The following is a 118086-nucleotide window of genomic DNA, read 5'->3' as shown; positions in this document are numbered from 1 at the left end:
TTCATTTTATATTAAAATGAGACAAAGTTTGACACCATGCATATCCAAAGTCTCTAAAAATTTACAATTTTAGTCATGTATATGTGTTATGCAAGGGTGTATCTGTCAGTATTTCCAAAATTTATCAAGCATGACATTTAAATTGACACAAATATTTTGATTTCAGCTTTTCTTTTTCATGAAGTTCGACTTAAATATTCTTTGATAATTTTTAAATCAAAATAAAATCAAAAACTTTTAATTTCTTCATTTTATTTGCTTGGAAAATAATTATTTTTTTCTTTTGTATTTGTACGAGTATTTAGTTTCAAACTAGTTCTACATGTATATTAGCTAATCAGTGAAAATCTATATGTTTGATTTACTTCAGTTTACATGCCTGTGTGTGCATTATATTACAAATCATGGGATCTGTGCTTGTAGGTGCACTCAATGTTTTAAAGTTATTCATAATTTGAGAATTATTGTCTCTTTTTTTTATTGTCAGTATATTTAAACCAATATTTTTTGGTTTTACAAAATAATATGAATTTTCTTTTTTTAAAAGAGATGATGCGAATTATAATTTCAATTTTAATTTTGTTTATATATTGTTGCTGTGATCTCAATAACCTAGATAGAACGTTCTAATCATTAAAATGATATTGTCCTACGGACCTGGTTTAACGATAGAATTTGTTCCGTGTATTGGCAATGTAGCAAAATAAGCAAGTTCGATAACTCGAACTGACTGCATTTTCTATGTACAATCCAGAGAGTTCCGAATTCAACATGGCGTGTTAATTTGAAGTGAGGAAAAAAGGTTGAGAAAATGAGTTGAATTTTCTTATTTATATGGATTATTTTTTAGGTTAAAAGGCATATAAAATCTCAAAAAGGTTTGTTATTATTAATTTGATAGTTATTTTCAGTGCAATTTTTTTTGTATTCTTCAAAATCATTTCTGAGCGGATCCTTTCCAATATGCTACATTGCTAGTATATGGGACATATAAACTGTGGTGATCGAGGGCTTGTTCCGAGACACAGTTAGATTGTTCTAACTAGCAATAACCCAACACATGTATCTTGTAAGTCGAACACATGTATTTCGCAAATTCAGTAAATAATTCTAAAAAAAAGAAAAAAATCTTGTAAAAAGGTATTCCGTAGAGAAAATTACCCAGAATACGTTGTAGCATAACAAACACTGACATATACTCGAACAAAACTTAAGTATGAAAAATAATCAGATAATGGGTCAAAATCACACCAGTGACCACCTACCCTAATCAACTGTTATCCACAGAAAAAAAATTATATACTTATATGTCAATCTACTTCCAAAATTACATGTTTTCCAAGATCTTACAAAATTATTTTTACAGTATGTCTCTTCAAATATTTGTTTTCCTGCTTAATAGTACTGATCATGCTGATCAGACAATAATGGGTGGGTGATATTAAGATAGTATGCCCTCATAAACTTTTAGTCCCAGACCTATGAACCAGTGATTCATTTTGAAAATGGTTATCATGGGTCCAAAAGACCCCCCTTAATGACAACAATGAGTCCCATGACAAAATCAGTGCATCCAAATCCAAGGGTCATATATTAGATATTACAGAGGAAATTATGGTGAAATATAAAAAGTTATTGCTGTGAGTAGTTTTATAATTTTACTATCAATTGTCCAAGTAAGACTACATGATTTTGTGTCATAAATATAATATATTGTCAACTGTGCACTTTGGTTCTATTTTTAGATCGTACATATGATCTCACACATTGTAATGTATCAGTCATAAAATGCACAGAAGCAGAATGAAGCAAAGAAATTTTAAGAAGAAATGAAAAAACAGTCAGAAATAAAAATGATTAAATTTTAAACTTCTTAGCTTAATGTAAGGGAAAAAAAAATGATACAGGTTACATGTATAGCTTTTACATAGGTATAGTATTCGCTTCAGAAATGTTCCACAATATAGACATAATCAGTGATAATCGAACTATGCTATCTAACTTTCAAATATTTTCTGATAATTGCTGGTTAATTGGCTGCAATTGTGAAATCTGACCTGTTGTTGGCAACCTTATATATACCTGTTAAAATTGTTCATGCATATCGCTTAGCACATGGATATGATGCAATCAGTCAAGTTTAGAATCGGATTATACCAAATAATACACGTTCTTCTATAAATTTATTGCGTCCATTGGGATGCACATTTATTAAAATAATGCCTCCTGAGCAAAATTTGTGCATAATTTACTAGGAGTGAAACGGTTCACCGCGGTATCGATTCGCCGCGGTATTTTTTCTCGGTTTGATACACGGTGCAAAATCTCTAATTTTCGGTTCGGTACATTTTTCGGTCGGGACCGTTATTTAGTCGGGTTTGGCATAAGGTAAATCACTTTACTCAGTATAAATAAGTATAGAAAACATAAATTTTTTTATGACTGATAGCTTGTAAAATAATTTTTGACAGTCAAATAATTTTAATCAATTTCTTCTAGTCAATTTGCAAATAAAATTCGTAAAATATGTGACTAGATTTAGAAAAAGAAAGCATAAAACAACGTTGAATTTGTTTCCTTCTATCAAAATGTATAGTATCGAAAATAACCGAACTGCGAGAAAATTATACAATACGTATCGAACCGTGAAGGAGGTGTATCGTTTCACCCCTATAATTTACGCAGGACGCACACCAAAATGAATCATTGATGAACACCATATTTTTTAGCCCAACATACAAAGAACTATGTAGCAACCTATGATCTACAGCACATGTAATTTTCATAATGCTAGCTCACATCATAAGGAATACATATATGACTAGCAGTGGTTTAAGTGTTTGCTTTAGAGTCACAGATAAAGGAGTTGATCCTAACATCAGCTTTTCAATATGAGTGAAAAGTTATCGAAAGAAACATCATAGAAACAAATAAATATGACTATAAATAATTCTCTTTTCTTACCATTATGGATGTTGTACATGTCCCTTTCGATAATGAAAAAAATCTTTTTCTGTCAACTTCTCATTTTCTCACCCGCCTTTTTCTTGCTAATCTTCTCTCCAACATACTGGAGAAGGTACTCTCGCATGTTATGTGGTACCGAACACACTATAATAAAAATAAATGCATAAAGGCAAACAAGTCAACAAAATCTAATTTATTCAGAGACTTGGTTTTATATGTCTCAGACTGTCATAAATCTCACCCTAGGCATCTTCGCTAGCCAAGGGTTTCTGATACGCTACTCTCCTCATAAGTTTATGAGGAGAGTAGCGTATCAGAAACTCTTGGCTAGCGAAGATGCACCCTAGGCAGTTAAAAATTTCCTCAGAAATCTGGTCAGAATTTTAAAACATAATTTCAACAAAAAAAAAAAATCATGGGAAAATATACGGCATATAAATAGCCATTGTACAAAATGCAGGAAACTTTCCTGAAAAGTTTAGAAATTGAAACTGTAAAAATGTTATCATACCATCAATTGATCAAACCATGTCCATGCTGATCAAAAGACTCAACAATGTATTAACTAACCCGATCAAAATTAAACTGAACCCGACCGAAAGTTTCTAATCTACATATGTAGATATACAAGTAATACATGTAGACTCTGCATAACAATTTTATTAAAATAAAAAAAAAATATTGCTTGTTATATGGTTTTATAACTAAATTGAGAGTATAAGCAAGTTCATTTCTCCATGGCAACTGCATAAGATAAACAGTATCTTTTTCATTATATGTAAAAAATAAAAATTAAAAAAAAAAAAAAAAAATGCTTAAATTGATCAGGATCTGTTTCATATGAATCAGGACTTGTTCAAGCTTGACAACAAGCAATTTTTCTTCGGGTCTCTTTTATTATTTAATTTCAACTTCTTTTTGAAATTATGATTATCTTCTAATATTTCTTTTCAAAATGAAACACTCAATAGGTTTATAAATAAATGAAACATTAAAAAAAAAAACAATAAATACAGGCCCGTAAGAAAAAAAAGGTCATCAGGCGTTTTAATTGAGGGGGCACAAGTACATGTATATAGTAGCTATGTTTTCTTTAGCATTCTATATTTCGGCAAAATTATTGGGGGCACCCCCCCCCCCCTGTTCCTACGGCCATGAAATAAAGTTTTACATGATTGTTAAGTAATAAAGACAATGCAATAAATTCTGCAAAGTAATTCAAATAGTTGAGGTAATTTTTACTTATGTGTAGACTGATTTACTAGTACTTTCATAATTATAAATATATTCTCCCATAAAATTAGAATAAATTCATGATAAAGGAAATAATTTGCCTTGATCATGTTGAACATGCAATACATTTTTGAGTCATTTAAGTTGTTAAAGACAAAATTCTCATTTGCCCAATTAAATTTGAGATACATGTACATGTACTAATTAAGTGACCTGTAAAGGTACTTGTAGATCTCTAATAAAATCTGGGAAATTAAATCAGCAGTGCTGCAGATCGAAACTCTTTAACGGTGGTGATGTTAACCTGTTAACTGAGTCTACTAATATAGAAAAAATATTGCAAGAATTATACAGTATATCTTTTGTTACTCAATCATGGAAAGTGTAATACATATAACTATTAACTGATATGCTCACCTCTGATATAACCTGTTAATTAATCCTCCATTCATGCCAAAAGGTACAGTGTAACAGATTGATTAGAATATCATTGGCGTATAATAATATAATTACTTTCTACTACATGTAATGTGTCGGCTAGTGTGATGTCACAGATTTAACTTGAGGCGCAAATAATGGGTAAGCAAGGAGGCTGATGCAGACCTAATATAACACTTGAATTTTGGCTTAATTTTTATTTCCAGTTATAGGATTATTTTTGTCATTAAACAGAAAGTTAGACTGTAAGTATGGGTACAAAAATGCGCATTGTCAAAAATGCTTTTTTTTTTTTTTTTTTTTTTTTTTTTGGGCATTTGCAACAAAATGAAATTAATAGATAACATTTATCATCAACTCCCCCCCCCCCCCACCCCCTTTTCAACCAAATTTCTATCCTTAAAAAAAATGATGTGTAGCCTACAGCCTTTTTACATATATGGAATATACACCACAATATATTTCCACACATCCTGCTCCCAAACCCCACTTCTAACCCTATTAAAAATATTAATCTGGTCCCTTTGAATTTTTTAGCAGTTTGTAGCCCTTAATTCCTCTTTATTTTTAAAGATATTTCAAAATTGTTGCTATATTGGGCTTGTCCAAATCAACTTTATGTTTTTTATGTACAAGAAATCTAAGAGGGATGCTGTCAGATACATACATTTGTATGTACATATATGCATGCATGTATCCGCTGCCATATACATCAGAGATGTGGTATCGTGGTTGGAGGGGGTGGGATGGGGGGCTCCTCCCCTCCCTCAATTAATCTTCTACTATTAAAATTGTTCAGGAAAGGCTGGTTGGATTAGGCTGTGAAAAAAGTTTGAACCTAGAAACACCTTTCTCCCATTTCCAACCCAACCTTCCCCACGTATAATAGGAAATTAGAGTTAGTATTTCAAGTAAATTATCGAATATTTAATTTATCTCCGCAAGAACGATACCACCAGCCTAATATTAAGTATATATTTATGAATAAGCACAGATTACAATTATTTTGTTCAAGTAATCAATTGTTAGGAACCAGTAAGTTGTAAGAACTTGTTTCCGATCCATTTGCTTATGTCAATAAAATATGTTCAAAACAAACAAACGATCTGTTGAAACCACGCTGTTGGTAAACTACAATTCGAATTTCCTCCATGCTAATAAGTATACGCAAGTCTTTATCAATGAATAAATACCAGACGTTAACCGCAAGATAATGGGTGCATAATATATAGTCAATGTATCATGCATAAGTATTTTTAAAAAACCATAATTTGTTATTACTTACCAAAATTTTGTCGGACTCCTATTTCTCCGAAGGTCGTAAAGGATACCGAGGATTTCCGAAAATTTTCGGAAGGCATTGCGCACGAAAACCTTGAAGTTGATGAACACGAAACTCTAAAGCTCATTTTCTCGTAAAAAGTTTTATTCTATTTAGCAAATTGTACATACCCAAAATTAGTGGGAGAACAATATCTAAAACTAAATACTAGGAGAAATAAGACATATATAGCAGATCTTACTTAATTTTGCAAGTTTTAGCTGGTCTACATAATGACGATATATAATAATACCAATATATACGTTGCTTGAAATTTAAATTTAAAAATTTCTATAATCATAAATTTTTGGCATATTTTTGGTATTTAAGGGACAAAAATATACTAAACTAAAATTAACTATTGTCAATTTAATATTAAAAAGTCATTAATTTTCTGTTCAGAGAGGGTCAAAATGTTAAGGCGACCGGTTTTGGTCTACTTATTCTACGAGGCTACTTAATGCCAATATATAAATATGAGCGGTCTCCTAAATGGCACAACCATATATATATATATATATATATATATATATATATATATATATATATATGGATCGTCCTCATAAAATGGCTATATTTTTATATTCAATTAGAATGAGTGAAATCACCAAAGTTTTACAAGCCAGCCGTAAGAATATTAGTTGACAATTTTTCCCCATGACAGTTTTAAAAATCAAAATATTTAATGAACATCTTAAGTTGCTGATCGTTATTTCTGAAACGTTTCATTAAGTTTATCTGATTCATGTCCGAGAAAATGTTCGGACAAAATGATAGGACTAGAGATAACGATATATCGCCCTCACTTACCTTTATCCAATAGCCACTGTGACATATCTATTGTGCAATTTTATTTTTGAGCTGAGAACACGATAGGTCTTATGAAAAGAAGCACATGTATTTTTTTAATCAAATTTTCATTGCGTGTTTTCTATTGTTAATCAGAAGAAAAACGCAAGAGATCTAAACCTTGGCATCAATTGTATCACTCTGTTGAGATGGGGGTCATTTTTCAACGGGATCAATTTCTTATAGGTTGCACAGGTAGAAAACTAACTCCTAGGGGTTCTTTTTCTACAAAAAAATAATTTTTTTCTACGGCTAGGGCTCATTTTTTGATAACCCCCCCCCCCGGTCATTTTTCTACGGGGGTCATTTTTCGTCTTTACAGCGGCACCGAACTGCTACTTGATACAGCTTATAAAAGGCGAAGTAGTTGTATTACATCATTTTATTGAACATACTTAACGATTCAGATTTTTTCTGCTTTAAGTAAATAAATAAATAAAGTTGAGCATGTAGTTCTTGAAAGCTGCAAACAACGAAATATTGGACAATGTATTATATATGCTATTTTGATAAAACGTAGTATTTTGCCCTATATCCAGTGTTCCATCTTTGCGTTGGTCGGGTTCAATTTCAAGTATCTACATATAACACATCAAAGAGGGATTTCAGAACGTCTCGGGAAGATTTTTTAATAGAGTCGCTTTAGAAAACTTGATTGTTATTTCAGTCGAATGTCACTCATTGTTCGGCATATATCATTCCAATAAATGAATATAATACAGGCGTGGATCCAGAAATTTTTCAAAGGGGGTGAAGAGGAAATTATTGTGGTTATAAGTAGTTAAACGACAAGTTAATAGGAATACTCAGGCCCGTAGCAACGGTTTCAAAAGTTGGGGGGGGGGGGGCAACTTCCCAAAAACTTTGACAAGCAAAAAAAAAAGGGGGAAACAACCCCTAATTAACTGTCCAAATCCTAGAATGTGCCAGTTCTCGACGTTACAGCGACAAAAAAGTGGGAGGACCACTATCTGAAGGAAAACTTACAATAGCAAAATACAAATTACAAATTACAAATATTTATTGGCGCAAACACAATTACAATAATTGGCAAAGGCACAACACATTGTAAGAATCATAAATTGTTCATAGATAAATAAACAATATTCTAGTATAGAATGTGAGGCTATACATAATTATAAATCATACCATCATTTGTACAATAATTATGCAATCATTTCTAGATACACATGTATGACATTTTTTAATAAATGAGTGTGTTATTTTCAGTATTTCTGGACAAAGGCTATTAAAGCAAAGCTTATCTTTTTGAGTATAAGACATATTTGATATTTTTCCTTGAAAAAAATTTATCAAGTTCCTTTCAAAAGTTAATCTATGATTATTGTATTTATGGCAGCTGAATAGAAAATGAAATTCATCTTCAATCTCCCCTGTGTTGTAAATATTAGAAAATCTTTTATCTGTGGGTATAGACAAATGTCTCCCTTTTTCTATGGCAAGGTTATGTGCCAACCTGCTAATAATTGATCTCTCTGTTTTCTTTTTTAATTTACCAGTGTATCCACAGCGTTTGAAATTATTAAAAACAACTTGACAAAATTTTAGTTTTGATGAGTTATGAATCTTTGGCATATTCCTCTTGTAGGCATTGATCTGATATTCTTTGTTTTATGCTTCTCAGAAGTGATTTTATTGAATTTTCTTTTTTGGTAATGAATGAAAATCCTAACTTGTTGAAAATTGAAAAAAATATTTTTAGTCCATGAGTTTGTTTTGACTGTTGCTTTATAGATTTTAAATACTAAAGTATTCTTGGAAGTAATTAAATGGTTCCAAAATTTTATACTTGAAAAATGTATTCTTGTCCTTCGGGATTGTCTACCTAAATCTGCTCTGCAAGGAGCATTAGTAGTTTTACAAAGTACTCCTAAAATTTCCTTAATTTCCTTAATAAACTTCATGTGATATTTTTTAATTATAGAATTTTCACCAATGTTATTATAAATACCCCAGATCTAACAGCAATAAAGAAGAACTGGTGTTACAATCGAGTCAAAAACTTTTTCCAAAAGTTTACATGGATTATCCAAACCAATTTTAATTTCTTAATCTTAAAATAGACTTTTTTTTGCCTTTTTCATAAATACTGACATAGCTAAGTTTAGATTTCCATTACATTTCAAGGTTAATCAAAGATAACAAAATTTTGATACTGTTTGAAGGACACTTCCATTATATGTAAATTCATTGCTGCAAAATTTACCATTTCAGTTAAAAATAAGGACTTTAGACTTCTCAACATTAATCAGTAGTTTCCAATACTCAGAAAAAAGTGCTCCCCTCCCAACCCCCCGCATTCTACGGGCCTGAAACTGTCAATAAATAAGAACACTTATTATAATATAATAAAGAAACTGATTAGATACATGTACAATTAAAATAAAATTTAAATACTTTATTTCAAATTTAATATGTTAATCAAGCCACCTTTCGTGATTTGAAAATTTGCCTTTTAAAAGCCCAGTATTTTATCTACATCGATCCGCTTTAGAAAGAGTGTGTGAGAAAATTCTACAATTTGTGTTACTGTAAGGTTCCACATCCTATTTTGTGATTAATTGAATCGAGTAGTTCTTCAAAGAAAAAAAAATAAAAACAATATAACAAACAAGAACAAGAAACAAGAATGCTTTTGCAAGCCGAAACATAAGTGTGTCCCCCTTGACCCCAACGGTGTTATATTGGATTTGAAAATATTAAATACTCTTTTAAAGTTGTCCAAAATTTTTAATTTTTAATTACAATCAGATGTCAATCTCCATCTCGTTTCATGTAAATAATCCATGAATTGATCATTCAAAATATCACGTTTCTGATGTTGACTTAAAACCGATAAAGCATTACTTCACGAAAAAGTATGTGGTAAAACTAGACGAAAGCAAAACCGTTTCTGGAAAAATAAAACAAACGAATATTCGGGACTTTTCTCTCTTTCTCTCCTCTTTCTCTCTTTTTTTAAGCAAATCCAAATGGGCGGGGGAGGTTGCAACCCCCGTACCCCCCCTCTAGATCCGCCACTGTTAATATATCATGTTTACACGTATATATAATTTGTCTTTCTTTCTTAATCTTAATACCGAAACGTGAATTAAAATGTTTGTGTCCCTTTGTGTAAGATTCATTTGAAATTGTTTTAAAACAATATTTTACTGATCATTCCAGAATGAAGCTAAATTCAAGACTCTGATTGTGGACGAGTATGGTAATGTATTTTTCTCAGACTGCTGAAAATGCACTTCAGATATAGATAAACAAGTGTAAATAACACTCATACACCAAATGCTGGCATGTCCTCCAAATTGCATTTGTCAAAAATTTTATGGCCGTTGAAAAGATTGATTTTATATCTTCAGTATTGCCAAACTTTGATGTAACCTTACACTTTCCTCCATTCGGACCTAGAGACGGAAACTTTACTGGCATTAAAGTTACTTCCAGGTAACTGTATAGTTGATGCGTTATTGAGATTTAATAAGACTTTTAACAAGTATTACTGTAAAAAAAATAAATGAATAATTTCTAAATCATTGTTTTATATTGTTTCATTGTAGTTAGATAGATGTAATATTTTCGATTAACGCTACAGGTATACATTTGGTAAACCAGTGAAGGGAATACTTGACATACGATACCTCCCTTCTAACCTTCGCAAAAATCCATGGTCCATGGAAGCTAGGAAGAAACGTGGTCTTGTGAACGAGATTATTCATCGCGCACCAGTACAATTACAAACACTTCTGAGTCTTGGTTAAATATGATATTGAAGTTAATTAACTTTAAAGAAATTTCTCCAAATTCAATAAATGTATTGATAAATCAGGACGAAATACAGTATACATGTAGTCAATATTATTTTTTCATTTCTACAGATAAATGGCGAATATAAGTTCGACATAGAGAACTTAAAGCTTAAGAGTTTTGACAGATGGCGGCGCAGTGAATTGTTGTTTGAAGTGAACGTAACAGAGGCTATAACTGGGAGAAGACAGAATGCTTCCGGTACTGTCAGATTCTATATATTTGGGAACGAAGTGAATTTCCTTGATTCGATGGCAAGGACGTTTAAACCTGGTCTTAACTATACAGTTCTGGTAAGGAAAAGAATTATCATATACTTCTTACCTATATCTAATGGTAATAAATGCATATGTTTATATATGCTTTTTCGGAACACCTTTATCTTTTATACTCAGAATACATAGAATCTTTTCTGTTTGGAAGAAGACAATTTTTAAGTACACACAAATACAATGGAGGGAGTTAGAAATAGGAATTATGAGTATATATATATATATATATATATATATATATATATATATATATATATATATATATATATATATATATATATATATAGATAGATAGATAGATAGATAGATAGATAGATGTTGATCAAAATAACCTAAAATAGATTGTTGTTAAATGAAATGATGAGAAACAGTTAATCAATAAAAAACAATTAAAATATATAATAAAAGTAAACTGGCAAAATAAGAACAGCAATACAAACAGAACTATCAGCCATTTGAAACAAACTATACTGGTATTTCTTGAATCTTTGCCAAAAAAGGTTAAGCTACGTAATATCATATATAGCCATACAACACCCCCCCACCCCACCCCACCCCCCACCCCCCACCCCCGTTACAAGTGTTCTCAAATAACTAAGATTAATGTGCCTATTTTGTTATGTTATCTGACTGATATGTCTACATAATATATATTTCATTGCATTTTAATTTCCAACAGGGAAAAATAGCACCAATTTTACTCCCGACAGCTTTAAAGGTGGAACTAACAGTGACTCACTCTCTTCAACCAGTGCCAACAACAACAACAGAAATGTCACCAATAGAAATGGGGCTCATCCAAGGCAGTATCGAGCAACCAGCTCTCAATTTTAAACAGCTGGGGCCTGTCTTCCTAGATGTTGATGCCGATGGCAATTTTAGATATGACATGACCATACCAGAAAATGTCGAATCCGTAAGGGTTGGTGTAAGTGAACAATATTTTTTCTCTAAATAAAAATGGAAAAACATCCGAAGATCATACAGCTCTGTTTAGCTATACTATTTAAAATAATCTCAAGAAGGAAAGACGCGAAGAATTAAAAAAAACTTTTGCTAATCTGATTTTTGTGCAATCTTATAATCACATACATCGATATGAATACGTTGTACAATAATGCTTTTAAAAAAATCGGTTACCTGAGTCGAATGTCAGCCGATTTATGCATTTACTTCACGGAGTACAAATCGCAACATCGCAAGGGCAAGCTCTAATTCAATGTATTTTTTCAGTATATGTATTTTTCAAGATTCTTATTTTCATTGTATTTAAATTATTTCAATATTTTATCTAGAAACAATGTAAGGAATTTATCTTGTCTGAAAAAGAAAACTAAATAGAGATTTCACCCTTATATGTATCACGGAATGAATTTGTCCGTCTAATACTGATTCTGGGTCAACCGTGAGTTTTCCTCTTATTATTGAACCCAGGTTCATAAAACCTGAAACAAGCCAATACGCGTTATAGTTTTTGTACTTTAATTTATATAGACTAAGCATGGAATATATTTACATGAGTTTGGGGTGATTCAGCACCAAAGGTCTGATTCCAACTGACTATGATTTTTAGCACCAAAACATACATACTGAACAAAGATAGAACAAAATAAAAGGATTAACAAAAAGTATAAAGAAATCAAGTATCATGTATCAAGTAAAATGGTGACATTTTAGCGGCATGTATATAATAGAATTAAAGAAGGTGAAAGATTAAGTGTCTATAAATATAAACCGATGTCAATTAGGAGATTAACTGTCCATCTCTGACTGTGCTTCCAGTAGGTTTAAGCTGTCCGGAATTAATAGAATTTATCACATTTGCTGAAATATACGAAAAGTTTTTATGACAATTTACACAAAGTCCGAAAAGTTAATTTACACAGTAATTTACAATAAGTCCGAAAAGTCGTATTTTACACCGTAACACTTACATCTTTTTGTTTTATTAAATGATACTATTTTGCTATTGAAAACCTAGAGGATTTTTAATATTTACTCAATACTTTTTTTTAATATTGCAAGAACTGGCAATTTTATATCTTGTAGAGATAAAATTCATTATGATAGGTCTTTTCCATTTCATGGTTCCCAGCTTATTTATATATATAGCTGTTAACTGAAATATTTAGATGTTACACTTTGTAAAAGAAATTCTTTAAAAATTAAATACAAAAGAGTTATATGAAAAGGCTACTGAAGCCATGCATAGTGTTTTTGGCAAATGTAGAAAACATAATTTTGAATTTTATTAAAGATCAGAAATAGTTGACAAAACTTTCATAAGGATGTGAAATGCGGGGTTATCAAATACTAAATTATACTAAAATAGAATTTGTAAATAATGTAATTGCATTGAAATGGGGATGACTTTTATAACTAATTCAAATGTATTGATGTATCAGTAAAAAAGACTTAAGATTAATATATTTATCAATTAATGCCCATCTGGATTATAACAGTTTGTTGGAAGAACTGGTCTCCAAATACTACATAAATTTTGTCATTGAGGAACTCCAGCATCTTTTTCATATCAACTTCAGAGTATTTGTGTGTCGAATTAGAGTGATTTTTAACAAAGTAATCTTGTTGATGACGAATCATGTGAAAATTTCCGAGTTCCGTTTTTACTAAAGAAGCAGTTGTCTATGATATCAAAAAGCCTAGTTTTGTTTTGTTTTTTGTTTTTGTTTTTTTTTTCACGTAAGGAATGGTTGTATAAAGTGTAGAGAAGTCGTACGTTTTGATAGTATAGACTTTTGAAAAATTTGGTGATTTTAAATTCTTTTAAAGTTCTTTAGAGTTTTTGAGGACCCACATCTGGTTTACACATTTCTAGAGTATGCTATAGCACAGAACGTCTAAAGTTTCTCCTTAACAGCAGTTAATATTTTGGTAAGGAGTAAAGATAGGGGCTCATTATTTTCATCGAATCCAAATGTTCGAAAAAGAGAGGATGCATTTGATTGGCATTCGGCAGATATCTGTGCGCTTGTGAAAAGTGAATATGTCATTTATCTGTCACATGAAATTTAGCTTTTTTCGGGTTCCTGTTAGGTAGGAAAAGGAAGTATTTTCCTGAAATTAAGTTTTGATTTTCTAAAAAAAAAAATTTATGAAATATGACTAGATGAGACAGATTCATTTTGAACAAAATGTTACATTTTTTAAACAAGTTTCTCTAAAATTTTCTAGCTCTGGGCCATCTTTTTTTTATGTGCATTTTAATCTAAAAAAGACGAGGAAACATCTGTAAAAAATAGAGAAAAGAGCCAGATACCACAACAAATTAACTTTTTTCCAAAAATCCCAATTGTGGAAATGTGTTCCTTCATTGTCGTTATAAAATCCACACTGTTTATGTACCGATGATAGCTCTGTAGCGTGTGTTTACAAGCCCAGAGCACTCAGAACATGTTTTTGCTTCGATCCTCGCAAGTCGTTTGTCCGTTTAATATTTAATGCTCTGCTTTATTAAAATTTTAAAATAAACAAATTTCGATTCCGTTGCTTCGAGAGTAAACACAGTTCTTCTAACTCACTAAAACTTAAATAAGCATATGCCTGAATTTGCATTAAATAGTATTGGCTTTTAACATATAAGTGTTTATTATTAAAATACGAACAATTTCTAAAATGCGGCAAGTTATTAAAATATAAGTTGATGATACAAGGATAACAACAGTCTTGTTTAAAGTGAACATTTTGTAAATTCTATGCTCGAAACAATGACTTTGTCAGCAAATACAATCTATCATTAAATGGAATGTTGGCTGGCATTTTTCGTACAAAGTTACGCCATTATTTTCACACATTTTTCCGGATTTTTTGCTCTATAATGACAAGGAGCACACGGCGGCTGTGACCGGTCGACAGGGGATTCTCACTCCTCCATGGATTTTGATCCCACCTCTGATGTTCTTAGAGGTCTGTGTGTGCTCTGATCTCAATATGCATCGTTTCAATGGTCTTTTGAACTTGATTACTGTTCGCTATCTCCATATGTATCTTTCTACATTTTCTTCAGTTTTTTTGTGAGAATTATGTTCATTGTCATTGTCCTGTACACAAAATAAGGTTGATTAATTTCAATAGACTCTCTCCTTAATAATTGAATACCAGCATTGAACAAAGATATCGCATTCGAATTAATATTCTATTAAGTATACGAAAATATTTTTTGTTTACTAAAAAAATACAATTTTCACTGTATAAAATTGACTTTCTCTGCCTCTTACTACACGCTATAAGCGCTAATTTTACAATGATGACCTTACAGTTGACGAATGCATTGCAATCAGTTATTAAGTTTACCTTGCTGATTTACCCATAGTTGCATGCAGTAACAAGCTTTGATTTAATTCCTTATTTGATTTATAACAGAAAATGGTTTAATTCCCTTGCATTTGGAGGAATTGAAATTTGATATCTAATGTCATAGTAAAAATTCCCATATAGATTTGTCCCCGTTAAGACGTCGCGCACAGAATTGGGGCCCATTTTGTAACGTCAAAATAGCGTCATTAAAACGTTTAAAGTTTATGTTTAAGTGAAAGTACTAAAACGTCCCAATATATAAATATTGCATGTAATTGAGTGTAACATTGAAAATTTTCACCCCAAGAAAACCATTGTCAACCGAGACGCAGCCGAGGTTGACAATGGTTTTCGAGGGGTGAAAATTTTCAATGTTACACTCAACTACATGCAATATTTATTATATTATACTGAATGTTTTATACAAATACATATAACAGTGAACCTTGCGCGCATAAATTCTGCGCAGTCACTATTTTTTGGAATGTCACCCGTCGTCAAGCAATGTTGACTGTTGCTACGCTGGAGGGCGTGGCTTCAACATTCAGCGGGTAATAGTGTTTTTTAACAAATGTTTCTCGACGAATCAGATTCAACTAATTTACATGAAAGTATAATATTATATTATACTGAATGTTTTATACAAATACATATAACAGTGAACCTTGCGCGCATAAATTCTGCGCAGTCACTATTTTTTGGAATATCACCCGTCGTCAAGCAATGTTGACTGTTGCTTCGCTGAAGGGCGTGGCTTCATCATTCAACGGGTAATAAATGCTTCTCGACGAATCAGATTCAACTAATTTAAATGAAAGTATAATATTCAGAAATGTTGACTTTTTCTTACGAGAATTTTTTTTTTTTATTATTGTCTTGTCATCTTTCATTCTCTTTTTTTCTTCTTTTTTCACTAATTGATATTTTATTCTGCTGATGACAGAATTGTATTTCCCCTAAAATAACAAGTTTGCAAGTAAATTTTTTTGACGGTACGTTGTCTAAGCACGAAAACGTTAAAAATTGAATGCGTAACAAGTTAGACTAGACATCCAATTTTTGCTGTTTTGTTTAAAAAGTTTTAACTTCTTTCTATTTTTTATATAAAATTTTATTTATTTGCACATTTCGAAAATAAGATTTTTATCGATAACAAGTATTCCACTTAAAACAGAAAAGAGCTCACATCTCTGATATACGTCTCGTAAAATATCATAATACGCTTATTTGTGTCATAGTAACAAAACTGACTAGACATCAAAATCACTCTACCTTCTCTTCAAATACTTGCTTATATCTTTTTAAAGAAACATGTGTCTACTTCTTGATTTGCAAATTTTATTATTATTAGTATTGGAAATTTATTAATGAATTTTGTGAGAAATCATCACAGGACATTATAGAAGTTTTGTGCAAATAGGCGGAAAGATCCATGTGGTCAAAACGAAAAAAATGACTAAAAACTACTAGCTCCCATCTTTTAGTGTTACAAGTTACACAATTACGTTACTCAATACTATGCGCGACGTCTTTCTTATTTACAACTTTAACGTATTTAACTTAAGGTGCTACAAAACTTTAAATTTTATAATTACTCCATTTTCTACTTGCAGGCACTTTTTGGTGATAGTACCGCTTTCACTAGCCTCCGTCAAAGTAACTCGCCCAGTGACAGCTTCATACAGGTCTCGCTAGATCCAAGTGGCATTCCAAGGGTAAAATTGTTTTTAATCTTTAAAGTTTGTGTACATTTCTGAGTGTGCAACGTCTTCTACGAGGTTCGTTCAATAAGTAATGCAAAAGGTCATCTAAAGAAGAGTTAATGAGAAAGTTTCTTCATATTTTTTATTCAAAGTATTCCCTCTTAACCTTTACACATGTCTAAGGTCTTTGTATCCATGGCCAAAAAACCTCAGGATACCCGTATTTAGAGATGCCAAAAAGAAAAAGATGAATAGTTCTTTCTATGGCCTATATGAAATGGTAAAGTCTTCCTTTTCTTGTTTTCATGCGATTTTGGAATAAAAAGGTCTCTCAGCGACTGAGATTTAGCAAATATGGGGATGACTAGGCTCTGTAAACTTTACTTTCTTCAACATTTCCTTTATTTTCACGCTTATTTGGGGCAGCGCTGTCAAGTAAAGAAAAACTACCCTGGGGTAACTTTAGACTTTCTTGACATGAAATCTGCTTAACTTTTTTCAGCTGCAATTTTGACATTTATAGTAAACATTGATGGTTCTTCCTTTGGGTGTATGTATATGTATTATTGTTAACATACTGAGTAAAAAAAAAACTTTAAGACTTGTCCAAATCCATTGCTTCTCTTTACAACAATAGTATGACAGTTTCTCTCTGGTTCCTCATTTTATCATTTATCTTCCTTTTTAGCTACAGAAAGTAACCAATGTATCGTTATTGTTATTCATCATCCAAGTTTATCATTTTTTTTTTACTGAATTTTTCATAATCCATATGGAAATAATAGCGTTAAAGACTAGTCCTTCCACACAATAAACAAATTTTTAATTCGGGTTCTTCAACGATTTTTGAAATGGAACACAGTTTTCACATACGCCCTCATATCCATCTTCTTAAAAGAGGTAATTTTTAAACAGTTTTCAGCTTATTGTTGTGCCTACGTTTACTTTTAAAAGTGAATTTCTTTGCAAGGAGAATAGCGGCAGATTGGGGTTTTCTATAATCAGAAGTTTTTAATAGATCTTTTCGACTATGAAAAAAAAATATGTAACTTAAAAATAATTCTACATTTATTATGATAAACTGTGTTGCATAACTTACTGAATGGCCCTCGTATTTTTCCAAGTGTGAGTTTAAGCGAAGTTCTCAATTTTGTACTGTTGAATTGAATTTTGAACTTTATACCTTTCCAAATACCGTAAACTGAGAAAGACTCAAGACAAAAGGTTAGTATTGAATGCCTTGATTTTTATTTATCAATTTAAAAAAAAAAAAATAAAAAAAAAAGCTTCAGAGTTACAAATTAGTATAACTCGTTTTCAATTACAAACACTTGAGGAAAATTTTGTTTTACAAGTTTTTTTTTTCAATATTATTTCGAAAGGCATTATTTTATTTTTATTTAAGCCTGTATTCTGTTTATGATCTAGACTTTTTTTGCTATCTTCAGATTTTCACGAAAACAAGGAGTTAATATGGGTCATAATTTTACGCTTCAAGATAATTTCTTTTTTTAATGAATACTTTTTATCTTTAGTCTGGATCTGTTTCAACGTTTGAAATCGAGACAACTGAGCGTATTCCAAAAGTTTACTACCAGGTGTGAGATTTTTCCTCTGTCCACTTTCAATTGTAAGGTATTTTGAATTAAAAGGGTGAAGAAGACGAACAGTGATCGATCTAAAAAAATCTATAAACAATACAAATCTGTGGAGAGGGCATAAAACAAGGACCCTGGAAATCCCAGAGATGGAATCAAGTGCCTAGGAGAAGTAAGCATCTCCTGTAAATCGGTAACACCCGCCGATAGACTTATGCATTGTTCAGGTAGACGGAACATTACATAGTCAAATTCAGTATAAAAACAAAGGCCTAACAACTGTTATGAAACGAGTCAGTCAAAATACGACACAATGATAGGCTACATTTGCTAACAAGGCCATTAAATCGATCAGAGAATTTGCGAAATGCCGACTTAAACGATATTGTTGAAATCCCTGTTACATCAACTTATATGTCAGTGGTTTGCCTCGGCTTAAAGATGATCGTACTTGTAACATGCTCTTAAGTATCGAATAAGTTGGGCGATGTTAACACCATATGCAGGTGATAGCGGGACATTACTACATAAATAAGGAAAGTTGATGACCGAAAAAGTGAAATCATTTTGTTTGTCATACAGTTTAGTTGTTAGTTGGCCCTTATCGTTTATAGTAAGTAAAACATCTAAAAATGAAACAGATGTGGCAGACTTTGTGGTGTCTTTTTTCACTACGATATATCGAATCGATATATGAATGAAGTAACTTGTTAATTGGTAATACATCGTCAATATATCTAAATGTCGAGTTGAAACCCATAACAAGTATTTTCATCTTCTCATGTAGCAGTTTTTAAATATATTCTGCTTCATGTAAATATAAAAACAAGTCAGCTAATAAAGGAACATAATTATCATCGGAATTCCAACAGTTTGTTGGTAGACTTGATCTCCGAATACTGTACAGCAGGAAATTAACCCGCAGAGTTAATTTTCGATATATTCGAGGAAATAAAAATTCCTCGAATTCAACATACAGTGAACAATTCTTCAAAAAATTATACGGATAAATAGAAATATTACCGATATCTGTTATTCTATCTGTGTTTCCTTGCAAACATAAAAACAGTAATAAATATAACGATGTCGACTATCTTCCTAATCATGCGGGTGTACGGATCAACCACTAACACGTAGTCATTGGTGTTTTTAAAGCTTAAAATTTTGATAAATAAACGTCTATAACTAACATCTGATCCTGCCACCCAGTAAATTAAGGTGCGATGTAATTACCTATACAACATTCATTGTTAGATTTCACCCGTGCGTATCACTCAGTTTTATTATCATAAATCAAGACACTTACGTAGTAAAGGCAACACTGTTACACATTAATTCAAATTTATTAACAGTTCAACATTTTGACTATCGGTACTGACAACTGATTTAGATTCAGGGGGATTTAAATATAATGCAGTAAATACTACTCTGTACTCTACTCAAAACAAACCTATAAACGAACACCTGCCAAAGGACTTCTTTTTTTACATGAATGTTAATAGGTTTGGATATACGACTTAAAATCACTTAATAAATTACTTGAGTATAGACTCATATGTATTTAAAAAATATTAAATAAAAAGTTTTAAAAAATTGAGAAAGAAAGAAATAAGAAAATTTATCTGAATGCATAACATTGTAAATCGTACAACTGAACAATTTGTCTGTTAATCAGGATCAGTACGGTGTTTTAGAATCGGCACAATAACGAAAGGGAAATACTTGTAATGTTGAAAAGATTTTCGTATAAACGACCGCGATTTGCTGCAAATTGAACAAATGGCGATTTTAACCTACTGTACAGTACTATATAAATGTTGTCAATGAAGAACTCAAAACATCCTTATGATATCAGAGTGTTTTTTAACAAAGTGATTTTGTTGATGACCAGTCAGACAATAGGAAAATTTCCGAATTCCCTTTTTATTGAAAAAAACGGTTGTCTATGATAGCAAAAAGCTTAGTTTTTAATTTATCGTGAAGAATAATTGTATAAATTATAGAAAAGTTGTACCTTTTGATGATACTGACTTTTGAAAGATTTTGCGATTTTAAATTTTGTAAAAAAAAATTTGGAGTTTATCAGAATCCACATCTGATTTACATCACTTCTGGAATATGCTGTAGCACAGTACGTCTGAAGTTTCTCCTTATCAGCAGTTAAAATTTTGCAAGGCGTAAGGATAGGGGCTAACATGTAGTAGAGCATTCGCTTGACCACGCAATGTATCTTAAAAAATTCCAAGGAGCTTTTGGAAAATTTGAAATCACAAGAATTTACCAAAATCAACAGCTTAAGAACTTACGACTTTTCAACATTATGCACAACCATTCCCCACGATAAATTAAAGTCCAGGCTTTTAGATATCATTGACATATCTCTTAGTTGATTCGATACACAAAGAGCATGCTCTACGTATGTACAATTTCTAAAACGAGGTAAATTATTGACAAACAAGTTGATGAAACAAGAATATCAGCAGTTTCGTTTAAAGTAATCATTTCGTAAGTTCTATGGTCGATACAATGACCTTGTCAGCAAATACAATTTATCATGAGTCAAATGCTGACTGACGTTTTTCATACTAATTGTTAGGCCATTATTTACATACTGAATTGTCGACGGATTTTACCGTTATTTCCCGATCATGACAAAGAGCACACGGCGGGTGTGACCGGTCTGCAGGGGATTCTCACTCCTCCATGGCACTAATCCCACCTCTGATGTTTTGGAGGTCCGTGTTTGCTCTGCTCCTATTCTGTATTGTTTAATGGACTTTTGAGCTTGAATACTGTTCGTTATCTCCATATATTTCATCTCTGTTTGTAAGGATTTTTATGAAGTTTAGGAATCCAATATAGGTAAGGTAGATCAAACTCATCTTGGTTGACTGAAATATTAAAAGTTTTTATGATTGAAATGTGATTTTGAAGAATTTCAGAAAGTGAACTGCGAGTATAAGTTGGATTTCTTAAAGCAGAATTTAAACCAAGTTCTAAAATACAGTTAAATAATGAGCCTTGCAAACAAAGACGATATTGTTACAAGCCTTGTTGGCTGAAACCATAACATTTCGTTTATGTAATATTTCTAATTCTTGGATCACCTTCGATTTAATGAGAACAGAAAAACGTACATATCTTTTATTAAATACTATATACTTATTTGGTCCTAGTAAACCTTTATTAATTCACAAAAACATTGCACACGATGAAAATTAAATTAAAACGCTAGAAGGAAAAAAAAATTGGATTTATTGGTGACATCTTGGAATTTCAGGTCCTTTCTAAAGGCGAGATAGTAGCTTCAGGGGAAGTCAATATGCAATTCTCGAGAGTAAAGAGGTTTCCTTTACCAATAACGACAGAAATGACACCCGAGGCTAGCCTAAGTGTTTATTATGTAAGAGAGGATGGAGAAGTCGTTACAGATGCAACAAGTTTCATTGTCAATGGCATCTTTAAAAATAAAGTAGGTCGCTTTTGGTATTCACAAATATTTTCAAAACATTACCTTATTTTACATAGCAGATGACATATTTTATCCCTCTTCAATATTCTAAGAGTTTCATACAGAAAAAACCTACTGATATTTTTAGGCTTTTAAGATCTCAAATGATTCTCTGTGTACATGTATAACCTTCAAAAGAGGTAAATTATCAGGCTGTCCTTCCGCATGGAACAGGTCGACATTAATTCTGACGTTCAGGAGACACGCCCGGGAAAGGAAGTTGTAGTGTCCGTCAAAGCGGATCCGGATTCTACTGTCCATTTGTTGGCAGTGGATAAAAGTGTTCTGATTGAACGTAGTGACAATGACCTCAACGAAAGCAGGGTAAACAATACAGATACCTAACCTAAAAATTCACGTTTGATCAACTTTTGATAGATAGGTCCAGTAGAGGTACTTTAGCATACAAACAAATATTGGAATTAATGCTGTTTATGTTTAATGCGCTGTAGGTGATTGATGAATTATACAGTTACTTGGGACGTTCTGCTAAAAACAGAAGGAGGCCCAAATTATCTAGGGGAAGAGATGCTTATTCTGTGTTCCGAGTGAGTTTAATTTTGCAATATTGTATAAGAATCATTGATTCTACTTCATTAATTCACAATGCACTCGTTAAAATTGCTTACGCACCACTAAAAAATAGAATCACTATTTCAAAACTTGTTCAGGATGAAGTTGATGTATAAATGTGTTAACCATTGTAAGAGTAAGGCAGTTAAGTCCCAATATTGATTGATGAGTTTAATATTAAATGAAGCGTAACAACCTTATAGCAATGCATTAAAATCGTGCTCACACTTCTTGGAGAAATCAGTTTCCAGTTTTTCCCCCTAGATTTGTGTTGTTTTTGTTTGCATTCATCAAAATCTTATGCATTATTTCATCATAGAAGGGCATAGTAGGGCAGTGAGTAGAGTGTCTGCAGTGCCTTTACAAGGTTTATGAAATAACTTTTAAAAGTTTAATAATTTTTTTTATTCTTCTAGTTAAAAACTGCTGCGACTAGATTAACAAATATGAAAATGTCTTCTATGTATGCATTCAATATACACGCTATAATTACTGCAAGGTTGCAACGTTAATCTGTGGAAATTGGAAGTACATTGGACCAAATGCGGATTCCAAATCACTGGATGATTCTAGGTGACATGATTGAAAGGTTACTTTTCATCATTTTAGAAACAGGGATACCACGGCTGTTCCAATGTAAACAGACCGCCATTGATATAATTAACTGGCAACTTCATATCAGTGCAGATAATGTGCGCAATCGGTTTAGAAAAATTGGTTTGAAAGCAAGAGGGTTATTTCAGGCTCTTGTATTGAAACCATACATCAGCAAATCCGACTAAATTGGCCAATATATCATTTTAGATTTACTTGTGCCGATTAAGCAAAAGTTCTGTTTGCAATGTAAAAATACTGATTGGTGCGTTAGCAATTTTTTCTTGTGTACATTGCAAAAGAAATTTATAAATATTTGTGTGTACTTTTAAACTAAGATGAAATTAAAGAATACTTTCCGAATATATATCTCACGGTATTCGAAATTCTGTTTCCTTTTCATGTTTATAAAAATTATCTCTATGGAATTATCTCTATGGAATTTCGTGAGCAAGATAATTGTTTTAATGCATAAGAGATTTCCGGTTGCAGAACAATCAAATGGCAGTACTTTCTGACGCCTTAGTGTATGAGGGGTCTAGTAAGTATTTTATTCCTTTTGTACCCGTTTCTAAACTACTCATCTGACACGAAAAATATTTTAATAATTTATAACTTATTTGCATATTTTTACGATTTAATCTAAATTTTGCCTTTTCCGTTGCAAGCATAAATAGGAATTTATAACAGATATTTTTATCTAATTTAAAAACTTATAAACTATCGAAATCATTCTTATTGACATCAATGCATGGCATTTATTTAAGCATTGAATCATTATTTTTTGAAAGATATTGTCTCATAACTGCAACGGTGTATGCAAACAAATTGAGTAACGCGCGTTAGCGCGTTATGGAGATTTGTTTGCACACACCGTTGCAATTATGAGACTATCTTTCAAAAAATAATGATTCAATGTTTATATTTGCATTTTTAAGTCCTTTCCTTGACTGCAAATTGATATTTATTTCAAAAGTCTGTATTATCCTTCGGGTAAGTTACATTTAATGGAAGAGCCATTGCAACAGCTTTTGTTCAATATGAGCATGAATTTTGATTTTCGCTTATGACGTTGCACATCCACGGCTTCAACGTTTGTGACGTCAAAATAAAACGTATACTGTAACCTTTTGACCCCCTGTCCGTGTTATGATATTTTGAATGCCGTAGCTTTCCTCAGACTTTATAAGCAAAATACATGAGGAATACAAATATAAATTATTGAAAGGAATATCGTGCAAAGGATTTTTTCTTGATTTTCTTTTAACTTTGCCTTTAACCATACATTACAGGGAAGCATTTCACTCGTCCAATCTTTCCTAGAAACTCTCGTCGCTTCAGTGATACTGCACAGACGGTTGTATTTCCAATAATGAAGGAAAACATAGATAGAGTCTCCTCTTCTGTCGGACCAGAACTAAATTATCATTCATCCCTCCCACGCGTGAGAAAATTTTTCCCAGAAACGTGGCTTTGGAGCAACTTCAGCACGGGGTAGGTGATGTTACTCCATTATAAGCATATTTTGTTTGTTTGGAGCTGATGATTTAGAAAAATGACGTTATATACTTTTCCAAGAATTTTCTGTACGGTTCTTCACAAATCAGAGAGCGGTTCATTTCTCGTGGACTAGCAGGAATATTTGATTATTGTGCTGTCATAATAACTTGACGTCAAAACTGTAGTGCAAACTATTTCGTTTCAAAAATGATAATTAAATGACAAATTATTTACGGTCAGTCATCATATTAGTAATGTAAATATCAGATATGAATTTTAATTTTTTTGAAAATTCATGGGATAAATTGACTACGCCTTACGCCTGCATATTTATCATGAAGTGCTAATGCTCTTCATGGAATATGCCGGTATGAAGCCTCATGAATTTTCGTAAAATTAAATTCTTTTCTTAAGTTAAGGTAGTCCGATCCTCAGGTTCTGAAAATCAGGAGTTGAGTAATTGAATGTCACTGAATTCTGAAAGTAATGTGTATTTACCCATGGTATTTCTTTAAAGTGCATCATTATAGTTAATTAATCACATTATTTAGGGAAAATTATGAAATCTCAAATATATTTTCAAGAAATGCAAAATAAAAGACCCGTTATACATTTTCAAATTGAAAAATTAAATAACTATAGGTATCCAGGCATTTGGAGAAAACTGCATGTTTTTAATACTTTTATACTAATTTATCTTCTATTTACTTCAATTGTTACATAATACATATTGTAAAAAGCTTGTGCTATCATTGCAAGATATCACAGATCACTTCTAATTCTTTATAATGCTAATAAAACTTGGAATCTTAAGCTATATTGAAGGAAATTTGATTTTTTTTTTCGAATTCGAATAAAAATAAAACCTGTTTTTATTTTTGTACTTTTATGGTGAACAAATTTCCTAGACTTCAAAGGACATTGAATCATATTGAGATGCATAAAATGGAAATTGTTGCATGGAGATTTCAATTTCAAGCTTCATTTTATTAGTTTTTGCAGTCAGGAGTTAGTTGTAGGTCAATATTTTTGTACACCAAATATGAAGTACTGATAGGACGTCTTTCTATGTAAAATAAGGAGTCTAACGATGTTGTTAAAACATTAAAAAAAATTAATTAATTTCCCTTGTAGTTTCCATGGTTACCAGTTGCAGACCTATTTTTGTATCCATATGAAGCAGGATTTATTCAAAAACTTTTACATGAGAGGAGAAAACACTTGCTGTGACCTTTAACTCGACAATTAGATATATCGACGAAGTATTTAAATTAACAAAAGTTTCTGCCATTCACATATCGACTCGATGTATCCGAGTGAGCTTGAAATAACGATATTACAGAGTCTGATCATTTGTTTCATAATTGGATATTTTACTACAAAAACAAAAGGTTATTGGTAACTCTGATTTAGCTCCAGTCTTTGGCACCCTTTTTCAGCTCTTCCAGGTTTCTTTTTATTTTAATATTTCGGATTTCCAATGTTTTAGTACGAGCATCACTAAAGAGACATAATTTGTCGAAATGCGCACTTGGTGCATCATAATTGGTACCGTATAAGATTTACATTGAAATGTTTGTGTAAGGTCAAATTCAACTTCCGTTAACGCTGTCAACAAGAGCCGAGAAATTGTAAAATACACTGCAACATTATCATCTAATGCATTTTCAACAAACTAGACAGTGATTCCTTATATTCACATTGATATGTGAAATAAAATTCTAAATATTAATCAAAAATGCTACCTATTTTAGTAGGCTGTCAACAGCAGGTCACTAATTATGTATGGGCACGCTTTCCTAAATAAAGTGACTTTTCATTGCGTTGTAGTAGATAATTGATAATTGGACGTAAGTAGAAGAAGTTTTCACTCAATGTGCAGTAAAGACTAATGTCATTTATAAGGACAAAGGTCAAATATCATGACGTCATCCTCTGATTCCTCTGATTTTTTGAGTTAAAATTTTTCAAATTTTCAAAATATTTGAAACCCAAGGGGTTTTTTTTCCTCATTTTGACATACTGTAATCATTGTTCCATTTCTTTTTTTTCTTTTGAGTTTCTGCTATATTTTATTTATACATTTTCTTATCAGAGATGTAGCATATTTAGGTGTGAATTTGCAATATCTGATCTACGTATGTTCAATTTTTACATGTAAGTGGACTCAAATATGCTGATATCAATATATTTTACTGATTTATAAAAAAAAAAAAAAAAAAAAAAAAAAAAAAAAAAGGCCACCTTAAAAAGCAGCATCACACATTCTTGTAATATATTGAGTCGACATATGAATAGAAGTATGACTATTTGATAATAGCTGATATATCTAATTGTCGATTTGAAGGCAATGGTAAATGTTCACTTCTTCTTATATATAAGTTTCTGAATAAATTGATTCTTGTTCATATGAATACAAAAATAGATATGCTAACAACGGGGTGCAATTGGTGCCCATGGAAATTCCGACAAATTGTTGGAAGACTGATCTATAAAAATTATATAGATATTGTCAATCAGAAACTGGAATTAATTTGTGTTTACTTCATAAAATGGTACTTATATGAAGTCATAAAGACTAATAAGAAGATTCTGGTACTTGAAATGCGATTCGCAAACTTAATACAGCTTATAGCTACCATTTGCGTTTACGCATGTTGACACAAGCGTCAAATCTTTGACACTAAATTGTTTAAAAAAAATACCTTGGGAATGTTTCTAGCTGGTTTGGTAAACGAAACCGTCTTTCCTTTTCATCCAATATATGTTCAAATGCTGATAAGTCGTATGAAACTGTTGGCCAGGGCCAACTAAGTGAGTTAGATTTATCATACCTATACTGAATTCTAAAACTTCATTAAATTCTTTGCAAAAAAAGAAATGAAATATATTTTAGGATCCAGTAAATATTCAACAAAGCCTTTATCCTTACTCATTAAAAAATTGAAACTATTTTAAAGGAAAAGTATTAGTATTTTAAGCAAAAACATATTTAAGTGAAGGTGTAAATCAAATATGCTTTCTAAAAATACTCCAAAGAACTGATGAAAGAATTTTATTTTCAAACATTTTCAGTCATCAGTTAGCCGATCTGTTTTCTTATATTACCATGAAGCAAAATTTATTTTAAAACTACCCAAGAAGAAGGGATCACTGATTTGAAATGCAAGAACGTGCTCTAAACACGATCAATTTTCGAACCGAGGCAAGCTATTGACAAAAATTGTGATGTTACAAGGTTTTCAACAACCCCGTTAAAAGTCAGCTTTTCACATATACAAAGGTCATTATAATGTCTTGTTTATAAATATAAACTATATACAGTTGGGTGGTATATTATCTAACATGCTTCATACTGTTCGTAAGGTCACTGATTTTACTTAATTTGACTATAGAGTACTGAACATGTCAACAATCAACAGGGGATCTTCCCTAGGCATTTGATCCCACCTCTGGTTTTAACCATGTTCGGCATTTACGCACTGTTCACGATTCGTTTTGTTCATTGAATTTATGAGATTGATCACTATTCGTTATCTTCAGCTTTAACATTCAAAATATTAATTATATTATATTGAAAATATCTGAAATTACTCAAGAACCTTTAATTGTTCTTTTTACAGTGCAAATGGTAGAGCATCACTACGTGTGACTGTACCCGATTCTATCACTACCTGGGTTGTTACAGCTTTTGTCGTCAATTCTAAATCTGGACTGGGTCTGCATGCAAACCCTGTTAATGTAAGTAATATCTACCTCGTTGTTTTCCTGTTAATGTAAGCAATAAACACGGTGTCGTTTTTCATGTTAATGCACCCACATGTCGCATTTTGTGTTTTAAGATATTATTTACGCAGCAAAAAGAACTAGAAAATATATCAATAGTTCCTTTTTTCTGTAATCCTTTTGCAAGTCTAATGATTAAACATTTATCTCGAAAAAAGATTTGTTTGGCATTTAATATAATGATGAAAATAAAGGATTTGCAATCACGTTTATTTGAACATTGTTTATATAAAAGTTATTTAAACATAGTATTTATTTTGGAATGTTAAAGGCAGGACATGGAAACTGTCCTCATCTGTTTATTTCTGCTCACAATTGAACTGTGATTACAAATGAACAACTTTTAATGATTTCTTCTTTATGTTGCTGATTGCAGATAAAAGTCTTCAAACCATTATTTGTGAGTTTGACCATGCCTTTCTCAGTTACACGGGGGGAACTAGTGGTCCTCCAGGCCAATGTCTTCAACTATCTGGAACGTGATGTTAGGGTAGATATGAGATTAATAATCTTCCTGTCTAATTGTCTTAATTGTTCGTGTGCTGACATTTTCTACCCAATTAAAATCGTTAATTTTTATATTTTACTTGGATAGGACATTTTAAAATTATTTTTATACACAGATTGTTTACTTTCGTTACTTTACTTTTTTAAGGTTCTCGTAATAATTAATAAAAATGAAAGCTTCAAGAACCTGGTGACCTATATACAGGACAATCAGGTCAAGAAAGGCAGATTCTCAGCCAAAGTTGGCCGTACTTTCAACGTAAGTCTTATTATCGTGTATATATATATAGCAAACATTTTTCCGAATATTTGTATACTTTCCATCTCTTTTCTTTTGATGATTTTTAGTGAAATATTATTTTTGTGATATGCATGTGATATCTCTGTCTATCGTCAAAAAGTTGATATATAAAAATGAATTGTGAGATAATATGCAGACCTCTAACAGTGAAAATATATGAAGCATTTTTTTTTTTTTTACATTTTTTGTTTGTTCTAGATGTCAGCTGGTGAGATCTACCCTGTGTATTTCCCTATCATTCCCACAGAGACAGGGGATCTTCTGATCAATATCACCGTCATCTCTACAGGACCTAGTGATGCTGTCATCAGATATCTTAAAGTCGAGGTTAGGCTTTTACAGGAGAAACTGCATACATTGTTTCTTTCTCTATTTCGTTTTAAATATTTTTATTTTGCAAAATGTAGAGAAATTTTCCATTGTATATATTTAACTCTATGATATAAAATAAATCAGATATCCCATTATATTTGTATCCTTTAGCCCGAAGGAATGGAAAAAGAAATTAACAACACCGTGTTGATAAATACTGTTAACACAGGGACCTTCTCAAAAGATGTTGAAATATCATTTCCACAAAATACTGTTGCTGGTTCTAGGCGTATTAGAACATCAATTATCGGTAAAGGTTTACACTATATTTAAAACATTTGTGGATTGAAAACTTGATTGATTGATTGTATGTGGTTTAACGTCTCATTCGAGAATTTTTCACTCATATAGAGAGTCAATATATACCGGTGAAGGGCTTCAAATTTAGACCTATACTCGGCACTCAGGGCCATTGAGCAGTGAGGGTTCTTTGTCATGCCAACGCCTACCGTGAAACGGGACCTTGGTTTTTAAGGTCTTATCCGAAAGACCCGTGACTTTCTTCTGGTGCCGGGAGCTTGGCGAAGGAACAGTCAATACCTATGTTTACGTCTTAGGTTTGACGCTGCGCGGCGAACGAGAATCGAACCCGGACCACACAATCACAAAGGATTGAAAACTTGTTCTTTATCTTAAAGCATTACATAAGCGGTCTAAAGATTTTTGACTCAATGTTTTTTCAATGTTTGATCATTTTAAATTCATGCCAAATAAAAAAAAATATACGATAAAGCACAACACTCTCTAAATCAGATATTTGAGAAGTTTTCATCATATATTGATATATTTCTAAGCCAAACTTTATTCCCCGCAGGTAATGTGATAGGCAGTTCCTTGAATGGTCTAGACTGGCGACGAAAGTCTCCAGGTGAAACTGGAGAAGAGAATATGGTGAACTTTGCTCCTAGTATTTTTGTACAAAAGTACCTCAAAACTACAAATAAGCTCACAGCCGATCTCGAGAAGAAAGAAAAGGAGACCATGATTAAAAGTAAGTTGATAGGCTGTAACTTGTCCCGTATGTCTTTTAGACGTGTCCTAATTGCAGCATTTAAAGCACCATTGTTGAAGACATAATGTGTCAAACAACTAAACGTTTGTAATTCATTTTTATCTCCGTTTAACAGGTTATGAAAAGGAATTGACGTACTTACATGATGACGGGTCATTCAGTGCTTTTGGTAAAAGTGACAAGTCAGGCTCAACATGGTAAGCCAAATATATCAGTTAACGGCTTACCTTCGAGAAATAATAATGTTAACCCTAACCTTTTTTTGAACTGTTTGATGTTATTTCAGCAAACGACTTACATTGATCAATTATAAGGTTAACCCTAACCTTTTATTGAACTGATTTGATGTTATTTCAGCAAAAGACTTACCTTGGAGAATTAATAATGTTAACTCTAACCTTTTATTGAACTGATTTGATCGATGTTATTTCAGTAAACGAAATGTAATTCCATATCTTGAAGGAAATATTTAAATATCTTTTTTAGAAAAGTATCAATAATAAGCAAAGTAAAGCGAAAACCTGCTAGCCACTGTAAATTTAAGTAAATAAGTGATAATAAATTATGTTACAGGTTGACTGCTTTTGTTGTGAAGTCATTCTCTCACGCTTCTGATTTTATCTTCATTGACGAGAATGTCGTAAAGAAAGCCGTGACTTGGCTTGTCTCTCAACAGAGAGAAATTGGAACGTTCAGGGAACCAGGCAGGGTTTTACTTAAGGAGATACAGGTACACTAGGGGTATATAAAATGTCTGATGACATATTACACTGTTTTATCAGTGTCGTTAAAACGTAGGGGACTATAGGTTCTCTCCTCGTCTGTCCGTCTGTCTTTCTATCTATCTGTCCATATGTCTGTCTATCCTTCTGTCAGTCTGTAAGTCTGTTTTACTTGGTTTTCCATTCTTTTTCTAATCACTTGCAGATATTGCGTTGATTTTAGTATGTGAGTGTACCTTGATGAGTTACAGGTCAAGTTTGCATTCTGTTCCGCCTTGGATGATTTTTAGCTGAATGATGGCCTTTTTAATTTCTAATGGTGACCAGATTACCCACTTGGTTTTCCACACTTTCCCCCTAAATACTTGCAGATATTGAGCTTTTTATGGTTTGTCGGTTTACCTTGATAAGTTATAGGTCAAGTATGCATTTTGTTCCGCTTCAAAGAATTTTGACGGAATTACGGCTTCTTAAATTGTTTTAGGGGAACCAGATTACACGTATCGGTAGGTGACTAATATTTTATATGCAATATCTCAAAATGCTTGTTTTTTGGTTTCTCAAAATATCTATTCACGAAATCGAAAAAAAAAGATATTTCTACATATTTATAATTTAAGTGAAGACTTGGATGAAATATAACTACATATATAGACTAGACTTAAAAAATGTTTTGTTTCTTTGGATTCACCTGTAATATTAGAAATACCCACCATAATCTTCCAGAAACTTTTTAAGAACACTTAATATAATTTCAATAACTATTTATTATTTCAAAGGGAGGATCAGCAAAAAGTGAAAGAGCCCTCACGGCTTTTACTCTAATAGCTCTCAAGGAAGCAGAGGTCATTCAAGGAGTAAGTTCACTGTATAAAAAATTTCTTTGTAAATATTTATGTATTATCATTCATAAAGAGATCAAAACGAAAGCTTTACATATCACTTGATTTTTTGACACAGAATTGGTTAATGTCATATTAATCAATTATTCTTATCAACTTTTTGCATCTAAAGGTGTCTGCATTGACAGGAAGAGCAATACAGAAAGCGAGAGCTTACCTGGAAGGTGATATAGATCTAATGGAGGATGTTTACGAATTAGCTCTCGTTGGGTACACTCTCCAGATCACCAACAGCCCAAGAGTCAATAAAGTGTTTAGCAAATTAAATACTAAGGCTACTTTCAAAGGTATGAATATTGTAATAGCCTCCATTTCAGTTTTTACAAAACTTAGCCAAAAGTTAAAAAGTGTAAGTTTCAAGAAAAGTGGGGGCTTTTTCTTTCTTTTTCTTTTTTTTTTTTTTTTCATTAGATGGACTTAAATATTGGTCCAAACCAGAGACAGGTATTCAGTGGAAGGGATGGCCTCCTCCTAATTACCAGGCCAAGGCTGTCGACATAGAAACCACAGCATATGCTCTGCTGGGATTCGCCATAAACAAGGATATAGATCCCCCTGTTCTCAAATGGGTTATCTCACAGCGTAACTCAAGAGGAGAATTTGTTTCAACACAGGTTGAATAATCCATTGTCTAATATACTTTATTTATTTTTATTCTTAGCTACTTTTTGAATATAAAAGCATCTTCAGGTGGTGAAGAATCAAGTTTGTTCAAATCAATACCCCAAGGGTAGGTCGGAGTGTAGATAGGCTATGTATCTTTAAAATCTTTTTCCTATAAACAGCAAAACCACAATTAATTATATTGATTTGAAAGTATTCTCAGTTAGTATAGATTCAAGTTTTATCCAAATATGCACAAAGGAACAGTATATAACAAATTTTCAATTCTGAACTGATATCTGCTTTTCTCTAGCTATAGAATTCAAGTGAGCGATTTGAACCATGGGCCTCTCGTTCCTTGTGTTATTTCATTTTTGTAGGACACTGTTATTGCTCTCCAGGGATTCCTGGAATTAGCTTCTTTGGTACACAATCCAAACTTCAACATGAGTGTAAGACTGACCAGCAAAACTCCAAGTGCGCCATACCAACGTGTCATCACAATAACTAAGGACAATATACTCTTTCTACAAACATTAGACGTATGTTCTTGTAAATTGCAAATTAAAACTTTCTTCCAGGTTATGGGGTTTAATCATATAACACAGAAATATTGTATTCGTTATTGTTAACAGAAATACATTACAGGGTCAAGCAAATGCTTCCCTTAGCCCCTATCCTCACTCCGTACAAAAATATTAACTACTGTTAAGGAAAAACTTAAGATATAGGGTGCTACAGCACATTTTAAAAGTTGTGTAAATCAGATGTGGATTCTGTAAAACTCCACATAACTTTTAAAAAATTAAAAATCGCCGATTTTTTTGAAAGTCAAAACGGACGTTTTTTACAACCAGTTAAAACTTAGCCTTTTTCATGCAACAGCTTCTTCAATAGAAATGGAAGTTGAAAAATTTCCTAACTTGTGACTGGTCATCAACAAAATTACTTTGTGAAAAATTCAGATTCTACATAAAAATACTACGAAGAATATATTAAATGATGCTGGAGTTCCTGAATTCTTTAGACATCAAGTCTTCCAACAAACTGTTGAAGATCTGATGTGCACTAATTTTACTTCTTTATTAGCTGACCTGTTTTTATATTCTTATGAAGCAATTTTTTTTTCAAAAGCTTCCACATGAGTAGATGAAAGCACTTGCTGAGAACTTCAACTTGACAATTAGATATGTCAACGATGTATTAACAATTAACAATAGTCAATTCGATATATCCCAGTGAACTTAAAATAAAAGACACTGCAGAGTCTTCCACATCTGTTTCATACGTATTTCGATATTTTACTGACTAAAGACGATAAGGACCAACTAACAACTAAATTGTTTGACAAACGCGATGACTGACTTTTTCATCGTCAATAATATCCCGCTTTCGACCATATATGGTGTTTACTTATCACAATCTATTAGATACTTTACCGGATGTTCTGATTACAATCCATTTTTGAAACCGGTGCACACTACTGACAGATAAGTGTTATTAAAGGGATTTTAACAACCTCCTTTAAAGTCGACATTTCGTAAATTCTATGGTCCTTTTAATGACCTTGTAAGCAAAAAATAACATTTGTATGTTTGACTGACTTTTGAGCTCGAAAAATATTCGTTATCTCCACATATTTCATTTGTTCGTTTTTTGGATCTTTGGGTCGTAATTTGGTTGATCTGTTTTTCTTCCAATGGTTGGGCCTTTGTTTTTATACTGATTTTGACCTGAATGTTCCGTCTACCTGTTCAATGCATAGAGCAAACGGCGTGCGTAACCGGTCAACAGGGGATACTTACTCTTCCTAGGCACCCGATCCCACCTCTGGAACATCCTGGGATCCGCTTATATGCCCTCTTTACAGATTTGTATTGTGCAAAGATTTTTTGAGATCCTTACATTTTGTTATCTTTAGCTTTCAAGATTGTTGTAATTATATAATGTTTTATTGTCCCAGATACCTGAGGACGTAAGACGTCTTGACGTCACAGCTAACGGAACTGGCATAGCATTGATGGAGGTAGGGGAAATATTATAAATGCTCACAATAGATAGTTTTCGTATGACATATTTTCCCTGCGAGTTACTTCCCTTTGCCACCATTTCCGAGGTCCAACTTGCGAATTTTCCTCTTTGAGCAACCAATTTTAAACTAGTATTGCAGAGATAAAAGGGCAAAAATCTTTCCAATACTAAAAATACGAATTAAAGGAAGCCTGTGTTAACATACATTCGTAAGAAAAATTATGTTATCTCTACTCAATTGCCCAGTATGACAAGTTTAAATTGGCTTAATAATGAAGGAATTCGGGCTTGTATACCTCTAATATGGCGACCAACGGGAAATAACTTTTTCTAAAATCGTGTCTATCAAAAACTATTTATTCTGATCTTTGTGGCGTGATATACAAGTATGTATTAAACTTCATGTCTAATGATTAAATATTTATCCACATTTATATTTCCTTTATTTTTAATATCGGATTGTAGTTAATCTAGTTTTAACCGTTATTGAAGCTATTTAATTGAAGGATTTTGTAAACCTATAGTTTTTAGAACGGATATTTATTTAAACACTTTAAACTTTGAGTATACTCGTATCAGTATTATTATAGGTTTTAATAGTAAACGTATTAGTGACAGCAAAAAAAGATAATTGTACCAAGATGGACATTTATAGTGTAAAACATACACTGAATTTATAATAAGAAAAAGGATTTTAATTTCATGAACTCTATTTATCTTGTTATAAAAAAAAATTGAAGCATGATTTTGCTACAATGAATTCAATTTTGTAAATTCTTTTGTGATAGAATTGATCAAAATAGACCGATCAATCCTATCGATACTTATTAATCAAAGTTACTAATTAAGATACTTGACTAGGAACAATAAAATTGGGAATTTTGAATTACATATGAAAAAGAGTTTAGGGCAAGAAATCCTCTGGTGCAGAAAGAGAGTCCAAAAATGTTATATTCATGGGTATACCTTAATTTGAGTGTGATGTCATGTTGGGGTTCATTGGTCAACGGACAGAACTACGCACATGCGTAGCTGGAAAGGTGATGGTAAGGCAGCCAAAAAGATATACTCTTATATTTGGGGCATGAATGCCCTCTGATTATGAAATTTCCTATTTAATGGGAGAATGCATTTTTTGGAGCTTTTCGTATTCTTAACTATCTGCTGGAACTTTTACAGCTTTTGGGCTTTTTTGGTTACTCTAATTTGTTCTAGCCCTCCCGGACATCTCTTGAATATTTTGGGAATTTCGTATTCAAAAAATATTGTTTATACCAATTGTGTTGATCTATTCCTATGAACTTCAAGGATTTAAAATTAAAAAAAAAAATATTACGATCACAGTGAATTAATTAACTTTTGAAAAAGGTACAAAACTTTTCGTTTGCTTACAGTTTTTAAAATCGGGCTTTTACATGAATGACATACAGATTAATGATACAGTCCTTAATGGTCTTTGACTTTATACAATCAATTTTAGGCTTACAAATTTACTGTATTATTCCAGCAATAGTTGCAACGGTAAAATTATAATAAAATTAAGAAAGCATTTTACTTTTTTAGTATATCATGTTGTAAATTTTAAATTTATTAGGGGGAGGTAAATGCAAAGTTATCATGTTGTAAATTTTGCATTTACCTCCTCCTAGTAAATTCAAAATTTACAACATGATAGTTATACAAATAAAAGAAAGTATTATTTTGTCGTAGATATCTTCATATTTCAATACTGACGAAAAGATAGAAGTGTCTTCCTTTGATGTGAATGTTACACTTACTGACGAAACAACTAGAGGGTTCACGGTGAAAGTCTGTGGAAGGTATAAGTCGGTATATCTATAAATTATGTAGCTATGAATTGGTATCGATATAACTCCGAAAGAGTCAAAGTTTCTGTAGTATCTTTAACTAAAATTTGTTTTATATTTTCCATGCAAGATGGTTGGAAGAGGGCTATTCTGGAATGTCTTTGATGGATATCGGAATACCCTCTGGAATGACCCCTGATTTGGATACACTCGATACATCTAAAGCCCCCATGTACAAACGTAATGAGATGGGATATAGGAAATTATCCTTATATTTTGATGAGGTATGTGTTCTGTATTGTTAAATCAAAACCCACGAATGCGGCTGATTTTTACTTATAAATGATTATTTTATCAGTGAGAAAAGCATAGAGAGTATATAATAATATTTCTTTACTAATTAGTTTGACCGTCAAGATCAGTGTGCCTCTGTATACATGGTCAACACAGATAAAGTAGCAGAGAAGCAGCCCTCTGTCATTAGACTCTATGATTATTACGAACCCAGTGAGTAGTCATCTCAATTTTTTTTTCATAAATAAAGGATTGGATTTTAAAGCCTACAGCTATTTCTTACCTGTCGACAGGGGATTTTTAATTCTACTAGGCACTGATCCCAACTATGGAATTTAGGGGATCTGTGTTTTATGCTCAGATCATAAAATGTATGGATTTTGTGATCTTTTATATTTTTCAAATATAGTTTACGTATCTCGGAAAAGTTTAAAATGTAACTTGTCATGAATTTCATGTCTTTAATTTTGTATAATAAAATTTGTTGAGATAATGATTTCTTTCAATCAGAAAACCAAGCTACAACATTCTACACACCAAGGATTTTGGCGAATTAACAGGTTTGTGATGTGTGAGGCACGCAGTGCTTCTGTTTTGCAAAGATTAACTAAGATACCCTCTACTTAAGGTCAAGATCTAGTAAATGAAAGGTGCCTACAGATTTCTCAAATTTGAGAAATAAATTTCTTTAATGGTGCTTTATAGCTTTAGCTTGGTCAGATAAGGTGTTTCGGGCATAATTTGTAGATGAACAAGACGAAAAATCATATTTTAAACTGTCATTTTCAATGGAAAATTAAGAAAACTGGTCATGAATCCGGGAGTTTTTTTTTCCATATCAGGCAAAGAAATGCATCCAGATTGCCTACATTCTCTCAGAAAACGGTAATTTGTAGGCACTTGGCCTCTTCTTTAAAATAATATTAAATTGAATATAGGCATCGGGATTACTTTTCACATGATTTCAAATTGAATTCTATGAAAGTACTTTATTTTCTACAAAATTCTACTAGAGTCATAAAGTACGGGAAAAAGAAAGTTAAAATTGATTATGACGTCATAATGGATCTAGCACCAAAAAGTTAGTCTGAAGTCATTTACTAGATCTTGACCTTAATATTACAACAGTCATTAATCTAGCCCAGATATAATCATAATACAACTGTAGTCATTTTGTTTATATTATTTCCTTCATAAAAATAACTTTGCGACATCGTCACTTTCATAAGAATTATTTTTAGAAATTGCGCATCTAATCTTGTCATCTTGTTTTTTAGCCTTAACAGTAAGGAAAGTGACTACATTCCAATTGAAATATTGGTGTTGTTTCTGAAACACTAGAAGAAGCAATCTGCGAGAATAATTATTTTGTGTTTACCCAGTGATGGAGGTTATATTTAAACATTACTGAGAACAATAATATATTCTCTTCTCTTAAATCTATTGAATATGTCTGTTGTACAATGATCCATGTTTTCTATTACACGTGTCCCTATGTATTATTGAATCAAATTAAGAGGAAAATTTTGTGTAGTTGATTAATGATGTATCTTTATTAATACATTTTCACCAGTTGCACTAAATAAAGTCGATATGAATTGGGCTAATTAAGCCTATAAATTGTCTCTCTAGTTTCTTGTAGATTGTTTTTAAACAAAAATAATTATATGAGTGATTTCTTTTTTATGTGATTGATGAACTTAAGAAATCTTTTTGTGGAGATTGACAATTATATGAAACATTAACTATGAAGTTGTACGTTTGTTGGATGACTATATGGCCCCCATAAATTCTTGTCATTTATAACATTTCTTTATCATAAAGGTTTAAGTCAAGGTATTATACTGCTACAAGTCTATTCATAGTCAGCTTTTTTTCCGATAAAAATGGAACTCCTAAATATACTTACCTTTTCACTGGTCGCTTGCAAAATTATTTTGTTAAAACATTCTGATTGTACAGAAAGTTCTCTGAAGTTGATATTAAAAAGATGATTGAGTTTCTGATTTACAGTATTTATGTAGATCTTGGAGATCAGTTCTTCCGGCAAACTGTAGGAAATTCCCATGTGTACCAATTGCACCCCGTTATTAGCAAACCTATCTTTATATTCATATGAAGCAGAATTTATTTCAAACCTTCTATATGAGAACAAGAAAACACTTGTTGTGGCCTTTAACTCGACATTCCGACATATCTACTACGTACTATCAATTAACAATAGTTACTGCCATTCATATCTCGATTGATATATCTCAGTTAACTTGAAATGAAAGACACCACAGAGTCTGACACATCAGTTTCATATTTGGCTATTTTACTAGAAAATGATCTTAAAAAGATATGAAAAACATAATGACTTCAATTTTTCTATTATCATCTTTCCTTACTGAGGTAGCAATATACACTTATCAGCTGCATAAGGGGTTTGTGTCTCCCTGTTGATTCGATATCAAGAGTATGCTCTTATTACGATCAATTTTTAAAAAGAGACAAGCTATTAACCATCAAATTCATGAAACAAGGATATCAACAGTTTCTTTTGAAGTCATCATTTCGCAAGTTCTATGTTAAATACAATGACGTTATCAGCAAATACTATGTATCATTAGGTCAAATGCTGACTTTTTTCAAACAAATTTTATTTATATAGTGATATTCAGCAATCACTCAAAGTAATATGTATTTACCCATGTTTAATTTTCAAATTCATCTTTAAAATTAATCATATTATGCAGGGGAAAATGTCAAATCTCAAATGTATTTCAGGATATGCAAATTATAACACCTGCTATGCATTTTCTCGATGAAAATTTAACGACAAATATGTTTCAGGAAAAAAATAGGCATTTGGAGAATTTTTTTGTTTTTCATAGTTATTTTTTCTTCTATTTATTTCAATTGATATATAAAACATATTATGAAAAGTTTTTTACTACTATTGAAAATTATCACAGATCTTGTTTATAAACATTTGTATTTAAGGCTAGATTAAAGGAAATTCGATTTCTATAAAAAAGTTTTTATTTTTGTACTTTTATGGAGTACATCTGTCAGCTTTTTACAAGACTGCTTCTAAAACTTCAAAAAACCTTGAATCACATTTAGATGCACGAAATGAAAATTGTTGCAGAAAAAGATTACAATTTCAAGCTTCATTTTGAGACTTTTTAACTTAATAAACAAAAGAAAGAGTTATCCTTCCTGGCTGAGGAGCCATTAAAGAGGAGACATTAAACAAGAAAAAAGGTTTTCTTTATTGCTGTATGAATCTTTATAAATTTGATATGAATCTTGTCTTTAAACGAGGAAAATTCTTTTTGGTCACTGTTCAAGTAAGATTAAATTTCATTATGCATTAGAAATTATAAATGGAAAAAGTAGCATATTTGATGTAAAATATTTCTGGTTTTAGGTATCTTAACATCTTGTAGAAGTTTAAGTTTGCGGGTTGATAACAGTAATTTAAGTTTTAGAAAGATAAGCATAGATACCCAAAATGTTCGGCTTATGAATGTAACTAACACCGATAAGATGTAATACATGTTGATTCAACGTAACATTTCCAATGAGTTAAGACGCCGGCGTCCTAGAAGATTAAGGACCCGCGCCACTTCTTATGTGCCGCATCAAGACTTTCCCCGCGAAACAATTCCATTGTTTGCGCCTTGCGAAATTCACTTAACTGACCATATATGAAGATGTTGCTAAACTTCCAAGAGCAATAACTCCTGAAAACTTGACAGATACCTTATCAATATACATAAAGTATGTTAAGACACCTTAAAATTTATTATTGTCTTTATCTGTTTCGGAATTCTACTTAATAAATTTGCAACCCCATTTCAAATTTCCCTTCACTGGCAAAGAAATATATATACCTCTGGTAATTCGGGGGGGGGGGGGGGGCAGTTCACGGATTTCTACTTTTTGTCAAATTTTTGAGATCGATTACTGTTCGTTATTTCACTTTTTCATCATAATAAGCCGGGAACCGTGAATAACATATGCAGGTTATAGCGGAAGACAGCTACATAAACAAGGAAGCTTGACGAGGTAGGTATCCCGTTTGTCATACAATTTAGTTGGCACTTATCGTCTAAAGTCAGTAAAACAGCAAAATATGAAAAACATTTGGCAGACGGTGTACATTGAATCGATATATAAATTGAAATAACTGCCGTTAATTGATGAATCGTCTTCGATATACGTGAATATCCGCTGGGGCGGAAGTGGGTATCCTTATAAAAGTGAATTTCTTTGTGCTTTCTATATTAATATTTCTTCACTTAGGGCAGTTATGTTAGTTTAAGAGTTGTTGTAAAATGTGCTTTATAAATAAAAATTAATTTCATTACAACATGTATTGGTAACGATCCTCTAATGAAACTAATGTTCAAATAACTATCTCACTTCCATTCTCAATGACCGTGTAGTGTAGGGCAGCGCCGCGAGAATTCCATCGGCATCGAAAGCAAGTTTTATGACTTGCCTAGATAGCCGAGCGGTCTAGCACGCTGTTCCTGTACTGCTAGGAGACAGATTCCGTAGGTCGAGAGTTCAACCCCGGGCTGGGGCGGAAGTGGGTATCCTTATAAAAGTGAATTTCTTTGTGCTTTCTTATATATATATATATATATATATATATATATATATATATATATATATATATATATATATATAATATAAAGTCGGCTAATTTAGGAGCACAATTATGTTCATCGTAGTTCTACGAGTTTGATGGAATACCTAATCTCAGAAGACTTCATACATGCTGTCAATGAGGTACTCCGGATCCTTTTAAAATCAAATTCGGTGTGCTGAGAAACTATTAATTTTTAACAAAATGATTTTTAATTTTTAAAATTTCTAAAAGTACTTCAGAGTTTATGAGGATCCACATCTGATTTACACTACTTCTAGAATATACTATATCAAAGTAGCTCTGACGTTTTTCATTAACAGCAGCTAATATCTTTGTAAGAAGTAAAGAGGGGCTTGTATCTTTGTTAGTAAGGAATTCTTTATAGTTTATAAATCCAGTTTAGATACGATAAATCGAATTCACCTTGGTTGAATAAATGTTAAAGGTATGAAAAACTGAAATATCTTTTTAGGAACCTCTATACATATTATTTATAATATAAATGTGGAAGTTTAGGGTTCCCTTTTTTAGGACCTTCTAAGATGATTACTTTATTGTTTTGATTTTCAACTGTATTAACATCACCGGTAATGATGTGTCCATAGGAAAGAAGTTGGTTGAACGAAGAAGGAGAGCAAGTACACTTACGGAGATTTTGTGTTATATGTTCACTATCTAGACACTGTAAAGATTGTTTATAGGTGAAAAGTCTGGTAGCAACAGCTTGAGTATATCGAGTATATCTTTAGGAAATGCAAGGTGTAGCCTTCAACTTGAATTAAGGTGGAATCAAGACTGAATTTTTTTTATGATTTAGAATGTTACTAATGATCACAGCATCTGCTCCTTTGTTGGCAAATTTAAGTTTAAGGAATCGAGTGGTTAAGAAGTCAGAATTATTCTTCGACAAACGTGGTGGCTTAAAAGGCTTGCGTTATGCAACATCCATAATCACAAACATTAGCTTGTATTCTGCATTCTGAGAATCTATGATTGAACTTGCTTCATTTCCTTCAAATATTCCATTCAAAATTTTCAAGGGAACCGAGTAAAGTTTAGTGCCAATTAACGAGTGGAAGACCCAACTGCATACTGACATAAGTCAACAAGTGAACCAAAGGAGGCATTATGTAGAATCGGTCCATATATTGTATGATCGAAGTTCATGACTTTATCTACTTCTAGGTTTTTGTTTCACAATTATAAATCAGTTTGAATAAAGAATATTCAAGTCCGTAGACAACGTTTGAAGCTTTACAAGTCAAATTCTCATACGTTTTAGAATACAAGCTTTGTCGAATAAGATTGCTATGAATCAAAGTATCTGTTACCAAAAAAATCATAGGTTTTGCATTTTATAGAGAAACATTCAGAAATGGAAAATATTTAGAGAGAGAAGGTAATTTTAATTGCAAATCTTCAACCGTACAAGGGATTTTTAATTTGTGCATAAACTTCAATCAAAACCAAAAAAACACAATGAAATACAAATACATAAAACACATACATAATAAGAAAATGTATTTGCATAATTTGTTGCAGTGATGGTGTTGCGTCCTCGAAAACGGCTTTTTATCAAAATAATCTTATTAATATTATTAAAAGACTTAGGGAGGTTATTCAGTTATATAATTTACTGGACGATGCAAAAAAAATTACGCTTAGTTACATACAAAGTATGTAATTTTTGTTTTTGGCATGGCCGTTTGGGGAATAACCTGCAGGAGTTTTTCACTACTAAAATATTTAATTTTCGTCGAAAGGCTTCAAAGACTTGATTGACCTTTCAAGTAAATAGATCCTACCGGTTTTTCCATTGAACAAAATTTAAATTAAATTAAGATGGATATGCCGAACAATGTAAATAGAGTTGGAAATATACTATAGTACTTTCCGTGATTTTAGTAAATATAAGGCGGGCATGGATGTCCAAGCCTATTACTTTGATTTCTTTTTCAAGAGTATGTTTTGAATCAATCAGTTACAGGAATGGAGGAACCTGGATTTTTCTTGTTTATTATTTTGACATCGATTTCTTCTTGTCTTGCCAAAAAGTAAGTAACCAGCAATGAATTAAGTGTATCTTTTGCGCTGACACAGCTTTTTCTGCTCACTATTTGACGCTAATGTCAGCTTGCTTGTAACACCTACCAAAACCGATGATCCAATCTAAATCTGTATGAATGAGTTATTTATTTTTGAATATACAAAAAATTCTTTTATAAACCTCTCCAATTTAATTTAAAAAGGATGTTCCGAATCCGCTACCGCTTCTCAAAATGGTAGCAGATTCGGAACATCTAATTTTAATTAGATTGAACCTTCTCTAGATCAGTTAAACAGTAAGAGGAATAATAGTATGAATTTTGTAAACATCCTGATAAAAATACATTATATTCTATTTATTCCTATATCTGGACTATTTCAAAAATCACCAAAAATCATTTTACCTTTCTCGAACGTTTAGATCACTGTAACTGTATGACATACATTATATTTGATTTATATTTTCATATTATAAAACCAATCTGGAGAGCAACCTAAATTATGAGTTATTTCCTCATTTCTCTATTTCAGCTCCTACCTTATCATGTTTCCAAAGACGATCCGTCCCAGTCTGAACTTGAATGTGATTGTCCACCTTCTGGACAGTACAAGTGCCCAGGGCACTATGATGGACGCCCCAAGTGCCCCTGGAACCACGGTGGTGGTCAGTCTTTTGGACAGTAACAATAGGACTATCGTATCTGAAAGGAGGATAATGGGTACGAAAATAGCGGAGGAGTGTTACCAAATATCGTAGACATCAATGTTTATAAATGCGCTGGGCATTTGTTGACTATTTAGAAAAATTAGCTAATTGGATTTTATTTTTATAATCCCGTCAAAAACTACTTTTTTAAATGCTGTTCAGAGAAAATAATGTTAACATTTCATGCTTCAAACAAGATTTCCACAATTTTGATATTATTAATATTTTTTCTATAATGCAGTATTTATTTAATTTTAATGTAGATTCAGTCAATGCAACATTGCAATCAATTCCTTTAAAGGTACGTTTTTGTATTTTATAAATACCATATGAAAAAGAGTTGTGATTATAAATTTATTTATTTATTGCTATCAGACATATTACTGTGTCCGTAATGTACGTAATATATCTTTATATTATTTAATCATTCTGCCACGGCAGAAAGGATGACTGCACTTAACGCCTGTTTTTGGGTCTTTTTCGGTTGCTTCTGTTGCTTTTATATCTAAATCTTATCTCACTTTTGTATGTTTATGAAAGAATACTGTAAATTTGGAACCACATTTAAATCTTAAAATGATTTTAGACTGTGATACAATAAAATGATTCAATGTTTTTTGTCCTTACTGCTTTCCAAATATAGTGAATTTAGACTTACCTGCCCTTGATTGAACATTAGATATGCATGAGAGGTGGAGCTAACATTGTAAGAAAGGGTCTAAAATTAGACTTGATAAATAACAATGACCAGTTTGGAAAAGCGAACGTGATCACTCTTTCCAATCTCCCTCTCCATTCTGTATGGCACAAATACACTTCCGACAAAGGTTTCAAAACGAAATTAACAATATGAGCACGTCAATGTAATTAAAGCAGATTTTATATCAATGCCAGATGACTTAATGTGTTCGAACATAGTGTCCTAGCTAGCACAAAACATGCTACTTTACAAGTCACGTGACGGAATTTAGTATTCACAAAGTTACCTGAGGTAAGAAATCACGTGGTGAATTATAATATTCAATATGTCACAATCCTTGGTTACATCACAGAGAGCGAATGTAAAAAGAAGCCAGTTTTTCTCTTTTTAACCATGAGCGCATGCTTGTCTATTAATCTCCTTTTGACACATTATTATTTATGCAAATATGCAACTACTGTTAAACGTAGAACAATAGACAAACATGCGCTGACTATGTACAAAGTCAGTAAAAAAGTAGGCGTCCTCATTATCGAATGGAGATTCAAGAAATTGTGATGACCCCTGCCTTTGAAAACAGATTCGAACTTCGTAAATACACACTTTTATTAAACGTAAATACATAAAGTTGTAGATTGGATGTTGACCATTCTTGCAATGAAAAGAAAAATGCTTGTTTTGAAAGTTTATTTTGTCGCAAATTCCGCATGTCCTTAAGTGCAGTCATCCTTTATCTCGCTAGTTCTATGGTCGATACAATCATTTTGTCAGCAAATACAGTCTATCATTAAGTCGAATACTGACTTATATTTTTTATACTAAATGTTAAGCTTTTATTTACACTCTGAATTTTCTACGGATTTTCCGGGGGTTTTTTCCCGTTCATGACAGGGAGCACATGGCGGGTGTGACCGGTCGGCAGGAGATGCTCACTCAGCCATGGCACCTGATCCCACCTCTCCTCTTAATTTGTATTTGAATGGACTTATGGGGTTGACACCGTTCGTTTTCTCCATATTTCATTCATCATATTAATACGGTAACTTTATTTCAAACCACAACAAATGTTTCTTTAAGATTGAAATATTATTTTTGTCCGACAGATGCCTTCAGGTTTACCAGCTGGATTTACGTATGCTATTAAGGTACAAGGAGAAGGACGAGTTAACTTTAGTGACTACACCTCAATCCAAAGACCCATTCTGTGATGATCCAGACTGATAAGGCCATCTACAAACCTGGACAAACGAGTAAGCGTTATCTATACCAGTAAGCGTTATCTATACCAGTAAGCTGTATCTATATAAATAAGCTTTATCTACGCAATAAGTTTTATCTATACGAGTAAGCTTCATCTATACAAGTAAGCGTTATCTAAACAAGCAAGCTTTATCTATACGTGAAAACTTTATTCATACAAGTATGCTTTTTTCTACGCAAATATGCTTTATCTATACAAGTAGGTTTATCTACAAACACGGACAAATCAGCAAGCTGAGCTTTATCTACAAACACGGACAAATCAGCAAGCTGTATATAAAAAATTGAAAAATCCTGCAAGCATTATCTATACAAATAGCTTTATCTACAAACACGGACAAATCAGCAAGCTGTATATAAAAAATTGAAAAATCCTGCAAGCATTATCTATACATATAGCTTTATCGACAAACACGGACAAATCAGCAAGCTGTATATAAAAAATTGAAAAATCCTGCAAGCATTATCTATACAAATAGCTTTATCGACAAACACGGACAAATCAGCAAGCTGTATATAAAAAATTGAAAAATCCTGCAAGCATTATCTATACAAATAGCTTTATCTACAAACACGGACAAATCAGCAAGCTGTATATAAAAAATTGAAAAATCCTGCAAGCATTATCTATACAAATAGCTTTATCTACAAACACGGACAAATCAGCAAGCTGTATATAAAAAATTGAAAAATCCTGCAAGCATTATCTATACAAATAGCTTTATCTACAAACACGGACAAATCAGCAAGCTTTATATAAAAAATTGAAAAATCCTGCAAGCATTATCCATACAAATAGCTTTATCTACAAACACGGACAAATCAGCAAGCTGTATATAAAAAATTGAAAAATCCTGCAAGCATTATCTATACAAATAACTTTATCTACAAACATGGACAAACAAGAACATTTCATACAAACCTGGACAAACAACTTAATCTTGACAAAACTTTATTTCATTTTACAAAATTTTATCAATACAAGTAAGCTTTTTCTACGATTCTAGATAAACATTTAGCCTTTATCTACAAACCTGGACAAACAAGCAACTTTTTCTACAACATTGTACAAACAAGTGAGCATTATACAAACTTGAAAAATAGAGAGGCTTTATCTATTCAGGTAGGCTTTTTCTAGAAACCCGGACATATAAGGTAGTAAAATCCAAATGATCTGTCATACCCAAAAAAGCAAGTTACATGTAGCTGTATAAATAAGTACTAGCTTTACGTACAAACCAAGAAAAAGGTAATCTTTATCTATTTGCCTGAACAAAAAATTAGCTTTATATAAATGACCTGTCAAACCAGGCAAACAGTTAAGTTTTATATATACTGTAAAAGCAGAAATATTTGTTTGGATTTAATTTCGTTTATTTCGTTGTTAACAATTGACTACTTAATTAAATCCCTCACGAAATGTTTATATGATTGTATATTGAGTGGGGTGCTTTTGAAACAATGAAATTAAATGTCCAAAAAACCTTTTTAGATGACAAATCAACGAAATTTTATCCCCGCGAAAATTTGTGCTTCTACAGTATATCCGGACAAAAGTTATCCTTTTATTTTTTTTATACTAAAATCGACTAGGGATAAGTCTGCCTACTTGCAATATGTATATATATATATATATATATATATATATATATATATATATATATATATATATATATATATATATATATATATATATATATATATATATATATATATATATATATATATATATATATATATATCCGTATAACGAATTTCTTAAAGAATACATATCGCATGCGCAATATAGATTTTTTTATTCAAGTATAATGACTAAAATGTATTTCGGGACGTAGAAAATACAAAATTTTACCTTGGAGTTCAAAAGTTTCAAATGAATTGAGTTTCAAATACAAATACTTACAAAATTAATTTCAATTTAATGTTAAAAAAGAGATTTTTGATAATTCACTATCAAAGATGTAAATTTCATTATTTTTAATTTCTAGGGGATATACAATCAGTTCACTATAACCTTAAATTCGCTATATATGAATTCGTTATATCTGTAAGATTTTACAAGGAATTTTAAAAATTTGGCCGGGAATTACAAAAAACTTTGCTATATCCGTAAATTCGCTATATCTGTGTTTTACTATATATATATATATATATATATATATATATATATATATATATATATATATATATATATATATATATATATATATATATTAGGGATGTCAACGAGTACCCGGTTAACCGGGTACTCGATCGAACGTCCGAGTATCGAATATGACGGGTGAAGTTGTAAATACTAGTATCAAGAAATAAACTACTTAACTTTCAGACTTATCACAAGAAAACATTTGGAAATGTAAATAATATATATACGACCCGCGATCAGGAGTCAACGTCTATTCCCAAAAATATTCTCTTTCACTAGTCTAATCATTACAAACGTTGATAAAAATGTCTTCCTAAACAACTGTAAAGCATGAATTTTGTAATTATTTATTATTAATTGATCATGACTTGTGTGTTTGTTTGATACATAAATTAAGCACCACAAAATCGTTTTCGTTGGGCTCGATGTTTATATACATGTATTTTAAATGGAAGAAAACATCGATAGGATAAACAGGTCTCAATAAAATCAACAAACTCTTACATGTATACACACTTTTTTCGAGTAGCCGGGTACTCGATCGGAAAATCGTCCGAGTAACCGATTATCAAATATTGACCGATTTGACATCCCTAATATATATGTGTGTGTGTGTGTGTGTGTGTGAGGGTGTGTGTGTGTGTGTGTGTGTGTAAGTCATCAACGAAAGACGTCGCTTTCATAAATAAATACCAGAAGTCTAAAACTTTATTATATCAACAAGGTTCATGGTTAAACCAAAAACTACATACATGTTACTATCGGATGTGATTTTTATCGAATAAGTGTTTTTTCTATCATCATGACTTTAGCGAGGAAAGAAAACGACACAAAAAGAGAAGAATCTATCTGAACACAATGAAAAATGTAATAATTTTTTAATTAAGATATATAAAACGTCAAAGCTTATAACTGTTTTGAAATTGCTTTTGTTTTCATCTACAAATTAGCAATCTGTATATAGTATTATCTCATTTCCTGAACATTATAAAGTAATTGCAAAATTAGTGTCAATGATTTTACCTTCACTGTTAAGACTTTAATCTTCGATTTTCATGAATTAACTCATGAACTTCATAAGATTGTATGCTACACGAGAATGTAAAGTTTCGACAATAAAAATATATCCAATAACTGGAAAAGAATTAATTAAAGTGAAGTTGTTTTTCAGAGTTTGTTCCAATTTTCCATTCAATATTGTATCTGTATTTTTATATTTTCTTTTCTTCAGTTCATTTTCGCGTTTTTGGATTTTACCAAGACCTTTCCATTGTGAATAAAAATATAGATGTAGCAATTTTCGTAAGTACCTGAAAATATCTAAATAAGATTATAGGGGTTAAGATATTCTATTGATTATGTCTTACAACATTTTAATTGTTTTCCTCAATTTAATAAGGACCCTCTTGGAAATAAAATGGCTGAGTGGAAAAACAAAGTTCCTGATAATGGAGTGTTTACAGATAGTTTAGTTATGTCCGACCATCCGGTACTAGGGGAGTGGAAGATAAAAGCTCTACAAGGGGTGAGATAGCTATAGGCTCTTATTTGCTTTTTTCCTCGCTTGTCTCGTAACTGGTATGTGTCCATGACAAATATAATCTTTTATTTCATCAAAGTGTAGGTATGTAATATTAAGTAAGTGAAGTTAAAATCAATAAGGATTTCTTTAACTTTGATTAAAAACATTTTTTTGTTAACAGATTGAGACTTAATAATAAATGTTTTTACATTGACATTTAATTTCATTATTCTCAGTGAAACCTGACTTAATAAATATGTGGTTTATAATATAAACATGTGATTTTCTCGATCTGTTCGACTATATTCTTTGTATTTTTAAACTGATCACATTATTTTTGTCAAATTTCCGTAGACTAGAAAACATACCTTAGAATACCAGAAAGCAATTTGAGATGTCCTCATTATTTTCTAATTTCGTTTGATATTTACCTAAATTATGAGAACATAAACATGTTACCCTTCCGGATAAACTCTTTGACTTATAACATCTCCCTAACTACATACCCAGAGTAAGTGAGAAATGTCATGCTGAACAAAGTGCTTCTATACATATATTATTTTGATTTTTATTTGGAAAAAAAATCTTTAAAAAGTCTCGGAAAAGTTATTAATTCCAACCATGGAATTCAGTTTGTAATTTTCATGGATTGAGCGCATACAAGTTCTACTAGCGCGGGAAATTGATTGCAAAGATAAGCTAAATTGAATACATGATTTAAGGAGATATTCTAAGTACAACAGGAGATAATCAAGCCACGTATTCAAATGAATACTGTGCACATTTTGTTCAATTATATAAGGGTTTGCAAAAAAAATGCAGTGCTAGTGTTATGAACTTCCCTTTTCTTTAATAATGTACAAAATTCCCAAACATAGAGAAAATTTTAAAATATTTTTAAATAGTTTGTGATCATATAGGCATTTGCTTCTCAAAGTAGATACAATGAAAAATAACACCTCAAGCCAGTTTACAGAAAGCTGCCAACTCATCTGAAATAAATTAGAAAGCCACTTGCAATATGATCACCAATGTTTACCTCCGGTGAAAAATAAATTCGTCTCCATTGTTTTAATATAAATACTTTATCTTGTCTTAATATATCTTCAGATATAACTCGTTTAATCAGCTTTTCAACATCTAAAAAGATTTTTTTTACAAATAGAACAAAATTTACTTTTTTACAATTTATTAGATATTATACATAGGGTAATTATAAATGTTTATATTCATTTATTGTCTAGTTATCACTGAGACAGCTATTATATAATTATGATAAAAACGTATCCATTTCAGACTGAAACTCACACTAAGACAGTGACTGTGGATGAATATGGTAAAATAAATTTATATTTAATAAAACTAAATATTAATGATTTTTTTCTTTTAGGAAAATGGAAATGCATTTTGTATTGTTTGCATTCGTATTTTCACCTACGAAATTGAAATATATGTGTAGAGAATAAATGGAACAAAATTTATTTTTCCGTAAGCATCTTTACTCCATTTGTCAATCAATTTCTTTTTTATATTCCGTTCCGGTAAAGCTTACTATTTGTTTCTTAATTTTAACATTTTAATTCTTGTGTTTTTGCCTAACGTTAATGTGAATTTGAAACTGTGAGGAACATATTCCATATTTGATGATTATAATTTAATGGATTATATGTCTTGTTTGTGATACTGTGTATGCATTTAAATTACTTATTGTAAAATCATCAATTATCAATTGTAATAAATGTCCCTTTTCTTCGTTTCTGAATCCCCTCATATGAAATGTTAACGTTGAAAAAAAAGCAAAACACTGCGTATTAAATCAATTCAAAAAACTTTCTTGAACTGCTTTGAAATATAACTCGTATAACATAAATATTGCCATAATCATACATAAGGATTATATTTAAAATTATTTGTACATTACATCATTGAATTATTTTGACTGCTGATATTTTAGTATTGCCAAAGTTTGATGTGACGTTGGAACTTCCACCATACGGAGTGAGCAATAGAAGTTTAACAAGTATTAAAGTTATTTCCACGTATGTAGGCTTATATATAAAAAAAATACAATCAAATTTTAAAAAAAGATAATAGTTTTCTAAAAAATCATTATGAACAATCTTATTTATCAGTAAATGAATTCCATTAATAACATTGAGTTTTAAAATAATGCCTACTTCCTTTGCTGCATTCACCGTAAGTCTGCTTTATTTCAACAATATAAATAAAAATATATATTTAATCCCTAGATACACATTTGGTAAACCAGTAAAAGGAATGGTTGACATCAGAATCCGTTCGCCATATATCGACTTTTCTTCAGTGTATCAGCAACTCAGGCAATGCCAAGGGCATATTGATGAGATTTTTCATCGTGCCCCAGTAAGTTGTTTTTTCCCTACTTTGTATTCATTATTTAAGCACCGGTAAAACGTCTTTAGAATTAATTAAGGTGATTCCACCCTCGTGTGACATCAGGGGCTCGCAAAATCTTCCACTGAATAAAATTCTTCAATAAAAGAAGTAAATAATATGTAGAAATCCTGTTATATAGTCACAGTAAAGAAATCATGTTTTGTAAAATACAATAATACGCAATAATGTTTCGTGTATTCCATCATTATTTTTTAATTATAAAAAAAGGTACTAAATCTAACGTATATTTCTTCATTCATGCATTTCCTTTATAATATCCCTATCAAATATGGGTTCTCAAATATTCAAATTTAATATATTTTTTGTAACAGTAACAAGAAACCGTATTGTTAGGCCTTTGTTTTATTTTATACTAAATTTAATACAAAATGCTCTGTCTACTTGATCAATACATGGGGCTCACGGTGGGTGTGACCGGTCAACAGGGAATGCTTACTCCTCCTAGGCATCTGAGCCCACCTTTTCGGGGATCCGTCTTTATGCCCTCTTCACATATTTGTATTGTTTGTAATTTTTATGAGATCGATCACTGTTCGTTATCTTCGCCTTTTCATTTAGTTAAAATCTAATGTCATTTGAATTTTCTGATATTGACAGAGACTACTTTTCATTTCTATCTGATCTGAAAAATGTGGTGATATTTACATTTTTTCTAATTATTAAGTATATCAAACTATGTTAAATGGAAAAATGCTGTTTTCTTATTTTTATATGAGGATGAAGATATACCTTTATATCTAAAAGGAAATCGTCAAAAGATCCTATAAAAGAAAATTGGTAGAAAAAACATGTAATTGTTTATACAACGACCGTTGAACTTACATCTTTGAATACATGTTCCGAGTGTATTTCACTTGATAAAATGACAGCTATTTATCAAAAATATCTCTTTTCTTTGTCTTTATTTCATTATATATATATTATTTTTCTCTATTATTTCAAGCTCTCTGATTGGCTAAAACATGATTACATGATTAAGTATATAACAACATATAGACGTGTTACTATTTAAAGATTCTGAAATGCATATCGACCTGATATTTCTAAAAATAGAAATAATCTTCTTTGAAAACAATGGTGTTGATTTTACATAGCTAATATAATTTGATGTTTTAGGAGATAAAAAGAGAAACTTTAATTCTAACTATGTAAATTATTTCAATCATCTGCACTTTATGTAATAATTTTTTAGAGGTAAAATATTATATTATTATTGATATTTATTGCTTACGCTTTTGTTTATTATTTCTTTTATCCGATAAATAGCCCTAAAACATTTCCAAAATTATAAGAGATACAAATTCATAATTTAAAATTTCCCTTTTATTTTATCTTTTTATCATGTATAGTTTACGCAATTTTGAGAGAATGAGACAGTGTGTGATTTACTACTTGTCGTAAAAATTAGCGATAATTAATTCGTTCAATTATGTAAATCGCATTTCACCACAGTACATTCGACAGACCGGACGTATTTCATAGCGGTCCGGATTTCTTTCTTTTCTATTGGTTATAAACTTTCAAATTAAACTTGTAATATTGTAAATATATAGTGTTTGGTAGTTTAGTAGTACATATAGTGCTGGTTGTTTTGTTTTTTTTTTTTTTGTTTCTTTTTCCTTTGTTTTTATGATTTTTTAACTTTTTTATTTGTCCTGAGGAATATATATATATATAGATATAGATATAGATATATATCTCCAAAAAATGAAAAGAAATATCACAGTGTCCGGTAATTAATATGATTATATATTATATATATGATTATATATATATATATATATATATATATATATATATATATATATATATATATATATATATATATATATATATATATATATATATATATATTATTTATTTATATATATATATATATATATATATAAAAGAATATATATATATATAAGTATATCTATAAAACTGTAAAGCTCAAATTTTGTTTTATTTTGAAGATAGATGGCCAGTATAAGTTTGATGTTGAGAACTCGAAACTTAAGAGCCTGATGGAGATTTTAGACTACATATTAGATTACAGAAGCCTATTATTTGAAGTGAATGTAACTGAATCGATAACTGGTTTACGCCAAAGTGCATCTGGTACTGTTACATTCTATCCAACTGAAAACAAATTATAGTTCCTTGAGTCTCTTCCATCAACATTTAAACCTGGACTTGACTTTACAGTAGTGGTGAGAGACTAGAATGTATTTAAAGAGTTATTGTAATGAATAAATAAAAGATACCGCTGAAAGAAATTTTGTTTTTTAAAACAGATAACTTTTAAAACTTATATTAAATCATAAAATGTGGTCATGTTTATGGTAGAATAAGTTCCTAATGTATCTTATATAAGGTTTTGTATCTAATACAGGGCAGATTGACCAGTCAAGATGACAAAACAGTTTCCCTCCAAAATACCTCGAGGGTGAAGCTGACTGTAACCCACACCGTCCCCCTCCTCTCCGACAGGTCCAACACTACCATGACGTCAGATTCAGGCCTACCAAGTGAAAATACAACGATGATTAATATGAATTCAGAAAACACAGCGGAACAGCAGGAAATAGGGACGGAATTGGTCAGCTTTTTGGAAGATGTGGTACACAATTCTCTAGTGAGCGATACTATAGAAAGAACCATGAAACCAGTCTTTCTTGACATTGACGCCAATGGAATTTTCAAACATGAAATAACAATTCCTGAAGAAACTAAAGAAATATCCGTGAAAGTAAGTTATCATGCAGACTTTTGCAATTTTCTTTGTAAATAACTTCCATTTCAAACGCCTAATCCTTGTTGTATGTTCTGTTAAAGCTTACCCATTCATTACTCATTTCAGGCAGAGTACAATAGTTTGTCTGCTTACCTTCTTCGACTGCCTAGTAAATCACCAAGTAACTCCTTCATGCAAGTCAAGCTTCTCAACACAGACAGGAAACCAAAGGTTTTCATTCTTATTTCCTCGCTCTGGATTTGTTACTTATTTACATCAAAAGAATCTATCTATATATTCAACATTCATTTGAGGTTGATTTTAGTCTTTTCGAAAAGCTTAAAGATTTACGGACTGGTCGATGACATTATGCGACATGCATGTAGTAAATTGTTACTCATACATCGCTTTAAGTCTAGTCAATATATATAGTATCTAGAGATAGGCATTATCTTTTCATAGACTATTATGATGCATCATTTGAGTTTATTCCCTAAATATCATTGCTTTTTTATTCCAACTGTAATGGTTATGGCTAGTCTTTATGATATCTCATTACTTTATATTTGAACAAATACTACGATCCCATCACAGGACGTGGAGATCGGTCCTTTGGATAAGACCGTATAAACCTGTAAACCGAAGTCCCCTTTCGCAGTAGGTGCTGGCACGAAAAAGATCCCTCACTGACAAAAGCCCTGAGTGCCGAGTACAGGTCTAAATTTAATTTGCAGCCCTCCACATGCCAATGATGGCTTCTCAATACGAGTGAAATATTTTTAAAGGGACGCTAAACAACAAGCAAACAAATACTATGATCCAGCTTAATAATCCAGACAGAAACTATTGTGTCAACTTTCCTTATTTATGAAGTAATATCCCGCTTTTACCTGCATTTGGTGTTTACATCTCCCAAGTTATTCGCTACTCAAGAGCATGCTCCGAGTACGATCAGTATTAAAACCGAGACAGGCTACTGACAGATGAGTTGATCTTACAGGGATTTCAACAACCTCGTGTAAAGACAGCATTTCGTAATTCTATGGTCGTTACAATATAACCTAGCATTGAGCCGTATTTTGGCTGACTTGTTACACTAAATTTGACTACGTAATATTCCGTCTACCTGCTCAATACGTAGGACTCACAGCGATTGTGACCGGTCGACCGGGGATGCTTACTCATCCTAGGTACCTGATCCCACCTCTGAATTTTCATTCATTTTCTGAAGGTCCGTGTATAGCACTCTTCAAGTTTTGTATTGTTTTTTAATTTGTTTTTTGAGATGGATCCCTGTTTGTTCTTTTAACTAATCAAACACAGGAAATGTAAACCATCATATGTTTTATTAATTTATGTATCACTAAGATTCATTTTTTATTATGACACTTATATCAGTAATGTACAAACATAATGAATGATCAGCTTTTCTTTATTGGTGGTCGTCATCTCTATTTCTCTATTGTATGTCCCTATGTCCTGACTATCTTTTCTGAACAAGTGTATTGGTGGTTTGTCATCTCTATTTCTTTATTGTTTGTCCCTATGTCCTGACTATCTTTTCTGAACAAATGTATTGGTGGTTTGTCATCTCTATTTCTCTATTGTATGTCCCCATGTCCTGACTATCTTTTCTGAACAAGTGTATTGTTGGTTTGTCATCTCTATTTCTTTATTAATTGTCCCCATGTCCTGACAATCTTTTCTGAACAAGTGTATTGGTGGTTTGTCATCTCTATTTCTCTATTGTATGTCCCTATGTCCTGACAATGTTTTCTGAACAAGTGTATTGGTGGTTTGTCATCTCTATTTCTCTATTGTTTGCACTATGTCCTGACAATCTTTTTCTGAACAACTGTATTGGTGGTTTGTCATCTCTATTTCTTTATTGTTTGTCCCCATGTCCTGACTATCTTTTCTGAACAAGTGTATTGGTGGTTTGTCATCTCTATTTTTCTATTGTATGCCCCTATGTCCTGACAATCTTTTCTGAACAAGTGTATTGGTGGTTTGTCATCTCTATTTCTCTATTGTATGTCCCTATGTCCTGACTATCTTTTCTGAACAAGTGTATTGGTGGTCGTCATCTCTATTTCTCTATTGTTTGTCCCCATGTCCTGATTATCTTCTCTGAACGAGTGTATTGGTGGTTTGTCACCTCTCTTGTTTGCCCTTATGTCCTGACAATCTTCTCTGTATTGATTCTGTAATGGACCTATACACTACGTGTATACGTCCCTGGTTCTGTCTGTCATATCCCTCGTCCTACCATTTGTCTGACGGTTATCTCAGTATAGGTGGTGTCTGTCAAATCAATCGTCTGACCCTACGTCTTGACAATCTTCTCTGTATTGGTATTATCTCTCATATCGATTGTCCGACCGTAAGTCTACACTATCATTTCTTTCTTGGTAGTTTGTTATATCCTTATCCGCACTTACATTCTTCTTATTATACCCCCCCCCCCCGCTTGAAAAGTGGGAGGGTATATAGTGATCGGGGTGTCCGTCTGTACGTCCGTCCGTCTGTCTGTACGTCCGTCCGTCCGTCTGTTACGCTTTGGGGTTCCTTTCTCTTATCCGCAACTCCTCTTATACCACTGAATGAAATTTAATTAAACTTCCACAGAATCTTTGTTACATAGTGCCATTGTGACCACCTTTTTTACTTTCTGATCTGCCACTTATTTCGGGTCTCCCAGTGCAAAACATGGACTTTGCCATTATAATCATTTAGTGAGCTCAGTGTTCACAGTACCTCTAGTTTTTTTATGTCATATCCACTAGTTACATTTTTCATTAAACAAGATTTTAAAAATAATCAAAAGAAGGCCCATAATCAAAAGAAAAAATGGTGTAAAAATTGGTTCATCTGAACCGTTTTCTATATGTTTATTCTTTCATTATTTTGTTTTCTTTCTAGGCTTTTTCTTCAGTACCACAGTGCCTATATTAATCAAACTTGCCACAAAATTCCCTTGAGTAAAACGAATTCGAATTCAGAAAAAGAGATAATCAGATAAACACACAAAACGGTGGAGCATTCTAAAACTCTTCATCACAAAAGAGCCCAAAAAGACACGAAAATACTAGTATGTGATCATCTAAAAATCTCCTCAAAAAGGATTCATTTGAACATATTCGAATCTATACTACCTGAGGATACTCCCAAACCAATATGACTAACAATAGCTTTGCTGTTCTCGAGAAGATTTTTAAAGATACTTTCCTATATATATATTCCTATGTTAAACGTATATGAAAGGTTCCTGAAAAATATATATGTATAAGATTTTAAAAAATGAAAAAAATTCTAAATAACCATATATCCTTGATTAGTCTTATTGATATGATATCAGTATTAGGTAGCACAAATATTATGTTTGTACAAATCAGTTTTCCCCCTCAAGATGAATATTGATTCAATTTTGGCTTAGTCTTAACCCCTAAGGGCCAGGGTAATGCCAGTGGTAAAATAATTTTCAATCACCAAATAATCAGCAGCTCCAAGGTGACGTTAGTGAGCGTTGAGGCCCATGGACCTCTTCTTGGAGTGTTTAATTTACAAAAGAGTGTTATTTTTGTAAGGATTATTCAACTTAATTTTTTAGACAGGAAGCTTTAAGTACTCTTTTTTCGTTTATGTTTGTAGGAGAACGGTTTAGCTGTTCTTACGGACGCCCCGATTTATAAAAACGAATATCCTAGTAAGTATGTTATCCCATTTCTGTTAATTTTATGAATAATCGAGTTTGGTTACATGTTATCGCTGATAATGTGTTCAAGAGATAAATTATTTATATTTAACATAGTAATGATAAAATAAAAACGACAGTAGAATATTATCAATATTATTAATATTGATGTTAGTTCATTGTTATAAATATTAATATTATTAATATTTATCTACGACTTTGTTTATCTTATATATAATTCAATTTTATGCATAATGTGATTTTTTTTTTTAAAAAATGAAGAAATCTGATAAATTGAGCAAACTGAAAATATAAACAGTATTACGTACATTCTGTGCATCTGGCAGAACGACAAAGTAAAATTTTACAGATTTACAAACTTGATCAATAAGTTAATTACTTAGTATATGCAAATTCAAGATTAAGAGTATTGTCCTTCTTTGTCCATTTTAGTTTTTGCACGCTTAATCCACCAAGGAACAAGAAAATATTATTTCCGATCTCTTGTTGCAATTTCCTTCCAGTTAATTAGTCCAAGGGATAAAACAATTCCATTTGCCATGATTAGAATGGTCCAAAAATAATACTTGATCTAATTTAGTTTATTTATCTACAAGTCAGTTCTTTGAAAATTCATCTTTTAAAATGAATAAACTAACAGAATAGACCCTTCGTCTGATATTTTTGAACAAGTCGTCTTCAATGACAAGAGGCCCATGGGCCACATCGCTCACCTGAGTAACTTTGGCCATGCTGTTCTTTACCAGATTTCCCCCTTGTAATACCTACTGTGGCCCCGCCCTACCCCAGGGATCATGATTTGAACAATTTAAATTCTACACTACCTCAGGATGCTTCCAAATAAGTTTCAGCTTTATTGGTCCAGTGGTTCTTGAAAAGAAGATTTTTAAAGATTTTTCTTATAAAATTCAATGTAAAACTTGGATTCCCTATTGTGTCCCGCCCTACCCCCAGGGGTCATGATTTGAACAATGGATGCTTCCACTTAAGTTTCAGCTTTTCTGGCCCAGTGGTTCTTGAGAAGAAGATTTTTCAAGATTTTTCCTATATATTTCAATGTAAAACTTGGATTCCCTATTGTGGCCCCGCCCTACCCCCGGGGTCATGATTTAAACAATTTAGATTCTACACTACCCCAGGATGCTTCCATTTAAGTTTCAGCTTTTCTGGCCCAGTGGTTCTTGAGAAGAAGATTTTTCAAGATTTTTCTTATATATTTCAATGTAAAACTTGGATTCCCTATTGTGTCCCGCCCTACCCCCGGGGGTCATGATTTGAACAATGGATGCTTCCACTTAAGTTTCAGCTTTTCTGGCACAGTGGTTCTTGAGAAGAAGATTTTTCAAGATTTTTCCTATATATTTCAATGTAAAACTTGGATTCCCTATTGTGGCCCCGCCCTACCCCCGGGGTCATGATTTAAACAGTTTAGATTCTACACTACCCCAGGATGCTTCCATTTAAGTTTCAGCTTTTCTGGCCCAGTGGTTCTTGAGAAGAAGATTTTTCAAGATTTTTCTTATATATTTCAATGTAAAACTTGGATTCCCTATTGTGTCCCGCCCTACCCCTGGGGGTCATGATTTGAACAATTTAGATTCTACACTACCCCAGGATGCTTCCACTTAAGTTTCAGCTTTTCTGGCCCAGTGGTTCTTGAGAAGAAGATTTTTCAAGATTTTTCTTATATATTTCAATGTAAAACTTGGATTCCCTATTGTGGCCCCGCCCTACCCCCGGGGGTCATGATTTGAACAATTTATAATCTACACTACCCCAGGATGCTTCCATATAAGTTTCAGCTTTTCTGGCACAGTGGTTCTTGAGAAGAAGATTTTTAAAGATTTTTCTTATATATTTCAATGTAAAACTTGGATTCCCTATTGTGGCCCCGCCCTACCCCCGGGGGTCATGATTTGAATAATTTAGATTCTACACTACCCCAGGATGCTTCCACATAAGTTTCAGCTTTTCTGGCCCAGTGGTTCTTGAGAAGAAGATTTTTTAATGACCCCACCCTATTTTTGTCTTTTCCTGATTATCTCCCCTTGTAAGGGGACTTGACCCTTTATTTTAACAATTTACACTCCCCTTCACCCAAGGATACTTTGTACAAAGTTTGGTTAAAATTGGCTCAGTGGTTCTTGAGAAGAAGTTGAAAATGTGAAAAGTTTACAGACGGACGGACAGACGGACGGACGGACGGACGGACGGACAGACGGACGGACGACGGACAACGGGTGATCAGAAAAGCTCACTTGAGCTTTCAGCTCAGGTGAGCTAAAAAAAATTCACAGGTTCAAGATTAATTATTTACGAAATATATGCCATCTTGAAAGACTTTTAGGGTTTAACATATGTAGTGTTTATCACACAAAAAAGACACTGACTATGTCTTTAGCATTTTGATAATTTAATCAAAACTTAGAATAATTGCTTATAGAAATCAATAAGTATCCTATTGAATGTTAAAGTCTGCATATTGATGCCAGCATAATGGTAATCTAAATTGATAGATTTAATTTATGACTAAGATGAGATAAAGTTTGCCCATATTTATATATTTCCGATCACCCAGCGCGTTTTACTATGTATATTCTCGCATCCACAGACATGAGGCATAAAAGATAAGAGAAATTCTTGAATTAGTTAACTAATTTTGAAATAAAGAATTTGATTAGTAATATTATTATATTATGTTTTTGTAAAACAAAACTACTGCAGACTTTCTCTGTCACTCATGTTTGCATTGATTTCATGTTTTTCGAGATATGGTGATGATTAAGATATTCCACAGATCTTGGTATTGAACTAACGCATAGTGTTTTTAAAATAATTCTTTAGGACTTACTTAAAGCTGAATACGACTCGTAAATAGGGCATACGCAATATTCGATTATACTATCTACGATATCAGCACCGGGATATACCCTTCGCATTCGTTACACCTAAATGCTTTTATTGTCACGGGTATCGGCGTAGAATGGCAACACGTATTAGTGCTGGTTATCTTACAATATTTATATTTTCAAATATTCTTCTTAGGTGAATCTATTAAAGAGAAAATATGTTCAATTCTGTATGAACTTAGTAGAGGGTCAGAGGTCATAGCGTGACCGAATCACACGGCGAGATGATATCTTAATGCCTTCATATTTCTGTCACAATGAAACTGGTTTCGGAACTTTTAAGTTGATAGCGATGAAAAAGATGAAATAATTGAAACATGAATTTTTTTCATTAACAGATGTTCATTAAATCTTCCTTCGGTGTGCAGAATGTTAACTTTTTAACCCGAAATTCCTTGGTATGTAAACTGAAACAGACGATACCGCCGCTTTTGACTTCACAAGTATGAAGAACTCATAAAATAGTGAGATATTCTCTATAGCGATCATATATTGTTCTTTCATAATAAACAGAGATTTCCTTAACTGGACTAATATCAATGTAAATATTCAAATGTTGGAGCGAGGCGAACTTTCCAGACCATACAACTTCTAGGTCATTGCGCGACACAACATAACAATACGGCGGACTGTTCGTGTAATGCATGCAGTTCTATTCGGAAAATTCGTCTCAAATGTATCTAAGTAATAAAAAGGGATGTTAAAAAGTCTCTGGGAAATGAACATGGTTGGTACGTGATCAAATCTACTGAGAAGACCTTCGAGCTTCACAAGATTTGATCACGTGACCAACCAAGTTCATTTCCCAGAGAACCTTTTAACATTGTTGTTTATTTCTTAATTGCTTTTGTTTGTTTCTTTTTTAATGAAGTTACGTGTATTTTGTGTTTGTAATGTACACTGCACTGACCTGTGCAGCTTTTGAAAGTCTCTGGTATCTTACTCTCCCGCTGTAGTAGAAGAACGCAGTTATTTTTTGTTGCTACCGAGTACTGTGTAGCATGCGTCCGTCTACGCCGGTGACAACTGATAACACTGAACAGTGACTAAGTGAGCGGCTTATATAGGGGCCATCAGATATAGCGAGTGAATAATTGAATATGGCGGACAAATTCCTTTTACGAATCTTGTTCAGCTTTAAATAGAAGATGCAGTTACAAGCATTTTTTAAGGAAGGGGGGGGGGGGGGGATTTGGTCTTTAAAATAAGCTTAATAAAAATTTGATTTCAAAATATCAATAAATTAATTTCGTTAATTAACCAAATATGAACATTTTTTGATAAAAATTGAATACTGATAAATTAAAATTGGAAAAATTAAATAAATTGGTAAAACGTGATTTATATAAACCCCCAAGAAATTAAAAAAAAAATGGTAAAACATAGCAATCTAAACTGAGAATAGTAGTTCTGTAGTTAAATTCAATTAAACTATTGCAAAGAAGAGGTTTTATTTATTTTTATGCACTCGTAATCAAAACTTCGGGGGTGTTTAGTTTTTGCCCTGCCCCTCGGTCTCTCTAGCTATCCAGCTGTCTATCTGTCCGCAGTACCTTTTAACTTCATCATAACTTTTGATGGGTTTGAGATATGGCTTTCATACTTTATATTTATATTCCTTTTGATAAAACCTTTCTTAAGGTACCAACATATTTGACCTATTAACATTGACCTTGGAGTTTGACGGCCTTTTAAAGGAAAAATACCAAACTTTAACCTCGGCCTAACTTTTGAACAGTTTGTGCTAGGACTTTCATACTTCGTATGTGTATTCATTTTGACAAGACCTTTCATTTTGGTGTAAATATTTTGACCCTTTGATATTGACCTTGGATTGACCCACTTTTAAAAAACTTGAACATTGGCAATAACTTTGAACAGTTAGTGCTAGGGCTTTCATTGTTCACTTGTGTATTTCTTGTGAGATGACCTTCCCTGGGGTACCAACAATTCTGACCCTTTGACCTTGACCTTGGAGATTGACCTACTTTAACCTTGGCCATAACATTTGAAGGTTTGAGCTACGGTTTTCATATTTCACATGTGTATTTCTTGTGACAAGACCTCCACTTGGTGACCATTCATTTTGACCATTTTTCCTTAACCTTGACGTAGTGTGACTTACTTTTGAAAAACTTTATCCTTCACCATTACTTTGCAACGGTTGGTCATAGGGCTTTCATATTTTACGGGTATTTTTTGGAAACAAATCCTTTCATTGGGTACCAACAATTTTTATCTTTTGAACTTGAACTTAGAGTTTGACTTGCATTTGAAAAACTTGGACCTTCGCTATAAGCAGCCATATCAGTGTTTCAAAAACACATTTTGTTATTTAGGAAGTTGCATTAATATTCTTTGGCGTTATATTTCTTATTTGTCAAAATTGTGTATGTTTTTATATTTTACTATTCGATGCGGAAATAAAGCGAAAATACTTTTTAACGTCGTGTAATCTGTAAATGAACGTCATATTACAGTCAGGTTCGAAGTGATGATGAGTAAAGTGAGATTCCCATTCCTAAGAGAACCAAAAAAGCGCGTCCGAACATTGTTTCCAGAAACCTGGTTTTGGTTAAATAAAACAGCAAGGTATGTGTAAAATATGTATATAACTGTCATGTAAAACTGAAATGTAAAGAAAACGAACAGTGGTCACTAATTTTGAGCAGAGCTAACACGGACCTCTGAAAACAGAGGTGGTATCAGGTGCCATGGAGGAGTAAGCATTACCTGTCGACCGGTTACACATGCCATGTGCTCCTTGTCATGTTTGCCTAAACGGAAAAATCTGTAGAAAGTGAAAAAATTACCTAACAGCTTGTATGAAAGACGTCAGCCTCGTCAACATTCCTTATAATGACAGATTGATGACAAGTAATTCTATCGAATACAAAATTGACAAAATGTTGACTTTAAACGAGATTGTTCTCATATTTGTATCAACAACTTATTTTTACAACCCGCCTTGATTTAGAAAATGTTCTTACGTAAGATATGCTCTTATGTATATAATCAACTGGGAGGCATAAACTTCATATGCAGGTGTTAACTGTACATTGCAAAATGAATTATGGAAGTTGACAGTAGAGAAGTTGAAGTCATCAAGTATATCATAAAGGTGTTAGTATCAATGCCCATTTCTTGTGAAATATCCAAATATGAAACAGATGTGATCCGTTGTGTTCTCTATTTTGAATACATTGGGATATATGGTATCAAAGTTTTAATGAATCTGATTATTTTTAACTGATAAAACGTCGTTTTAAAATTGAAATATCAAACTGAACATTAGAAAAGAGAAAGAATAATAAAATATATGGGGGAGTGGGGGGACTGTGTGAGGGGGGGGGGGTGTATGTATATACAGGTTAACGCTAGATGGTACAATGTACAGGTAGGCGAACACGAGTTATTGTTCATAGTACGAGTTATCGTTCATTATGTAGTTAGATCTATTCACTCGTACGTGGAATATTCGTCATGTATTAAAATACATGTATACGGAAATAAATGAAATATTCTTAATCAATATTAATATTCACAGGTAATTTTCATTTATTTCACTGGCAATTTACAATTGGTAATTATATATTAAGTCGTTCAGGTAAAAGTAGAAATACTAATCCACATAAACAATGTATCCATTTGAATTAATCATCAAATATGGATAAATTGATGACAAGCGTGGATTTATTCAAATTCAAAATAAAATTCGTTGAACTATATTATTAGATGTATTTTTTTTTCAATATTCATTTGTTTTTTGATTGATGCAATGTTTATGTGTATTCGGAATAGAAAATCCGCGGGGGGTGGGGGGGGGTGTTATTATCCCCTGCAAACAGGCACGTATCGTTAAAAATGAACATTTAAAAAAACATATGTCTAGAGGCTGCTTTAAGATCCCGCCCCCATTTTTCCAGCCAATCCAACCCTGATGACCTATGCTCGGCACTTAGGTCCATTGAGCAGTGAGGGATCTTTTTCGTGCCAGCACCTAGTGGGATACGGGACCTCGGTTTATATGGTCTCATCCGAAGGACCGGTCTCCACGTCCCGCAGTGGACCAATTCGAACCCGCGACGTAAGGATCAACTCCTTACTCCGCGACTCTAGAGCAGACGCTCTTACCCCCATGCAGGCGACGATTCCATAATTGAAAGATGGATTTTTTTTTTAATCGACTCAAGTTGTACGATATCAATTACTGTAGTATTTTTTTTTTTTTAATTTTAATAATATACTCATACCTAAACTACTAATGAGAAATATGCCTATATTAGTAAAGAAACATTTTCTATCTTCTTCTGATTTCAAAAGTTTTTTTTTATTTTATTTTACCTGAAGATTTTATTTTCACACAAAACTCACGGTTTACCGAGGTATATCCGAACGCAATACAGCAAGACATTTGTTAATCTATCAACTTATATTCCTCGTCATTTGCTACTCCCAACTTTTCTAGCTCATGTACATTTCACACTAGGTGATTTCGAGCTATTTTTTCCCTCGAAAGTACTAATATATATATTTCTAAACAATGCACCTAATTTCTCTACCTATTTTTGACAGGTATCAGATTAATGTTAGACATTTGTTTGTTTCTTTAACGCCCCTTCGAGATTGTTCACTCATATTGAGACACCAGCATTTACCGGTGGAGGGCTGCAAATTTAGACCTGAACTTGGCACTCAGGGCCTTTTTAGCAGTGAGGGATTTTTTTTCTTCTACCGCGACTCGGGACTTCTGTTTATACCGTATCATCCGAAGAACCAATCTCTACGTCCCGTGAAGTGAATGGAACTCGGGCGACAATTTAAACTGATGTTATAGATGTCATTATCCCAAAATCCCTGAATTATGTATCATCTGAGAGTACCTCATAAACTACGCTTAACCTACATCGCACAAACATAGGGATACTGTCTTGATCCCAGAGGGTTTTTTCCAAGCTATCCGTACCTTTAAACCAGCTAAAAACTAGCATAATATACACTATTCACCTATATATTTTGGACAGTCCCAGATTAATTAACATTGCAGATATATACTAGATTTCAGATGATTTCTCTTATCTACGCAGTGATGAAGCATCGTTTTTGAAAGGGGAGGGGGGAGGGGAGCCAGAGTTGACAAAAAAGTTGACAAGCAGATAAAAAAGAAGGAAAATTGCCCAAACTCGAAAATCCTATTTCGTAGGGGAAGGGGGGGGGGGTATAATTACAACATCTTACAGTACCAAATTTTATTAATACTATACAACATCATCCGTATTTGACCTTTACTGTAACAAAAAAGTGGGGGGGGGGGGAGGGGACAACTGGCCTTTCAAAGAGCATTTTCAATATAAAGAAGTTATGTTTGGAAAAAAGTTGGGGGGGGGGAGCCCCTCCCCCCCCCCCCCGTTCCTACCTGCCTCCTACGTTAGTTTGTACATGTTTCAGCTAATATTCCTGCAAAAAAGGCTAATATTCTTACAGACCTATGACAGTCAAATGGTTAATTAAACATAAAGATATTACGCTCTCTCAAAATGTTTCTCCCATGCATCTACGTAGAATGTGCATGCTGAATTCATTTTAGCATATCCTGGAAAAATTACGATCTGAAATCCCAGATCAGTATACGCTTCTAATCAAAATACTTTTGCTTTTAACAAGATTAACATGAAAATATAGCCCTGATCGCAGATAATTGTAGCTTGTACCAGCTTAAAAAACTGTACAATATCCACCATTTCTCTACGTACTCTGGATGGAAACAATATTTATTTAAGAAAATAATCTTGATCCCAGACATTTTTTGTCATCTACCTCTAGTTTCATCAAACTAATAGTCCAAGACAATACCCTACCTTCTATGGAGAGTCCAAAATAAATTTAACCTGAAGATACGTCCCTGATTTCAGAGCTTTCTCCCACCTACCTGTGCATTGTACCAGATAATATCCCTGTTAAATATGCACCACAATCCTACCTGCCATTGATACATGCAGAATATATTTGGTATTAATAATATTACACTGATTTCGAAGGGTTTCCCCAACCTACCTGTAGCTTGTACCAGCTAAAAGTCTAGGTCAAAACTCGGTAATACCCTACCTTCTATGGAAAGTAAAAAGTTAAAACTTACATCAAGATATGTCCCTGATCTCAGTGCTTTCTCCCACCTACCTGTACTTTGTACCAGATAATATCCCTGTTAAATATGCACCACAATCCTACCTGCCATTGATACATGCAGAATATATTTGGTATTAATAATATTACACTGATTTCGAAGGGTTTCCCCAACCTACCTGTAGCTTGTACCAGCTAATAGTCCAGGTCAAAACTCGGTAATACCCTACCTTTTATGGAAAGTCAAAAGTTAAAACTTACATCAAGATATGTCCCTGATCTCAGTGCTTTCTCCCACCTACCTGTACTTTGTACCAGATAATATCCCTGTTAAATATGCACCACAATCCTACCTGCCATTGATACATGCAGAATATATTTGGTATTAATAATATTACACTGATTTCGAAGGGTTTCCCCAACCTACCTGTAGCTTGTACCAGCTAATAGTCCAGGTCAAAACTCGGTAATACCCTACCTTTTATGGAAAGTCAAAAGTTAAAACTTACATCAAGATATGTCCCTGATCTCAGTGCTTTCTCCCACCTACCTGTACTTTGTACCAGATAATATCCCTGTTAAATATGCGCCACAATCCTATCTGCCATTGATAAATGCAGAATATATTTTGATATTAATAATATTACACTGATTTCGAAGGGTTTCCCCAACCTACCTGTAGCTTGTACCAGCTAATAGTCCAGGTCAAAACTCGGTAATACCCTACCTTCTATGGAAAGTCAAAAGTTAAAACTTACATCAAGATATGTCCCTAATATCAGTGCTTTGTCCCACCTACCTGTACTTTGTACCAGATAATATCCCTGTTAAATATGCGCTACAATCCTATCTGCCATTGATACATGCAGAATATATTTTGGTATTAATAATATTACACTGATTTCGAAGGGTTTCCCCAACCTACCTGTAGCTTGTACCAGCTAATAGTTCAGGTCAAAACTCGGTAATACTCTACCTTTTATGGAAAGTCACTAGATAAATTGTACATGAAGATATGTCCCTGATCGCAGTGCTCTTAGAAGACAGACTTTAGCAATCTCCTGTTTACTGCCAATTTTATTTATAAAACCGGTTCTTCCCTAAATAACCTATGAGTAGGTCAACCTACACCACGTGTCTTGAATTTAAATCACAACAAGCAAATTCAAAGAATTGTGGTCCCCCGCTTTCGGTGTCTTTGTGGGTGAGGAGTCATTATTTATGGCATATCGTTCAGAAGTTATCACCAAAGCTGAACTTTTTGAAAATTAGGTCAATCGTGAAGGTCAAGATCAAGGGGTCAGATATAGCATGCTCGGAAATATCTAGTCACAGGTAATGCAGAGTTCAAATATGAAAGGCCGTTCTCTTCTCAATCAGAAGTTATAAGAAAAATTAACATTTTTGAAAAGTAGGTCAAACTTCAAGGTCAAGGTCACGAGATCAAAAACTATAGTGTATTTAGAAAGGTCTTGTCACAGGCAATAAACAGGTTTAAAATGAAAGCCCAATCTCTTCTCATTCAAACGTTATGGCCAATTCAAAGTAACGTTTTATTTTTTTTAAAAGTAGGTCAAACTTTAAGGTCAAGGTGAAGGGGTAAAAAATCATAGTCTATTTAGAAAGGTCTTGTTACAGGCAATACACATGTGTAATATGAAAGCCCTATCTCTTCTCATTCAAAAGATATGACAAAGGTCAAAGTTTTTGTGACGGACGGACGGACTGACAGACAAATGAGATTTAATGTCCCCTCGCTTTCATGAAAGCGGGGGACAATAACATTAGTAGGGGTGCATTTGGCAAAACACTGCCATTCTTTCTATTAAAATGAGGGGTACCCATTTCTGATCCGCAACTCCTCCTATACCACTGAATAAAATTTAATGATACTTTCACAGATTCTTTAATACCTAATGCCATTGTGCACCTCTTATTTTAATTTTTGATCAGACACTTAGGTCTCCCATAGAATAACATAGATCTACATGTATCTGAGGCGCGGGGTATCATTTTGTGAGCTCAGTGCTCACAGTACCTCTAGTTTAAAAATAATTTACTGACCATGCGACAGAAATAAATTCGTTAAATATAATTGTTTATGTCCAACTTTAACAATGAACTCTTCATGTCAAAATACAAATAACCTCATAAGTAAGGGGTGTTTCTGAAAGGGGTGCAAGATTGGTCATCCTCTTTTGTTTGTCTTTGACATGTATTCAGACAATGCAGTCATGTTGCAGCTTCTCTTTTTATGTACTTTCAGTACATTAATTCCACTGTCAGTACCTTTCACATGTTATTATTCAGGGACCAGAAAGTACAAAACATTTTTGCTCACAGTTAAAGGGGAGGTGCGTTGCTAAAAGCACCACCTACATGGATGATAATTTTGTTTGACATTTTGTTTCAACTGCTCCTGTGATTGACATATTCCCTTTTGAAATGTTTAAATGTATCAAAACATTTAAATAATTCAATGTGACAAGTCTATTAAAAGGAAGTGCTAGGACTGAGCATCCAGTTATTTAAATCTCTTTCATGTTTTGCTGTTCTGCTGGAGAGCTTGGAAAGGTCATCTGCCATAATCAATTGGCTAATTTTGTCAAAGCTACATTTTAATTATAAATTCCCATGTAAAGTTCATTGCATGTAAAGAAGCATTGCATATGTAATGATTGTTATGATTTGTACTGTATATAATAGATCATGGAAACAAAGAATAACTCATTTGCTCAAAACTTCACTTGGGTAAAATTTAATGTTCAATGGAAGTTCTATTGTTTTTGTTGATGATCAGTTGTCAGGCATTTCTCTGTCTATTTTACTGATAATACGACATCTTTTGAACTACTAGTAGTTAATAAGGGAATGTCTAGTTTATGCTCAATGAGCTAAATTGCTGCATGTATAATTAATATTGTAATTTTCATTTTATAGACTACACTCCACCTTGGTGACATTCTTGATAAGCATTTCAATGCTTCAAACCCATACCTGGGCTTTTTTTAAAAATGTACTTCTATCCTGTTCCCATGATCTTTCATTTAAATTGTGAATTTTATCAAACACCCATAACATAAGAATATTTCTTCCTAATTTGCCAATTTCTTGCAGGAATATGTAAAGCAGGCTACATTTACATCTCAAGGATTATTAAATACTGAAATGGATAACTTACTCCTTGAGTATCCTCTGTACGTTTACCTATTTGTATCTTGTGCTACATTGAATTGCACCTACTGGGAATTATTAAAGCCAAAAATAATAAATTGTTTTAGTGATAAAAGAAATGCTAACAAAAAAGGACAATCAGGATTTTTATGCCCCCTGATCGAAAGATGCGGGGGGTATATTGTTTTGTCCTGTCTGTCTGTCTGTTTGTCTGTCTGTCTATTGTCAACTTTAACCTAGCCCATAACTATAGCGCTGTCAAGGGTAAGGCTTTAATATTTGACATGAGTGTTCATTATGACAAGACCTTTCCGTTGGTACAGATATTTTTGATCATGTGACCTCAACTGTGACCTTTGACCTACATTTGAAACCCTTAAAACATCTTATAAGTGTATACCACTTCAGTCTACGTCCCACTCCAGAATTGTGTTACCATCGGGGGCATAGTGTTTCACAGAAACACGTCCTGTATTCCAATGCAATACTTAAAATAATTTTATTAATTGTTACAAATAAGTCTGAATTATAAACCGTTTCACTTATTCCAAAGGTTTAAATATATATGTACGTATTAATTGTTGTAGTTTATGCAGTATACTTTATAATAAAATAAGCAATCATCATATGGTAAAATTTAAGTTGAATGATAAATAAATTTTTGGTAGAATGGGGCTGCAATACCTGACTCATGTGTTGATGAAAGAGGCAATTGTCTTGGGAGTAGCGCTGTTAACTTGCCTCGCATATAGAGCTGCTCTTAAGAATGTAAAGTAACGGAGACAACTGTCAGGACAGAGATTGAAAAGAAAATTTAAAAACGAGATGTGTTTGTGAAACGCTGATGCCACCGTATGACAGCTTATGGCGAGGTTTGAATTCTCTCAAATTCATGTCAAACTCCAAAGGTCAAGGTCAAAAGTGTTGGTACCCAAAGAAAGGTCTTGTTACAAGGAATACACCTGTGAAATATGAAAACTCTAGTTCTAACTGTTCAAAAGATATGACCAAGGTTAAAGTTTTTAAAAAGTGGGTCAAACTCTTAGGAAAAGGTCAAAAGGTCAAAAATATTTATGCCAGCTGAAAGGTCTTGTCACACTGAATACATATGTGAAGTATGAAAGCTCTACCTCCACCTGTTCAAAAGTTATGGCCAAGGTTAAAGTGTGGTATTTTTTTTGTAAAAGTAGGTCAAACTCCAAGGTCAAGAGGTCCAAATTGGTGGTACCCAAAGAAAGGTCTTGTCACAAAGAATACACTTCTGAAATATGAAAGCCATAGCCCTACACACTCAATAGTTATGGGCTAGGTTAAAGTTGACAACAGACAGACAGAGAGACAAACAGATAAACAGACAGACAGACAGGACAAAAACAATACACCCCCGGGATGTTTCGATCCGGGGGCATAAGAAGTAGAATCAATTGGACATGTTTTATGTAATATTTATATTGTAATACTAGTACTCCCCACAATCGAAGTTTAGTGAGATGTAGGAATAACCTTGCCCGTCTGTTCTTGAAATTTTGTCCAAGATATTGTTCATACCTTGTACAGCGATTGTTTATAACCCGAGTGTCTTAACCTTAACACAAGGTTATTATGGTAATATCAAGGTCATTCACAGAAAAGCTATATGTTTAAAATTTTTGGCTGGTCCCGCTTGTTTATCCAGAAATATTGGAGTTTCTTACTTCATACACAGATTTCTTATGACCTGAAGTTGTGTCATGATCTTCACCTAAGGTCATTTGATCGAGTTCAAAGTCAATTATAGAAAAAAAAAATTACTACTGTCTTTAACATATCTGGTAATGGAAAACATTAAGGCTATACTTATTTCTTACATTGCATGAAATATATAGAAATAACGAACAGTATTCAAGCTGCATGAAATATATAGAAATAACGAACAGTATTCAAGCTCAAAAGTCCATTAAAACAACACAATTCAGGAGAAGAGCAAACACGGACCTCTAAAAAATCAGAGGTGGGATCGGATCAGGTGCCATGAAGGAGTGAGCATCCATTGCCGATCTGATCTAAGAGTATGTATTAATCATGACTGAGTTATATTCCGGCAAGTTAAGGGTCACTGGCAAAATAGTTTTTTTTTTATCTTATTCTGTCTATAAATCTCAAACGGGGGCTTATGAAATTGATGCATAACACAAATATCTAACCAAAGGTCATTTTTGCAAGTTCAGAGTCAATTGCAGAAATGTTTAATCCATAACAGATTTATAAAACATTGAAAGTTCATTCTTCACAAAAATAATACTTATGTTTTGTGGAATGACCCAAGATCATTTCGTCAAGGTCACTGCTAAAAGTGGTATGAATGGTTTTGGAGCTTGAAACTTCAAACAAAGAATATATGAAAGCTAAAAGTATATTATGACCTTGCCTAGATATTCAGTGTCAGTGACAGAAAAAAGTAAAACTCATTTAAGATCCATGATTATGCCCTCGTAATGGAAGATTCATGGGTATATAATTTTTGTCTTGTCTGTCCCTCTGTCTGTCTGTTTGACCTTTTGGTCGCAAAAACTTTAACATTGTCCTTAACATTTGATTGGTCAAAGCTATGGTTCTCATATTTCACACGTGTATTCCTTGTGAAAGGCCTTTCTTTGAGTACCTTATATTTGACCTCTTGACCTTGAAGTTTGACTCAATTTTGCAAGAATTTACCAGTCTTTAAGCGTAATCATAACTTCTGAACTGTAGATGTTAAGATTTTCATACTTCACATGTATTTATTATAAGATCTTTCCAAGGATATAAAAATATTAATGACCTTTTGACCTTGAACTTTGAGTTTGATCCACATTTAAAAACATTGGCCGTAATTTTATAATGGTAAGTGTTTTGGGCTTTCATATTTCACAAGTATATTCAATGGGAACAAGTCCTTTCTTTGGGTAACAACATTTTTCATCCCTTGACCTTAAAGTTTGACTTGCATTTGAGAAACTTTAACCTCTCCAAAAGCTGTCATACGGAGCATCAGTGTTTCACGAACAAAAATTGTTCTCTATTGGAAAAACATTATTGTCTATATTTCACTCAAAGATTACTTATGACCTGAGCATTTGTCATTTTGAGCTCTACTGGTCAAAGACGAGAAGAGAGATTATTCAAAAGTAAGGTGTCTGTCATTCGTCCCTCTGTCTATAAACAATTTTTCCTACTCCTCCTACAGTTTTGGTCTGATTTCAATATATCTTAATCACAGACCTTTGGATCGCTTTAATCCGATTTTAAAAAATCGGGGTGTATAAAAAATATAAAGGTATTGAATTCCTTACACTGTGTATCCTCTTTCGCTAATAAAATACTTTTTAATCAAAAGCTCTAAAATTTTCCTTTCTATTTAAATTTACTGATATATAAACAATCTTTATTACTACCAAAGTTCATTTCGAAATTCTATATATATGTACTTCCCGAGATATTCTATAATCTATTTCAAAATTGACCTACTTTTTTTACTCGACAATAGCTTGAATTGGGCCCCTGGTCATTCACATATATACAGACGGTGTTTGAAGTCCAACGAAGAGCTGCATAGTACTTACACAATCTTTCAACATTTTAAAGTTGATTTTTCTTATTCCATATCATAAGGTTAAGTCCGTAATAATTCCTTTCGCGAAAAAATATTAGAAAACGACTGCATCAACAACTGCACCACCATGTTGTTTATGAATATAAAAAGAGCTAAGATTGAACGAGTTTTCCCAGAATGTATAATATACTTTTCAATTTTTTAAAAAAATTAGACCGCTAAAATGTTCTTGGTGACTAAGCAAGATCATACGATCAAATAAAGAAAAATTTTGTAGAGTTCGAATGCAAATATTCATTGAGTATGAAATATATGGAAATAATGAACAGTATTCAAACTCAAAAGTCCAGTAAAAAATACAAAATAGGAGCAGAGCAAACACGGACATCCGAAAAATCAGAGGTGGGATCAGGTGCCATGGAGGAGTGAGCATCCATTGCCGACCGGTCACACCCGCCGTGTGCTCCTTGTCATGATCGGGAAATAACGGAAAATCCATCGTCAATTCAGTGTGTAAATGATGAACTAACAATTAGTATGAAAAACATCAGTCAGCATTTTACTCAATGATAAATTGTATTTGCTGACAAGGTCAATGTATCGACCATAGAACTTACAAAATGATGACTTTAAACGAGACTGTTGAAATTCTTGTTTCATCAACATGTGTGTCAATAATTTACCTCGTTTTAGAAATTGTACATACGTATCGAATCAACTGAGAGATATAAACTTCGTATACAGGTGATGAAGGATATTGCTGCATAAGTAAGGGAAGTTGACGATTGAAAAGTTAAAGTCATCACGTTTATCATAAAGCTTGGTTGTTAGATAACCATTAACTAAAATATCCAAATATGAAACAGATGTGTCATAATCCGTGGTATCTTTTATCTCAAGCTCACCGGGATATAGAATAAATTCCGAGGAAAATTTATCCCGTCGTTCCCGTTAACAGTTAGTGTAACTTTTCAAAGGCCCCAGCTGATGTCGAGTAAAAAACTAAGGTGAATTTTTAAATTGGTTTCAGAATATATCAGAAATTGTACGGGATTTCGGAATGAACTTTGGTTGTTATGAAGATTGTTTATATATGAATAGATATGGATAGAAAGTAAAATTATAAAGCATTTGATTTAAAAGTATTTTATTGGCGAAAGTGTGTACTCTATGTAAATAGTTCCAATACTTCCATACCTTTATTTTTTGAACACCTCAATTTTTTATGAGCGATCTAAAGACCTGTGATCTTAGTACACAAGAAGACTACATTAAAACCACATTAAACTGAATACGAATCGTAAATAGGTATACACCATTTTCGATGTTACATGTACTTTAATTTATTTATCGTGTGACTCTCCAAAAAAGGTAGGGCATTACTGAGTATTGACCTAGACTATCAGCTGGTACAAGCTACGGGTAGGCTAATTGGAAAATTCTTCGAGAACAGGATGATCTTTTCAATACCAAATATATTCTGCATCTTTTGATGACAAGGTAGGATTGTGGCGTATATTTAACAGGGATATTATCTGGTACAAAGTACAGGTAGGTGGGAGAAAGCACTGAGATCAGGGACATATCTTGATGTAAGTTTTAACTTTTGATTTTCAATAGAAGGTATTACCGAGTTTTGACCTGAACTATTAGCTGGTACAAGCTACAGGTAGGTTGCGGAAACCCTTTGAGATCAGGGTAATATTATCAATAACAAATATATTCTGCATGTATCAATGGCAGGTAGGATTGTGGCGTATATTTAACAGGGATATTATCTGGTACAAAGTACAGGTAGGTGGGAGAAAGCTCCGAGATCAGGGACATATCTTCATGTAAAATTTATCAAGTTACCTTCCATTAAACGTAGGGTATTACCAAGTATTGACCTAAACTTTTAGCTGGTACAAGCTACAGGTAGGTTGGGGAAACCTTTCGAGATCATGGTATTATTATTAATATCAAATATATTCTGCATGTATCAATGGCAGGTAGGATTGTGGCGCATATTTAACAGGGATATTATATATTTGGTACAAAGTACAGGTAGGTGGGAAAAAGCACTGAAATCAGGGACATATCTTGATGTAAGTTTTAACTTTTGACTTTCCATAGAAGGTAGAGTATTACCAAGTTTGTACCTAGACTTTTAGCTGGTACAAGCTACAGGTAGGTTGGGGAAACCCTTCGAGATGAGGTTAATATTATCAATAACAAATATATTCTGCATGTATCAATGGCAGGTAGGATTATGGTGTATATTTAACAGGGATATTATCTGGTACAAAGTACAGGTAGGTGGGAGAAAGCACTGAGATCAGGGACATATCTTGATGTAAGTTTTAACTTTTGACTTTCCATAGAAGGTAGGGTATAACCGGGTTTTGACCTAGACTTTTAGCTGGTACAAGCTACAGGTAGGTTGAGGAAACCCTTCGAGATGAGGGTAATATTATCAATACCAAATATCTTCTGCATGTATCAATGGCAGGTAGGATTGTGGTGTATATTTAACAGGGATATTATCTGGTACAAAGTACAGGTAGGTGGGAGAAAGCACTGAGATCAGGGACATATCTTGATGTAAGTTTTAACTTTTGATTTTCAATAGAAGGTATTACCGAGTTTTGACCTGAACTATTAGCTGGTACAAGCTACAGGTAGGTTGCGGAAACCCTTTGAGATCAGGGTAATATTATCAATAACAAATATATTCTGCATGTATCAATGGCAGGTAGGATTGTGGCGTATATTTAACAGGGATATTATCTGGTACAAAGTACAGGTAGGTGGGAAAAAGCACTGAGATCAGGGACATATCTTGATGTAAGTTTTAACTTTTGACTTTCCATAGAAGGTAGGGTATAACCGAGTTTTGACCTAGACTTTTAGCTGGTACAAGCTACAGGTAGATTGAGGAAACCCTTCGAGATGAGGTTAATATTATCAATACCAAATATCTTCTGCATGTATCAATGGCAGGTAGGATTGTGGTGTATATTTAACAGGGATATTATCTGGTACAAAGTACAGGTAGGTGGGAGAAAGCACTGAGATCAGGGACATATCTTGATGTAAGTTTTAACTTTTGACTTTCAATAGAAGGTATTACCGAGTTTTGACCTGAACTATTAGCTGGTACAAGCTACAGGTAGGTTGCGGAAACCCTTTGAGATCAGGGTAATATTATCAATAACAAATATATTCTGCATGTATCAATGGCAGGTAGGATTGTGGCGTATATTTAACAGGGATATTATCTGGTACAAAGTACAGGTAGGTGGGAGAAAGCTCTGAGATCAGGGACATATCTTCATGTAAAATTTATCAAGTTACTTTCCATTAAACGTAGGGTATTACCGAGTATTGACCTAAACTTTTAGCCGGTACAAGCTACAGGTAGGTTGGGGAAACCTTTCGAGATCATGGTATTATTATTAATACCAAATATATTCTGCATGTATCAATGGCAGGTAGGATTGTGGCGCATATTTAACAGGGATATTATTTGGTACAAAGTACAGGTAGGTGGGAGAAAGCACTGAGATCAGGGACATATTTTGATGTAAGTTTTAACTTTTGACTTTCCATAGAAGGTAGAGTATTACCAAGTTTGTACCTAGACTTTTAGCTGGTACAAGCTACAGGTAGGTTGCGGAAACCCTTCGAGATGAGGTTAATATTATCAATAACAAATATATTCTGCATGTATCAATGGCAGGTAGGATTGTGGCGCATATTTAACAGGGATATTATTTGGTACAAAGTACAGGTAGGTGGGAGAAAGCACTGAGATCAGGGACATATCTTGATGTAAGTTTTAACTTTTGACTTTCAATAGAAGGTAGAGTATTACCAAGTTTGTACCTAGATTTTTAGCTGGTACAAGCTTCAGGTATAGGTTGGGGAAACCCTTCGAGATGAGGGTAATATTATCAATAACAAATATATTCTGCATGTATCAATGGCAGGTAGGATTGTGTCGTATATTTAACAGGGATATTATCTGGTACAAAGTACAGGTAGGTGGGAGAAAGCATTGAGATCAGGGATATATCTTGATGTAAGTTTTAACTTTTGACTTTCCATAGAAGGTAGGGTATAACCGAGTTTTGACCTAGACTTTTAGCTGGTACAAGCTACAGGTAGGTTGAGGAAACCCTTCGAGATGAGGGTAATATTATCAACACCAAATATATTCTGCATGTATCTATGGCAGGTAGGATTGTGGTGTATATTTAACAGGGATATTATCTGGTACAATGCACAGATAGGTGGGAGAAAGCACTGAGATCAGGGACATATCTTGATGTAAGTTTTAACTTTTGACTTTCCATAGAAGGTAGGGTATAACCGAGTTTTGACCTAGACTTTTAGCTGGTACAAGCTACAGGTAGGTTGAGAAAACCTTGCGAGATCAGTGTAATATTATCAATACCAAATATATTCTGCATATATCAATGGCAGGTAGGATTGTGGCGTACATTTAATAGGGATATTATCTGGTACAATGTACAGGTAGGTGGGAGAAAGCTCTGAGATCAGGGACATATCTTCAGGTTAAATTTATTTTGGACTCTCCATAGAAGGTAGGGTATTGTCTTGGACTATTAGTTTGATGAAACTAGAGGTAGATGACAAAAAATGTCTGGGATCAAGGTTATTTTCTTAAATAAATATTGTTTCCATCCAGAGTACGTAGAGAAATGGTGGATATTGTACTGTTTTTTAAGCTCGTACAAGCTACAATTATCTGCGATCAGGGCTATATTTTCATGTTAATCTTGTTAAAAGCAAAAGTATTTTGATTAGAAGCGTATACTGATCTGGGATTTCAGATCGTAATTTTTCCAGGATATGCTAAAATGAATTCAGCATGCACATTCTACGTAGATGCATGGGAGAAACATTTTGAGAGAGCGTAATATCTTTATGTTTAATTAACCATTTGACTGTCATAGGTCTGTAAGAATATTAGCCTTTTTTGCAGGAATATTAGCTGAAACATGTACAAACTAACGTAGGAGGCAGGTAGGAACGCCCCCCCCCCAACTTTTTTCCAAACATAACTTCTTTATATTGAAAATGTTCTTTGAAAGGCCAGTTGTCCACTCCCCCCCCCCCCCCCCCACTTTTTTGTTACAGTAAAGGTCAAATACGGATGATGTTGTATAGTATTAATAAAATTTGGTACTGTAAGATGTTGTAATTATACCCCCCCCCCTTCCCCCACGAAATAGGATTTTCGAGTTTGGGCAATTTTCCTTCTTTTTTATCTGCTTGTCAACTTTTTCAGGTAAGTAATTTTTTTTTCTCTGGCTCTCCCCCCCCCCCCTTTTTTCAAAAACGATGCTTCATCACTGCGTAGATAAGAGAAATCATCTGAAATCTAGTATATCTCTGAAATGTTAATTAATCTGGGACTGTCCAAAATATATAGGTGAATAGTGTATATTATGCTAGTTTTTAGCTGGTTTAAAGGTACGGATAGCTTGGAAAAAACCCTCTGGGATCAAGACAGTATCCCTATGTTTGTGCGATGTAGGTTAAACGTAGTTTATGAGGTACTCTCAGATGATACATAATTCAGGGATTTTGGGATAATGACATCTATAACATCAGTTTAAATTGTCGCCCGAGTTCCATTCACTTCACGGAACGTAGAGATTGGTTCTTCGGACGATACGGTATAAACAGAAGTTCCGAGTCGCGGTAGAAGAAAAAAAAAATCCCTCACTGCTAAAAAGGCCCTGAGTGCCAAGTTTAAGTCTAAATTTGCAGCCCTCCACCGGTAAATGCTGGTGTCTCAATATGAGTGAACAATCTCGAAGGGGAGTTAAACAAACAAACAAATGTCTAAAATTAATCTGATACCTGTCAAAAATAGGTAGAGAAATTAGGTGCATTGTTTAGAAATATATTTATTTGTACTTTCGAGGGAAAAATAGCTCGAAATCACCTTGTGTGAAATGTACATGAGCTAGAAAAGTTGGGAGTAGCAAATGACAAGGAATATAAGTTGATAGATTAACAAATGTCTTGCTGTATTGCGTTCGGATATACCTCGGTAAACCGTGAGTTTTGTGTGAAAATAAAATCTTGGCGCTAAGTAAGACATTCAGGTAAAATAAAATAAAAAAACTTTTGAAATCAAAAGAAGATAGAAAATGTTTCTTTACTAATATAGGCATATTTCTCAGTAGTAGTTTAGGTATGAGTATATTATTAAAATTAAAAAAAAAATAATACTACAGTAATTGATATCGTACAACTTGAGTGATTTAAAAAAAAATCCATCTTTCAATTATGGAATCGTCGCCTGCATGGGGCGTTGTAAGAGCGTCTGCTCTAGAGTCGCGGAGTAAGGAGTTGATCCTTACGTCGCGGGTTCGAATTGGTCCACTGCGGGACGTGGAGACCGGTCCTTCGGATGAGACCATATAAACCGAGGTCCCGTATCCCACTAGGTGCTGGCACGAAAAAGATCCCTCACTGCTCAATGGACCTAAGTGCCGAGCATAGGTCATCAGGGTTGGATTGGCTGGAAAAATGGGGGCGGGATCTTAAAGCAGCCTCTAAACATATGTTTTTTAAATGTTCATTTGTAACGATACGTGCCTGTTTGCAGGGGATAATAACACCCCCCCCCCCCGCGGATTTTCTATTCCGAATACACATAAACATTGCATCAATCGAAATACAAATGAACATTGAAAAAAAAATACATCTAATAATATAGTTCAACGAATTTTATTTTGAATTTGAATAAATCCACGCTTGTCATCAATTTATCCATATTTGATGATTAATTCAAATGGATACATTGTTTATATGGATTAGTATTTCTACTTTTACCTGTACGACTTAATATATAATTACCAATTGTAAATTGCCAGTGAAATAAATGTAAATTACCTGTGAATATTAATTAAGAATATTTCATTTATTTCCGTGTACATGTATTTAAACACATGTCGAATATTCCACGTACGAGTGAATAGATCTACTACATAATGAACGATAACTCGTACTATGAACGATAACTCGTGTTTGCCTACCTGTACATTGTACCATCTAGCGTTAACCGTATATACATGTATGTATTGGGTGAATAAATCACTTTCTGTCGAGAGAGTGTCATATTTTAGCAATTTTCCAAATAAAACACAATAATCTTCACAGCGCGGACGGTATGACGTCACTAAGTATTCCTGTACCTGATACTATTACTACCTGGGTCGCTACAGCTTTTGCTGTCAACCCTAACTCTGGACTGGGACTGGACCCGTCTCCTGCTAACGTGAGAAATATTTGTGGTATCTTTAGCCTGTAAACAGTTTATATTATGTCCTTAAAATAAAATGTTTCAGCTATTATTTTCAAAACTCTTTGCAAAATTATCTACCTTTATTGCATTAAAACAATTGCATGATACTTGATTACTTTCAGACGATATTTATACAGAGTTGATCGAACCAAAACCTTGAATTATATAGATATCTTTTTTCCCTTGATTTTTTTTTTTAAGTTTTTTTTGTCAAATGTCCACTTTGTAAAAACAATTCCTTTGTCTTATTTATCAGTATTAATTCGGTTGCAGGTTAGAGTGTTTCAGCCTTTCTTTGTGAGTCTGACTTTGCCGTACTCCGTTACACGGGGGGAACTTGTGGTTATCCAAGCTAATGTGTTTAACTATCTGAAAAAAGACATCAAGGTATGAAAAAATTTATCTTATTTGTAAGAATTTCATTGATGAAGTATTTCAGATATTGACATTATTCATTTCCAATTGATCAATATTACACATTATTTTGGAGATTCTATGAAAACATCAATAATTAAACTCTATTGTTGAAATCACAAATAGTTAGGTGTGTACGTTGCAATATGGGAATAGATATCATACAATTGAAATTGGAATAAAAGTAGGAGAATAACAATACGGAAAAGAGTTCTTAATTTGATGGGGAAGGGGCTGTAAAATGTTTTAATCAGAAAACAGTTACATCCAATGTTATTTATTTTTAGTGAGCCAAAACGAGGGATTATTTTCTTCTTCATTAAATGCCAATGATATAAACTACAAATGTGATTTCCGAATAGTTAATAAAAAAGATATTATACTCAATACGTTTTGAAACGTGGCGATATTCACATATTACTTTGCTCATATCTAAATGTTTGAATCTAGGTATATGTATTGATATAATACAACATGCACAGAAAGCATGTTTTACACTAAATATATAGATACTTGGGGGGGAGGTATTTTTTTTCTTTTTTTCTTTTTTTTGACAAGATTTAAATAAATGGTTCAATAGCACATGTTATGAATCATCATATCTGGTTAGTACGATGTTACTCTGGAGAGAAATTTTTCATTTTTGAGGGTTTTTTTTAAAAAGTTGATGAATTTGAGAAGGCAAAACTCATGTCAAAGGTTAATTTTCGGCATTATTTCTCAGATGGGGTAGTAGTGCTTGTAGTTCGTGCGATTTTTCTTGCATCCTTCCATATTTCTTTTTCAGGTTCTCGTTGCCATTGATAAAAACGAGGCCTTCAAAAATATCGTCAATTACGTACAAGATAGCCAAGTAAAATCCGGGAGATTTTCATTAAAAATTGGACGAACATTCAATGTATGTATAATAAAATTATACATAACACACCCACATACAATTGTAAAGCATAGGAAACAAATTACATTGCTCCAATGCTTAAACGTGTTCTTTGAGTTTCTCTAAGTTATACGTTTTCTATTGTACTCTGTTTAAAACCTGTTGCATTACTCCAAAACTGATGTGGTATGACCATTCGTTCATTTCATGTCTTTTTGGCAATTCCTGGATTGTATTGCAATTGGTTTACTTATAGATAGCACCTGGGGAGATCTATCCTGTATATTTTCCTATTGTTCCTTCCGAGATTGGTGATCTCAAAATTAATATCACCGCCACGTCAACTGGTGCTAGTGATGCCATTATCCGGACTCTCAAAGTGGAGGTCAGCGACATTGATTACAGATATTTTGAAATATATTTTGTAGTTGATCAAACATATACAACTTGGATAGATCTAATACAATTTTTTTTTGTTTCGGAAAGGTTACCTGAACCTTTATTAGAAAATAGAAGAATATCTCTTTTATTCACTTAGAAGCAATTTCGAGAGCATTAAATACAAACATTGTAAAGAAAAACATTATTTATATCATTTTCCAATAATTTATAAATGCTTCAGCCCGAAGGAGTTGAGAAGGAATTTAACAACCCTGTGTTGATAAATACTGGTGATGCTGACACATTTTCAGAAGATCTAGAGATATCATTTCCACCAAATACTGTGGCCGGATCAAAGCGTATCACGGCATCAGTTGTTGGTTTGTTTGTTTTTTCTGTTAAAAATATTTTTTTTAAATGTGCAATAAAGTTATTGACAAACAAGTTTATGATACAAGGATATCAACAATTTCTATGGTCGATACAATGGCCTTGTCAGCAAATACAATCTATCATTAAGTTGAATACTGATTGACGTTTTTAAAACTAATTGATAGGCTATTATTTTCAATGAATTGTTTTCGGATATTTCCGTTTGCCCGAACATGACAAAGAGCACACAGCAGGTTGACAGGTGATGCTTACTCCTCCGTGACACCTGATCCCTCGTCTTATGTTTTTAGAGGTCCTTGTTTGCTCTGCCCTCGATTTTTTATTGTTTCATTGGACTTTTGAACTTGATTACTGTTCGTTATCTTCATATCTTATAATAATATAATCAGCTTGAGTGTTCATTGCCATTTGTTCAAACTAATATGGACATTTTTTAATACTTTTGACAAGCACGAAAAAAATTGAATGAAAATTCTTATGGAGATTTCTGAAGGAAATCTGCACTAATACATGTTTTATATCATTTAAATTTTCATTCTTGCAGGTGATACGATGGGTCCATCAATCAGTGGACTTGCATCATTGTTGAAGATGCCATATGGATGTGGGGAACAGAACATGTTGAATTTTGCTCCAAATATTTTTGTATGGAAATACCTAACAATAACAAATAATCTCACACCAGTCCTAGAAAAGAAAGCTAAAGAATACACGATCAAAGGTTAATTTGTTTACTTTTTCTTACGATTCTCTAATAGAACTATAAAATAATTGTATCTCGCTTCCATTCTCACTGACCGTGTAGTGTAGGGCGTCGCCGCGAGAATTCTATCGGCATCGAAGGCAAGTTTTTTTGACTTGCCTAGATGGCTGAGCGGTCTAGCGCGTTGTTCTTGTACTGCTAGGAGAAAGATTCCGTAGGTCGAGAGTTCAACCCCGGGTTGGGGCGGAAGTGGGTATCCTTATAAAAGAATTTCTTTGTGTTTTCTACAATGTATATGTTCAAAATTAAAACTTTCGGCATGCGTTTGAGATATTTGTTCTTGCTTCTTTCCGGTTACCAGAGGCAAATGACATACAGGGTGTTTCATAATATATGTTACATTTTTAAATCTAACTATTTTTCTTATCTATCATAATTCTATTACAAACTATATATCATTTTAAACATCAAATCCTGCATTTTTATTCCATATGAAAAAAGTCAAGGAAATCTTGGTATCACAATGATTAATTGTGACATAAACGCCGATGTCATAATTTGAATATTTTTCGAAGTGGAATTATTTTATCAAAATATTGCTGAATTGTAAAGCTGTTTTTTCAATACATGTCGCCAATATTCATTCAGAAGTTGATGAAGGAAACATTCCAAAAAATGGAAGCTTTTTAGGATGCTTATCAGAAGGTTAGTAACAAGTTTGAAGGACAGGGACGGGTAATATGCGATAAATGACACGGTACTCCAGAAAGCCTAAGGACTTCAATAATCGAAGATTTAATTGGTGAAGTGAGACTCTTAGATAGTTTAGCAAACTCCTGAGAAAAGTGTCAGAACGATGTTTTCGAAAATTGATGCTGGCAACATCAGCATTTGAAGCATATATTGAAATTCGAAATATGATATGAAGTTATCAGCGTACAAATTTTCAATAATGCTATACCCCAAGAAAAGAGATTGATCTCTGCATTCGCCAATCTCAATCTTTGGGCCTTTTTCTGTAGGGGTTCTTTAGGAATAGGGTCTACAATCCTAGAACGCAGATACTGAATGAGCTCAAAAAAAAAATAATAAACCTTCAAATGAGGAGTGTCTAAGCAAAAATGTGTTACAAGATTATACCAATTTCGAAAAGCAACTTTCAATTGTAGTTGATATAGTGGAGATCATTAAAACATGTAGTGTGGGCTTTTGACGTTGTGAAATTCAACGTAACAAAAATGACGTAATTAAGAAATTTCACCAATTTTCATTAATGTTTGAGATTTCGTCCAGTGTGTAATATTTTAGTTGTTAATGGTATATAATGAATCTTATAGATACATGCATCAAGTTGATAAAAACACTTGTCTATATTTTTTTCTTGTGTTTGTGAAATTGAAGCTTCAAAATGTAACATATATTATGAAACACCCTGTATGTCCATACAGACGGATCATACAGCGCTTTTGGAAGAAGTGACGCTTCAGGCAGTACTTGGTAAGAAGCTGATTTGTTTACCTATATTCGAGTTTGATTAAACTTTAAATGCAAACAAATATTTGAAGAATCAATGTCCTTTTGGGAAATAAAAAATTCAAACTTTTTTATGGTAATCTATAATAATCAAATTTGTTAGATATGAGAAAAGATATCTTTTTAATTCTTAATTCTGATGGAGACCTTCGGGATACTTTTCGGGTGGCTTGTTTCTCAGCAAAACAAAAATGGAACGTTCAGAGAACCAGGCAGAGTTATACGTAATAGAATGCAGGTAAAAGTAATTGTATCATATGTAAGAATATCAGGGACGGCGTCTTAATTATGTTTCGTAAAAAATATAAAAGGTGAAGTTATCGAACAGTGATCGATTAAAAAAAATCTATAAATAATAAAAATATGTGAAGAGGTGGGATCAGGTACCTAGGAGGAGTAAGCATCTCCTGTTGGCCGGTCAATTTATACAATTTATATTAACAAAAATTTCCAAAGTTCCGTGTATAAGCACCTGTCCATGTCATCTAGGGATTTATAAACAATCACACACACACACACACACACACACACACACCCTCACACACACACACACACATATTTATTTATTTAATTGTAAAGCACAGAATTATCTACAGCTGTCTTTAGAAATTGAAAAAATGTACATCATTGAATCTGTTGTCTTCGATTCTGTACAAACAAACTACATACCTCACACACGTATTTTTGTATTTTAAGGGCGGTTCAGCAGCAGGCGAGAGGACTCTCACGGCGTTTTCTATTATCGCTCTCAAAGAAGCTGAGAACATGCAGGGAGTATGTCTCTTTTAAATGGTTATCTTGACACTGACAGAAAGGTTAGTGATATAAAAATAAATATTTTTAAATGAATTGATCAATTTTGACTCGTCGTAGAAATGCATTTTTTCTTTTTCTTCCTGGCAATCAGATCTATGTACTACATTAAAATGTGAAAAGTGTTCTGAGCTCAATAAACGTAGGCAAGTTCCTAATAATTGTCATTCTTTGATAACCAAGTAAAAGAGGTACTATTATCTCCAAATAATTTGTACCTAATCATCAAGATTGATTTCTGAAGTTTACACATGAATTAGCCATTGAAATGATTGATTGATTGATTGATTGATTGATTGATTGATTGATTGTTGTTTTACCTCCCTTTCGACAATTTTTCACTCATACAAAGACGACACCATATACCGGTGAAGGGCTTCAAATTTACGCCTTTACTCGGCACTCATGGCCATTGGGAGGGATCTTTATCGTGCCAACGCCTGCCGTGACACGGGGCCTCGGTTTTTAAGGTCTCATTCGAAGAACCCGCAACTTTCACTTCAAAGTTCCGAGCACCTGGCAAAGGAACAGTTGCTACCTATTTTTTATCGACTTAGATCAGTCGCGACCGAGATTGAACTCACGGCCTTCCGATCACGGAGCGAGCGCTCTACCGACTAAGCTACCGTGACGGCGCCATTGAAATGATCCATTCTTATAAACAGTTGTTAACGTTATTGACATCATCTTTTGAGAACACTGGCTGGTATTTGAACGACTCTATTCATATTTGACTAAAACAACATATTTATTTTAAATAGAGCAAAAGTCAAGAAAAGTCTCTATTTGATGAAAGAAGATTGCAAAGAATATTTTTTGGAGAACAGGTTTAGTAGAATGTGAACTTCTTAAGTTTTGATTCTATTCATACTTTTAATTGATCTTGGGATAGACTTTTTACAAGATACTAGTATAATTTCATAAAATATTAGCAGATAAAGTTATCCAATAGACAAGAATTATCATTCAGTTTGTAAATTAACAGGTATGGGAACGGACAAGTGGAGCAATACAGAAAGCCAGGACTTACCTGGAAGGTGATATAGATCTAATGGAGGATGTTTACGAGCTCTCGTTGGATACGCTTTATTAATAAGTGACAGCTCAAGAGTCAGCGAAGTGATTAACAAACTCAATCGTAAAGCTTATGTGTATGAAGGTATATATATGATATCTTATATATTTTATGAATAAATACAAAGAATGCACTGTTTTACACTTTTTTTTCTATCACATTCTACACAAAGATATCTGTTGTCTTTTTTATAAATCCAGCTGGACTTAGATATTGGTCCAATCCAGGAACAGGTATTCAGTGGAAGGGATGGGCTCCTCCTAAAAACCAGGCCAAGGCTGTGGACATAGAAACCACAGCATATGCTCTTCTGAGTCTAGCTATAAATAAAGACTTAGAAGGGGGGTTACCTGTTCTCAAATGGATTACCTCCCAGCGTAACCCTGAAGGAGGATTTGTATCAACACAAGTACTGATTTATGTGTTAGATTTCGATGTATATATCGTTCACAATTCTCAAACAGACTTTAGCATAAAAAGTTGCTATTTTGTATCTGTTTTTTTTTTATTCTTTTATAAAACACTATATCTTGGTACTGTTTTGCATCTGCTAATTTTTTTTGTTTATGGGACACTATCGTGGCACTCCAAGCCTTGGCAGAATTTGCTACAATGGTTCTACAGTCCAAACATAAACATGCGTGTAAGACTTCTCAGCAAAACATTGGGTGCACCATTCCAGCACGAATTTAATGTAACGCGGGAAAACGCACTCATTCTTCAGACCACAGATGTGCGTATAGCTATAATCAAATATTCCCATTGAAAAGAATACGCATTTTGCTATTTATATTTGAGCATAATATAGATTTTTAACGTTTGAATAGATTCCAATAGAAGTGAAAAGCATTGGTGTCATGGCAGAGGGATCAGGCATAGCATTAGCTGAGGTTAGATACTGCTTACAAATAGTATACATTTCTTCCTTTATATCCATTTTCGTGATTAGATGAAGTTAAAAATAGATAAAATTTTATTGCTTACAAACAGTATTTCTTTCCTTATATTCCACTTTTTTTTTTTTTTTTTTTTTTTTTTTTTTTTTTTGAAAATATAATTCTTTGCTTTTTTCGGCAGATATCAACTTACTTCAACATTAATGAAGACATTGAAGTTTCCTCTTTCGACGTTAATGTGACGCTGATAAATGAAACAACAAAAGGGTTCACAGTGAAAATATGTGGAAGGTAATTACAAATCTAATGATCATTAAAATAATGTTATCAATTTATTGTCAATATTTATTATTTCTTTAAGATGGCTCAAAGAAGGTCACTCTGGAATGGATTTGATGGATATCGGAATACCCTCGGGAATGACCCCTGATTTGGATACACTTGATACATCTCAAGCTCCTGTGTATAAAAGGAATGAAATGGGATATAGGAAACTATCTTTGTATTTTGATGAGGTATTTGTTTTGTATTCTTTCAATTATTTTACAACTGTTTTAAAATTTTGTTGTTTTTTTAAAGATTAAATAAGAAAAAAATAATTAATTGATAGCAGCACGTTTTCATGTCTTTAGTTTGACAGACAAGCTCAGTGTGCCTCTGTATATATGGCCAACACAGATAAAGTAGCAGAGAAGCAGCCATCTGTCATAAGGCTCTATGATTATTACGAACCAAGTAAGTACTAATGAATAAAACATTGATATTTTAGTCCAAATGAAATGTTTTATACAAGGGGTGATAAAAAAGTTCGCGAACTAATTGAATTACTTCCTTAAAAGAAATTAAACGAGGTTTCAGTGTTCATTATTCTTTAAAGTAGTCCTGTCCGATTTTAATGCACATCTGCAATAGTTCTGTCCATGCGCGAATCACGTGATCCAGGTGGTCACGTGACATGCTTCGTAGCGGTCTGTTCACAGAGGCTAAGAGATTTTTCCATGTCTTACATTTCTTACCATGCAAGTAATTTTTTATAACAAGAACATACCTTCTGTCATAAATGACCAAATCTCGGCAATAGGATGGGTGGATAAGGATATCCCTTCCCAGAATTTGCATGCTGACCATCACAAACCGAGTCCTCTGTCTCGGGAGCGTCGTTTATCCAATGTTGAAAAGGTATGAGCGCCTTCTTTTTTTCATATCTCATATGTTTAAAGTCTAAAGTAAACGATAATTTAGGGATTTAATAATTATACTATTGCTCAGATATTCAACTATTTTTCTTACTGTAACTTAGCGATCTTTCACAACTAATTGCTCAACTAAGGACACATCTTTTTACTGGCTTGCTCTCGCTGGGCAATAGAACAAACATCATTTTTAACCATCTCCCCGCCTTCACTAAAACATTCAATCCAATTAATGATTGAACTTCTGGTAAGTCTTTTGTCTTCATAAACCTTGTACAAATTATAATATTCTACTGCAAAGAGATTTCCGAGATATACGTTAAACTTTACAGCCGTTCGTTGCTCGAGTACGACTGAGTCAGCCATTTTTTTTGTCACAAGTGACCTACATACTGACGTCATTTTCACATTGTGACGTCACAAACACGGAGCAAGACATTATAAAACATCTGCTATTTATAGAACATGTGAATGACTATATGTGTGCCAAATTTCATTCTGATCTGAATTGTGTGTTTTTTAAATATAGAGATAGTTCGCGAACTTTTTGATCACCCCTCGTATCTTAATTTTATGCTGAGATTAATCCGTTTTTCCATCAGAAAATCAAGCAACCATATTTTATACGTCAAATGTTATGGCGGACTCGGGAGTGTGTGATGTTTGTGGTATGGAGTGCTTCTGCGCAGACTAGGTAAAATAGAAATAAATTACTCCGTCAAACAGCCTCAAGTGAAAATAACAGGCACATACTCTATTTTAGACAAAAGTTTTAATAATTTGTAACATATTTTAATTTCAAATGTAGAAGTATATCTTGTAATTTTAATTTGTATTTTTTCTTTTTCTTTTCAGTCTTAACTATATGGCAGATGAAACCTTGATTTCATATACAATTATGGACTCTTTTGGTGGTGAATATGGTTTGTTATTCACCAGCAAAATATCAATATTGACCGAAGCCACTTTGCTTAGGCTAATAAGTGTAAGGTTGCCAATATTTTTACTTTGTCATTTTATTAAGAAATAGTTCTTCGGGCTTTATGGAATTTGATCTCGTGACCAATCCGTATTTATATCCCGATAGATGTTTAAAAATGATACATTATTACTTATATTTACATTTATGACTAATTCATATTTTATATTTTTCCTAATTATAATCTTTAACGCGTGAAATGTTTTATTTTTCAAACTCAACGGCACGTATTTGATCCATTGATGCGCGTCGACCCTTTATGACGTCACTGAGAAATTACGTCGAACGTTTATGACGCGAGGAACCCGTGTTTATACGGATGTAGATACGCATTGCTTTTAATACTGTTATATAAAAGAAAACATTTGCAAATGTAAATATTGTAAATTAAATGGTCACTAAAGCTTGTGTGCTTTTATTTAAATGAATGATACTTTACACATTATTTCAGTCTATTTTTCTCTTTTTATAAAAGGCATTATCTAACTTCAGTTCAAATTGACCTTTCTTTACTTACTGAAATTTTAAAATTACACATATACTTATGTTAACATTAGGTTTTTGTTATTCAATAAGTTTTTTTTTTTTTAAATTACAGTTTTGCAAATTTGAGGCAATCTTCTCCCTTTATCTATTTATTCCTTGACGTTTTTCTAGCAATCAATTTAACAGTTAGACTTGATAGCCTTTACCGAAGGAGGCAAACAAAGCCCCAACAATTTAATAAAATATGTCAGTCAATATAGGACCTTATGATAGCTCAAGGTCATTGTAACGACCTTTAATTTTTTAAAAAAAAAAATGCTGAATTTAAACGAGGATGTTAGAATCAATTTATCATCATATAAAATTTCAGTAACCTGCCCCTTGCTTTGATCGTTTTCAAGCATTACTTGAGTATATTTATATAGCAATTTTCTGTTATCATCCTCCAAATTATTGAAAACTCGATAGCATACTCTGAGTACGATCATTCTTTATACTAAGGCAGCCTACAGACAACTAAGTTGACGTTCCAGAGATTTCAAATACCACATTGAAAGCCAGCATTTTGTAAATTCTATTGTCGTTATAATGACCTTGTTGGCAGATATAGCCTTTCATTGGTTTGAATTTTGATTAGCATATTTAAAACCATTTTAGGACTTATTTTTACCTAATTAGACGGAATAATCCCTCTACCTGACCAATAAATAGGGCTAGTGGTGAGTGTGACCGGTCGAAAGGGAAGAATAGTACCTTGTACTAATCGGGTTACCTTCTATAAATAAAGCATTATTTTTATTATTATTATTAAAGGGGATGCTTACTCCTCCTAGGCACCTGATTCCACCTCTGGAATTTTCGAGGGCACGTAATCTATGCCCTGGTCACATATTTTTGAAGGATTTTTTGTTTTTGTTTTTATGTAAATAAAGGTGCAACATGAGTGTTATATAACACTACTATTGTTTTGCCTGATGTACATAATTCCTTGATTAATTTTTACAAGAACTTTTATTTGTTTTAAAAGATCATGTTATAAAATGTTTCATGACAAGTTTACAAATGAGTGTGTGATAAATTAGTGAGTGGTTACATGAGCACAAACAAACAGAGATAATAAAAAGTTTATTCACAGGTTCTTACGACAAAAATCAAAACAAATGATACATTGTACAAACATTATACCATAAAAATACAACTCTTCGATTTAATACATTTAATTTAGCAAAATTGACTACTATTTTTTTTGCATGTTCCTTAAAACATACGTTAGCGTTCTTGTGTTCTCTTAGATGCAACAGATAGATTTTAACTACCAAAAGTTAGGTACATGGTAATAATAAATAATACTATGGATGATTTAAAGCTTGTCATTTACAAGATATATATCTTAAATCTGTATCAATTGTTCTGTGAATGTGAGAGATAAGTATTCAATTCTTCGAATGTTCCAACATTTCAAAATAGAAATTAAAAAAGAAAATTTATGTAAATTTGGTTGATTTTAACAAAAATCGTGATCTACTAGTACATGAATATATTAAGTTTGTCATGAAAAAAATTGCCACAATTTTCATAAATAATGTAGATTGCGTGATCCTCTGGACAACCTTAGGTATTCCAACGTTTTGTTTATCTATATGCCGAAAAATCTTCAAAATATGTTAACAACTAAGATTATATACAGTTATTCTTAGATTATGTTGATTTAGAATTGTTCAAAGTTTTGTATTTAGAGATAAATAGGAAATGTCACAAGAGAAACTTACCATGAAAACGAAAACACAATGATATTTTGAGTTCCTATAGAGCTTATGAATGAAAAAGAAAAAAGTTAACATAGATTTTAGAGGTACTTCATGATAAGAAACGTATTGACAAGGGGAATTTTTTTTCCTAATCTTTAAATTAAAAAATGCATGAACGTAAGCACAACATGAAAACTACAAATAAATAAAGACAAGTGACTAATGCAAAACCTGATTTCTGAATATGAACAAAACTAAACCCAATTCTCTGAGAAATCTGTGGATAACTTCGATGTACAGAATTCAATGTTCTGTTTCATATTCTTACATGTGTATTTAAAAGTCAAACAAAAATATAATTTTTATCAGCATTTTGATATAATTACTGTTTACTGTATTTTCTGAAATCCACGAATAAATTTGTATATTTTAAAATACTCAACCCTTGTATACCACTTTGCTTTAAAATCAATAAATTTTAAGAAGGCTGACATTTTGAAACAATTTAAAAATCATTCCCTTTTTTAAAATGCAGTGAAACGCTGTATTATTAAATCAAAGTTTGATTAACATGAATCTGCGTTTCTATATCAATAGTAAGTTTAATTATGTTTCAAAACCAATGGGGGATTATGAAATATCTTATTTATTTTATATAAGAAAGCATGGCAACACAATTTATTGAAATGGGAAAAAAGATATCTTTAGCTTTGGATTTATTGATTGATTGATATTTTACGCCAAATCGGCACTATTTCAGTCATATATCGGCGATTTTAGCTTTGGAAAGACTTTGTTTTTATCATATCTTGTTCTACTGTAACCAGATAACAAGAGTGATCAAAGGGACCAAGTCATTAAAACAAATTGATTGAGCTCAGAAAAAGACACGAATAAATGGAAAGTTTGCCAATGCAGAATTTTTTTTCTACTCATTGACCAGAAAAACAAATATTTTGTCTAATTACATAACATATAAAGTACGAAAGCCTGTTAGGATAAATCTAGGGAGAAAAAATTTTAAAGGGCGTTATAACGCCTTTCAAAAAGGCGTTATAACGCGAAAAAAGGCGTTATTACGCCTTTTCAAAAGGCGTTATTACGATTTTCAAAAAGGAGTTATTACGCCTTTCCAAAAAGCGTTATTACGACTTTTCAAAAGGCGTTATTACGCCTTCTCAAAAGGCGTTATAACGCCTTTTGATAGCCATTCTTATGTCTTTGACTTTGATATTGAAGAGGTGGGGGGTGGGCAGCCCATCAAAAAATTGACAAGAAAACAAAAAAAAACAAGAAACAAAATATGAAAAATTTAATCAAATCCATCTTTATTTATGCAATATTTAATAGTATTTTCTGTGTTCCTGCACATCTCACAAACTATTGTCAACACTTTACTTGTGAAAATCTAGGATATAGGCTGATGAAGCTTGGGGCTTTGCTGGCCAGGTATTAAAAAATCATGTCAAATTAGAAAATATTATTCTCTCCTCTTGGATAAAAGCAGGCAAACTTTTTGCATGTGGTATAATGAGAAATTAGCCTTCAAACAAATTGGTGAAATCAATGACCCTTGGTAGAGGTGTCTGGAATCAGAGAAGGACTAAGTTGGTTTAACATTGAAAATATATTACGCATTTAAAAATCTTTTTCCTGGAAATCTAATTGCAATCTGTTTAAATTATTTTTTGAAAATTAATTGTGAAATTCATGTCCCGAGGGTACGTTTCAACCCCTCCCCCCCCCTTCCGGCGTGGGCTAAGCTTGTCATGTATTGAAAATAAAAGGCGTAATAACACCTTTTGGAAAAGCTTAATAACGCCTTTTGAAAAGCCGTAATATCACTTTTTGAAAAGGCGTTATAATGCTATTTTGAAAGGAATAATAACGCCTTTTGGAAAGGCGTAAATACGACTTTTGAAAAGGCGTAATAACGCCTTTTTTCGCGTTATAATGTCTTTTTGAAAGGCATTATAACGCCTTTTAAATTTTTTTTATCCATAGATTAACCCTAACAAGCTTTCGTTAGTTATATGGTTCTGTATATAGACAAAATATTTGCTCTTCTGGTCAATGAGTAGAAAAAAAATCTGCATTGACAAACTTTCCATTTATTCGTGTCTTTTTCTGAGCTCTATCAATTCCTTTTTTATTGACTTCTTCTCTACATTTATGTATAGAGCAGAGAGCGCTTCTTATTAACACTGCGCGGTGTCTCTCGTGTTTTTTTTCCCGTCGTCTGTATGTCACACCTTATATCTTGAGAACTGTTATAGGTATAGATTTAAATCTTACGCCTTTTGAAAAGGCGTAATTAGCCTTTTGAAAAGGCGTAATTATGCCTTTGTAGAAGGCGTAATAACGCCTTTTTTTGCGCCAATACGCCTTTGCAAAATGCGTTATAACGCCTTTCAATTTTTTTTTTCTCCATAGATTGATCCTTATAGGCTTACGTAATAACGAACAATATGTGAAAAGACCTTCGGAAAACCCCGCTTAATATTTCTCCATCTTCTCCGTCATCTCCGATTTATTTTGTTTTATCTTTCTCATTAATATTCATTTTATGTAGTTCTAGTACAAGTTTAGTCTTAACTTACCTGAGAAGGAGGTAAATTTAAATATTAAAAGAAGCGTTTGTATGTATGTTAGACGACGCAAACTGATGTGGATATAAATATCAGGCCCGTAGGAAGCAATTTCAGTTGGAGGAGGGGGGCGCAGCCATACATTTTTAGTTTAGTTGGAGGGGCAATATCAACTACCAAAACTTTCTTTACAAGCAAAAAAAAAAAATCATCAGACGATTTTATTGAGGGGGCACAAGCATATTGTTGCCATGTTTTCTATCTATAGTATTCTATAAATCGGCAAAATTATTGGGGGATATATATATATATATATATATATATATATATATATATATATATATATGAAAGCTTATTTCGCATCCTTGTATTTCGTACTGTATTAGTTTTGAAGGGATCACTCGGTAGATTCTTCATGTGACGTGACATCATCTTCGAACACCTGTTCGTGCAGCCATCCAAACACCTTTTTGAGTTCCCTACAGAATCGATCATAAAACAGTGCGTAGAAAACGATGTTGACGGAAGAGCGGATCACAACTACGAGTAATGTCAAGGACCACGCTTCCTCAAAGATGGCAATGTCATTCATCTAAAATTATAAAAAATGGGAGTTTTTTGTAATTGCATCTAAATGAGAAAACATGTGCTTCAGATAACGTTGGTAAATGCTGAGCTGAAAGTCTGTTATTATTTGTATGAGTAAAGATCTGAAACGATGTCATTCGTGTTACGTGAATAAAACTTAATTTGATCCAAATTCTATTACATAATACAGAATTTCATACGAACCAATAGGCGTAAACATGACTTACCCTGAAAAACATCAAGTAACATTGTGGGGAACATCCTAGCGTCAGAAACAGGAGCGAGGCAAACGACACGTACAGAAGCATGCGTGTTAGCTTGGCCTGTGGCTTCGAAATCTTGGTTGTCTTCAAGTGTCGAACCATTCGGAAGTTCATGAACATCGGCGGATACCAAGCTAAGTTCATGAGGAGGAAGCAGAATACCCAAAAGATGTATTTCTTCTTCATGTCACTGTTTCCAAATTCCGTGTAGACAAAGGAATAAAACGACTCCTCGTTAGGAACATAAGTCAGGAAATGAGGAATGGTGAAAAAGAAGCAAATTCCTGATGTCAGGCAAAGAATTAAATTGACTTTTCTTTTCTTGCACCAAAGCTGTTTAAAACAAAAATAGATAACTGTAAAGTAAGATAAGAAATTATTAAGACAGATATGATTTTTAAATTTCTGTCCTTCTACTCAGATTTTTTATCGGAGTTGCGGGTTCGATTCTCGTTCGCGGTGTTGCGTCAAACATACGGCATGAACATAGGTATTGACTGTTCTTAGCCAAAAGACCGACATGGGAAGTGAAATTCATGGATGAGACCTTAACAACCGGGGTCCCCTGTCCAATAGGCGTTGGCACGATAAAGAACCTTCACTGCTAAATGAATGCCGAGTATAGGTCTTAATTTGTAGCCATTCACCAGCATACGGTGACATCTGTATCTGAGTTAAAAAAAATATCGAATGACGCGTGAAAAACATAGTCAATCAACTTATATTTAACTATGTAATAGTAAAATGTAATATTTTCATACGGCCATCCATCAAATCGATTAAACATCGCCTATTTAATTTAGCAGCCAAGTAAGTAGCTATTTGAAATTTTATTATATAAAGATTAGCTTTTACTTCATAGTTCATAGTAAACATGTCATACTTGTATCTAAAAAAAAATCAGTGATTTTCAAAACTGAAACACTGCTTTCTATATGGTACACAGTGTTAATATTTACTAGGCATTTCGAAAATCAGATAAATCAGAGTAATTCTGATTATGCAGACGTATACATACATAGATTAGGCCTTTCAACTGCCGCTAGGGTTCGATGAAAAGAACGATAACCCTTACCGGATCTTGTTTAGAGCGGGTCCGAGGAAGCTAACTGTTTTTAAGCATGTCAAGTTTTAGCATTTCCAAAGTATTCCTTCACTGTCAGCGGAATCCAGTGGTTTTAAAATTTAGCTCAAATGTTAAACTTATTTATCATGTAGTTACCGACACTGTACAATAATATATAAGTGAAATTTTTAATAAAAATAGAAAGTGATATCCATCCCCCTTAATTTTGACCTGATTAAATTCTTATACTTGATGGTTCTTCTTCGTGCTTAGTGAAAAGATTAAGATAATTTATTGTTGCATTTAATTGTAGAAATATGTATATTTATAGATGAAGCACAACAATGCACACACAAAAAACATTGCATTATATTTTCTTCTTCATAACAACTGTCGGAGAGAGTTAAAAATCTTGAATATAGTCCGTTCCCCATTCATTGATCCCGTTATTCCAGGTATAGAGTGAAGACATTCTCCTTGTTTTGGTCAACCCTTTTGTGTACCAAAGAATATAAGGAACCCTTTTGTGAACATAACAATACCAACTGAAGCAGCCTATATGTCATTCCTATAAACGATAACTCAAAAATCGGCACTTTGTTGGTCGTTTTTTACATTTGAGTTACCTGTCCTTAAAACACCACATAGTACAAATCAAATATTAATAATTAATTTTTTTATGATTTAATCAAAGGTATGTATAGGTTATAATCTTCTTTTGAGAATTTCATGTACCTACAAATCTATGTATCAAATGTTTTTTACCTTATGTGCAACTTGAAAAATTAGTTGAAAGGCCTACATAGATGTAACTCACCTTGGCTTTTGATGGACAGCATACATGGATATACCGATCAAAGGTGGCTCCAAACATAAACCAGAGACTGACCATGGAGGCAAAATGGAAACAAGGGTAACCGACATAGGAGTAGAAAGCGCCATAATTAGGGGAAAACCGAAGAAGAGGCTCAATCTGAGGGAGGCTCTCCACCAGAAAGTAGAGAATTAGAACGAACATGTCGACAAAGGACAAAAAGGTCAAATAGTGTCCTGTGGACGATTGTAATGATCTCTTCCTCCAAACAATGAACGAAAGAGTATTCCCGGTGATTCCCAGAGCAACAAAAATGACGCCAATAATGGAGCTGAAGATCCAGTGAAGCGTCCTTAAAATCCTCAGTTCCTCAGATCTTGGAGAAGGTTCATGGTCGTACATGGACAGTGTGACGTTATTTTCTGTATCTCCAAAGTAAGAGATAACAGAGTTATTTGAATGTAATGATATTCTAGCCATCTCTGAGGACTCCAATTCTTCTCAGTGTGGCTGAATATGTTGCCAATACCGTTATGAAATCATTTCATAAGAAGAATAAATGTCAAAGATAACGAGTTTTAATTAACACCTTAATATGTCATTCTTGAAAATTAAAAACTAAGAGACAATAATTGCAAGAAAATAATTATCATCCAGAAACATTACCAATACTAAATAACATTGGAAACCCCTCGCTGGTTGCTAATTATCATTACCAGTATATCATTTAATTTCTATAAAATAATTGAATCTGATTGGATAAAAAATTGTTTTGATAACGGCATCAATAGATTCTGGGGTTCACTTGCACTTAGCAGCCGGAACTACTTTGGCTGACATTACATATTTCCCCTTCCAGACTACTTCGTGGAAAAAATCAAATATTTTAATTAATTTAATTTTCCTGAATTCAAGAATTTGTGCGTTACTTTACTGATTTATTTTCTATTTCGTTCTTACCCCCCTTTGCTCTACAAATTTGATCGTCTGCATGACAAGAATGCAGTAACGGGAAAGAAGGAAAGAAATCATCATACATATGTTAAATGTTTGTCTTTGAGAAAGCTGTTATGAACAGTAGAACAGCGAAGAAATGCCAATTACTCGTATTTACACTCTGATATGTCGATGGATTTTTTCCGTTATTTCTCGATAATGACAAGGAGCACACGGCGAATGTGACCGGTTGGCAGGAGATGCTCATTCGTCCATGGCACCTTGTGAAATGTTTGTGTTTTGAGACCCCCCCCCCCCTTTTTTTAATATATGTATACATCATATTGTGTTCATAATCCTATTTATTTTATATTTCAGCATAATATGTACATGCATTCTCTTACAGCAATTATATTTTAACTGTTAAAGTTTACCAAGTGTTCCATAAAACGATGTCTAGTAATTCCTATTATTTCATGTTTGATAAATCCTACACTTTCATGTTTGGTGCATGACCAACTTTCCCACGGTGTGAAATAAGGACTGTAAACTCATGGATACTTAAAAATATGGACTCTTATAATCATATCAGCAATTGTTATGCGTGTTTATTACATTTAACTTACAATTCATTGTATAAATTAATCGTAATTTACCGTTTTAATGTCCGTCTGCCGACCACGTTGTTTTCCTTTTTGGTCATGGCTTACGGAAGGTTCTAATTTATAAGGGGGGTTAAGGTTATTGTGTTCCGTCCTCGAACGTCATTATTTTATTACTGTTAAATTATATGCAAAATGTATTGTACATCTTAAAGTTACTTACCTTCATTGTTTATTATTATGTATTTGTTATACGGTTGGGCGTCACATATTTCGTATTTTTCATGGTTTGTTCCACTTCGGCGATATCGTTAGTATCGTCTGCCATTTTGGTCTATACTTTCCTTTTTGGTTAGGTTAAGCGCACTGCGCATGTCCGGTAGTTTACCCTATATAAACGTCGCCACGGACGCTCAAGTTTCAGTTCGACTTTGCAGAACGCCCGCTATCAATCTTTAATAGAACTAGTACGTAACCACTGATATTTTTGGTAAATTAACAGCAAATTAGTAACGTTAACAGAGTTTTACTATAACTTTCATTGACCAAACTGAATTATTAAGGATTTCAACAGTTACTATTATACCATATATATTAATGTGACGTCCGACCTGACCAACTATACTACCTCGCCATTGTTTGATTATCATATTTATTCCGTTATTAAATTATTGTTGAAACTTAAAATATCTTCTGTTGTGGTCTTATTTGCCTCTACAATGTAGTATTATTGACCAACACCAGAGATTTACAAGGATTTACTATCATTACAAGGATTTACCAAATTACCAGGATATACCATATATTGGTCATACTGAAATATATCTCCTTCATTGGAGATGTGATCAATTTAGAAGCCTCATACCCCGGGCACGTTACAGAATTTTGGTGGCAGCGGTGGGATAAAAATCCTTTGATCATTTCAGTACCATAGAATCCTTTATTCCTTTGATTTGGTCATATTTCTTACAACATGGAAATAACAGAAGATAGTGACCAAATATTATTACTTAATGGTAAATCCTGTGTTGGTCAGTTGGAGGCAGGTGAGAACACAACAGAATTAGCAGACGTCCTGCGGACTCCACTCCCAGATGACCCAAATAATGAAACAAGTCTTATTACCTTAGATGCCACTCCCAGTGGGGAAGTACAATTTAATGTAAAATTTAACTTGTTTGAGAAAAATTAGCAATCTGAATCTACACAGTGTTCCAGAACAATGTCTGGAGTCAGTACAAATTATAGTGATTCTTTGTCGGAATGCCTGAAGAGCATTCAAAGTCAGATCAGTGAGCTGAGTACTACGTTGGTGGAAAGGGTGAACATTTTGGAAACCATAGTTGGTACTAAAGGGCCACGGAGTTTCGATTCCAGACGGAATTCACTTGTATCGTTTTCTGACGTCCAGACGTCACCGTCAGTTAACAATAGGATACACTCGGGTGGTCTGGGTACTTCAAATAGATGTGCGCGTTCATACGAGCTTGGTTCCACTGATAATTTAGTTGAGGCTGGTTCCTTTGGTCCTGACACACGCCTATTGGCGCATGTTCACATTCGACCATGGACGCATGGTCAAGGTCCGCCCAACCTGCAGCCCAGGGAATGGCTCAGTCTCCATCTCACAGCCCTCAGGGTCCAGAGCGTACTGCTGAGTGTGCGGGTGAGATGATTTTTAAGGATCTGAAGAAACCTGCAACATATAATGGCAAGAGCAGTTGGCAAGATTATTATATTCAGTTTGAAATTGTATCAGAACTTAATGACTGGAACAACACAGTTAAAGCTATTCAGCTTGCAACAAGTTTACGGGGGGTGGCTCAACAAGTGCTCAGCGACATAGCTCCTGAGCACAGAAAAGATTATAAATATCTAGTCCAAACTCTATCTCAGAGGTTCGAACCCAAAAATCAGGCTGAGTTATACAGAGCTCAAATAAAGAATAGATTACGAAAAAGAGATGAATCTCTTACTGACCTTTCTCATGAAATTAAAAAGTTGGTTAGATATGCATATCCAGATGCATCATCTGAAGTACAAGAACAGTTGGCTCGTGACTGTTTTATTGATTCACTGAATGACCATGAAAATTGAATGGGCAGTCCACTAAGGTAAATTGTCAAGAACCAAAACAAAATGGATTGATTGTCAAAGCAAATATTTATGGGACAGAAATGAATTGTCTCATAGATACAGGATCTACTATCACTGTTATACATCCTGAAAAGTTTGATCTGTTGTCAGAAAAACCAAAAGTAATTCAAGATACCTTACAGCTAAAAATGGCTGATGGAGGTGTTGTTCAATCATTTGGTTATGTTTATTTACCATTTGAGATAAATGGGAAGATATTTGAACAGCAAACTGTTATTGCTGCTGTTGAAGCACCCATAGTACTGGGTTATGACTTTTTATCAGCTTACAATTGTCAGATAGATATTTCAGGGTCATCTATTGTCATTCAAGGCCAGAAGGTTCAAGGCTTCCTAGAAAATGAGTTGCCTTCCTTGTTTCGAATTGTGTTAAATGAAAATATTGTGATACCTCCACGCTGTGAGATGATTGTTAATGCCTCTGTGGTTGATTACAAGAGCCAATTCTGCAGAGGGCATTGTTGAACCTTTCCAGTCAAAACTTTCAGAAAATGGTGTCCTGGTTGCTAAGTCAGTAGTTAATCTTGGCACAGGACAAATACCTGTGAGAATAGCCAACTTAAATGATGACCCCAAAACACTGTACAAATATACTTGTGCAGCAATTCTTGAACCCGTTACTAAAGTCTATCCTTTAAGCGAAAGCTTAAAAGAAGGAGAAACCAAGAGAATTGGTCAAATACACCAAACTTGTCAAAATAATAGGGAGCTCCCTGAACACTTACAAACATTGTGGAATAGTATTCCAGAAAGTGTAACCAAACCTCAAGATGCCTCTGTCAAAGACTTACTTATTAAATACTCTCATGTGTTTGCTAAATCCAAAAGTGATTTAGGACGTACAAATGCTGTACAACACCATATTGATACTGGTGATGCAATACCAGTCAGACAGCCCCCCAGACGTTTACCTCTTGCTAGGAAGGAAATGGTTGAAAATGAAATTAATAACATGCTTCAAAATGGCATAATTGAACCTTCCAGCAGTCCATGGGCTTCAGGGTTAGTTGTAGTTGAGAAGAAAGATGGCACTCCGAGACTATGTGTCGATTATCGTCGTCTTAGTGAAAAAGTTCTTAAGCGTGACTGTTATCCAATTCCTAGAATAGATGATTCAATAGACACATTAAAAGGTTCTAAATGGTTTTCCACCTTGGACTTAGCCAGTGGATATTGGCAAGTGGAAGTTAATCAAAAAGATAAGGAGAAAACTGCTTTCAGTACACATATGGGCTTGTTTCAATTTAATGTCATGCCCTTTGGGTTGAGCAACGCCCCTGCTACTTTTGAAAGATTAATGGAGTCCGTTCTGTCAGGTTTGCACTGGCAAACATGTCTTGTGTGTCTTGACGACATAATTGTATTTTCAGAGACCTTTGAGTCCCACTTAGAAAGATTGTCATAAGTTTTAGAAAGAATAGGAAAAGCAGGTCTAAAAATATCACCCAAAAAGTGTCAATTATTTCAACAGAAAGTTCATTATTTAGGACACATAGTCTCAAGCGAGGGAGTCTACAAAATTGGCCACAACTTAGAAATGTACTAATGTAAGGAGTTTTTTGGGCACCTGTTCTTATTACAGAGGTTCATTAAAGGCTTTGCACACATTGCCAAACCCCTTCACAAACTTACTGAGAAAAAGAATAAATTTATTTGGTCACCTGACTGTGAGCATGCCTTTCAAACATTAAAATCTGCCCTTATTACCTCCCCTATTTTAGGGTACCCATCTCTGGATGAAAATTTTATTTTAGATACAGATGCCAGTGCATACGGCATTGGAGCAGTTTTGTCACAAACAGATGGCAAGTCAGAACGAGTCATTACATACTTTAGCAAGTCCTTAAGTAAAAGTGAAAGAAATTACTGTGTTACCAGAAGAGAATTACTTGCAATCGTCGAGTCAGTCAAACATTTTCACCATTATCTATATGGTAAAAAGTTCCTCATTCGCACTGACCATGGTGCACTGAGATGGGTCCTTAAATTCAAAAATCCTGAAGGTCAAGTGGCCAGATGGCTACAAATTCTGTCAACCTATGATTTCGACATTCAACACAGAATAGGTTCCCAGCATGGAAATGCTGATGGGCTGTCAAGGCGTCCGTGCACCGAGTGCACCCATTGTGACAAACAGGAAATAAACTATGGTCATGAAGAAAAACTTCAAAGCCTCACAGTCAGGATTGTCAGATCTACACCTACAGTTACACAACTGGTAGACAAAATGAATTCTCAAGAATCTGAGATTCCTACTCTAGAAAAACAAGACTTACTTTGCTATAATACTTGGTTTGAAAGTACACCAAGAGACGAAATAATTGAGTCTCAGAAATCAGACCCAGTCATAGGTAAAATATATGCTTGGAAGGAGAGTAATATTCCAAGACCAGGGTGGGAGGATATTTCTCAAGAAAGTTCACAAATTAAGACTTAATGGTCTCAGTGGGACAGAATTATCATTCAAGACAATGTTTTATACAGAAAATGGTGTCATGCTAAAACCAAAAATGTCACGTTACAAATGATTTTACCTGAAAAGTACATACCTCAGGTCCTAACAATGATGCATAGTGACCCTACAAGTGGACACTTAGGAGTGAACCGAACTTTAGCCAAAGTCAGACAGAGGTTTTACTGGGTTGGAAATAAACAATCAGTGGCAAATTTTTGCCAAGAATGTCAACCCCGTCAATCCAGTAATCCGACAACCTGCACTCCTAAAGCTCCAATGAAACAATATATTGTTGGTGCTCCTTTGGAAAGAGTTGCTCTAGACATTGTAGGTCCCTTGAACAGAACTCCTAGAGGAAAGTCATATATATTAGTCATTGCTGATTATTTCACTAGATGGACTGAGGCTTTTGCCCTTCCAAATATCGAGGCAAAAACAGTTGCAAGAGTATTTCTCAGTGAGTTTATTTGTAGATTTGGTATTCCCCGTCAAGTACATACTGACCAAGGTACAGAATTTGAAGGGAAATTGTTTCTGGAGATGTGTAAAATACTCAGAATTGATAAAACAAGAACAACTCCCTTTCACCCCCAGAGCGACGGGCTTGTTGAACGATTTAACAGGACACTCAAAGCTATGCTTACAAAATATGTGTCAATTACTCAGAAAGACTGGGATATATACTTACCTTTTGTACTATTAGCTTACAGATCTTCAGTTCATGAGAGCATAGGAACCAGTCCAAGTTTAATGATGTTGGGCTGGGAACCAGAATTGCCTGTGGATCTTTTATTTGGTAGTCCTCCTGCAACAGATTCCAAATCTCATTATTCCCCATGCTCATATGTACAACATTTACAAAAATCCCTGAGCGAGATACATGAGCTAGCTCAGAATGAAATGCTTAAAGCTAGTGACAGACAGAAACGTCATTATGATCATAATGCAAAACAAGTGTCCTTCAAAACAGGAGATCCTGTTTGGCTTTGTAATAAAAAGCAGAAGAGTGGCATCTACCCATAATTTACTAAAACATGGGAGGGACCTTATACCATCATTCAAAAACTTGGTGATCTAGTGTATAAGATACAAAACAATAACAATGATGTTAAAATTGTACATCATAACTTTCTCAAAAAGTATTATGGAAAACTGTAGAAAATTGGAATTAATCAGACAACAGCTGACTTGACTGATTGGACATCACATGTTATCATATTCTGTTTTTACCTAATTATAATTTTGTAACAAGAGACAATTACTTCTACCTTTTAACAGTGACTTCAAGATACCACTCCAACAGATCTTTCATATGCAGGATTGATGGCTGTTTGCAAAAGTTCGATACCCGGCAGCAGTTAGACAGACATAAGAAGGACAAACATGGCCCAACAGAGTGTTGTCCTCACTGTAGATATGTTGTACCATGTAGTCGACCCTACCTCATGCGTGATCATCTTGAGAGGGTTCACAGGATTACCAACCCAAAGACCTCTTCTTCTCCTCACAGATCCCGTTCTACTGCTGTAGAGAGAGACCCCTTGACTCCCCTTCGATCTCCCAGTGTAGATGTTTTCTTGGAGCCGGTGGACATTACAACCACATAGCACGATCTACTGGGATATGCGATCCAGGAATCACAGATTTTTGACCCGCCCAGAAAGGTTTTGAGGAAGGACTCCCAGTCCAAGTCCTCCCCCAGAGTTCAGGTTACATTTTCCACCAATGTTGAGTCCTCGCATGATGTTCCTGCTGCACCTGTTTCACCATCTCTTGCGTCTGTTGAACCTGCCTGTCCTGTGCCAGTCCCCCCTACCACTGTGCCTGCTCCTGCATATTTTCCGTCCAATTCCTCGGTGACTGTATCATCATCTCACCCTGAGCCTGCTGTTCCTATTGAGTTGCCATCCTCATTTGAATCTGCCGCTTCAACTTGTGTACCTGCTCAGGTAACTCCAGATTACTATCTACGGCGTCTGGACAGTGTGTCTTCGCCCAGGACCGACAGTGACCCTTACTCTCTTCTGGCTGTGGATCCCCGTCTCTTCTTCGCTGGCGCTCCTTCCTCCATGTTTTCCTCTGGAGTTGGCCAGATCCTGAAGGACGCCAGGGAGAAGGCCAGGAAGTGTGCCCACAAAGACCCCATTTATCGTATTACCAAGGAAGTAGGAGTCCAAGCCAATACAGTTTCATCACCGTCTACATCTCACACCTGCAAGGATAAGGGAATTCAGTGTACTGCCAAACAGACCTACACAATCGACGATTAGATTAGTAATTAGTAAGTTAAGAAGGACTGAAATATTTTGGGGTATTCATTGTTAGGATGTATAGCTACTTTTAGTATGCTTTGGGAGGGGGTTGGATTTTTGAGAACATTTATCTGAGAATATAATGACCATTTTTGTAATGGATCATCTTTAAGTTTCGCTATTTTTATGTCTGTATATATGTATATAAATATACTAATATGTGTGATAATTCATACATTACCAGGCCCCAAGACCATAAACTGAGAACAGACTTAAGTCAAAATTTCAAATCAATATAACTTTTGAAATAATTTTGATAATGGGATAAAATTTTCATCATATGTGTACAATGGAATATTATACAAACCTGCAAATTTTTAAGTCTGCATGTTGAATAAAACTCAAGATATTCAAAATCAAAATTTTGACTTAAGTACGTTCTCAGTTTATGGTCTCAAGCCCTGGAACTGTTTCTTCATCTGAGTGGATTATCATTGTTAATCTCGCCTTCATTTTGTGTCTTCATGTGAAAGAAATATATAATATGTTATACTGTTATATGCAATGATGATGTTTCATTTTCATTTCAAATTGTTAATAATTATATTATTGCATATTTGCATAAGGATATAACAGTATTTTTGTTCGAGGACGAACAATTTTTTTACGGAGGGGATAATGTGAAATGTTTGTGTTTGAGACCCCCCCCTTTTTAATATATGTATACATCATATTGTGTTCATAATCTTATTTATTTTATATTTCAGCATAATATGTACATGCATTCTCTTACAGCAATTATATTTTAACTGTTAAAGTTTACCAAGTGTTCCATAAAACGATGTCTGGTAATTCCTATTATTTCATGTTTGATAAATCCTACACTTTCATGTTTGGTGCATGACCAACTTTCCCACGGTGTGAAATAAGGACTGTAAACTCATGGATACTTAAAAATATGGACTCTTATAATTATATCAGCAATTGTTATGCGTGTTTATTACATTTAACTTACAATTCATTGTATAAATTAATCGTAATTTACCGTTTTAATGTCCGTCTGCCGACCACGTTGTTTTCCTTTTTGGTCATGGCTTACGGAAGGTTCTAATTTATAAGGGGGGTTAAGGTTATTGTGTTCCGTCCTCGAACGTCATTATTTTATTACTGTTAAATTACAATGTATATGCAAAATGTATTGTACATCTTAAAGTTACTTACCTTCATTGTTTATTATTATGTATTTGTTATACGGTTGGGCGTCACATATTTCGTATTTTTCATGGTTTGTTCCACTTCGGCGATATCGTTAGTATCGTCTGCCATTTTGGTCTATACTTTCCTTTTTGGTTAGGTTAAGCGCACTGCGCATGTCCGGTAGTTTACCCTATATAAACGTCGCCACGGACGCTCAAGTTTCAGTTCGATTTTGCAGAACGCCCGCTATCAATCTTTAATAGAACTAGTACGTAACCACTGATATTTTTGGTAAATTTACAGCAAATTAGTAACGTTAACAGAGTTTTACTATAACTTTCATTGACCAAACTGAATTATTAAGGATTTCAACAGTTACTATTATACCATATATATTAATGTGACGTCCGACCTGACCAACTATACTACCTCGCCATTGTTTGATTATCGTGTTATCCTGCCATCTATATCATATTTATTCCGTTATTAAATTATTGTTGAAACTTAAAATATCTTCTGTTGTGGTCTTATTTGCCTCTACAATGTAGTATTATTGACCAACACCAGAGATTTACAAGGATTTACTATCATTACAAGGATTTACCAAATTACCAGGATATACCATATATTGGTCATACTGAAATATATCTCCTTCATTGGAGATGTGATCAATTTAGAAGCCTCATACCCCGGGCACGTTACACACCTGATCCCACCTGATGTTTTAGAGGTCCGTGTTTGCTCTGCTCCTGATTTATATTGTTTGAATGGATTTTGAGCTCGAATACTCTTCGTTATCTCCGGGGAAATGCAGTTAATCGATATATATATATATATTAGGGATGTCAAAATATTTATTTTCCTTAGTCGAATATTCGATTGCATTATTCGAACGATAGTCGAATATATTCGGAACATTTTCCGAAAATAAAATTGTACTTCAAACTTCACTGGTACATGACGTATTTAGAATTCAGAAAGCCCTTTTACTTAAATTTATTTAAAAAGTAACATCAAAATTTATGCAACGTAACGCGTAGATAGCATGTTTTTTTTCCTAATTCTCCAAAATGTATGATTTCCCCGTCAATAGATTCATAAATCGATCTGTGCATGCAGTCAGTTTTTATTTTAGCAAGCAAAGAAAAAAATGCCAGATTTTTTTAAGCTTATTATGAAATAAATTGGGGGAGGGGGGTTAATCTCACACTATCCACACGTCAAGTGCCTGTGAAATTGTTAAACAGTTAGATACTGCTTATTCGATTATTGTTTGCTCTGGCTATCAAAATGTCCTTATACAGTTTAAAATGTAAGCGAATTGTTTTAATAATTATCGGAGTGTCAAAACATGACAAGTTATCATGGTTTCTTCCTTGCGTTTGAGCAATCTTAAAATAACAAAAAATAATTGGTATATGGTATAAGATCAAGTCCAATTAATAATTTTACAAACAAAGCCTAGTAAATTGGTGAGTGATTTTAAATTACAAAAACAACACAGGCAGTTACTGCTAAATAATTCCCGTAGTACTCAGCAGTAGTGAAGCACTTATAATCACTGTACTTTTAATATGTACATGGAAAATCAACCGTCCTTTGTTGAGGAAAATTATCGACTGTCTCTTGGGAAAGACGGTTTCTCAATTTTGTGATGAGAATTCCATCACGTTATCACTCTTTTATTGTATTTATTTAATTATGATAATATTCGAATGTCGTTTCATTATTCGATCGTCGGTCCATTCGACTGATAGTCGAATAGTCGACTATTCGTTGACATCCCTAATATATATATATATATATATATATATATATATATATATATATATATATATATATATATATATATATATATATATATATATATATATATATATATATATATATATATATATATATATATATTCTTTGATACATCCTATCTGATATCATTTAATTTCTATAAAATAATTGATTCTGATTGGATAAAAAATAATAATAAATTCTTTTGGTTACCTCATCAATAGATCTTGTAGTTCACTTTAATTAGCAGCCGGAGCTACTTTGAAATATATGGAGATAACGAACAGTATTCAAGCTCAAAAGTCCATTAATCAATACAAAATAGGAGCAGAGCAAACACGGACCTCCAAACATCAGAGGTGGGATCAGGTGCGATGGAGGAGTGAGCATCCCCTGCCGACCGGTCACACCCGCCGTGTTCTCCTTGTCATGATCGGGAAATAACAGAAAAATCCGTCGACAATTCGGTGTGTAAATAATGGCCTAACAATTAGTGTGAAAAACGTCAGTCAGCATTTGACTCAATGATAAATTGTTTTTGCTGACAAGGTCATTGTATCGACCATAGAACTTACGAAATGATGACTTTAAACGAGACAGCTGATATTCTTGTTTCATCAACTTATTTGTCAATAATTTACCTCGTTTTAGAAATTGTACATACGTAGAGCATGCTCTTGCGTATCGAATCAACTGAGAGATATATACCCCGTATGCAGGTGATGAAGGTATATTGCTGCATAAGTAAGGGAAGTTGACGATTGAAATGTTAAAGTCATCACGTTTATCATAAAGCTTGGTTGTTAGATTACCATTAACGTCTTTTTCAAGTAAAATATCCAAATATGAAACAGATGTGTCAGACTCTGTGGTATCTTTTATCTCAAGTTCACAAGGATATATCGTATCGACATAAGAAAATGGAAATAGCCATTGTTAATTGACAATACGTCGTCGATATATCTAAATGTCGAGTTGAAGGCCACAGCAAGTGTTTTCTTCTTTTCATGTACAAGATAATGCACAAATTCTGCTTCATATGAATACAAAAAAGGTCTGCTAATAACGGGGCGCAATTGGTACCCATGGGAATTCCAATAGATTGTTGGAAGACCTGGTCTCCAAAAACCACATAGATATTGTCAATCAGAAACTCAAGCATCTTTTTAATGTCAACTTCAGAGTACTTGTGTGAACAATCAGAATGTTTTTTAACAAAATAATTTTGCAAATGACCAATGACAAGGTAAGTATATTTTTGAGTTCCATTTTTATTGAAAAAGCAGCTGTTAATGATATCAAAAAGCCTGGACTTTAATTTATCGTGGGGAATGGTTGTGTACAAAGTTGAAAAGTAGTAAGTTTTTAAGCTGTTGATTTTGGTAAAATCTTGTGATTTCAAATTTTCCAAAAGTTCCTTGGAATTTTTAAGTATCCACATCTGATTTACACCACTTCTCAAATATATTGTTGCACAGTACTCTTGAAGTTTCTCCTTCACCACTGTTAATATCTTAGTGAGGAGTAAAGATAGAGGCTTGGTTGAACATTTACTGGAACCCGCTATGTATCTTTGTTTGTAAGGATTTTTATGAAGTTTCGGAATCCAATATAAATAAGGTAATTCAAATTCATTTTGGTTAGACTTTGACTGACTTTACATATTTCCCTTTCAGAGTACTTTGTTAAAGAAAAATTAAATATTTTTACTAATTTCAAAACTTGTCCGATAGTTTTTTGAGTTATTTTCTACACTCGTTCCTTTTCAAGTTATCCCACCTTTGCAAAACAAATCGGATTGTCTGCAATGACAACAATGCAGTTAAGGAGAAAGAAAAAAGAAATCATCATACATGTGTTAAATGTTTGTCTTTGAGATAACTGGTATGAACAATAGAACTTGAAGAATTTTTTATGCTAGGAAATCAGGGAAATGCCGTTAATCTATTAAATCTTAGAAAACGAATGCTTAAGAAAAAACGACACTGAGCGATGACGGAATTTCCTGTTTCGAGTAGCTCCCCTTTACATTTACTAACCTTAATATAGCTTACCAAACAAAATTAAATTCTAACGGGATAAACAGAGTAATAATATAACTGGAAAATCATTTTTTGTGTTATTGTTAGAAACAGCTAGTAATTCACGACAATATTTGTGAACGTTGTTTGTTCCTTATGTATTATTCCGCGTATTGAATATTTAAGTAAAAAATGTTAAAGTTTAGCTATATGTTGAGCAATGAAACATATGGAGATAATGAACAGTATTCAAGCTAAAACAATACAAATCAGGAGCAAACTAAACACGGACCTCTAAAACATCAGAGGTGGAATCAGGTACATGGAGGAGTGAGCATCCCCTTCGGTAACACCTCTCGTGTGCTCCTTGTCATGATCGGGAAATATCGGGAAAATCCGTCGACAATGCAGTGTGTAAAAATGGCCTAACAATTAGTATGAAAAGTCAGTATTTGACTTAATGATAGATTGTATTTTAATTAACTCCCGAGTAAGGAACAAAGGAGTTATTTGTATGTATTGCTATTCTAGCCATCTCTGAGGACTCCAGTTCTTCTCAGTGTGCCTGAGTGCGTTGTCAATATCGTTATGAAATCACTTTCATAAGAACAATAAATGTCAATAATTATGAATATTAATTAACACCTTAATATGTCATTCTTGCAAATTGAAAACAACACAAACAGAAAATTAAAAGTAAATATCTATTAAAAGTAAAATCTTTGCGAAATATTATTTATATTACGTAAAATTGGAAATCCTGTCCTACATAGTATTGTTTTTTTTCTTATAATTACCAGTATAATGCACTGTTCTACAAACATCACTGATGTCTTTATGACGTTATTTTCGGGCACTTATTTTCAGTTCATCCACAAATCTATTCAAATTTCTTACACACGTTCTATTTAGTGTACATTGCTAATTTTTGCTTCAGGGTTTTGCTTTGAGTTAAAATTATTTGAGCTATTCCATAGTTCGTTTCCATGATTTTATTCAGTGGCTGTTGCAGCGTCCAATTCAAGAGTAAGTGACATTAAAGTTTATCTGATCCTCCACGCTCTTTCTTCTTCATCTCTTGACAATCAATTACAAATATTTACAAAGGTATTTTATGCAACTTTTTTTCTATATGATAAACGTAATGACTTCAACTTCTCTATCGTCAACTTCCCTTATATTCCCATCATACACTTATCACCTGCATATTGGGTTTACATCTCTCAGCTGATTCTATACGCAAGAGCATGATCCACATACGAACAATTTTTAAAACGAGGCAATCTATTGAAAAACAAGTTGCTGAAAGAAGAATATCAACAGTCTCGTTTAAAGTCATCATTTCGCAAGATCTATGGTCGATACAATGACCTTGTCAGCAAATACAATCTATCATTAAGTCAAATGCTGACTGGTCTTTTTCATACTAATAGGTCATTATTTAAAAGAGATTTGTCTACAGATTTTTCCATATGCCCGATCATGACAAGGAGCACACGGCGGATGAGACGTTGACAGGGGATGCTTAATTCTCTATGGCACCTAAACCCACCTCTGATGTTTTTTCAGAGGTCCGTGTTTGCAAATTCTATGGTCGTTATGATAAATTTGTTTGTAAATACAACCTAGCGTTGGGTCGTATTTTGTCTGACATATTTGATGCCATTTGTTATGTCATTTTTGTACTTAATTTGACTACAGAGGATCAATATCTTATCAATACATAGGGCTCAAGGCGCGTGTGACCGGTCCACAGGGGATGCTTACTCCTCCTAGGCATCTGATCCCACCTATGGTGTTTCCGGGGTCCGTGTTTTTGTCCTGTTCACGATTCGTTATGTTTACTGGATTCATGAGATTGATTACTGTTCATTGTCATAACATTTTGTATTTGTCAATGTTTGAGTAAATGTATTGATAAATGTTTATACAACAAAATATAATTATAAAAATTTATGTTGGAGCCCCAAATGATGAACCAATTGTCTTAGGAAGTGTACGATTGTCGTATACATGCCGTATACATATATGTATATTTATATGTATATAAATATATGTATTTAATTATAATTTTCTGTCTTATCAGAAATATAATTTTAGTCGTTGATTCGTAAGTTCTGTCCAAAGTCACGTTTATATAAATAAAGTATTCGACACATATAGAGCGTCAAAAGTTGTTGTCATTTATAAGAATGGTTTTGGTACAACTGTGTCAGCTCTCCATTGTTAGGAGGTACAAAGGTCTGTTTCTACTATAGACCACCATTAGTTTACAATGGATACCACACAGGAAATGACAAATGAGACAAAAACAATTACCTTGGAGTTATTTGACAGCGCTTTCAAACAAAGTGAAATATCTAAAGTACCAAAAATAGGTCCAGCAACAATCTGTAGGTTTTTGAAGCAACAATCTGTAGGTTTTTGAAGCGGTATCAGGACAGCGACTCTGTTGAAAATTGCCACCGATCTGGACAACCTAAACAATGGACGATTGGAGATGTCAGATACATAATAGCATCATTCAGTTGAATCGGACATCAACTCTGGTAGATATTACTAATGAATTCAATACTTTTAACCACGTATCTGTGTCAAAAAGGACTGTCTAGAGAGTCATTCATAAGTAAGACCTGAGAAAGCGAGCTATCGCCAAGAAGTTAGGAGTCAGACAAATAGGGTACGTCGTGTTTCTTAGGCCAGAAGTAAGTTAACATGGACAGTGGCCCAAAGCTGGAGTAAGATCAAATTTAGTATCTATTTAGTATAGATCATTTATAGATAATGGCAGTAACTGTGAGTGCCTGTGGGGTTGTTAAAGTCTGGGGCCCGTTTTATAAAAAAAAACTTACGACTAAGACCAAAAACTTAAGTTGTTTATAAAATTTTGCAAAATAAATTATGCTCGTTAAAATTGCTATTGTAAACATATCCTACTATACTCATTTTAAAAAGATTAAAACCATTGTCAATATAATGTTAATAAGAAAGTTATATGCAAAATTAAATTTTAGTCTTAGTAGTAAGTTCTTTTGTGAAACGGGCCCCTGGAGAACAAAATGAGAAAAGTACCTTCCCGAGTAGTCGCCCGCGTGGCGCAGTGGTTAGAGCGTTTGCTCTAGAGTCGCGGAGTAAGGAGTTGATCCTTACGTCGCGGGTTCGAATCCCACTGTGGGACGTGGAGACCGGTCCTTCGGATGAGACCGTATAAACCGAGGTCCCGTGTCGCAGTAGGTGCTGGCACGAAAAAGATCCCTCACTGCTCAATGGCCGTAAGTGCCGAGTATAGGACAAAATTTGCAGCTCTCCACCGGCAAGTGGTGGCGTCTCCATATGAGTGAAAAATTCTCGAGAGGGACGTTAATCAACATATAAACAAACAAAACCTTCCCGAGTGCATTGGCCACCTGAAGCGTCATAATGGCAGGAACTTGAAAGTAATGGTGTGGGGCTGTGTTACTTACCATGGCCAGGGATTATTAACTTTCTTAGAGGCAAATAAGGACAGTGAGAAATACATACACGTGCTAGATGAGAACCTGTGGCCATTCATAGAGAAATATTTCACAAACAAATCATACATGTTTCAGGATGACAATGCTCCATCTTATGCCTCAAGAATGTCTAAAGCCTGGAAAGAAAAATAACAACATTCCAACCCTACCATGACCTGCTCAATCTCCTGATATCAATTTTATTTAACATATTTGGTTCATCCTAAGAAATCAAATAAAAAACACATGATGAATATTGGTACAGTTGAAGATTTGAACGCAATAGTTCAGCATTCCTGGCTATCAATCCCTTTAATGTACATACAGAACTTATATTCACCTATTCCTCGTCGACTTCAGTTGGTTATCAGATCAAAGGGTCATATTACAAAATATCAAGTCAAAACACAACATAGCAGAGAGGTAAGTAGGTTTTTAATTACCTCGATTTGTTTACCCACAAAATTCAAAATGGCTGCCAATTTACTCACTTTTGTCAAAATCCTGTAGACAGTCTAAGAAGGGTTTTATTTTGTTGTCCTCGATTCTGGATCCGATCCTATTAAAAGACTTCAAATCCAGGTACAGCCAACTTTTATAGCTCAGGAAATCCTCTCTAGATAGAATATATAAAGGCGTTTACGTGTCAATTGATGTCCAGTACTGCCTCTCTTAAAATATCTATAAAAGATTTGATTTGGGGGGAAATTTTTAATTCTTCTGAAACATTTAACTCAAAACAAAATAGTATAAGATCGAAAAGTAGTGAAAGAAATTGGATGATCGAAAGTGATCGGAAGTAAAAATAAAAACAGGGGGTAAATCAGTATTATATCAATTAAAATTAATCATAGTAATGTCTTCTTTTTGAAATCTGGACAAAAATCAATTCTTAAATTTATATTCGAATATATATATATATATATATATATATATATATATATATATATATATATATATATATATATATATATATATATATATATATATATATATATATATATATATATATATATAGAGTAATAAGCACGTATATTCTGGACAACACTCCTCATCCTTGCATCTCTTTAACTTTCTAACTACATTACTATTTTGAGTTTGATTTTCAGTACAGATTGCAGTTATTCCTCTTTCCTTTGATACTTATCCGTAAACCATACATGTATACCAGCGTTCATTCCTATAATGAATTATACATGTATACATATATTCATTTCTGTAATAGATCATACATGTGCACATGTATACATTTCCGTAATAGTCAATACATGTAATACCCTTATTCATACCTGTATTAGATGGTTTGGTTTGAAGATATTTTATTGTAGTTTCTAATTACAAAGGGATTGGGCACAAGTTCTAAAAACTTACTACGCCCTCTCCCTACATGTAAATTACAAAAATTAAATTAAATTAAATTAGGTCACAGTTAAATATGTACATCCAAAATATTCAACATTTGTGAAATTTACAAAATCAATGCATTTTAAAAAATCATACATATAATTTTGTATATACATGTATATATAAATAAATATATTCATAATAATACTAATACTAACATGTGAATCTGCCAGAATGTTTAATAAAAGTTTGAACAATAGAGAAAGGACATTCATTCTCCACAGCACTCAATGAATCTATCCACCATAATAAAACATGTGTATCTAAAATGCGAATTTTATCAAATAAAAATTTATCAAGAAATTCCTTTCTGGCTTCTTTATACTTTGGACATATAAAAAAAGTAATGATACGTATCTTCTTTTTTGGAACATGAGCATAAAGGACTTGAGATTAATTTACATCTGTAGAAGTCAATATTTAATGCACAATTATGTCGAAGTCTGGTCTGGAGAACATTCAGTCACCTGTTACCATATTCAAAATATGATGGATCATACATATACCTGTATACATCTCTGTAATAAATCATACATATATACCTATATACATTTCTGTAATGATTATACATGTACACCTATATACATTTCTGTAATGATTATACATGTACACCTATATACATTTCTGTAATGATTATACATGTACACCTATATACATTTCTGTAATGATTATACATATATACCTATATACATTTCTGTAATGATTATACATGTACACCTATATACATTTCTGTAATGATTATACATGTACACCTATATACATTTCTGTAATGATTATACATGTACACCTATATACATTTCTGTAATGATTATACATGTACACCTATATACATTTCTGTAATGATTATACATGTACACCTATATACATTTCTGTAATGATTATACATATACACCTATATACATTTCTGTAATGATTATACATGTACACCTATATACATTTCTG

The 118086-nt window shown here is 33.3% G+C and overlaps 2 protein-coding genes and 4 long non-coding RNA genes across 6 annotated transcripts; 5 read left to right on the top strand and 1 right to left on the bottom strand.

The window, feature by feature from the left end:
- The first annotated feature begins 9976 nt into the window (after positions 1-9976).
- Positions 9977-10534, top strand: LOC133174312 (uncharacterized). The gene is made up of 3 exons (XR_009719114.1): positions 9977-10034; positions 10186-10270; positions 10419-10534. It is a non-coding gene; the product is annotated as an uncharacterized LOC133174312 (long non-coding RNA).
- Positions 10535-10707: 173 nt separating this feature from the next.
- On the top strand, positions 10708-91004 carry LOC133174079 (CD109 antigen-like). Its single transcript, XM_061309120.1, has 26 exons — positions 10708-10923; positions 11582-11818; positions 16833-16934; positions 18458-18520; positions 21801-21992; positions 22206-22355; positions 22484-22579; positions 23691-23739; positions 24491-24692; positions 28322-28439; positions 28861-28974; positions 29140-29250; positions 29491-29619; positions 29776-29914; positions 30479-30655; positions 30792-30873; positions 31250-31406; positions 32178-32255; positions 32413-32587; positions 32712-32914; positions 33284-33445; positions 34867-34929; positions 36645-36754; positions 36873-37026; positions 37147-37249; positions 90913-91004. Exons 1-26 carry the CDS (start codon positions 10882-10884, stop codon positions 91002-91004), a joined length of 3300 nt encoding a protein of 1099 aa, XP_061165104.1. The 5' UTR covers positions 10708-10881.
- LOC133174310 (uncharacterized) lies at positions 51358-54950 on the top strand. Its single transcript, XR_009719112.1, has 5 exons — positions 51358-51397; positions 52016-52100; positions 52311-52443; positions 54453-54689; positions 54872-54950. It is a non-coding gene; the product is annotated as an uncharacterized LOC133174310 (long non-coding RNA).
- LOC133174309 (uncharacterized) lies at positions 64361-82421 on the top strand. Its single transcript, XR_009719111.1, has 3 exons — positions 64361-64429; positions 81888-82005; positions 82306-82421. It is a non-coding gene; the product is annotated as an uncharacterized LOC133174309 (long non-coding RNA).
- On the top strand, positions 86499-87946 carry LOC133174311 (uncharacterized). Its single transcript, XR_009719113.1, has 3 exons — positions 86499-86571; positions 87030-87107; positions 87908-87946. It is a non-coding gene; the product is annotated as an uncharacterized LOC133174311 (long non-coding RNA).
- Positions 91005-96508: 5504 nt separating the features above from the next.
- On the bottom strand, positions 96509-99322 carry LOC133174077 (FMRFamide peptide receptor frpr-18-like). The gene is made up of 3 exons (XM_061309119.1): positions 98846-99322; positions 96927-97295; positions 96509-96703 (listed from the first exon to the last, which is right to left on the bottom strand). Exons 1-3 carry the CDS (start codon positions 99320-99322, stop codon positions 96509-96511), a joined length of 1041 nt encoding a protein of 346 aa, XP_061165103.1.
- Between the last annotated feature and the right edge of the window lie 18764 nt (positions 99323-118086).

The sequence above is a fragment of the Saccostrea echinata genome, unplaced genomic scaffold (genome assembly GCF_033153115.1).
Source record: "Saccostrea echinata isolate AGI-Se365-2 ecotype Australia unplaced genomic scaffold, CSIRO_AGI_Sech_v1 ptg000057l, whole genome shotgun sequence".
NCBI lineage: Eukaryota > Metazoa > Mollusca > Bivalvia > Ostreida > Ostreidae > Saccostrea > Saccostrea echinata.
The sequence above is the reverse complement of the archived record's forward strand: the minus strand, read 5'-3'. Positions and strand labels throughout refer to the sequence as shown.

Excerpts from the sequence above, each read along its gene's own strand:
- LOC133174077 (XM_061309119.1), bottom strand. The coding sequence starts at position 99,322 with ATGGCTAGAATATCATTACATTCAAATAACTCTGTTATCTCTTACTTT. Across the intron at positions 97,296-98,845 it reads GCTGTCCATCAAAAGCCAAG|CTTTGGTGCAAGAAAAGAAA; the intron begins GTGAGTTACATC and ends TGTTTTAAACAG. Across the intron at positions 96,704-96,926 it reads GTTACTTGATGTTTTTCAGG|ATGAATGACATTGCCATCTT; the intron begins GTAAGTCATGTT and ends TTATAATTTTAG.
- LOC133174079 (XM_061309120.1), top strand. The coding sequence starts at position 10,882 with ATGGCAAGGACGTTTAAACCTGGTCTTAACTATACAGTTCTG. Across the intron at positions 18,521-21,800 it reads TTCCAAAAGTTTACTACCAG|GTCCTTTCTAAAGGCGAGAT; the intron begins GTGTGAGATTTT and ends TTGGAATTTCAG. Across the intron at positions 30,656-30,791 it reads AAAGGAGACCATGATTAAAA|GTTATGAAAAGGAATTGACG; the intron begins GTAAGTTGATAG and ends TCCGTTTAACAG.